Source organism: Pseudopodoces humilis, chromosome 14, assembly GCF_049639895.1.
Source record: "Pseudopodoces humilis isolate 2021_Gansu_Grassland_sample_001 chromosome 14, ASM4963989v1, whole genome shotgun sequence".
Classification (NCBI taxonomy): Eukaryota; Metazoa; Chordata; class Aves; order Passeriformes; family Paridae; genus Pseudopodoces; species Pseudopodoces humilis.
The window spans coordinates 8,617,996-8,755,024 of record NC_142213.1 but is presented as its reverse complement, the minus strand read 5'-3'; the positions used below and the strand labels follow the sequence as shown (position 1 = coordinate 8,755,024).

The 137,029-nt window shown below is 45.7% G+C and overlaps 3 protein-coding genes across 6 annotated transcripts; 2 read left to right on the top strand and 1 right to left on the bottom strand.

Annotated features, from left to right (window-relative positions):
- The first annotated feature begins 30,882 nt into the window (after window positions 1-30,882).
- OSGIN1 (oxidative stress induced growth inhibitor 1) lies at window positions 30,883-41,623 on the top strand. Of its 2 annotated transcripts, none has more exons than XM_014255529.2 (6): window positions 30,883-31,042; window positions 35,063-35,165; window positions 37,559-37,695; window positions 38,018-38,209; window positions 38,532-38,623; window positions 39,286-41,623. In XM_014255529.2, the coding sequence occupies exons 2-6, from the start codon at window positions 35,081-35,083 to the stop codon at window positions 40,277-40,279; spliced, it is 1,500 nt and encodes a 499-aa protein (XP_014111004.1). In that variant the 5' UTR covers window positions 30,883-31,042; window positions 35,063-35,080; the 3' UTR covers window positions 40,280-41,623. The 2 variants fall into 2 exon arrangements, with proteins under 2 accessions (XP_014111004.1, XP_005526391.1); XM_005526334.3 differs by having other exon boundaries at window positions 30,884-31,042; window positions 35,060-35,165.
- A 3,726-nt stretch (window positions 41,624-45,349) lies between these two features.
- On the top strand, window positions 45,350-131,190 carry NECAB2 (N-terminal EF-hand calcium binding protein 2). 3 transcript variants are annotated; one of them, XM_005526333.3, is made up of 13 exons: window positions 60,299-60,508; window positions 69,147-69,171; window positions 96,825-96,933; window positions 114,266-114,291; window positions 116,963-117,060; window positions 125,884-126,020; window positions 128,475-128,593; window positions 128,711-128,790; window positions 129,094-129,150; window positions 129,267-129,379; window positions 129,672-129,749; window positions 130,106-130,197; window positions 130,386-131,190. In XM_005526333.3, exons 1-13 carry the CDS (start codon window positions 60,314-60,316, stop codon window positions 130,412-130,414), a joined length of 1,158 nt encoding a protein of 385 aa, XP_005526390.2. In that variant the 5' UTR covers window positions 60,299-60,313; the 3' UTR covers window positions 130,415-131,190. The 3 variants fall into 3 exon arrangements, with proteins under 3 accessions (XP_087918397.1, XP_005526390.2, XP_087918398.1); XM_088062271.1 differs by lacking the exons at window positions 60,299-60,508; window positions 114,266-114,291 and adding an exon at window positions 45,350-45,441; XM_088062272.1 differs by lacking the exon at window positions 114,266-114,291 and having other exon boundaries at window positions 60,400-60,508.
- Window positions 131,191-131,228: 38 nt separating this feature from the next.
- Window positions 131,229-135,751, bottom strand: SLC38A8 (solute carrier family 38 member 8). The gene is made up of 9 exons (XM_088062347.1): window positions 135,557-135,751; window positions 134,858-135,056; window positions 134,492-134,645; window positions 134,245-134,349; window positions 133,888-133,945; window positions 133,227-133,621; window positions 132,942-133,141; window positions 132,704-132,755; window positions 131,229-131,373 (listed from the first exon to the last, which is right to left on the bottom strand). The coding sequence occupies exons 1-9, from the start codon at window positions 135,749-135,751 to the stop codon at window positions 131,277-131,279; spliced, it is 1,455 nt and encodes a 484-aa protein (XP_087918473.1). The 3' UTR covers window positions 131,229-131,276.
- Between the last annotated feature and the right edge of the window lie 1,278 nt (window positions 135,752-137,029).

Here is a 137,029-nt window from a genome sequence, read left to right as displayed (position 1 = left end):
TGGGATACTTGAAGATACAAAAAACTATTATGTCCCTTTTCCATTTCATGGATGTGCCGTTGAACTAAGCCTCCCTTTTCTATTTTTGTTTGTTTGTTTTGTTTTTACCATACCATGATATTTTGGGAAATACTTACAAAATTCATTTTGCCATTAATGAGAAGACTAAACAAAGGTTATCAAAGCTTCTAGCCTTTGGCAATTTCCATAAAGTGAGTAGTGCCAAGCACCTCTGCTAATTAAATTCTATCAAAGAAATTTATTGATTCTTTACCTAATTATTTGTACAGTGAAATCTTAAACAGGTATGACCAAAAATTCATGAAAATTGGAAGAAGAACTCCCAGACTGCAGAGAGTTTAGGGAATCATACTTGCTACAAATGCCCTAGTCCTCATCCCAAACTGTGATATGTTTTGGAACATGACATCCTAAACTGTATTAAGACAGGGTGGAGAAATGTGAACCTCCAGGTATGTCAATTACGTACCTGCAGATAAGTAGTTCTAGTAAGCTGATGGTGAAATGTCAGAGGCTGCATTGTGTGACCTTGCTGTGAATGTGCGTCAGAGGTGAGGCTTTATAAGCAGCTTTCAAAGCCTTCACACACACCAAGCAAATCCCAAACTCTTTTAGGCATAGTGAGTACTCCCTGCCTGCTCCCCTAAGGATACCTGTCCCAGGGTGAGGAATAGTGCAGCAGTATTCACCAATCCCCAAAAGAAGTCTTTCCTCTAGGACAGCATAACGCGAATATATTTTCCAGTGCCATGCCTGTCTCCTGGATTTTTCCACCAGAAAGTGGGCAATATTTTAATTGGCTTGATTCTAAGTGCTGCCTTTTCTGTACCTGGCAATTCTGGAGTGTGAAAGTATGCATCTGGGCACAAATCGTCAACAATAATTTTTTTAAAATCTGATCTTGACCAAATGCTGTTTTTCAGTTGCAGGGTTGATTTGGGTTCATTTGGAGATTTTTTTGTTTGGTTGGGTTTTTTTTAAAGTTGCAACAACCTGTAGATTAAAAGCATCTGAAGCATACAGAGTGGTACTGATTTCCTGTAAGTGTTGGTATAATCAAGCCTGCTTGGAGGCCACTCGAATATAGTGCCATGGAAGAAAAACTTCTGAATTGCTGCAGTAAACATCTGTGGGCTTTCAGTCATTTAGGAAAACACTCTGCTTATGGTGAAATATATTCTTTGAATTTGGTTATTAGCATACTGAACTGCAATTAACTGCCAGAGATGAGAACTTCCTTCTCTTCTGTGGAAAGCAGCCAAACAACACAGAGGACGTAAAGAGTGGAGAATTTACTTTGGTTTCCCAACAGTTTTCCCACCACCAGTCACATAACCCTTTGCAGACCAAAAGAGCCTTTGTCAACCTTGAAAATTTTAGCTGGACTAGAATCCAGCATAAGTGATGTGAAGAGACAGCACTTAAAAAAGTGAAAGGAGGTATATTTATGGAAAAATAAAAATTCTGATTATGGGACTTCAGTAAAAAAATTATTAATAAAGTACTTTTAACAGATCTTGCAGTAATCAAGGGGTTAAGTTTCAGCTTTCATTTGGAGATTGCCAAATTGAAATCATCTGAAACTATTCATTACAGACCCAAAACTGGAAGACAATGAAAAAACACAAGACATTGTTTATTACACATAGTTTCATCAAATGCATATTAGTTTGAATGGCTTAGTTTTTGACTGTTTGAGTTGGTAATATTGTAAACAAGCTCCTCAGAGGAGAGTGAGCATTGCAGTTTTCTGACTTCTGCTTGACACTTACTTCCAGTAAATTTTTTCATGGCTTAGTCTGTGGAGATCATGATAATTTCTCCTGTGAAAGTGAAGAGAGAACAGGGACACACAGCAAGAGAGACACACAGACAATGTTCAAGCAGGCTAGAGAGCCCAAGTGCTGCCTGCCCTGTGGTGCCTGTGTGCTAGCTTTCTTTGGAATTCAGCATTTCATCTGTAACAAAGACACTGGAGATAAAATATAGTAATAGTCCTATAGTTTAAGAAAATGTTGTGGTAATGCAGCATAATCTTTTGGGATTGATGTTTTGACTCTTTTAACTTGTCAGTGATCAATCCATTTTAATACAGGCAAACGAATTTCACTGAAAAGTAAACAGTTCTAATAATATCACTGGATGAACTTTTTGGACTTTTGCATTTTAAAGCTGAAAATAGCAGTGGGACATGAGTGAGAATAGCCTCTACTGGGTGGACTTTGTTCTATTGTGTTCTTTCCAGGAAGTGACAAGAAGAGAAATGACCTGTTGCAAATTCCCTGATTGTATTGCGAGAGACAAAAGAAACCCCACGAGGCTTATCCATGTCCTCAAGTGACATGCATTCACTTTTCCTCTCAGCTTCAGTGCTACAGGAAAGCAGGTATCAAAACAGACAGCTCTGTGGCAGACACTGAAAAGGAAACATTTAGAATTCGTGCAAAAGCTGATAACCCCTAACACTGGCAAGCCTGGGGAAAAGCCATGGTTTTCCCAGCTTACACAAATTCCAGCTGGAGGCTCAGGTCCACGATTGTGAGAAGCAGCTGGCATTAAGCATATCTGCACATCCCTTGGACATGGTTTCCTCTTAAAGCAAAATGCAGCAGCAGACATTTGCCAGTGTGTACACCAAACTCAGAGACTCTGTGGATTAACAGCCAGTGGCTGAGCTGTGCCTCAGAAGCAGCTCAAGAGGATGATGGAAGGCACAAACAGGAGTCACTTGGAAGTCAGAGGGGAATGTCCAGTGCCACAGCCCAGAGGGTGTGCGAATAACCCCAGGCACCAGTACATGCTGGCGGCAGCCAGGTGGAAGGCAGCTCTGCAGGAGAGAATTTTGGGGTCCTTAGTAGGTCAGCAGCTGAGTGTGAGCAGCAAGGAGATGTGTGGCAGATGATGACAAGAATCCTGGGCTGTGTTCAGAGAAACACTGCCAACAAATGAAGAGAGATCTTGCTCAGCACTGGTGAGACCACATCTGGAGATGTATCCCCTGCTCTGGGCCTCCCTGTGCATGGTGGACATGGAATAAGTCTAGCAAAGGGTCAGGAAATCAATCAGATAATTGGATTATCTAACATGGGAGGAGAGGCTGAGAGAATAAAGATTGCTTAGCTTCATGATAAAGCTCAGAGGGATCTTTCTGATGTATGTAAACACCTGATGGGAGGAAGCAAAGATGGAGCAAGACTCGATGTTGCCCAGTGAATGCACAAAAAACAGTAAGAAGAAATTGAAGTACAGGAAACCATTCAAACATAGGAAAACACCATAAAAGTGATTGTACAGTTGAACAGGTTGTCCAGAGAGGTGGAAGTCTCCATCTTCAGTGGTATTTAAATCCCAGCTGGACATGGTCCTATAAGCCAGATTGATTGAATTCTTCTGGGTTTTTAAAAAACAACTTCCTGCAAAATAACTGTGAAGTGTTGCTCTAAGAAACAATGTAACATCAAAGACTTTCAATTGTTAAACATTGTTTTTAGCATTGAACAATTAGTAAAAACCTCCACTGGACCTGCTAACCCCATTTGACTTGAGTTCTTACACATGGCTCCATGAGATAATCAAAATAAGCTTATCTAACAGCTTTATATATTCAGTATCTATTTTTAACAGCTTTTTAAAAATATTTTTTCCTGCCCCATGACATTATGAGGAAATTTGGGTCAGAGGCTCATGGGTTTCATCACTACTTTTTCTTTGTTTGCTTGCAGAAAAAAATTGCTTAATTTTCCTGTCCTATATCTCTAATAGGGTCAAAAATTATTTGACTTGTGCTATACCCAGTCTTACTTAACAATGGAACTGGTGACTTTGCTATGCTACTGTAACTGTAAAAACTCAGTTCCTGACACTTTCAAAGTGTGCAGTAGATTCTCTCTGCAGTGAAATAAAAGGGAATAAATCTATCAGAAGTGGTGCCAATAAGAATAGACAGAAATATTAAGTCCTTACACACCAACAAAGCAGCTTAGAGAAGAAACACAGCTGAGAGTATGAGCTTAAATGCAATTCCTGAGAAGTGGGCAGAGCACATGGGTGAAGGTCCCAGATGAGGCTGATGAGGGCAGTGGGGCTTCTTGGTGCTCTCAGGGCCCTGACAGAAGATAAATCCCAGTAGTCACAGTTTATCTTCCCTTAAAGGTAGGCTCTTTGAAAGTACTGTGTTTGTATTAAAAGGTTTAATGTAGATTTACTAGGCTGGAATGAATTTTTAATCTGTAATTGTTCACTAGGCTTTCATAGGATCTATTTCTGAATGTCTAACACTAATCCTGAAAAGAATAATTTTAATAGCATTGTAAACCATAATGCTGCTTTCTTGCAGTTCTCATTAGATGTTGGCCAAAGCTACAGAATCAAATACTGTTATCTCTTCTGAAAATGTCTCTAATTTTAGTGCTCTGTCCTCTCCCTTCTCTTTTTTGTGATAAGCCTAAAAATGCATCTTTTGACACACTGGTGAATAGGTTTTGTTCCTTAGCACAGGGAGTGTTTCACAGACATTGGAAGTTTCGTGTCCGTAATTTCCTTCTAGAAACAATAGTTATGATTTATTCAGAGGAACTTCGTCAACTGGTGGAAAACCATGAGGAAAGTATCAGAGAAAACAAGTTTCTCTAAATAGTTTCTACTAGGTTTTGTATGAGCTAGCTTTTTCCCAAAGCGGGAGTTAAGTCTCCTGGAGACCAGGAGATGAAGTTTTTGTTCTTGTATGTGATGGTAGATGTGGTGACTGTGTAAAATCACAAAAGCCACGCCTAGGATGGGGTTTGACATGAGAATGGTGTCTAGAAAACTCTTTATGTGATTTACTGTATTGTGTAGCTGCTGTTTGCTCTTGCTTTCCATAAATTTGCTTTCTCTTCCCTGGTTTTACCTCATTGCTTGGGAAGATGTAAACTGTATTTGAAGCAAGTGCTTAGCACAGAAAGGTTCTGATCAGAGATCAGAGTCACTGTAGCTGTGCTGAACAAGTAGATTAAAAATGAAATGACAGAGATACACAAAGTGGAAGGCACTACCAATGATGGTAACAACACTGAGATTTGTAGGGGAATGGGACTGACATGGTAAACAAGAATATGGTATTTTCTAGCATTATCTAAGGAGATATTTAAGCAGGGAGGCACACGTGAACTGGATTTTGAGCTCACAGCAGAGTTGATCAGTGAGAAAGGGTGCAGAAATCATCCCGTCTGAAGTAAGAAGAGATCATTTTTGAAGGCTGTAGGAGGCAGAAGGGTTAGAGGGCTCCAGCAGGCATCTGGGAGGGTGCTGGCTGTGGGGAAAGGGCTGCACAACAGCAGGAGCCTTAAGGAACTGCAAACTGCAAGATCAGCAGAGGCATGAAGGATTATGAAGAGAACATGTCCCTCCCTTGTTGGAATGCTAGAACAGGCTTCCAGTGCTCTCTTCAGGTTTCTGTCAGACACAGCCTCTGCCTGTGAGAATGTGCATCATTTCAATGAGTGAAATGCACTTCCCAGTGTAAGGGTGGAAATTATCCCCCTGTGCCCTCAACAACAGGTGCTGGTTGTCCTGAAGACTGCTGTGCCTCAAACTGAAAGGACTGCAGTCAAGCTGTTGAAAATACTCTCCATGTGCTGGAGGGTTGGATAGGACTGCTGGAGCAGGCATCTTCAACCTCAGTGGCTGTGATGGACACTGGGGATGAAAATTGTGCATTACTTGGTGTGATCCAGAGTGTAAAACTAAAAAGAAGTTAGGAGGAAAGGAGTGAGCCTGTCTCATTTTAGTCATGGCAATGGCTTATTCTTAGGTGGTGGTGGTGGCAGTAAACTTATTTGTAATTCAGAAATCAGTACTAAAATCTCCGTACAAATCAATTATTGTGTATTGATGGCAAAAGGAGGAATCTGATTGCCTGTATAAGCTGAGAATGAAAAAACACATTAATCTTGTAGTAACCAGAGAGACTAATAAACAATGTCAGCTGTAAGTAATATTTTTTATTTGGCTATGAATCCTTTGCAACCAAAATTCTCAAAAAAAAGCTGCTGAAGAGATCTTGAATCTCCAGATGCTTAATTTTGCCAAATCATAGAGTACTGGTGATAATGCGTTTGCTGTCTAAAGAAGAATTAGTATATTTTTTTTGTTGTTTCAAAAAGTCAAGCAGCTATTTACTGAGTTCCTAGATGAAAGATATAAGCTGAAAAGCCACCAATTTACCTATTACTCCTGGAAGAGGGATGGTATCACAATTGCTGCTATGAACACCACACTGACACCAGGCATGAGGGAGACCATGGATCTAGCAAGCTTAGCAGGCACATTTGAAATTCATTTAGAGGACAGCATTCAGGAATGCTAAGTGAATATACTTACTGGTACAGGGTATATGCTCAGTATTCTTGAAATAATTTATTTATCCCAGATTTCTGGGTTATTTTTACACTTAGCCCCAAGGAATGTTACAAACGCAGTGCCAGTATGGCAGAAGTACAAAGCATTCTAAATGTATAAATACAGATTATTATTTGTCTCGACCATGAAATATGTTGCAAGCATTAAATGTTCTGTTAAACTTCCAGAATTTTATGAAACCAGAAGAGTGTTGGTGCCAAGATTTACAAAAGGTGAATCCTGACTGCCAGGATACAAGGAGAAAATGTGACTATAAAGGAGTTTGGTTGATATGAGTTTTGAAAAAAATCATAGGCAAGTGAGGAAAGGATTCAGCTGAGAAGGAAACACATTGTGAAATAGAGACACCATTTTAACAGTGATTGATTATAGGAACCTGCTTCGTTTTGTTGCTTGTGGCTGGAGGGTTTAAGTGAAAGTTGTCTGCTTGCTGCAGCCTGGTTTCACCACACAGAGTCAGTGTGAGATCACACAGCTTTGCTCTGTACCAGCTCTGAGTTTTTGAGCAGAGGGCAGTAATGCTGGGCTAGTGTGGGGGCCAGACCCGAATTTCTCATCATGAAATACATGGTCCCTTGGAGGACCATGGAAAGAGAAGATTTAGTCATGGGAGGGAAGGAGAAGGAATATTTTCCATGTTTCCTCTGCTGACTTAGCAGAACTTGTTGCTCTGGACTTCATGAAGATGCTTTAGGGAATTTGTCCTATAAACGTATCCTGTTTTTCAAGTTTGTATTGCTTTTCCTTGCCACATAGATGGTGTGGAGCATAATGTACAGGCATTCTGCTTTATACAGTTGGTTGATATTCTTCTGATCTGGCACAAGCAAGGGAAAGTGTTCTCCTGTGGTTAAAGAATGGGGCTTGAAATCATTATGCCCCCTGAAATTGATGCCTCTGCAATAGACTTTGGGTGTGACTTGGTGGCACAGCACCCAGTGGTTTGTGCCTCAGGTTCCTTCCCAGTAAAATTAACAGAAATGTTTTTATGAGGGTAGCTCAGGGTTTATTTAATGCTAATACTATCCGTGATAACCAGTGAAAACATTTGAAGTAAGCTGTGCTATCTTCATGCCAGTAACGTCAAGAATAATCTTCTGGGGTTTGAAGCCCTTCTCTTTATTAGGAAAAGAGGAATGTTCTTAACTTGAGGCAAGTATGCTTGTTTTTGAAAAAATATAGTTTTAACTTGCCTGAATGAGTACTAGCAGTGGATTTAATTTAGCTATGAAATAGCATCGGTTGCGCAGCAGAGGTCACTGCTGCATTACTTGAATAAATTCTACCAAGTGCCTGATAGACCCGACCAAAAGGATTTCTAGTTCACAATAACTACTTGGATTTAAATGAAATTAATATTTCCCTGGAATTTTTATTTCTTTGAAACAGAGAATAAGCACCAAGTGAGCTGTATGTACAGAACTTGTACTCCCAGGATTCTGCAGCTATTTGAAAAACCCTGGACAGTTCACAGATGTAAGGAATTCTCACAGACAGATAAAACACAGGCAGATATTTTCACATCATGTCTTTTGCTGTTAACATAAAGAGAATTGATATGAATCAGCTTTAGAAAAGTTAGACCAGGTTTGTGTCTATGTCTGTTCTGGAGACAATAAGTTGGAGCACATTTTGGAGTCTACCACAGAAACAAGCAGCTGGGAAGGAAAAGAAAGGAAAGAGACAGATGTGTGGTATTCTTTTCAGCAATTAAACAAAAACCCAAACAACCAGAAAACTATCCTCACAATATTTTTCCTTACAAGTTAAAAAATTCTGAATGTGGAAAATATTATAAATATTATTATAAATAATGTGAAAGGACTCCATCCCTGGAGGTGTTCAAGGCTGGGTTGGAAGGGGCTCTGAGCAACCTGGTTTAGTGCAAGGGGGATTGGAACTACATGGTCTTTAACCCAAAACCTTCCAACCCAAAACATTCTGTGATCTTTTCCTTAATGTACACACTGTCAAATAGCATGTTAAGAAAAAACAGCTCATGTGCCATAAATTTGCAGTTCATTTACTCCTTTAGCATTGTACCTTAATAATAGTTATTTACGTATACTTATTCACTGATCGTCTTATATATACCTGCAACACTTTAGCACCATTCTGAATTGAGGTAGAAGAGTCTTAAGCTGTGGTGTCAGATCTGATGTTAAGTCAATAGCATCAGGCATTTGAACATTTTTTTCAGGATTCTTGTTTTGATGAGAATTAATTCCACACAGTATTTTACCCTGCATAGACTAAAGAACCTGGAAGAAGGATAAAGAATGTTGTATTATGCCAGTACTTTCATTTTCCTCATTTAAGCAAAAAGAATTATTTGTAACTTTAAATTCAAGTATGTAAAGAAACATTTTTAGGCAATCTTAAAAACAGTGAGCCTGATGCACTTTAATAAATCAGGGCTTATTTATCAATTTAATCATGGATTTAGAGGGTGTTTGGAAATGTGATGAATTCCTCAATAGAGAAATTGAATGAATGGCTTTTTCCATTAAAAGGAACAATAATTAAGCACAGCACCAGATCTCTATGTTCCCAAGCATAATCCTGTAAGAACATAGTGCAGGTAGGAGGAAAAAGAATTTTGTTAACCTCCTTTGTTCCCAGAGAGCAATGCAAAAAAGATTTACCTCCAGAATCTGGGTTGTGGCAAACCTAAGTGACAAAGCCTCACTGAAATGAAAGGGGTTCTGTAGATTGAAGGGTTTCACCTCTGACCAAGAGCTGGCAGCACCAGTGCTCAAACCATTTCTGAACAGTAATTGCCCAGAGGTTATTTCCAATCACTGTTGAGCCAGGTTAGTATTAAAGTAAATTTCTGGGCTTCATTACAGGTCTGTACATTATGGCTCCAATCTGGGAGGTTATTTAAGTGTGTCCCTAATCTCCCTGAGGAAGGTTGTAGAAATCAGGAGATGTGTTGTGAGATCAAGAGCGGAGCTCTCGAGAGAGGCACAACCAAGTCTGCTGCCTTTCTGCATCCCATGCTCAGTTCTCCAAACAAGACTTTCTTCTTGTGGCTGATTCTACTTAACTACTGGTTAATGGAATCATATCTTTGGGCCATATTTTCCAACAGGAAGTTCTGGATTATTGGATCCTTAACCCTTCAATACAAGTCACAAGTTTTCTCTTCTCTTGAACAGTTTACAGCTCTGCTTGGTACTGTGACTCCTCAGGCTCTCTGAAAAGCCAATCCGAGTTATTTATCAAATGAGCCACCAGCACAAACAGAGAAAAGCATAAACATAAAACTCTAACAAATGTGGATCTTCCCATACCACTGGTAGTTCTGCAATGGATACAGAGGATAGACCTCCAGTCATTATGTATCTTGCTGGATTCAGTTCTAGCTGAACATTGTTACAGCAGGATTGAGTATGGGTTCCATCTTCAGTTTATACATGGAGCTTGTATAACTTTCCTGGAACTTCACCAGATTTTAGAAAGTAGATTTTTGCATACTAGGATCACACATAAGTGTTGGCATGAGATAAAAATTCCTACAGTTAATAGATAAAACCAAAATGTCCCAGGAAATCATAACATAAGCACTATTCCAGAGTAATTTTGGCACTTGTCCCTGGCCTTAAAAGTCCTTTATACTGTTCCATTATAGTCTGTTTTGTTCCTAATAATTTAAGAAATGAAGCACCTTGGATAAATTCCCACCTGATGCTGTCAAGCAAGGGCTGTGGAGACCTTTATGTAACTGTCCTTCAGCTGTGAAACACAGCAAACCATTAGCAGCAGGGGCTGGAGGGCAGAGTAAGAGTTTTAATCAAGAATGGGAATAAGTGCAAAAATATGCTGGTGATTAAAGCAAGTTGCACTAGAGATGTGCTGCAGTCATGCTTCCAGTTAGCCAAGAATGTCTGGAGCAGATGAAGTGTTCAGCTGTCAGCAACACTGCAGAGCAACAGAGATGAGCTTTTCTAGAAGTATCCAAGGGACTCGCGTGCTTTCTGCAACCTTACCCAGAAACTTCTGTGTGTAGGAAACACTTGAGCTATAAAAGATGATTAGTGATATGAAAACAAACTGACAAACCAAAACATTGCTTTAATATTTCAGTTAGCTCTTAAGTAAAGCAAAAAATGGGAGCTATTTCCTGAGTCAATAGTTGTTCTTGCCAAAGGCTACAATCAGCACTCAGTCAAGAGTGGTACTTCATCCTCATGATCCGTGACCATGCTGAAATAGTTTTAAAACCTCCTGCTCCCTTGCCCATGGTGTTTTCCTTCTTGTTCACCTTCCTCCTGATCATTCCCCTCGGTGTGTCTTTAGCAGTTCTTCCAAACTCTTTCTCCAGTTTTCTGTATGTGGGAGGCCCAAATGGTTTTCTGCTCTATTTTTTGCTATGATTCATATACAAAATTATCCACCATCACCTGTTCAGGACTAAGAAAGCTACCTTTTAATTTCTGTCTTCTATCCAGAAGAGTGCCTAAGCTAAAAGTTAACTTGTGAATAATTTAACCATGTGTGAAATTCAGCATGGCTGAACAGGGCCTGCTGGAGACCATCTAGTCCAATCCCCTGCTAAAAGCAGGGTCAGCTAGAGCAGGTTACACAGGGCCATGAGCAGTTAGGCTCCAAATATATGCAAGAATAGTCTACAAAACCTATTCCAGTGTTTAGCCACCTTTACTGTAAATGCAGGGCTCAACTTTCTCCCACCTCGTGCAAGTAATTTTATTCAGGTCCCTGTGGAGGTCTTGTCCTGCATGTCAAAGAGTTCACTTTGGGTTTAGACTTGGTCTCTAGGTTCTCACTCATTCTTGCTGCAGGACAAATTGAATAGCTAAGTCTTCACCAAGACTCCTTCTCCAAATGAATTCTTACATATTTTCATCCTTTTCCCTGATAAAAGTAGGCTGGGAAATCCAGAAGGGTTTATGAAGTGTGCTTCTTTTAAAGTCTTCCCAGCCTGCTACGTTGGCTTAGTCTTGCTCTTTTCTGTCAGTTCCTAACCTGTGTCTGCTCCAGTAAAAGTGCAAAGTGCAGAATAAAGAGCCAAACCAAGAAGCTGTGATTTTACAGCATTGTCCTATCTGGTCTCCACAGAGCTCTGCAACAGCCTTTAATGTTCTAAAACTCATTGTCATGCCTCAGCCCCTTCCTCTCTGGAATGAGCAATCCTATTTTTTTCAGGCATTGCCAGTGCCACACTACTCTCAGTTTCCCTTCTCCATGGACTATAGTTTATTTTCTGTATATGTATGATGTAGAAACAGCATGTGGCTTGGTTCTTGAAATTGGGAACAAATCACTGATTTGTCTCATGTTTTCTGGGTAGACTGGACAGGGTCTGAAGGCAACTTTAAGAAACCATAAGAAATTATAGAATGGAAGCTCTTAGGGTAAAGTTTGGGAGACCATATGACTATTCTTTGTTCTGCACTAAGCACACCAACTATTCTAGATTATCACTGATGACATCTAGAGCACAACTGACCTTTTCATTCCTGCTGGAAGTTTGTGGTGTTTTAGTTTGAAACCAGCATATACTTAAGCCTTTGTGGTATCCTGTGCATATCATACTGGATGGAAAAAGCTTGTGCTGGCCTGTGAGTGAGATCATTTGTGTATTTAAATGCCAAATTCATATCATGAGCTATAAGCACTAATAACAAAGTACATCTATGGACAGATTTAAAGTTTATCTGAACAGGTTTAATGTTGGATTGTGTGTTGTCTACGAAGTGCTACATACTGGAAGTGACTAAAAGGATATTTTAAACCCAAGCAGTGAATATGTGGCATCTAGAATACACATCCCTAATCTCTTTCTGGACAAAAGCCCCAAGCAGAAAAGTGGAGAGAGCAGGGCAGGAGCAGTGAGGAGTAGGCTGTGCACAGCTCAGGCAAGGGCTGACAGCAAGGTCTGGATCCTAAATGCAGTTCCTGGGCCAGTGGACAGATAGCACCTGGATGGACTCCTGGATGATGTTGATGAGGGAAATTAGGACCTGTTGGTGCTCTCAGGATCATGACTCACTCCAGCAGGTAGAAAAAAACTTGCACAAGAGAAAGATTTTGCTTCTGTAAATGGAAGTCATGTGTTTAGAAATTGTCTAAAGGAATGTGGGTGCAGCATTAGCTGAGAGAGCAGAACCAAATCTGCCAGAAAAGTTTTGTACAAGGGGGATTTGTAATTTTGACTGTTCCAAGGACACATGGTTTTGAAATGCTTTGCAACAAGAAAAAGAAGTTATTTTTCTCTGTGGTGGTTTTGTGTTTTGCAGGGTTTCTTTCCTTCCCTCCAGTTGCCTAACGCTATCTTGGGTAAATGAACTTAAATTACCTTTTTCACTATCTAAATTTCTACAGGAAGGTTTTTTTTCACCTGCATTTCCCTTTTTGCTACATATCTACATTATTATAAATATGTCTTCAGCAGAGATAATTTCAAAACTACTCTGTGAAGAAAAGCCACTTAAACTTACTCAAACACAGAGTAACACAGCCATTCTTAAGCTAATTTGGTTCTTATTTCTATTAAAACATATGCCTAGCTGCAGTACTGTTCTATGAATCATGGTTAAAAAATCCCATGGAAAGAAGTTATCTACTTGCAGCCACTTCTGCCTGTAATACTGGCATTGAGATATAAATGATAGAGTGAAATTTCTTTTCCCTTTTGATTAAGATAAAGTGAGTGTGTAAATTTTGACTAACAGATCTTTTTATTACTAGTCTTTGGACTTTCTAGGAATATGGATTTTCTTATTGTCTTCCCTTTCCTTTGTGAAGCTAAGCAGAGATCTAAGCTCTCTGTGATGTTCTGGTGGGCATGCAGGAGTGTTCTCCTTGTGGGTACATTGTGCAGCTGAGAGCAGGGAATTGCAAATCCGTTACACTGTGTGTCTTCACAAACAGGACAGATGTGGAATTGCAAACCCCTGTTAAACTGTGTGTCTTCACAAAGAGTCCAAATTTTTACTCTGGCAGCTGATAGGCACAGGGTACAAACCCACTAATGAAGATGAAGCTACGTAAGGTTGGGTAAGTTTCTATATGCTGAATGGTCTTTCAGTCAGAAAGGTTTTGCTTTTTTTCTTCCATGTCAGTAAAATTAAATGCAAATAATACAGTACAAAGTTTCATATACCTTGCTGCTATGAATGGAAGCAAATTATGAGGTTGGAAGGAGACACCTTCACAGCAAATCAAAGTAGGAAGTGCTTCTTAACAATGGAAATACTGCCTATTTAAGGCTTCACAAGGGCAAAAGTTGGTTTAAATGGGCAGAAGATTCTCAGAAAGAACAGAAATTCATCTGGAGCACATTGAAACATTTGAGTTTGACAGCCAATGCGTGTGAAACTTGCCTGGAACTCCAGCTGATGTCCACAGAGAGCTTCCCTTGGCACCTGGGCACTGCTGCTGCTGCTACCCCTAATTTTTGCCCTCTGTGTGTAGCAGCTGGAAGAAAGGAAATTATTGGAAGTGCCAGTGAAGGAGTCTTAGGAATTCATAGTGCCAGAAGAGATTTAGAGGGTCAGACAAGGTGATAGGGAACAGCTCATCCTCACATGAGGCTTGAGGCATTTTCTGTCTCTTGAGAATAATTGAGATCTTAGTGTTTGGTAGCTTTGTCATGTGCTCTCTGCTTTGCCCAGAGGACATGTCAGTGGAAAAGCGTGGGAATTAAATTCTGTATGTTTTATCACAGGAAGCTATACAGCCAAATTCAGTCTCCTCTTGCCCAGAGAATGAAAGCATGCTCTGCTGTGCCAAACAGGCCAGTTTTCTGCTTTTCTGCTGTCTGTTTTAGGAGAGTGATGTGATGAGATAGTGAATGCTAACCTGCTCCTGCAATTCAAGGACCTGAACTGCAATGTCTTGAATTGAAATGAATTGGAATTGAAATTTCTTACCTGTCCCAGAATCCAGACTGCAGAGCTTCAGTGTCAAGTTTATGTTTAAAGTTTTTAAACCCAAAATTACAGTCATTACATTGTTCAGAGCACTGGCAGGACAGCAGAAAGGACTGACAGAGATCTTATTTCACACAGAAGAAAGTAGACTTTATGTTTGACTTACATGGGATAAACTGATCTTTATGCATTTTGTTGTAACCAATGTTTTCTGTTAGATCTAGAACTGTTCTGGAAACAGTTAAATCTATTTGAGTAGAAAGGAATATCCCAAGTTGCTCCTGAATCCACCTCCAGCATGCTCTAGACTCTGCCACAATTATTACTTCAATGACTTCTGTTGCTCCTGAAAACCATGTTATCTGTGCAAAGGGACAGCAATCAATACTCAATTCCACACTGCTAAACCCCAATTTTTTTATTTATCTCAAGCTACAAAACTTTTAGGGACTGTTACTCAAGAAAGTCTTATACAACCTATAAGTTCTTTCTTTCATTCTTCCTTTTAGCTTCATTTAGAGTTATGAGGCATGACTCAGACCGAGGGGAATAAACAAATTTTTTGCTGATTTTATTGGCCTTTCAGTTAGGGCCTGAGAGCCCAGGTTAGATGCCAGTCTTTCCAAATGCACAAATGTATAGATGTGTGTGCATTTATAAAGCCAAAAGCTTAGGCAGTACATTAATGACCATGGAATGGAAATCATCTGTTCATCCATACAGCACACAGAAAATGAGGAAAAATTAGCCACATTCTCCTGAATGTGCTTATTTTTGGTATGGAAAAATGAGTTTTAGAGTATTAGGGTGGTCTTACCAAAGTGATTTATTTCTTTGCCTTCCTGAACAGACTGATAGGAGTCTCAACAGGGCTTACTTTTATAACTATGAGAACCTGAGTATAGCCTCACCTGGAATCTCCATGGGCCCAGGAATCCATTTAAGCTCAGTCGTGGCCTCTGGTCCCTGCCTGAGCTGTGGATGTGTTTGTTTCTCTGCCTGTCACTGCTGCTTGCTGCTCCTGACCTGGGGACGGATTTTTTTACCCTGACATTGTCACTGCGGTCCTTTTCATCAGCCACTGGCCTGCACCTGACCTTGGGTATCCTCACTAGAGCTGAGCTACATATTGAATTCTGGGCTTGACCTTTGACTGGCCTTGTTACCATGAGCCTTTCTCATGATCTGGGCTCTCAGATGGCCCTGGCTGTCCTCCCTTCACCTGCTCAGAGATGCCTTCAGGCAAAGTTTTTGACAACTTTTCAAGTTTCAATTTTTACAACTAACTAGTGATTTTCATGAACACCCTTGATATTTTACTGTTCTCACTCAGGTTGGAGTCAATGAAGTATTACTCATGAGATATAAAGCAAAGTAAAACCCCAGCTTGTGCTATGATGACTAATATTGTCATTGGAGCCACAAAACAAAGTTAATTGCTGTTCACTGCCTTAGAGAAGATGCAAGCACGGTTTTCTTTTTAAAAAGGTGTTTGCTCCTGATTCTAATTGGCTGTCACAGGAACCAGTGTGTTGATACAACTGAAGGCAGAGAGTGGGCAGGATGTAAAACCACTGACAGGAAAAGATGAACAAATAGAATGTCTTAGTTTTTTCTATTGCTAATGGTTTGCATTATTAAATCATATTCTGAGAATCCTTTCCTTAATTTCAGCATGGTTTTGGGGTTATAGTGGAACACAGTTTATAGAAATTATTTCTGGGTTTAGATTTTAAAGTTGTTCACAGTGGGTATGGGCATGTACAATGAGATTAAATTCACTGCAGGAGCACAAGGAGGTTGTTGCTTCCTCTCAGTGCCAAAGCTTCGTTTTAACTGCTATGCTGACTTGATTTTTTAAAATATAAACATTAATTAAAAGCAAATTACTTTAATAGGTTTTTTTATAGAATTATAGTACAAGATCAAATATAGGTCAAATAAATATAGGTCAAACAGCTCTTGAAACTCATCTGGAATTGTATAGTAGTGACATAATCTGTGATAGCGTAATTGGATCTGAATCTTCTGCTGAGTGATCTTCTCTATAAATAAGTTTTTGTTCCAGGTCACAGGAGCTGAAATCAAGCCTTAGATAGCAGTGTTTGAGTTGCAGTAACATCTAGCTGTCAGTTGCACTAAGTGTAATAATATTAACATAGGCAAGACAAACCTTTCTTTTCTATGTGAGCACTCCAGTTAATCTTTGAAGCAATGTTAAGCAGCTGTTGTAACAAAGTTTTGTTTTTCCAATTGTATCATTCTGTCAAAAAACCTGGAAGTGTGAAGTGTTAGCAACTTGAAACTCTTGCCTGTGTTTTTGACTGAGAATGCCTTATGACAGCACTTGAGTTTGCTTTTGGGCTATTTTTAAAAGCAATTTATTCAGTGATTCTCAAAGTACTGATTATACTGGAATCCATAACATCTGCCAATGTGTAATCTCCAAAACTAGCTGAGGATTTTCCCAATTAGGTGACTTGAAATCACTTAGTAATGACAAAAAGTAAAGGATTTCTGGTAGCTGAGAAGTGAAATGTGAGATAATAAGAAGATGCTGTAGAGTAAAACATGCTGATTTTTCTAGTATTGCCTTAGTGTCTGAGGTAAACTAGTTAGTTATTTTTGGAGTGGTGTGTGTATATTTATATTTGGAAATCATAACAGTTACTACTGTGCATGAACAAAAGTGGTATCACCTAGAAATGAACACTCCTGATATTGACTGGAATGTTACAGAGTTTTTTTCCTGTTGTACAGAAAAGCAGACGTGGTAAAAAAATAAATTCTGGAACATTACTGTTGTCTCTGTATATTTTTTAAATTGTAAATTTAATTGCTTTTCTTGCTTACACTTATGCTGTATGGACTGGAGTTAGCTGTTAACATGCTGTAGTTATGGAGTCAGGTCCTGCACTGGTGCTTTCTTTGGAACTTTGTGGTGTAGTGTGGGCACAGGATTTGTTCTGTCTGCTGTAGCTGATGCCATATTATTTATATTATTTCAAATGCAAATTCTTCTACACAGTACTTGTCATCCAGAAAGTACCACATAGCAGTCTAGAAATCTCTTGTCACACCAACCATTGTTTTTTTTGGGGGGGGTGGGGGGGTGGGGTTAGCTCTTTTTTCTGCAGTGGAATGGTTTCTGATTAAGCTAAATAAACTATCTTCACAATATTTATGTATCTATAACGCAAACAACACTGGAGTGAGAGCCAGCATCTTGTTGAATGTTGCTGTATTTTGCTAATTCCTCAGGCTGTGATGATAAAATCTGAATTGACCGTGATACTATATCAGAGTTTCTCTTGTAACTGGACTTAAAATGCCTTCACTGGTTCTTTTGGTTGCCAATGTCTCTTTGTAGCTCAAGGCTCAAGACCTTCCACGAGATGACCTTCCACTTCAAGTATCCTCATGGAATCTCTTCACTACTTAAAACCAGATGCATTATACAGCTGAATTTGTAATGTGTCTTAAAGTCTGGAATCAGGACAGAGACCTGCATCCCCAGGTACTGACCCTCTGAATGCAGTCACATTGTGTGATCTCCTCCTGCTCAGCTTTTATGTTTGTGACACTGTTTTTCTTGGAAATTGCATCTAGATGAGGCTTGGTCAGTCCTGTAGTGAAGCTGTATGAGATGAAAGCTGCAGGAGCTATGGCTGCAGGCCACCCAACACACACTCAGTCTTCTGAGTGTGTCAGCTGGAGTTCATGAGGACCATGCTGGGTTTAGAGGAATGACAATGAAATACCACTGGAAGAGAGGCAGGATTTTTATGGAGGGTAATGTATCTCATTGATGCAATACTAATGTAACTGTATATAACTTTAAAAGCCCTCAAGAAACCATGAATATATAATTCTGGTATATGCTTGGTTTCTTGTGGTGTTTATATACCAAGTGCTGAGATTTTCAGATTACTCATCCAGAGGCATGAGTAATTTTTGAAAAAGGCCTCTAATTATGTAGTAAAAAAATATATCAGATGTTCTTCATTATATATCTGTAGAAATGATCTGTTTAAACTGTTTGTGTTAGCTCTTGAAGCTGTAAAAGGGGTTGTGATCTCGTTTTTCTCAGTGCTGTACAAACACGCTTTGAAAAATATTCCTCGCCTGTGGAATAGAACTGCAATCAGAGGACAGGAAATTCAGAGAATTCAAGTGACTTATAAAATGTCATTCAAGTCTGGAAACAACCATCTAGATTGTTTTTATCTATCAGGTAATGCTTTTGTTAACTAACAATGTAAACTCTTCCTTTCACATAGATTCAATAATCTTCTGTTACTTCTCAGCATCTTTCCACTAGTTGTAGAAAGAGATCGGGAAGTAACTCTTTATGCTAGGGTGATTTTGTCAAGACATAGGACTTCTAAATCATTCTGCCCATTGCTTTTAAAATCACATTCACAGTCTAAATTAACACTTTTGATATCTAGGTATAGCTGAAAAGTGCTCTGGAGGACAGGACAGAAGCAAAGCTCCTTCTACTGTAGGGTGGCTGTGGTTTGTGTGCTGGACAGTGAGTAGAAAATACTCAGGGAGTTACAATGAGCTGTGTGACTGAGCTAACCTCTGACAAGGACAAAAGCCTTTTTCTTCCTCTCATTACTTAGTTTATTGAGTTCAGCACTACTTGCAGCTGAGCTTCTTATCTGACTTGCCTCACACGAGTTTTTTCTGGGCTTTTTGCACACCTTTTTTTTTTTTTTTTTTTTTTTTTTAGCTAATAGAACACCCTGAATGGGGCAGTTAGAAAAAGGGTAAAAGTAAATGGAGCTTGCTGGCAGGCATTTAATGAGCCAGCAAGGAGGAAGCCAGATAGAACACAACTGATCAGTATGGTCTTATCAGCATGGGTGAGGGCAGCATCCCAGTTTTGTCAGCATGAATAGAACCCTGGAGCTGAAAGGTTAAAAATGTACCTGCCAGTCTCAAACTGGCATGTCAGAAGTTGCCTGCCCTTCTTTTGTAAGGGGCTAAAAATGTGCAGATGCTGGAGTGAAGAAATTAGAGTCCATCTGTGCTGCTCTCAGCAGCAGTTAGGGAATTTAAAGAGCAGCTGAAGATGTTTTGAAAGCAAGAAAGGGATCTCTGAATGTCTGTTTGCACATAAATGGACACAGCATGTGGTGGACTGAAGCAGACTGTTCAGATCAACTCTGAGTTATTTGTGCAGGCTGCTGCTGTGAGCCACAGGAAGAAAAGACTTGCAGCTATAACTTAAAGAAGCTGCTACCATAAATACAGCTGCAAGCATGTTGAGATTTCTATAATCTGTTTGTTTTTATTTATTAACTCAATGTTTTGCACAAGCATTTAATACTCTTGCATCATGTAGGGCTGTGTGTTTACTGTGTGAGCAGTTGTGCACCTTGTTTTAGTTCTCTTGGCTTCTGAGAAGAGTCTGAAAAGGTTATTTCAGGACAGGCTAGGAGTACATCCATAAGAAATGGAGAGGGACTGGCAGTCCACAGAGGTGTAGGTTGTGCTTTTTTAACTGGTTAGTTTTACTCTGTTTTACCTCTGTACATTATAAAATTGCTGGGCATTCCTTTGATAGATGTAGGATGGAGAGAAGCTAGTCTTGCTTAAAGCTCTAGAAAAAACTTATGCCCATTTTTAATATTAATTTGGTATTTTCCATGCTTAGAAACTCAAGTATATTATTTAAGAAAATGTGAAGTCCTACTATATAAGCAGCAATCTGATGCTAGTTTGATTAATCTTCGCTTTACCAGGTTTCTTCCTAAAACTGTGAGATTACTGCCTTGGTGCATGGAAAAACATTGTACCTTTTCCTATATTCCAGAAGCATCATGATATACCAATTATACAGGAAGGCTAATCCAAATGCCCTTGAAGCTAGTTGGAATGTTTACCTTTGCTTCGACAGGCCTTTCTGTTTAGTGTGGCATGATTTGGCTCAGACCTCTTCTAAAAGCAAAAGCCACAAGATGTTCCAAAAGCAAGGTTTTGGTAATGTTGACAGACACTTTACCCACAAAGACCTCCCTCTTGTTAGTGTTTCAGATGAGGAGATTGAAGCACGTAATTAACATGTATGAGCTGTGTTTACCAGCTGAAAAACTTTATTGCTTTATCCCTTAAAGACTGACTGCATTACTCAACAGTGAATGAAACCTGTTAGAAAATTATTCTAGTTTCTGTGACAAATGTAAGGAACTAACTGGGTAAGGTTGTATGCAATTCTGGCAGCTATCTTAAGGTATCTGTGCTAACAAATCACTGATAGTCAGCCAGAATTAACTCCTTTGTGATACCTGATACTAGATTGTTATAATGAAACTCTATAAAGTTGAAATTCAGACTTGTTTTCATGTATTGCTCAGACACCTCTTGTATGTTTTGGATTTCTTTCAAAAACAGCCTTGTGTTTGTAAGGTTACATAAACCAGCAAGGTTTTGTACAAGTTAGAGGGAGGTGGGACATGCTGGTCTCCCAGCAGGTGATTTCCTCAGCAGACAGGAAGGCATTTCTGGAGATGTGGGGTGGTATCATTCAAATGCAAGACACCATGATCTGTATTTGTCAGTTTTAGAGCGACTCTGTGGTGAGCAGTGTCCTGTGGAACAGGATGTGCTGTGTGGCCCCTCTGTCTGCTGGTGGAAGCTGGTTGCTGCTGAAACCAGCAAGTTTCCTCCAAGGAGTTATTGCACCTAATCAGCTGGAGAGATGGGTTTGTTTCCCCTTGGGCTCTTTTCCTCCCTCTGCCAGCTGTACCTAGTGAAACTGCCTTCCTGTGCAGGCACATTCTTGTGATGCACCAAACACTCCTTCAGCAAGTTGCTGAAATATCTGTTCTGCACCAGTGGATATGCCAGTATTATTCCCAAAGAGGTATTGGGCAACTGATTTCCAAAGACTTTGGCAGAATCTATAGAAAACTGGAGTTGATATCAGGCAGGAAAGGTTTGACATGGAGTTTTGCCTGACTCAGTTGTTTCATTTCCTAGCAGAGACCCAAATGCAAGCTCTCTGCTTTGTGCCGTGTTACTTTTGACGAGCTTATACCTGTACCATGGCATGAAGCCATCTTGTGCAAGCTTTAGAAAAGAATGTTGCCTCTTGGATGAAGAAATAAGGAACAAGAAAAAAAAAAAATTGGCAAGTTTCAGTGAGGAATTTTTGTAGGGAAAAACCCTTGGAGGCAGCATTGTTGCCATATATGAGTCGTCTGAAACGCATAACATGAATTGGGTAGTAAAGCAGTCATCCCCATCTCAGAAAATTAAGTTAATTATTATTTCTCGATGATTAGAAAGAATAGGGGAGAGTGGATAGATGTTTAACAAGTTGACCTTCCAAAGTTCATGGAAGTAATTTTTCAGTACAGGCTGAAGATAAGATCAGAAGCAGTGAGACAAGCATGCCTCCAGAATAAATGCAGCATACAAAGAGTTTTAACACAAAGTCCAACAAGTATGCTGAAACAGACTTTGTTTTAGCTATTCACATATATGCTAGGAAATAAATGCTTGTATATTGGAAAATATGTAAATTTTCCCTAGAAACTGCAATTCTGCAGGAAATTGCAGCATCTTGAAGAGATGTGAAACTGAGAAACAATGTAGATACAAAAATGCAGGAATATGTGTATCACAGGCCGTGCCTATAGAGGCACATGGGTTGTTGGGGGTTTTGGCAAGGGCTGAGTGCTCTGAGGTGCACTCTAGCCTAGTGATGCTGGAGGGTTTAGCCACTGCAGCAGAAGAGATGCCTGTTTGCAGAACATGCCTGAGCAGAGCTTGGGTGTGTTCCAGGGTGCCACATGGCTGAGGGGACTGACAGATGTCTTGGCCCAAAACAAACCCACTGAGAGCTTGCAAATGTGAATTAATTCCTGGGGGAACTTGTGCTATAACTAAAAATGAAGCTGTGTTGTAAATAACTACTATAAATCACTTATTTTTATTGAATTAGAAATATTAGCACTTTTTAATGAGAGGCTCAGCACTTGTGATCAGGCACAGAAAGGTGTGACACAGGTTGGTTGCCTTTTGCACAGCAAGAAATTGGAATAATTTTTTATCCTTGAGCAGCCCTGTGGCTGAAGTGCAGGCCAGGAGATATGGGTTCATTTCTTGCCTCTGTTATGGCAATTAATAAACAGACATTTAATCTCTGAATTGTTTCTGTATCTTTAAATTATTACAGGTATTTGTTTGATAACCAGTCACACCTAGATGTGAGTCAGATGGGACAGACTGACACCCTGTTAAGATCAGAGCTGTTATTTATATTACTTAACTCTCTTATTGTTTTGTAAGAGGATTTCTGCTATTACATGTTCATTTGTGTGCCACTTGGTTATTTGATTGGATGTTTTTCTTTTTTGCTACACTTTTGTGTATTTGAGGTGTAAGCTGAGAGCACTCTCAGGATGCAGCTCAGTAATGACACTCCACCTTTTATTGTGTTCCAAGACTAACAGCAGTGTGGTGACAGCTGGGCAAGTTTGTTTATGCTTTCCCAAATGTCAGAACAAGGTGAAAGCCATCAAGGCTTTATACTGAATGCACATCATTTGCAAAATATGAGAGCACTGCAAAGCTGAGTGGGACTCAAAGTCCTCTAGCAAGGCTTTATGGGAAACTAAAAAAAAATACAGGCATTTTATAAAATTGTGTTTCATTGTAATAGTTTATATTAATAACACATTCAAAGGTGTAAAATTTCAGAAAAAATGGAGGTATGTATGGCAAGCTTGCCTAAATCTATAAATAAGTGCAATTAAAATTATTTTCTAAAGTTACTTTTTTCTCATTCTGTCTCAAGACCAATGACTAGAATAATAATTGACCTCACAGTTGATATCTTTATTCACAGCCTGAACTGATGAGTTGAATGAAATGTCAGATGTACTCAGGTAAAGTAGAGCATCAAGAGGGGTTAGCATTGCAGTGTGGGTAGCAGACAGAGAAGCTTTGCTCTCCCAGGCCCAAAAGTCTTGTCTGTGTTTCCCAGGCACAATAAGCACAGCAAATCTTTTAGAAGTCCTGGACATTACCTTGTGCTGCTTTATATCCATTGTGTCCATTCCAGGTGAGGGAAGGGTTCATCACACTCACTGGTGGTGCCTGTACTTTGTCTCTTTCTGATGTGTGTGAATAACAGCCACTCCCGAGGCAAACCTAGAAGAGACCTTGCATAAGCACCTCATGAAAACTTTATTCAGGTGAGAGGATAAGAACAGACCAAGATCAGGCCAGGGGATGTAGTGCAATAAGAGCTCTTTGAGCTTCTCTACTGTGTTTACCTAGGGCCACCTCCCTCCTGAGCTACCAGGTGAGAACCTGCTTTTTCCCACATGCGAGCCCTTCAGTTATTTTGTTGAGGTTTCTTTGTGAACAAGGAGTACACAGAAAGTCTCCAAGGCTTGCCACTTTGCTTTTTATCAGGCATGTGGATGACTGCATTGGTTTGAAGAAAAGTCTGTGCAATGCTTCTGTACTGTCCTATTACTTCACCCTTTTGCACAATTCCTATGTGTTTTCTCATGCTCTGGCACAGGTCCAGGCAAGGAAACTCAGTAAGAGTAGGGACAAGCCTGAACTTGAATCTAAGGTCAAGATAAATAGTCCTGTGGAGCTATCAGCTCAGTGCTAACTGGTGGTGAAGCAAATTAAGTGCTAGGAAAGGATGGAGACCAAACTGGACAGTTGTTGCATAAACCTATGGCTCATCTGTGCTTAGATTGCTGGATTACATGCTGTTTTTCTCTTCTCATCTTATGAGATGAGCATCTAGAGAAGGTAAAACAAGTTGATATAGGGTGTGGAACAATTTCTGTATTAGGAATAAGTCAGAAGCCTGAGAGAAATATAATAGAAATTTATAAATATGATGCTATGGAGAAGGATCAGTTGCGTAATCTCTCTTTAGTACAAGTACTAGAGGCCACATGTGAAATTACTGGGAGCTAGATGAAAATAGATGGAAGGAACTAGCAAGAGAACAAACCTCATCAGACTTCAGCCAGTGGGCTCAGCTGCAAATATCTGGAGACAGGGAAAGATAAAAGACAAGCATCACATACTCATCCTGTTCTTTCCTGTGGGTGACTGCTAATGGCCACTGCTGAGGGTGGGATATGAGGCTGGATGGACATTTTGGGTCCTTTGGATGGACCTGGCCATGTCCCAAGAGGCCATGCAGGTTCAGTGAGCTCTGGTTACCCAGTGTGGCAGCTCAGGCACACTTTCAGGCACAGAGAACTGCAGCAGCAGAGACAAGGTCATAAGTTTCCTGTGACATGGCAGAATAGCTCTGATCTGCAGTTATTGCTGGCAGCCCTGAATATTCCCCTCAGGGTGGCAGGAGTGAAAAAAGGGTTTTAGATAATGCCCTGGTCAGAGCTCCCAGGGACAGATACCAAAGATAGCCCAGGCTTTGGTCACCTTGGTGCCACATCATTCTGCCCTGCCGAGCACATTTCAGCCTGGGCTGATAAGCAGAGCCAGTCAGGTACTTCTCTGTCACAGCACTGCCTCAGCCTTGAGGTAAAGGGTCACTAAATATTCCAATCCCCAGGCTTTTTGGCAGCGGCTTTGCTTGATGATTCAAACTTAGCATTTTCACAATCAAGATAAATATTGACCAGGCAACATCCTCCTTTTCATCTGTGTTTGGGAAGACTCCACTGTGGAAAAAATAAAAACTGCAGCTGGCCTGACAGCAGCCAAAAATGTGAGTGGATTAAAAATAAGTTATTTTTCTTGATAAAATAATTATTGACAAGGGTGTAAAACTAATCTAGAGTCTCTCATCTCTACTGTAGAAATACCTGCTTGATAGATAAAAAGTAAAGCACACTAAAAAAACCAACAAAAAAATCCACCACAAAAAAACCCAAACCAACCAACCAACCAAAAACCCAGCAGGACAGTAACAACAGAACATGAACTAAAGTAATTCAAGCAAAAATACACCTGAAACAGAAATCATAAGTTTTTTTGTAGAGTAGCTGGGGATGAGAAACAAGGAAGATATCTCTAGTGAAATTTCTCCAAAAACAGAAGTACAACTTGAACAAGATCTTGGGGAAATTGGATTTTAATCTGAGTATAACAAGCTGAGTATGTATACTGACAGATAATTCAGCACTGCACACTTGTTTCACTGACCTATGTTCAGCTTTAAGTTTTGACATGTGCAAAAATGAGTGTCTGTCAGTTAAAAGTGGAATTACAGAAATTGTGATGTATTTCTAAACTTTGCGGAATTACTGAATGGCTTTATTTTTCTGCAGAAATCCTGCCTCTTTCTTACCTGTAAATTCACTATATTCATAGTGAATATTTTTTATGTTCCTAAGACATAGAAATGACCTCAGAATATATGCATATGTTTCAAAGTAGGACATTCTGTTTTATAGGAAGTAACAGCTCACTTTGTGTTCCAGCCACCTTAAGCTACTCTAGAAACGTCTGTCAATTACAGGTGAGAAACCTTGACCTCTGAAATAATTTTGTTACACTTCAATGCACTACTGTTATATTGTGACTAAGAGATAAGATTGCCTTTGTAAAAGATACTGGTTCACCCAGTTTTATGCAGAACAGTCCCAGAGGACTTTAAATTTCACTCCTGGAAGTCATGTTGGAGCTACTGCGAAGGAAAATCGGGGTCTATGAAAATATCACTTCAAATGACCTTTTAGTGTGCATGAAAGGACTCTTAAGAAGAAAGAGGATCTGTGTACAAAAAGCACTTAGAACTTAAACTCTTAAAGTTATGGCAGAAAGGAAATGTTGCAAGTCAGGAATATCAGATAAGCTAACCTGGATCCAAGCGGCTGTTATCTCTGATAGAATCAGGTGCTTACGAGGAAGACGAAAATAAACCCTGGGGGTAGGAAGCTGCAGGATAATTCTAGTCCAGTCCTTTTCTAAACCTTCTCAGCTAAAAACTGTTGTACTCTGCTGAAGAAAATCATCTTTTTCTTTGACAAAATTGAACGTGTGGCTGGGTAGCTCTGGGTGCCCTTAGCTGTACATGTGTCAGAGCCTTTCAGGAATGCTACAAAATCCTTTATCCTGATTAAGTGATTCTTAGTAAAGTAGAGAAAAGTCAAGTTGGGTTAAAGAGCTGCAAAATGGCATAAGCTGTGGCAAAGAAATGAATACAAGAAACTCCAAAGGCTTGCTGCAACCCTGTTTATGAAAGTTAGTGTTACTGAGTTTAACAAGCTCATAGTACCACATGCTCCTTTTCCATCTTTGAATTACTCATTTGTATTTGGAAACTACAGCTTTGCCCTAAGGGAAAGTATGTACAGAGAAGATGCTCAGTGCTCACAGTTCAGCTGTACCTACTACTTCCAGTTTTCTTCTCTGTTAGTTATTCTACTCAAGAAACAATGAACATTAACTTCTGCAGGATATTTTGTGCTTTGGGACATATGCACACACCACTGTATTCTACAGCAGTTTATTAAATTAACCAGTTGCTTAATGGCCATGTAGACTAAATGAACATAACTAAACAATGACTCTAAGACTGCAGAAGCTAAAGGCTGGATCTTCAAATGATGCAGCTCTCCAGAACTCATGTAAATATTTTGAATATATTGACATTTAGATAAGAGGAAAATTCCCAACCGGTTTCAAGTGTAGTTTAATCTTTGACTAGGTCATGGCTGCTGTTTTTTTGACGTGTGTGTGTTTACTTTTTCCTCAAAACATAGATGTTGAGCTCATGATGGAGGTTTGAGAGCAGAGCTCATGAGCTGAGCTTTCCTCTGCATGTGGCATTTGGGGAACAAAAAATCTGCAAAGATCCAGTCCTGGGAAACATGCATGGCTGTAGTCCCTGGAACCTAAGGACTGCACCTCTTTGCATCCTAGTTTTTGAAAGGAAGCTTGTGTGCTGGGAAGAAAAGATACCCTAGAATTGGCTATCATCCAACTGTCTGAGGAGAGAAATGGTGATCCTGGCCCTTTTTCTAAGGAAATGCCTGCACAACAACTTGGCACTCTACTACTTCTCTACATGGATACTTCACATGTAAACTATTCTTGCAAAATATCCACTGTTGCCTCCCAGTATTGTGCTGGGAATGTCTCCTTCAGGGTGTGCTTAGAGGGACTCTCTTGGCCACTGCCAGCACTCTCCATTATTGCTCCCTAAGCCTGGACAGACAGGAGGTGTGGAATGTCCCAGTAAGGCACTGGCTCTGGGCACTGGAGTGCACACTGTGTGCTGTGCACAGGTCCTTGCTGCAGAGAGCAGAGATTCATAGCCCTCCCGGGTAGTGTGACCGATTGTCACCTCCCCAGGTTTATTTCTTAAGAGTTGTTTTTAAGACAAAGTGGTGGAAGTGGCTGATGGCCTTGGCCAGTGAAGGGTGGTGAAAATCTTTGGTTTCATTTCACTGCTTTAGGAAGACAACCCTCTTCAAACAGATGAGGAATTATTTCAATCATTCATAATGAACTGAAAGCAGGGAAAAGCAAAAATCACCATCTTAAAATAGTTCCAGCAAAATGCAAGGTTTTGCTTTTTACTTTCCCCAGTTTTTCAAGTTACTAAGACAAAACCATTTCAATCATTTATGTGACTGGGAGGTCAATGTTCCTGTGAACAACAAAAGGGTGCAGTGAACCTTTACTTCTCTTCCCTTGGACCCAGCTGCCTAAACAGTGCAAAGAGGTATGAACACAGAATAGATATGGCCTTGGCAAGGACATGGGAAAGTTGGGACATGTGGTCTGGGCCAAATCTTTCTTTAGAGGAAGCCATGTGAAAGCACAAACACATGTAGGAAGTCACAAGTTTAACTGAGAGCAGAACTGGGTCTCATACTTGCAGAATTGCCTAAGCTGCTTTTTCTGTCAGACCTAGCAATTGTCTGGGACTTCCCAGGCTTTATTGCCTTTGTCATTTAGCAGAGCAAGTCACATATCTCAGACATCCAACTGCTCTCAGAGGTGGTATGGCCACAGCTCGCTGCCTCTGACTGGGGGGTGCCACAACATTTACAAGGAACATCTTGCTGATGTGGTCTGGGTCGGGGTGTTGGTGACAAACATAGGTTTTTGTAGTTGAAGCAGTCACAGTATTGATGTCAAACCATTTATGGCTCCTAGTTTTGGTACATAAGCTAACATATAGCTCTAGGTGTAAGCTTTTCTGGGTGATAAAGGTGGAGATGTTTTAGGCAGCAACAAAGTGAAGCTGAGTTTTAGGTTCTGCAAAGAGACCATATGGAACAAAAATACTTGATCAGATTTTCCAACACTTGATTTTGTATTCTGTCTTAGATTAAATGATGTGAATTCTGTGTGTGAGTGAGTGAGTGAGTGAGTGAGTGAGTGAGTGAGTGAGTGAATGGGACACTGAATATTCTCTTAGGGAGAAATCATGCAGAATTTTAGATTTCTGTCTTACCATAATTTAGAGAAACACCAAAGCATCAAAGCACTACTGTGGCCCATGGAGGATCCCACTGGGAGTGTTCCTTTCATTATGAAAAACCAACAGAACATAAAGCTCTAATGAGTGAAACAATGTAGTTTGTCAGGATAATTTAGCACAGAGTCTGGAACACCTTAAGGCTGGCTAGAGGGAAGGGTGGATGCTGGAGAGATGCTGTAGGAGAGGTTCTGCCATGAGCTGTCAGCAACAATGAATTCTGACACCAGAGCTTAAGCTCCCCCAAATCAGAAGACAGCAGAATCAGGGCTATCTGACAGGTTTCATGAGTAGGAGATGGACAGGTGGAACTTAGATAACCTGAGGTGAAAAGTCAATAAGTAAAAAGGAAATTTCTTTCTAAGGAAATAGTGGTTGGTTCAGGTGCAAAGTATTCCCTAGAACAGTGTTATGGCTTTGTCCTTAAGTCTGTGCACCAACAAAATGGCTTTGTCAGTTCATGAAAAAAATAGAATTGAATTGCTTGAGTTTGTAGGTCAAGGGCTGGCTGCAAGGCCAGCTACAGATTGCTCAATTACTTCTTCTTCTGGAAAGTTTATCCAAAGTGTTGGGCTGAATCATTTGTTTGCAGTCAAGGTACACAAGGAGAAACAGTTACTTTGATATATAGCTATTCTGTGTGATGTGTCTCTTGGGATAGCAACAAAAAAGAAGTCCCCAAATTGCTAAGTTCAGTGGTCTTATTGTACAAGCAAATAAAGGACAGTGGGTTATTGTACATGAACGTTTTCCTGTGAAGAATTGTACTATGCACAAAGCTATGATAGAGCTTAGGGTTTTGCAAAGACATCCTGGCTTTATTTGCAAAGGTAATAGAGATTCTAGTTTTATAAATTCTAGTAGGAAATAGTATCTCCTATTTCTTACAGGGAGGGCAACTTTATTTCTGAAGATTTGTACACATAGGAAGTATTCCTTATTTTCTGTATTACAAAGCCAGACAAAGCATCATGTATGGTTTTGTCTTGTATCTATGGTATCAGCAAGTATGGACTTGAACATCTTTGTTCTACAATGTTTGACACGCAACGTTGCAATATATTGAAGACAGATTTGAAAAACCTAGTAACAAGGCAATCTTAAATCACCTAAGCAAACAAATCCCTTATTTTCTCTGAAAGCTTAATTTTTCCATGACTGACATGGACACACTGGTTACAAGCCAATAAATATCTGAATAATGCATATAAAATTCTTTGCTGTAAAAAAAATAAGTCTGTGTTATTTAAGAGCTCTGTGCAAATGCTACGTTGGATAAAGACCCAAGAAACTTAAAACAGTCCTTACTCCTCTCTCCCCCCTCTTCAGTCTGACAGCATTTACTGAGTCAGATTTTTCAAAGGATTGACTGGAAACTAAACTTTGAGTGAAACAATGGCTTCACATTTATTGAAACAACTTATTCTGGTGGAATTAAAATAGAGTATTACATTGAGTATTCTGCTCTGATGGGGGTCGTGAGAGTAGAGAAATCCTTCTCATGAGCTGCTTTTATCTTTTAGATCACATGAATGAAAGTATGCATCTTAACTGCATATCAGCATGCCTGATTTCCTGGAAATTGTGGCTTCCAAACAGATGGCCTCAGAGATAAACATGTGCTGCATTTACTACTTGAACTGAACACTCTGGCGTAAAGGTATTTCATTTGGGCAGGGAACTTTAAATTTAGCAAGCCAGATCGATTATTCCCTGAATTGAGTAAGATACCTTGGATGAAACCCCTGGTTTCTAAGATGAAATCCTGGTGGGTTCTAAGTTTTATGGAAGCAGTTTGACTCATTTTACTGCTACTGTGCAAAAGGCTTATAACACTTCATCTCACTAAAGAAAAAAAAAATAAAATACAAACTGAAATCAGTATTTTTCAGACCTACAATATATCTGTGATGTCCTGAGGGTTAAAAATGGAATTATTTATTCAGTGCAGGACTTCTAACAGGCATGGGTCCTGTAAACTGCTTTTGCTGTAGTCACATAGTCAGCTGAACATTACTAAGGAAGTTTCTCTAGATCATTCATTCAGGAGCTGGGAAGGGAAATATTCCTGCTGACTCATGCTTATTAGTATTTTCCTTGCTCCACCTCCAGTCATTTTGGCTCCTCCTCTCCTCTCTTGCTGCTGGTTGCCTACTGTATTTAAACAGCTGTCTTAGAGCAGAGAGAGGATTCCAGGCTTGTAGTGTGTTTGGCTCTCCTGACTGTACAACCATTTTCATAAAGATCCCACCTCTCATCAGACCTGCTGCTAAAGGTAAGAAGGCTCCAAATAAGTACAGAGAGCTCTGTCTGGTGTACCCTAACATCAGTTTCTGAGTATCACAGGCGTGTTTTGAGAAAGGTGTTATCACATATCACACAGCTGAATTTTTTCCACATAGTTTAATTGTGTTTGGGGAGTAACTGGCCTGACATGTAAGAGTGATGATGCAAGGAGAGAACAACTTCTGAAACTTATAGGGAAGTATAACATGTAAAAGCTGGCAAGACCTCTGCTTTTTTTTTTTTTTTAAGTACTAATTAATTAAATATTAAACTGGTGAAACAAGTGAGTTGGTGAGGAAATTAAGATGAAGAAAACTATTGTTGCATCTGTGTTAGTATTGTTCTTTAAAACTGAGTGTTGTAGTACCTGTTTTAATCTCCCCCAGTATTTCTACCCCAACTGCATTGCTCTCTTGAACTCTTCCTATGTGCTGTTCAGGCCACACTTGGTGATTCTTACTTTAGCAAAATCTCATGGCTGTTACAGGGAGAGCTATCTGCATATGGCTGATGTAACCTGGCTTTTTATTTCTCCAAGGATCACAGAGTGTCCTTGTCTTGCTAAATGTATCTTTGCTTTTTCATTTGCTCACTTAAATCCTGTTTCAGCCTTGCAGCCTGGAGCTAGTAAGAGCCACACTGACCGAGTTTGTGAGTTATAGTCCCTCTAGACATGAGGCTGTGTCAGGAAGGTATGCAGAGCTTGGCCCAGAATGAGCTGGGTGCTTTGCAGCCAGAAACAATTATGTAACATCACACAGACACTGGAATGCTTTGGAAGCAGCAAGAAGCCAAGTTTTGAAACTTGCTGCGTTCTCCCAGATGAAGAGAAGGAAAGGGACATCCATTTAAAGTAGGAAGCTCAAAGCAGAAGCCAAACTCAGTGTCACTAAGCTGACTAAGTGTGAGTGCCCAGCAGCCTACACTACATAAAAGGAGGGTGAGAAGAGCAGTCTTAAGTTTCTTACTGTCTCAGGCTTTTTTCTGGTGCTAACTAGTTCAGTATAGATTTGCCATGAACTTCAATGTCCTGTTCCTTTCCTCTACTACACTGTTATTAGCTGCCCAGGTTTTGAGGTGTAGGAGTCTAAGACTGCAAAAAAATTAAAAAAAAATTAAAATAATCCACCTCAATATCTAGTTGCAGGAAAGGTGAATGTTTGGCCTGAAACTAAAATGTCTGAGATGCTCTGAGCTCAGTTTTATCCCCAGTAGTCAAACTTTTAACCTACAGGATGGGAATAGCTATTAAAAGGTTCAGCACCTGATTCACTTTCTAGTTAAAAATAAAAATTAATAACTATGAATAATAGAGATGGCAGCTATAGGATGTGAAAGGGACTTCTTCCAGGTGTAGAGAGATGCCAGGATGGTGAATCTTGTGTTGATGGAATTGTCAGTGTCAAAATCTTCAACAAACGAAGTGTGTAGCACTAAAATGTCATAGGGGGTTTTGTGAACCCAGGTACCAATTAATTTCATGGTTAAAAATGGTCACATATGTGCACAGATCTAGTAATTTTATCAGACTAACAATTGTGCTCCTCTAGCCATTAAAGTTTGGTTTAATTCCAGAAAATGCTCCTCTTTCATGTGTCAAAAGGTACAGAATGGAGGGGGAGGGCAAAAGGAGGAGGGAGTTATCAGTGAGCTCACGGCTTCTCTGTGCTTTATCAGGGTGGAGAAGGGTGGCACAGTGCAATGGCCAGGAGCCAAGGCAACCTTTCTCTAAAGTAAACAGGACTGCCAGGCTGTCTTCTCTTGGCTTGTGCCTTTTCTGTCCTCTTCAGGCTCCCCCAGAAAAATGCTGGCATAGAGCGGTGTGACTTTGCACTCACGCCTTACAAAGGGGCTTGCAGGCTCCTGAGGTATGTGCTGGCTCTGCTGCTGCCCTGCAACTGCTGCCATGTGCTCTCTTGGGTTGGTTCAGCAGCCCTTGCTTCCAGTGAAAATCCCATGGATGCTGCTGGGTTACCACTGTCTACAGAGAGTATGCAGTTTTTCCATGCATGCTGCTGCAGGGAGCTGTGGAGCACAAACCTGGAAGACTGCTTCCAAAGGTCTTGTTTCCCTCTTCCAGGCTCCCAGTAGTTTCACAGAAATAAGATGTGTATTCTGTGTTAGGAAAAATTAATAAGAACTTCTCTTCTTGTGTAATATAGTCTTGGAGAGGGGGTTATCATGGAGAAGAAACTTCTGCCAGCCAGCAGCCAGATACTGCAGTTTACTGGTTTGAGGGGAATTCCTGACTGGTCACACCAGTGTCCTGCTCCTTTGGTGTCCCTGGCAGTCCCAGGTGCTAGTGATGAATTCTACCAATTGCAACTCTGGAGAGAAGGAATTATTTGAATTCTTGTGGGAAGGAATTATTTGAGGGTAAACTTACACCATAGTCTGCTGAAAGTGGTGCAGGTTTTAGTTAATGAGGCAGAACCTACCCAAAAAGGCCAAGGAAGATCCTTGGGCTTGCTCCCACAGCTTCCAGAGCTGTGGGGATGCCTTAAGGGGTTAATCTTCTGTAGTAAATGCAACTACCTATGAGTTTCAATTAAATTGGGAACATAAGTTTCATTGAAATCCAGCTATCTTCAAAGCTAGATGCTTCGAATTACTTAAATTAGTAAATAATATCTTTTAAGTGGTTCATGTCCTGTCAAGTAAAATGCATGAGAGTCTTAGACTAATGCTTAGTTAAGTGGTAACAGGCTACCAGTAAATGTTACTAACCTGTGATCCAAAAATTTGGACGAGGTTGCTAGTTTGGAATTAATCTTGTAAGCCCTATGGGATGAACACAGTCCTCTTGGAACAGAGCAGTTGAGCCCAGCCTGGCTGTACATTGGTGTGTAGGAGAACTGTCACGTCCTTGCAGGAGCACTCACGGCACTCCTGCTCAAACCTGGAATCTGTGAACTGTAAACTCACTGCTGGTTTCCTGGCTGCCCATTCAGTCAGCAGAGTCCCACGCTTTGCTGGAGTTGCTGTGACGTAAATGTCAGGCTTAAAGAGGGGCATTACACTTGTAGGAAGACATCTGCTGCAATACCTGTGTCAAAGGCAGTGATGTGCCAGGCCTTATGGGAGTGTGTAGTGCACTTACCAGAGACATTTCTGCACTTGGAAAGGGTGTGGAGAGCATGCCCTACTGGACAAAGTCATGCCATTCAGTAGATTTTTGCTTAGCTTTCCAAAATGAGAATCAGGTTTTTATCAGAGAGTATTTTCTGCAGAATAATTTAAAAGCTTATGCTGAATTTCAGAGATCTCATGTTTACTTTGGTAAAAATAACTTCTCTAGGTTAGTAACAGTAGAGATGAATTCCATGGAAATCTAAAGAGGTTGTTGTTTGATGTGGTAGGATTCCTGCAGAAATGGCAAAAACATTCACGGTTCATTGGATGTCTGCATAATGATTAGATTAGTTTTGTAGATTCCACTCTAATGACACCTTAGTCTACAAGATAATTATGATGCATATTTTGTTCAAAGACTTGTTATTTACTTGTTCAGACCTAGAACTCTCCATTTTCTGGAAAATTAATGAAGAAGGTTCCAGAACTAAACCAGCACTTCTCAGAAAACCCTATAGTGATAGAATGGTACCTATTTGAAAATGCAGCCAGAAGTCTTGAGTTAGGTTTACTTTACTTCTCAGTAAATGCCCAGGTTACCTTAAAAAGTGTTTGTGATAATGATACAATTTTCTACAGAGTATGGTCAGAAGTGAAATTTCATACTAACAAGCTGCAACACTTCATTTAATGTAGTCAGAGGGTTACTAAAATTGCCAACTGTCCTGGAGTAACTGGAATTCATGTCTGAAAAAAAGATAAGGAGGTCTGTCCTGAGTGTAGAAATGCAATGTGACAATCTGCAATGCAAGGGTAATACTTTAGATTAACCTGAGTTTGTGGGCTGGAGAAAATCTTGTGGGGGTTTTCTTGTTTGTTTGATTGTGGTTTTTTGTCAAAAAAATGCACATAGTTCAAAACATATTTGTTTCAGCAGGTAGATTCCAGAGCATAAATGCTTCCAGATGGGAAAATGTATCCATTGGTGACCAGACCCTCAAATAAGAGTGGGCTCAAGACACTGCCTGTTGTGATCATAGGTAAGCCTTCTGCCAGCACTGCTGTGTTTTCTCATGCTCTTCTTGCTTTGGACTTGCTATCTTTAACTTCTGTTCCAGTTCCACATGTTCTCACTCAAACCAGAATGCCTGACTACTGTTTCTGCATCCTTTCCCAGACAGCCAAACTTCCTATAATACTAAGAGAGAGACCTCTAAGAGTGGTGAGAAGTAAGGAACATGATATTTTATAAATTGAAACACATACCTGTTTTTAATGGCAAAATTTTTGAGCATCAGTTCATCTGAGCCTGCTTTTTCTCTGCTGGATATTTAGAAAGATTTGAAACCCTTTCAGTGCAGATAGTTAATCAGCTTGCTGTGATTATCTGTAGTGCTTGAATTGAAGGTAGGTTTGTGTGAGTTTTTTCACCATTATGTCTGTTTAGAACCTGAGTGAGCTACACTGATTTTGTACAGATTTAATAGACTTATAAAATGTAGTTTTCTACCAGTTAAAAAAAAACAAAACAGGTTATGTAGTCCCTGTCTTGCCTCCCTTGTAAGAGGGAGCTTTGCAGTGTGAGGTGATTCTTGGAGCAAAGTTATGATGTCAGTCCCTTCCCCTCTGACCAACCATGAACTGTGCAGATGCTGGACCTTGTTCATCTGAGCATGTGTTTCATGCCTTACAGAGCTGGCTTCCCTCCTTATCTGGCATCAAATTCAAAGCACCCAAGGGAGCTGCTCCAAAGTGAGAGCACTGCATAAATCACCCCTAACCCTTGCTGACAGCAAGTTTGACAGATACCACTACCAGCAAGCTCTTCCCTGAGAATGACTTTGTGCTGCTCAGTTGTACAAGCCTCTAGGTGGGAAGGAGGATATTTTGGTACCTCCCTAGTGCACCTGTACAGGGACCCAGGGTGGAGATGCCACTAAAGCCGCAGAAGAAGAAATGTGAAGACCTGTACACTGAGGAGGCTGTTGGACTGAGGCAGCCCAGATGTTTCACTGCAGCTGGACAACACTGCATGAAGGTTCCAGCTACTTCCCCAGGCCCTGCTCCAGGAAGGCTGTGTGCTCCCTCAGCTGTGCTGGCAGCCTCATGGAAGCAATTGCATTGTAAAATAGCTTGAGCCCCAGATGTTCTTGTGACCATCCATATCAAACTTAGATGTGGTTCAGAATAAATCCTTGGTGTGTAGTCGCTGAGTGTTGTGCACTCAGATGGTGAAGTTTGGCTTACGTACCTCCTCATACTTCCTAAAGCAAAGTAGTAACCTGAAATTTGTTATATTTTACTATAGCTACAGTTTAGTTTGTTTATAGTGTTTATTGCTGTTGGTTTTGGCTAACTTTCCTGCAAGTGGAATATTCCAAACACTGACCTGCAGCTGCTGGTCCATGCTCAGCACAGCAGCCTTTGTTCCCAGCTGTGACATGTACTGCCCTTCACATAGCTCACTGTTGGCTTTACAGCCCCAATCTCCCTATCTCTGGGATCCTCAAGGATCAGCCTTTGCTCCAGTCACCCTTGCAGCATTGGCATTGTGTCAACAGGCTGCTGTCACTTGGGTTCTCCTCCCCTTTTTGTCACTGCACTGTCACGGTTGTTGGTCACACAGCAGCAAAGCCTGGGCAGCCAGACAGGCTGACAATTATACAGACACTGTAAAATATTAAACATGCTGGAGAGCAGCCATATGCAAACTTTCAACAGGCTACTCTCACTGGGCTTTAGAATCATGTGTATCTAGTTTTTCCACTGGCTGTTGGGTGGTCAGCAAAGGAGTTCAGCCATCCAGCAACCTGTTCAAAATGTCGTATTCTGAGGGCTTGTCTTGGCAAGGCAGAGAGACATTTTTAACACACTGCAGTACCACAGCAGGGCTGGTTCCCATTTGAAAGTGTCCTCAAGACCCATTAGTCAAAACTGCTATTGCCAAATATCCCTTAAAAGATGGAATTTCTCACTGAGAAGAACTGGTTCCCTTCACTTCAATAGTCACTCTCTTTTCTGGATCCTGGATCCTGTGCACAGTTAGCTACTCTGCACTGGTGTGAAATGTGCTGCCAGGAGAGCTGAGGCCCATGGTCAGTATGTGATCAGCTTCTAAACCTCTAATTTTAGAGAAATAACTCCATTAATCACCATGCTAGAGACTTCAAGCTTCTGTTGAGGGCAATCTCTGACTTGTTTAACACTGTGTCTTTTCAGCAAGTTCTAAGGACCTTACAATGCAAATAGGAGCAAGTGAGGTGAAGGGTAAAGCAACTTCCCCAACTCCATCCAATAGGTCCATGCTGGAACAGGAAATCACCTGTATCCATAGCAGTGTCATATCTTTTGAATTGTTCTGCATATTAGAAACACTTCTCAAAGAACTGCTCAATCTCCAGAAGTATAAATTCTTCTCCATTGTTTTTTTCAGGGAATGGACCTTCAGGAATCTGTCTCTCATATTTGCTGTCTGGTTACACCCCTTACTTCAAAAGACACTCTCTTCATCCTCATCCTATTCTTCAGAGGAAACTGGAAGAGGCACCAGAAGTATCTGTTTTGGACCAGGTTCGTGTAAAGATAAGCAGTATAACACCCCAATAAAGCATCCTAGGGGTGTATCATAAGTGTTTACCTTGTTTGGATTTTCAAAGTGCACAGACAGAATGAGCCTTAAGCAAATTGTGCTTTGTAACCCAGATCTCCCTTGTATGAAATGCCAGCATTGCTGCTAAGATCCTTGAGGCAGCCCTTGGGCAAGAGCAGGTCTGTGTGCCAGTAAATGAACTTCCCAAGCACACCAAACCCACTGATCAGAGGTGCTGGAGTAACAAGCAGTGTGCAGCCTGGCAGTACATGCACTTTGAGCATCTGGTCTTTCTCTTTCTAGGATTTGGAGTATCTGTCTGAAGGCTTGGAGGGACGATCCCACAGCCCTGTGGCTCTACTGTTTGATACTCTGCAGCGTCCAGACACAGACTTTGGTGGGACAGCAGAATCAGTGCTGGCTTGGTGGCATGAGCCTGCCAGAGCCATCCCCCACCTGGTCCTTGGCAGAAACCCTCCAGGAGGTGCCTGGCACGTAAGTGAATTGGAGCCAGCGGGGGTCTGTGTGTTGTGTAATTGCCAAGTGTGTTGACTGGAGAGAAAAATGCTCCTCTAAACTTTGTTACATTTTGTATATATATAGAGACAAGTGAAAGTTTAAAAGGAAAACAAGCATGAGAGGCCTTTATATTCCCCATCTCTTGTTCTTTTTGGAGAACATGGATGGTTTAATCCATGACAGCAGATCAGAGGAAATTACTGATTTCATCATCTGTGCCATACTAAAATATGGAAAAGTTGCCTTTCACTTTTTGCATTAAAAAATTGAAGTCATTTTACTCTGCTTCTTGTTCCAGTCTATAGAGGGCTCGATGGTTACCCTGAGCAGAGGGGAATGGATGGGACTCCCAGATCTCCCTTTCAAAGAATGGTTAAAGCAAAAGAGAAGGTGAGATATCCATGTGTGATTATTTGCAAACATTTAGAGATATTTAGAGAACCTGGAATGGACTTCTTGAATGTAGCTACCCATCTGTTATGGACAATTTTAGTGAGAGAAAGGACACCCTCCTACACCCCAAAACCAGTGCATTCTACATTGAGTGATTCAGATAAAGTTGCAATGATGCTTGGAATGTGTCCTTCTCCACCCCCACTGGGGGGATGAATCCACGACCACGAGTTCTGAGTAAAGCTTGAAAGCATTACTCACCTGGCTTCTACTGCTGCTGCCCCTGATGACAAGTATAATCAGCTCAGCTCCTGTGCATTCTCTGAAGTGCTGCTTCTCTTGACATGTGTCACAATTAATCTTAAGAAGTCCAGGAGTTAAAAATGGAATGGAAACAAGATATTAGAGGAAGGCTTAAATAACCAGCCATGTTCTTGGGGTTGGGATTAATGCTAGAGAAAGCTGCCCCTGTCCAACAGCTTCTGGACATGACTGTTAGCTCTATATATGTCAGGAATAACTTTGCTGAAGTTGGGGAAACTAGATCAGTCTACTCTGGTGCCAAGATAGATGGCTCTAGGATATATTCAGTGCAAGAGGGGACAAATTCCAGTCTCTTACTTAACTGCTGCTTGACTTTTGCTTGTACTTTATTGCAGAGGCCTCAGAAACAATAGAGCCACAGCAGAGGACATTGCTCAATATTACCAACACTATGTGATGAAGAAAGGACTGCAGAAGAATTTCAGATGTGGCACTGTTGTGACCTCTGTGAGGAAAGTGAGTGCAGAGAGCATCTCCAACCACACCCAGAAAGATCTGCAGGAGGATAGTGACTCACTGTGGAGCTCCAATGAAAAAAGTACAGAGGTCTTTCAGGTGGATGGATTTTTTAAAACTGTGGAAGGTGATAAAGAGCCCTTCTCCATCTATGCAGAGAATGTGGTTTTGGCTACAGGAACATATGACAATCCTACCTGGCTTGGGGTCAAGGGAGAAAACCTTTCCTATGTCCACCACCAGCTGTCTGCCCTAGAAGAAGCAGTGAAGAACAACAGTGTTGGCATCATGTCAGATCCAGTCTTGATTGTAGGTGCTGGTCTGACAGCTGCTGATGCGATTCTCTTTGCTCACCATTGCAATATTCCAGTAATCCATGTTTTTCGGAGACGAGTCACTGATCCGGGCCTTATTTTTAACCAGCTCCCCAAAATGATGTACCCTGAATACCACAAAGTCCATCAGATGATGAAAGAACAGACAGCTGCCTGTGCTGGGCCCTATGAGTGCTACATCAGCCTCCCTGAACATCACGTGCTCTCCTTTGGCAAGGACAAGAAATGCATCTTTCAAGACAAGAATGGCTGTCAGAAATCTTATAAAATTTCCATGGCTCTCGTTCTAACTGGCTCAAACCCCAACCTCTCCTTTCTGCCAAATGATGGCATTGACTTGGCAGTGGACAGTGACCAGCCAGTCAATCCAAAGAGGAATCCCATAGATGTGGATCCATTCACCTATGAATGCACTCAGGAGAAAGGGCTCTATGCTCTGGGACCTCTGGCAGGAGATAACTTTGTACGCTTTGTGCAGGGAGGGGCTCTGGCTGTTGCCAGCTCTCTGTTAAAGAAAGCAAATAAAAATCCTCCCTAACAAAAAAAACCATCCCTATACTACCTGTACCTGGATGGGTTAGTGCTCCTTCCATGGAGCAGCAAATCATCTGATTTGTATATCCTCAAATCTAAAGGCCATTCCTGGTATTCTCCAAGGTTACATGGAGAGTTAGTAAATTCTTGCTGAGTTATTTGGGAAGATTAAGTGACCAAATACAAGGTGGGTTCCACACACAGCAGTATCTTCAGTTCCTGAGAATTCAGCTCCTTTTCTGCATAGCAGTGCACGGTTACTGGTTCTGAAGCCAAGGGACAAGACAGGAATTGCTCTTCAATCTAAAATGCTCCAGGTGACCGAAAATTGGATTGAGGAAACAGTGTCAATTATTTTCAGATAGCAGGCCCACAACACTGTGTCTGTTGGTGTCTTACAGTGTTTTGTCTTGAAACAAAGTAAACTGACCTGGTTTTATTTACTCCTGTGGTTTGGCTGTATGTTCTTGTTAGGCCAGAAATCACTGCCAGGTGCTGCAGGTACCTCTTTGGCATGTGGAGGGGTACTCTGCAAGTAAAAACTGGCACACAAACATTCACAATGGTGTTGTCTCACTGACACCAGCAGTAAGTAATTTATGATTTTTTTTAAAAAATCAAGAGATTCCTGTGATGGGTTCTTCTCCTTCCTGAGAAGAAATGGTACTGATTTACAAATACTTGGTTTGCCATCCTGCAGCTTCCTGCTTTCTAAATCCTAAACCTGTGATAGTCAAACTCTTGGCAGCTGCTGTAGAGACAAGCAGAACTAAAGGGGAGCTATAGGTCTGTCTTGGAACTGCCCACGTACTGTATGGTGCTTCTGCTGCCTAGGGTATTCTGGAAAGGTGCAATATGATAAATTACTAATGTATTGTGTGTTTTTTAAAATAATATTATTTGTAGAAGAGGGGAAAATGGCACAGTCACTTTTTGGTAGCATTATGCTATATCTCTCAACTTTTTATACTGTTTTTCTAAAAGATTTTTATTGGCAGAATATTTTGTTACAGTCTTTCAGTCTGTTCTGGATGAGCTGGGGTGCATGGTAATGATGCCTTATGTTGTAAGCAGCATTCTCAACAGACTTACAGGGGCTTTCATACCTCTCACAGGAAAAATTGCTGTCATAGTTAATTTAATTTGATGTAAAGACAGACTCTGCTCCCTGTGCTGCACTGAAACTCACTGACATCACAAGTCTCTGAAAGTGGGATGAGATATCTGTAAATGAATTAGCCTGAGATGTGGGAGGGGCTTGTTTGTGGTGTTACTGTATCACACTTGAATAATTTTTCTGACTGACTATTCTTGTATGAAACTTTCCAATAAAGTGGTTTCAGACTTACTTTGTGTTTGTTTTAACTCTGACCCAGGGAAGTCCTTAATGAACTGTTCATCACCATCATTTTCCTGGTGGGTACCATAGCATGGCTTGTGCCTGCTAAATCCTTTATCCCTCTATTTCCTAGGAGGACCCTACTGTGAATTTTCTATGTATCTTTGTCTCTCCAGTAGGATGAAGAACCCTTGTAAAGTGCCATGCCTGTCTCTTGTGAGGCTAAGACAATTCCAAACCAGTCTATTTGCCAAGCTTGTTCTTGCCTGGGGGATCTTACATCTCTTGTTCACCTGCTCTCTCCTCCTGTCTGCAAAATAAGCCCAGATTACAGCCTAGACCAGTAAGTCAGTTAAGACACTTTGGATCAGAAGGGACATTTGAAGGTCTCTGGTCCAACCCCACTAAAGTTAGAAGTTGCTCAGTTAGACCTGGTTGCTCAGTGCCTTGATGGGGAAAGCTTTGAATATTTCCAGGACAGAAATTGAACTATCAACATTTGATTGCCTCATTCAACATTTTACCACCTTTGCTGTTGAAAATTGCAGGGTATTTTCTTAACTAGTTGAATTGTCCCTGTTGCAGTTTGTCTACTGCCTCTAGGTTTGGTGGGTTTGGCTTTTTTCACTGCCCAGCTCTGGGAGGAATCTGGTTCAATGTGTTAAAATACCAATACTCATTCTTCTCTGCAGGCTGAGACTGAAGTTCCCTCAGTATTTTGTGAACACAGAAGAGTGGAGGGAATGAGTTTCCTGATCTGTGTCTTTGCTCACTGGCCAGAGGGGTGACAATGCCCCCAGGCCTCTCTTTGGCAGCATTACTCTACATGAGCTGGTACTTTCCCCTGATTCTGTTATCCTGGCAATGTGGACATTCCAAAGAAGGGATAATGTGGCTCTGTGATCTTCTGCAGCTAACCTTTGCTAGAAAAACTTCAGTGATCAATGCTCACTTCTTTGAAAATGTTGGTTTTGGCTACATCTTACTGTCTCAAAAGCAAATGAGGAGGAGAACAAAAACCAAAGGGCATTTAGAAAAGCGAAGGGGCTTTGGAGTGTGCTGGGAATAAGGTCACAGGATTGGTGTCAAGTGAAATGCTGCCCTTCCCAGCACCGAGATCAAAGTCGCAGTGTTCATGCTGATCATTCCCGCATTCCATATTGCATTCTGCTGAACCAATTTACCCTGCATGGGAGAGCTCCTAACTAGGTCAGCAGCCTGAGCCTCTGTCAGGGGAGCTCATGTGTCTGTTTTAGATAACCTCCTTTCCTGCCCAAGAGGGACGAGCTAATTGCCTGCTGTGTGCAGGACCGGAAAGGGAAGTGCTTTTCCACAATCGATGCTCAGAAAATATCCTACGTTCTGCCCCCAAGGAATGTCTAAATAGAGGATCTCAATAGCAGAATTGGTGGTTTAGTCATCAACTGCAGGTCCTCAGGGCAAGTCTATGCACTTCTAATCCAAGTTATCGTTCAGCTCTCTGTATCCAGGGAGGCAACTATGAATTATTGTTCCAAAACAATCAGCTGTGAGAGTCAACAGATACCGGCTTTGTTATGAGTGGAATTCACCCGAGCATTATAACCTTGACCTGCAGCATGTGACAGGACCAGGAATAAAACCAGTCTCCTCCTGGGCCCTGTGCACAGCCATGCTCTGCCCTGATGGTGACACAGCTCTGCCAGGTGACACCGTAAATGCTTCACCCCCACTTCCACTGCTGCTGGCCAGGCCAGCCCAGAGCTTGCCCTGGTGAGCCAGCTGGGTATTTAACATCAGAGACCACTCTGCCTGTCTCCTGTCCCCTGCAAGCCATTCCATGTCCTCTCCCTGCTGCCCGCTGGGAAAATTCCACAGCCACAGAGCAGGTCCATCAGGGCACCCTCCAGCAACTCCCTGCTCAATTTGGATGGAGTAGATTGGGTTTTTCATACAGAGCTCTGGCTGCAGCTAAGAGGTGATGCTCATCCTGCCACAAGGGCTCCATATCAGGGACTCATTTTCCTTTCTTCAGGGCCTCAGCCTCTTTTGTTCCCCTGTTCTATCCTTGCAGAACAAGCTCCTGTGAGCTGCTGGTACTTGCCAGGAACAATGGGAAATTATGCCTTCAGAACCCAAATGAAAATTTGAAGTTTACCAACAAGACAAAGAACAAAATTGTGGTTTTCTGATTTTATTGTTTGTGAGTCCTTGCAGTCAGGACTGATGTATTTTAAACTCACCTGTGGGTGTGGCAGAAATGAGTGTACAGGTCTGAACTCAGGTACATTAATTATGCAATTAAAATACAAACTTACTGCTTCTGCTTTTTGCTTTGGTGAAGGTCTTGTGAGATGTCAGAGCATGCTCATTGAGAGCTTTTGCTTCTTAAATGAAGGGAGGGGTGGCCTCTTATTAGAAGGAGCCATCTTTTATGTATCACCTGAATTGAAATAATTTCAGTAAAATAGTCTTGGGAGCTCCTTTGATTGTTCAGCCTTCACTTTTTTGGCAGCACTTCTCTCTGAGCACAGGACTAAATCCAGCCACATCTTGGCCAGACCACTCTTTTTAAAAGGTCTACAGAGCATTAGGATACATTGCAAGTCCAATGATTGCCTAAGACTTAGCTTTATAAGGGCCCTTAGGGAGCTGTCAGGCTGTTGCAGATGTAGTGGTTTAAATTAACCTGCTTTATTTGTGAAATACAGATATTTGTGGGCAGGCCAGCAGCCAGCACATGACTGCTGACTGACAGCTCCCGGGGTCAGGCTAAGCTCTGTGTAACTGGGGGCACTTGGGGAGTGGATGGTGTGGGAAAGTCTTCCAGCAGAAGAGGTTTCAAGGTGGAGCCAACCTTGGAGGCTCCAGGGAAAAGTATCTGACTTCCAGGGCTCTTATACAAGCCATGAAGGTGGAAGAAAGCTCCTGACTAGAGAGCAGCTGAGTGGTGAGGAAGAAAAAAAGAGCACAAATCTTGTTGCTATTGTGGGCTGGCTCATCTGCCAGACCCTGGAAAGCTGCATGGATCCTCTGTCCAGGAAGAGTTTCCTTTGAGATTCCTAGGGACAAGCCCTTAGGGCCAGGACAAAACCTGGGTTGTTTGATGTGCAGCTCTGAGAGATTCTGAGAGAATCTGCTCTGCATGAGAAGGAAAACACCTCACAGGTGCTCTGCCTTGTATGAATGTGCCCTTCTGCTCCATATGGACACCACATTACACAGCTTGGCTTAGGAAGAAGGACCTATGAGTATATCGATTTACAAGAGCAGAGCAGGCAACCCTCATGAACTTTTTGCAAAGGAAGCAGAATGGGTTTTGTTTTCCAGGCCAATTTTTTCTGGTTGCATTCATTTCTTGGAAGCACTGTCAACAGTTCTGCTTTGTTTTACGTCTACGCCGCAGCAAGCTGGAAGGAAGGGAAAGGAGGGGATTCCTGAGCCAGGCAGTAACCATGGCCCTGCTCCACTACCAGCATCACTGCCAGCTGGGAAAACTGCTCAGGAAGGTGAGGGTTGTTTACTGAAGATATTTACCCCACAGGTGAACTTCCCTATCTCGGTCTCACTGGAAGTGAAGGGGCTGGGAAATGAGGGCAGGAGGCAGTTTTAGGGGCTGGGTATGGCCGCAGGGGCTGCGGTCCCTGGCCAGGCCGGGAGCTGGAGCTCTGCCCAGCTCTCTCGGGGGTAGAGCCGGGCTGGGCACAGCGCTGGAGCAGGGCCAGCTCACAGGAGCTCTGCTGGGCCAGAGAGCTGCTAATGCAAACTGCGAATGAAGCTCTCCAGGGGCTGTGGGCGTGGAAAGTTACTGCTGATGACGAAGTGCAGATTTGGGGATTTTGTATTGGGTAAGTTTCCAAATTTGAGTTGTGCTCTTGTAACCCACTGAACCTTTTGCCAGAGAGGCAAACTTTAACCAGAGGACAAGCAAAGGGCAGGGTGGAATCATTCCGATAATGGCAAATAAATAGAAGATCAGCAGAGCTGAGGGTTTTTTTGAGACCACAGGCAGTTTTAGGCCTAAAACATTCATTTTTTTTGAGAGCCAGCCCAGTGGAGCAAACCTCATTTGCAACTTGGCATTAATACCCGAGTTATCCAGTGTTACCGTAACTCAGAGTCAGCAGAGGTCTCGAAGGCAAAGAGAGCTTTCAAAGCTAATAAACCAACCAACAGATCTTTCTGCTGAAAAAGCCAGGGAATTTGTATGCCAGAAAAAAAAAAAAACAACAAACTTTAGTATTTTCCTGGAGTAATAAATGGACTTTTCATTTTAAACATTAAGGTCCAGCAAAACCAAGCAAATGACAAAGTGGTGGGATGCTGAGTGCAGATGCCCCAGTGGCTGCAGTGCCCTGAGAACACCCTGGTCTATGCCAGGTTCATCCCATCCCTCACCCAGGCATCCTGCCTGGGGACCAGCTGGGGGGAACAGGGGAATGTGTGATGGACATTGTGACACAGAGAGGGATGAGATCTTTGTCTTCCCCAGCTGCAATGGTGGCTGCAAAAAAGATGGAAGAATCAAGTTGCACAGGGTTAACGTAGCAGTGTTGTTTCTAAGCAAACCTGAATTGGTGGAAGGTTTATGCCATGTGAATCCCTCATGCTGTGCAGCTGAGTTTTCTTTTGCTTTTTTTCTTCTTTTTTTTTTCCCTAATCTGGTTGCTGGGATGCCAGGGGTGGATTTGCTGTTTTATCAAACCGCAGCCTGGGAAAAGCAGCGGCGCTGGCAGATGCTGACATGTCGTGGCTCGGGGCTGGAGGGATTTCACAGCTGATGCTGCTGAGCAGCTCTGAGGGTGGGACATGCTGTGGGCTCACTGCCACGAGGGGTGAGTGACAGCCCTGCCCGGAGCCCTCACCAGGGCACGGGTGGGTGCCTGCCTGGGACTGGGGGCACTGCAGATGGCAGAGCTTTGGCAGGGTCTGACTCTGCAAGTAGAAAATCCAAGGAGAGGGAAACTGGATATGCAGGGTATCGACTGCTCAGCAGTTTTCCTGCAGCTCTCGGGAAGGACGGTGTCAGCACGGCCAGGAAGGCAGAGCCAGTCCCGGGTGCTGTGACGGGAGCAGGATTCCAAGCTCAGATGTTGCAATTGAAGTTTTCCCTGAGCCCTTTCCAGCACCTGTTTGCCAAACTCCCTTTGAAGTTGCTGAAGCAGCTTTCCTGTAAATGCTGCTCTTGTCACAGAATCTCTGCTCAGGAAATTAGGATGATAATAAACAGTAAGACACATGAGCAGAGAGAGGGAAGGGTGGCATTTCACGTGAATGGATTACAGGTGATGGACACTGCCTGAAGTACCCTACCTGCAGAAACATTCTTCATGCCCCATATTGCACCTCCATGAAGCTTGAGCAAGAGATTTCTCAGCAGGGTGAATAACTGGCATTGTTTTTGCTGGCTGGAGTATAACTAGGATGGCTTGGGGCAGCATGTTAAAGCATGCAGGGTGCAACATCTGCAATATATTGACCTGATCAAATGTGTAATTGTAAGGTTTTCTCCTCTGAAAAGAAAATCTTTAAACACTTTCTGTTTTACATGGAGGAGAAAGTAAGACCTTTGGAAAAGTTTCACTAAAAACAGGGGCAGAAAACAGCATTCGATCAGGGGCTTACAGCAGAGGCTCAGACTTTGCAGTGAACACTGTAACCTTTGGCATTTTATGGTGGATTTCTGGACCCCGTTTGGGCTAGTGCTCCCTCCCAAGGCTGGGAAAAAATTCAGAATTGTGTTAACCCAGAACTGATTTCTTCCTCTGCATAGTTCTAAGTTTGGTGAAGTGATGTTTATAGGAAACAAAAGAGGTTCCCAGGCTGTGTTGTGGGGCTCTGCAGCAACCACTTGTACTGATTTAAAGTGAGGATGACTGTCATCCTGAGGTTGATGAATGAGGTTCTCACTCATTAAAACATTCATGAAAACATAAATATTTATATGAATATTTTTCAGGGAGTTGGAGAAGCAAGAGTCTGAGAAAAAGATTGAGTTATATAAACAAATATAATCTGTCTGATGTAACACTCCAAATACCTCATCCACTGAGTAATCTGGATGTGACATAACAGGGGAGCTGGATGAGAGCAGGCTAAGTGAATTGTTCTCATCCTGAAACAAAGGAAAAGAAATCAAAGGGAGGTAGAATTTCCCATTCCCAGGCTTCCCCGTGACCTTCCTTGTGCTCTGTTAAGCCCATTTCCACCAAAAATTTCCTCTTCCTTTAAACAATGTAGTGGATACCCCTCTGTCCCACTGGGAGAAGGCTCATTGCAGAGGAATTGATGCAGCTCTGCTGGAGCAGATCCCTATTTGCAAGTGGAGCATGTGACACTTTCCCAGTGTTAGGTCAGGAAAACTGCAGGAATTTAAAAGCAATCCCACAGCTAAAACAATAAAGTCTGGCTCTGGTCAAACACCATCACAGATGAGCCACTTTTGCCCCTTCCCTCATGTGTGTGGCTCCAGTAGCCTTTGCATGCTGCATGAGAAGGGAAGCAGAAATGCATGGGATAAAAGTGTTTATTCTGTCAGGGGCTGAATGACTGACCCCCACACTCTCAGCGAGGCTGGAAGGTCCCAATGGCCCCTGATTGGTGAAAGAACTAATACTAAGCATTTTTAATACAGAAACATAATTTTCATATTCCTCTGATTCCCTAACACTCAGATTTGTCAGGATGATCTTTTACTAATTATCTCCTAGTTTGAAGCTTATATTACATAGGGAAGGATCAGTCCATTTGTATCATGACTTGAAACTCATTTGGATGTGTTGGGGCTTTTTTTTTCTTTTCTGACAGCTCTTACAATAACAAATAACAATATTCTCCATTAACAGTCCATCCTAAGAAACCTGACTCACAGCCAAGATTGATTTAGGAATCCTTGCAGGGCCCATAGGCAGGTGCCCCAACCAGGATTCAGTGTGTCCTGGGATGGGCAGTGCCTGGGTCAGCAAACAGGGTTGTCCAGAACAGGGAGCTGAAGGAAAATCTTTAACAGGGCAATAAAGATATAAGAGGCCAAAAGATGAGAAGCCTGAAGAAAATGAACTATTTGAGGAGACTTCTTTGGGTTTCGGCTGGAGCATCTGAGCAGCCCTGCAGGTGCTGAAGGCTCTTTGGAGGCTTTGGAGGCTCTTTGGAGGCTTTGGAGGCTGCTTCCATGTCCAGCTCTGCTGCTGCTGAGGCAGAAACCAGCTGGACTGGACTGCATTTTTCTTGCTCTCCTTTGGATGAGAAATGCAGCACATTGTGGGGCAGAGGAGTGATATTATTACAGGGAGCTGGGAGATTATGTTGCTTTTAATTAAAGGTGGACATTTTCTAGGGATATTTACCTGCCCTTCACCAATGCCAAACGGCCCTTGGATGGAGCTGATCCCTGCCGTGTTGTTATCTGGGAAGGGCAGATATTTTGGGAAATACCTGCTGGAAGGGCAGTGCTTCACTGATGTGTAAAGGTGGTGGGTTCAAAGAGGCCTTTGTGGAAGGCACAAGTGCCTTTATCTTCTCTCTGTTTCCAGCTACTGTAAACCTGAGTCACAGCAAGCAGCCCTCAGTGCAGGGCAAGGGGAGCATCCTTGTGCTGGGTTAGGAAGCACAGGATGGTGTTTATGGCAGCCTGCTTGCCCAGGGTGGGACTGCTGAGCCCCAGCCCTTGGCCAGCTCACCTCCTCACCTGACAGCAAATGTAAAGATGCCCTGGTGCGAGCTGGTGCTTGTATTTCAGTGAGAATTAAAGGCAATCACTGTTTATTTGTGTAGGGAACAGCCCCAAATCCAGCCTCCTGCAGTACCTAATCCACTGTCAGAGCTGGGCTCTGCCCATTCTCCTGAGCATTCTGTGGCTGATGCTGGGCAAGGCTGTCACTCAAGCATGGGATATTGTGAGGGCTGTTTATGATGTGGCCATGTGAACCAGCACAAGGCTGGGCATGGACAGCTCACAGTTCAGGAGGAGGATGGACACATGATGGCATCACATTGTCAAAAACCCATCCCCAAAAGTCTTTGAGAAAACCTCCCCTGGCAGGCACACTCAGAAACATATGGGACTATTCTGTTAGCCAAAGCTTTGGTATTTTGCCTTAAAAATGGAGCATCCAGTGCCTTTTTGCAGCTTGCCAGGGGAGATGAGCATTGGTGTCTGCTTTGTGGGGTGTAGGAGGCAGCTCTGCTGCCAGGATGTCGTGATTGCCAGCACAGATCTTGCCAGCAGAACAGCATATGTCCTAAAATAGGACTGAGGAAGGGGATGGGTCAATAACCCCTATATATAAACATATAGCCATTTTACAAAACTACAGAATCACCCCAAAATCCTTGAATGGCTTGGATTGAAAGGGATCTTAAAGATCATCTAGTACCAAAGCCCAGCCTTGGGCAGGAGCACCTTCCATTGGACTGGTTTACTCAAAGTCCCATCTGACCTGGCCTTAAACACTTCCACAGATGAGATATCCCCAGCTACTCTGGACAGCCTGTGCCAGGGCCTCACCACCCTCACAGGGGAGAGTTTCTTTCTAGTGTCCAATCTAACACTTCCCTCTGTCAGTTTGAAGCCATTCCTCCTTATCCTGTCACTCCAGGCCCTTGTCCAAAGTCCTTCTCCAACTCTCTTATCTTAGACCCTCTTTAGGAACTGGAAGGGGCTCTAAGGTCTCCCTGGAGCCTTCCCTTCTCCAGGCTGTACAACCCCAGCTCTCTCAGTCTGTCTCCATGGCAGAGGTGCTCCAGCCTCTGATCAATGTTTTCCCCTCTGGGCTGGCTCCAGCAGCTCCACATCCTTCCTAAGGACTGGGGGCCCCAGCTGGAGGGATTTTGCAACCAAATGTCTCCAGCAGTTATTGATAATTTATCTCCCCAACCCCTGAACTTCCTAGCAACGAGATTAGTCCCAGCAGTACACAGGGAATGCATTGTTGGCCAGCCCAGCTGGCCTCTCTAGGGGCCACACAGGTGCCTGGGTGCTTTTCACCAGTCTTTGTGGCCTCTCCCAGTCCCACTCTACCTCTCCACAGGTCACCAGTCCTCCAACCTGCAGGTTCTTTGGGAATATGCCTGCTCCTCTCAGGAGTGGTCGTTGGGAGGCTTTTCTCTGCTGCAGTCAAATTCTTTATGTCCTTGATGTTTACAATGGGCCATTAAGGTGTGCCCTGGAATGCTGTAAAACAAACAGCTCTGGGGTTTTTTCCCCACATGTTTGGTACTAACAGCTGGGAACGCTCCACAGCCATAAAGGATGTCTAGCAGGACAGGAGCACTGAACTGGTAGTCTGTCTGCTGGAGTGGTTTTCAAATATAGAATGGGCTCCTGCAATCATTTGCCATAATCCTGGAGGCAAAAGTGAAGCAGTAAATCTTCTGTGACTCCAGAGTGTGCACCTGGCAGAGAAACCTTCAGAAACATTACTGGAAGGTGACATATTTATGCTGGATACAACAGGTCAGGTGCCTGGTGGGAATACCTCTAAAATTGCTCAGAAAAAAAAGGAGAACCCAAATGAGGAGCCAAAACAACCCACGGACGCAACCTGTAAGCATTGTTCCCTCTGCCACAAAGAAAACCAGAGCGAGATTCAGATAGTTCATCTCATTGCAGCTGAAGTTTCTCTGTTTCTGAAGCCCTGGAAGCAAGCTGCTACTTAACAGAGCCACTCTTCATAGATCTGAAGAGACCCCTGGAGAAACCTGCTGGCAGATTCTCAGCAGGAATTCTGGTGTCCTGGTGCCAGGCGTCCTGCCCAGCACTCACTGCCTGGGGTCTGTCAGGAGAAATGGGCTTCCACCACCTGAGAGCTGCTGCTGAGGAATCTCATGAAGAAATCCCTCCTTTGAAAATGAGCTTTCTGCAATGAACTCAGATAATCTGGGTGACCTAGGAGTCCTTTGCATTTATAAATTTAGCATGGTTTCATTTAATAGCTCTATTTCTGACATTTTCACGGGGAAAAGATATAAATAATTGGTTTCATATTTCTGCTAAATGTCTCCTACAGCATGTTCTACAAAAATATATGGTATATCAGACACACATTATTTGGTAAAAGACCTGATAGCTCTTGATCACTTAAATTTGAGATTTGCTTTGGGTCTTTTCTTTTCCTGTGGTCTTCCAGAAGTTGCAAAGTTGAAGCTACCTGGAGTTTAATTGCCAGACTACCTGGAGTTTAATTGTGTCTTGCCATCTGAAATCACTAAGTAGCAGACAGAGGGAGGGTAAAACCCTCCAGGTATCTCTCACTTGTGCTGTAAGAGGGTTTTCTCTGCAAATCTGTGCCTGGGAGCCCTGAGAATCCGCTGTTCTCTGCTGGGCTGAGGCTTGGCACATTGGCCTGGCAGCAGGGGCAGCCAGCCCAGGCTTTGCCAGCGATGCTCAGGGCATTTGCACAGAAATGATGTGCAGATCCATCAGGATAACTTGGACTTGGTGTTATGTAATTATCTGGCCAAGGACTGCACTGATATGTTTTCAGGGAAGGGATTTAGCTGTCGTGTGAATCTCAGAACACTGATCTGGGCTTGCACAGGGTAGTAAAGCTGCCAGGACAGGTTTTGATGGGAAAATGTCAGGCTTCTGAAGGTGTGTTTAAACCCCAGCTAAAAGGATAAAACCTGTGTGTGTGATTCAAGATAAAGCTGGGAGTGGGAAGGTCAGAGCTGGGATCTTACATTTTGGTAAAAAGATGGCAGGTGGGGTGGGGAGGACCAGTGGGTTCTCAGAGATGTTGGGATGTCACACAGAGGCTTTGTGCAAGCAGGGCAGCACTGAGATGGGGTAGCAAGCTAGTTGAAAGTATGATTTTCAGTGGGGCTGAAGTTATTAATAAACTTACACCAATTTTGTGAATAGCTATGGATTTGTAAACTTCCAAAGAGACAAGGGAAGATAACTAAAAAAAAAAAAAAAAAAGGGTGATGTATTAAGATCTCTGTAAAGCAATGTTTAAAGAACATTATGCTGCAAGGACTGGTTGGAAACAGGGTCACAACCCTCCCTGAGGTGACCCTGTGTCTGTCCCACAGCAGCACAGCTCCCTCTCCTGACTGCAGAGCTCAGCATCCCCAAGATGAGGGGTTATTGTGCTTGCTGGGAGACAGGTTCGTTTCTGCAGTGTAAATGTCCTTTAAAGCATGAAAGGATCCATCCCTGCCTGTGGGGATGGACTAGATTCAGACATCTTAAATCTGTAATTATTGCAGGTTCTCTGTTGAAGTGCAAGGCCCAGTGGGACCTTCCCTATCTCCAGCTGTCTTCTCCAATTCTATTTAAAGAAAATGTCTGTTTTCCAGAGTGAGGGCTGCTACCTAAGGAGGGGACAGTGGGTAGGAGCATCTGCTGGCAGCAGCTCGGTGTGATGAGTTCCTGACCCTGGCCACAGCAGGTGGCTGGGTTCGGCTGGGTGCCTGCCCTCCCTGCTGCCATCCCGTGTCCTGCAGGGACATCAGCACTGCAGGTACCACACCAACACACGCCCATGTGTCAGTCTGCAATGCTCTGAGCTTTGGCCTCCCTGAGATTGTTTTGACATCTTGATTGTCCACCTTCCTCAGCTGCCAACAGCTCAGATTATCCTCAGATATTTGGTATTTCTGCTTGTACAAGGGCTTGACAAGCCCCGTCTGTGTTGCCCAAGCAGCTTTAATTCCCCAGCTTGTCTCTGGATAGCTTTGGACAGGAGTATGTCCTTTGAAAACAAGATTGGTTTCTCACACTGCCAACTGTGTGGTCAGCTCCATCCCCAAGGGCAGCAGTCAGGTCAGGCACTGGATCTGTGCCAGGCTTGGAGAAGCTCACAGAACTGGCAGAGAACAGGAAGGTGGGCACTGTTAGCAGCTGGAGACACAGCTGTCCCATCTCCTCAGCCGTGCTGCGTTCCCTGCACTGCCATGGGAGCCTGCTGAGGCACGGCTGGGAAAGCACCCGGAGCTGCCCAGGGTTAGAGCAGCTGTCCCAGGCATGGGCCATGAGCTGCTGGGCTGCTCCAGCTCGGAGACAAAGCCCCAGATGATGCAGACAGCTGAGACACAGGTCAGAGTCCCACAGTGACCCTCCTGCCAGGATGCCATTCTCCAGAGCACTGCTGGTACTGGCCCCATGGGGACATTTTATTGCTGTGAGGGGATAAGCCAGTGGAAAACCGCACTCTGCTGCAGCCCAGAGCCTCCCTGCAGCCTCAGCATCAGGCACTAGATGTCCCTGCATGCCATGCTGTGGATGTGCAGCCTCCGGTGCTGCACCAGGGTGACTGCCACTGGATGAAGGTGCCCCTTTTCCAGCTCTGTCTTTATGGACAGAAGGGAAGAAAGGAGAAAAGGCACTTGCTTCAACTGCTCCCCTGGGAATGTGGATCAGGGGCTGCCTTGCTTTTGGGCATCATTTTCCATGACATCCCAGCAAGCTCACATCCATAGGCATCCCAGCACCAGCAGCTCAAAGTCACTTCTTGGTGATCCCATTAAATTATTTCAAGAGCAGCCCTTTGTTGTGGGAAATCAATATCTGCCTTGAGGGCCTGTTGATGTCTCAGTGAAACCCATTAAATTACATGAGTTTGATCCCAAAGTGGCAAACACAGCAGCATTTTAAAATAGCTCCACAGCCAGGAAACCCAATAACATGCTCATGAAGTGATTTTGTGTGTGTGTCTGTGTCCAGCAGCGACTCTCCCAAACTCTTGGTGAATAATTATGGGAGCAGTGTAAGATATAAATAATTTCCCCAGGTCTGTCACTTTGAGGACAGCAAATAAGGACAAATAAAATGCTGGAGGAAAAATGGAAGTTCCTGTTGTTTGAGCAGTAAGGAGCAGCAGTGGGTGTGCTGTTGGACTGATGGTCTGCCCTGAAGGAGCAGCAGTGCCCTGCCAGAGCTGCAGTGAGTGTCCTTTGGAGAGCACCTGACATCTCTCCCCAGGAGTCTGGCCACCAGCAAGCCCCAGAGCCACGTGAAACTTCTAGTCCTGGGTGTCCCCGAGGCCACCACAGCCACCCAGCTCCTGCTGCAGCATTCCCAAGAGCGTTTTCAATTCCAGGCCTTCCCACAGGCAGGTCAGGGGCCCTGCTCTCGGCTCCAGAGGGTGCTGGGTTGTGTAGAGCAAGCCTGGCTTTTGGGTTTTGTGCCAAAATCGCTCCTGTCCTGCGGTTTCAGCATCACTTTGAGGACAGAGAGCAATGCCAAAGGAAGAGGAATCCTTCAGCAAGCTCTGTGCCCTTCTGAACAGCCTCCAGCTGTTCACAGCTTTAGCCACAGGCTAGACATGTTAAGAATAAGAAATGTTTGTATTTTACCTTTCTAAACTGTCCATCCCCTGAGGCAGCTCTTGGCCAGTGTCCTGCCCATGCCCTGGCTGCCCCCTGTGCCTGTCCCTGTGCCTGTGCTGGGAACCCCAGAGGGAGTCCTGCTCTCATTGAAAGCTGTCAGATCCTACTTACTGAGCACTAATTAACTGTATTTATTGTCAGAAATAAACTGGGAAGATCTTCTTTCCTCCCACAAATGCAGTCAGAGATGATATCTGCCAAGCAAAGGATGAAATTAGTTTAGAAATTAATTACAAAGGGACCTATTACGCAATGGGAAAAGTGCCAGTCCCTCCCTCCCCACTCTTGTTATGAAGCTTGATAGCTCTGATCTCAACACATTCTCAGACACATTTTGACTATTAAGACGGTGCAAATTATCAGTTTTATGTTGTAATTGGGGAGGTCAGTTATGAAGAGGCAATATTTTATTTAGGTGCAATAACTTAAATTTTTTTTAATTGGCAGTCATGCTCACACACAGGGTTAGAGATCTGAAAGTCTGCAATTCTCCATTTCCATGTTTTTCACACTGTTATATATGGTTTGAAATGAGGTGTACTGGGCACAAGAAACAAAAGGTAATTTCAAAAGGTCATCAGAAGTGGATTAGCTTTTTCCAGGGTCCTTAATAGTTCTGACCTCAGCTGCATATTGAAGGGAAAAATATTTTGGTCTGCTTTACCTGAACATCATTATGAGTAATAAACATGCAAGAAAAATCTTACTGTAGCTCTTCCCTACAAATCCGCAATCACAAGGTCTATTGAGTCAGTGGCCTTTAACTTTAATCAAGGATGTGTTAGTTTGGGTGTTAAATGTTCATTTCCTCAATTACCAAATCAACAGAGCTAGGTAATGTCCCTTAATAGCCAACACCAAAACAAAACCAACCAAGACCCTCTGAACTTATTTAGCAGCCATCAGCAGAAGGATTTGACCCCCTGTTTGCCTGCAGTCCTGCACCTCAGAATAACTAAAAGGCAATATTCAGCCCAGGCAGGAGCTGTGCTGCTCCTGAGAGGTTTGGAGAAGCCACACAGCTCCCAGACCCTCTCCAGGATGAGTCTGTGTATGTCTTGGAAGGTGAGTCTCTTATGAATGAGAGCTTTGTTTTTTATTTTACTTTTAAAAATTCATTTCAAATGGTGACAAATCCTCATATTTCTCTGGAGAACCATCTCAGAGCTCTGGGGAAGTCAGGGCCTCTGAGAGCTATGATATCCTAATGCTGTATAAGTTTTATTTAATGGTGAGGTTAGTCCCTATAACCCCTTTACCAGGTTTCCTGGTGAGGTTGGTCCCTATAATTCCCCTTTGCCAGGTTTCCTGGATACCTGTGCCTTTAGGATAATGACCATCAATAGCCAGAACTCTCAAGCTGTTCCTGGTCTCTGTTTGCAGCAATTGGGTGCATTGGGTGAGCTGAGTAATTCCCCAAGAAGGCTCAGGCTCTCTCACCTTGTGCTGGACCTGCCTGCTCCCCCCTTGGCTGCAGTGCTGGTCCTGGAGCAGGAGGGATGTTTGGATGCAAGAGTACTTGAACAGAGAGGTTTCTGTCTCCTTAGGGTAGCTGTGGTTGGAAGACACTCTGTAGGTGTTCATAGTGCAGGTCTACATCTTGTCTTAAACAAGAATTCAGCTCTTTGAGATCAACCTGACATAAAGTGGTGCATTTGAAGCTTTTCCTATCCCTGATTGCAGGGTCTGGGTCAGAAACCTGTGATCCCAGGGACTGAGGTGGGCTCAGCACTTCATTAGTGGTGGGCAAGTTGTGCCACCAAACCATGAGCTCTGCTCCCTTCAGCTCGCAGAGGGGAGGGGGTTTGCTGTGTTTTTAGGAGTTAACACAGCACATGGACACAGTCTCCCTGGATCCCCTTCAGTTCAGGCTGGTGAGTTACCATGGTGCTGTTGGCAGTGTGGCATTTTCAAGATGGAATATACATTTTTTGATAGAGTCACCTGGTGATTACGTGCTGCATTATAATAAACAGAAGTTAAGAGAGGGACTAAAGTGTAATTTCTGCTTCCAAGCTGAGCAAGCAAGGTTGATTTGCCAAATTCCCATCTCTGTGACAGCAGAGCTGTTTCCTCATCCTGCCATTGAACTGTTGCATTAACCTCAATCCCTCAGTCACTAGAAAATATTAGTAAGTCATATGTGACATTTTGCACCAAGCAAGGCTGCAGGTCCTGCCTGCTGGAAGTTTTTAATTAAATAAAGCTGCCTGCTGTGTGCAGATGGATGGGTGGAGAAGGCAGAACTCAAAGGGGAGATGAAAGCCACTGCCTCTGCCACGCCGGGGTGTGGACAGGACTTCTCCTCTTGGACCTTTCCTTCAGAGAAGCCCTTGCTTTTTTCAGATGGCCTCTCATCTGAAATTACAGCACATGGCTTGTGCTCCTGCTCTAAGACTTTCTGGAAAATACTGGATGTAGCACCTGAATAAGCCCCATATGAAAGCTGGTAGAGCAAACACTGTCAGTGGTAGAAATAATCCTGTGCTTTGTGCTGAGTTCCAAATGCACCAGTAAAAAACATTGTCTGATCAAGATCAGACTTGAAACTGGACTGGTAATACTCTATTTTTTGAGATCTCAGAGTTCCTGAACTTGGAGCTGGGAGTGAGAGAGAATAGGTCTGGTCTCTAACAGCCTTCAACAACCTTGCTGTCCAACTGATCCATCACTTACGATACCGTAGAGGTCTGGAGCAACGCGTGTGCCCAGCCAGCGCAGCAGTGGGGAGGCTCAGTGTTAAATGTCAGGGTGGAGAAGGTGGAGCAGCAGCTGCTGCCTTTCCCTGCAGCTCTCCCTTCCTCTGCTGGGCAGGGCTGGAGCTCTCTGCCTGCAGCACAGCGTGGGAAGCAAAACGCCAGCGGGTCCGTGGCCATGCTGCACGCTGGGCTCTGCTGCCCCTGGGCACTTTGTGGCCTGACCATGCTGAGCCCACCAGAACCTGTCATTAAGGCTTGCTGCTTTCCCAGGAATGCACTTTGTCTGCATTTAACTGTGCTTTTTAGTTGCATTCTCTCTCTTCTCTCCTATTTATTCCTATGCCACTCAGCATTGGCATTATGGACAAAGCTTTCAGTGGCTGCTGGTGGTCCTGCTCTCTCCACCTTTAATGAAATGCAGCTCCAGCTTTAATGGAGCTGCAGCTGAAGAGGCAAGGAAACACTGCTGTCTCCACTTGTCCATCACTAGTTTGGCTTTTGGTTTCTCCTTCTGGCCTGGTGGGTGGCTGCTGGCCAGGGTCAGTGCATGACCAGCAGTGCAGGGTGGTGGGAGAGGCTGGCAGAGCCCTGATGCCCTGGCTGCAGTTGTGTTTATTTGCACGGGACAGGCAGTGTCCCATCTCCCTTGGCAGGAAGGAGAGAATGAATTTGGCACACAGAGCTCAGTGTGAGGTCTGTGCCTCTGCCCCCACCCTTGGCTGTGGTGTGACATGGGCTGACACCAGCATATGCCTTGAGAGTTCCTTGGTTTCCTCACCTGGCTCAGATAAGTAGTAACAGTCTTCCCATTTTTTGCTTAAAGAGAGACTTCAGCCTCAGAAGAACTAGGAAATAGCCCTGAGTAACACAGCCCAGTAGAAATGGTCTCTAGAATTTTTTTTTATATTCAGGTCTGTTCAGTGGGAAAAATGAGTATTTAAATGCTGGTTTTGACATTAGCAAGAGTTGTTTTTGATAAAAGTACAGCAATAACCCCAGACTTCAAATCCAAGTAATGAATCTTCATGGCAAATAGAAAGGAAAATTCAAAGAACTTTATTTCTAAATTTATTCAGTCAATAGTTTTAATTAGCAAGCATGTATAGTAATCCTAACCTGGGTGTGATCAATGCAGTCTGAACCAGCCATTTAGTGGAGGGAATATCTAAAGGAGAAAGAAGCATGTGAATAATCTGAGCATTGTACAAGTACAAAAGAGCAGAGTAGCTCTGACTGTGAGGGGTACAGGAGATTGGCACCAGCTCATGGCAAGGGGAAGCAAGATGTGGTTTGGTTTGGCTTTGTGAGATGTGATTGGGAATGGGGAGTGATGGTTGGGTTGTACACCAGCCTGCCCTGAGCATCCCTGTGAAAGAGCACAGAGCCATTGAAGTGCTCCACACAGCTCCCACAAACCATCATAAACCCCTGAAGTTCCTCTGTTTTCCCCCATGAGTTTTGTATTGCTGGAGAAGGAAACCCTGAAGGGCAAGAGTTTGGTGAAAGAGGGGCTCAGCCCTTGGGTGTACTGACCTACTGCTAAGCTTCTCTGTGCCTCATTTGTTTAAAAGACTTTTAAGAGCTTCCAGCTATTTTCCAGTAGAAGGAACTGGGCTCCCACTCACTTTTCTTTGAGCAGCAGCTGAGAGGAAAATGCACACTCCCTACCTTTCACCTCAAACACAGAAAATTCACCCCATTTTAGCTGAATAAAGATGGGTGATTAGAAGAAGGAGCTAAATAATTCCTCTGGGTAGGCTTTTGTGAGGGTCTGGGATCTGGTGAACTGCAATGTGTAAGTTCTGTTGAAATAAATAAATTACTGCTGTTTGTTTCACTTAAAGCAGTGGTTGGCTAGGCACAGGACTCAGTGTGGGAAGTGTGCAGTGCTTGCAAGGGGTGACAGAGGTGTTCAGATCAGGGGATGTGGCCCTGGGAGGGTCATGAAGTCCTCTAGAGCTGCCTCTGAGCGGGTCTGGCTGCTGCATGTGGGAAAGGACATTTGGAGCCTGTGGCTACTCCAGAACTCTGGGGAAACCTCCAAGTTTCTGGGTCTGAGCTCTCCTGCTTTTCCAGGTTTGAGCTCAAACTGGGAGCACCTCCTCAGCTGTGGAGTGGGAAATTAAATTATTTAGTGCCATTTTGTCCAGAAGACTTATTGCCTCTACTGCAAATCTAACTCTTGACCTATGAAACCGAGCACAGGAGCATTTCAAATAAATGTTCTCACAACACAGAATTACAGGTCAGGAATATTTTCCAGCTGAGCACTGTGGTTAGTGCTGTAGCCACAGATGTTGCAATACCCCACCTGGAATCGCTGACTATCCACTGAATAGGGACTTTTTGGAAGAGTGATAGGGATTCAGGGGCAAGTTTTATTTACTAGCAACAAATTTGTTCTCTTCTGCCCTCACAAAGAGCTGCTAAAATCTGTCTTTGAGTGTAGAGAGGCTGTGGAGGGGAGAGAACACGGATATAGTCTTTTTAGACATAAATTCCCTAAGAGGGTGGTTCTCGTTGGAGCCCGGGGGGCTGACCTACCCCCGCCCCAAAACTCCCCCCTTGCTCTTGGGGCAGCATCCCGCGGGCCCGCCCGCTGGCCCCGAGCGGCTGTGGGAGGAGGAGGAGAAGGAGGAGGAGGAGAAGGAGGGGGAGTCCCGGCGGCGGGATGAGGCCGGGCTGAGCGATGTGCGAGCAGGCAGCGCGCTACTGCCGGGCCGGGGTGCAGAAGCTGCTGCGGAAGCCGGCGCCGGCGCTGCGCGGGCTGGACGGGCTGCTGCGCTGGGCGGCGGGCAGGATGGGCGACAAGGGCCTCGCCGACAGGGAGCTGCTCGCCCCGGGCGCCGCCGCCCAGAGGAAGGGCACCTCCGTCATCCTCGATGTGAGTGCTCCCTGCATCCCGCACCCCGGCTCCTGCCTCCCGCGCCGCCCCGGGAGCGGGGATGCTCCTCCCGAACCGCGCTGCCCGGACCGGCCGGGAGCGGGCTGGAGCCGGGTCTTGCAATCCCCGGCTGGGTGGGCGTGGGTGTCCCGCATGCTCTTGCCCGTGTCCCGCACCCGCTAGAGCCCCTCGGGACCGCCGTTCTTTCCCGGGTCCGGCATCTCCTGGAGCAGCTGGGCAGGAGGCTGCAGCCCGGCTTCTCAGCTCACCTGGATCCTGAGCGCCCCGCACCCCGTGTCCCGCACCCCGGATCCTGCACCCCGGGTCCTGCACCCCACTGCCTCTCGGCATCAGGGCTGTTCCTCGGGTCCTGCGTCCGGCTGGGGATGGGATGCAGCCCAGGTCCTGCATCTGCCGGGCTGGTTCGGTGTAGGGGTGCCCAGATTTAACAACCCCTTTCCAGATCCTGTGCCCCTGGACTGCCTGGGGCAGGGGGCTGCAGCCCGGGTCAGCCCCCGCTTGTCCCGGTGCTGCACCTCCATAGATTGTCGGGGTGGCCTGGGTCCCCTGTCCCCTTGCCCTGCACTCTCTGGGACAGCTGGGACAAAGGTGCACCTCGGCTCTGCATCTTCTGGACTGGGCATGGGATGCAAGTCCGGGTACTGCACCTCCTCTCCTGAGCCCTGCACCTTGGTTTTTACCGGATGGGCATGGAGATGTAGCTCGTATCCTTCTCCTTGCCAGGACCTGAACTCTGGGCTGGCTGGGCACTGCGGTTCCCTGTTTCCTGCACCCTCTGGATGGGCTGAGCATGGGTGTGCACACCAGGTTCTGCAGCCTTTTCCCCAGGTCCTGCATCCCCTCCACCAGCTGGGATGGGGATGCACTGTAGGTCCTTAATCCTGGTTTTGGAGGGGCTGGTAGGGATGTGCTCAGTGCTTCGATTGCTATATTTATAGACTTTCTGATTAGGGAGCTAATGAGGCTGATTGCACTTAAATGAATTGGGAGAATGGGGTGGAATCAGACGGAGTGCAAATGCTGTAATTACAGTCTTTCTTCAGCATCCAGTAATTAAACACATAGATCCTCTGTCTTGCTATCTCTTAGCTTTTTTTTTTTAAAAAAAAAAAAAAAAGAAAAAAAAAAGAAAAAAATTAGTAGTGAATGCAAAAATAAACTACTGAGGCATTTGCTGTAGTAAAGGATAACTCATGCTCTCCTTGGAGATAGGATAGGCAGTAGTAGCTCTTCAAGGCAAGCCATTACATTTTGCAAATAATTTGCTGAACCTGTAGGCATTGGCGTGGGCTGGAGAGTCCAAAACTCATTCCATCTCTGAGCACCCTGAGCTGAAAAGCATTTTGGTTCCCTGAGGAACCATTGTCTCTAGTGGGTTGTCAAAAGCAGCTCAGAGAGCAGAGCACTTGATGGATGATCCTGCCTGGTGGAAGGGCCAGCAGGTGGGCAGCTGCAATTAGGAAGCAATATTAAATTTTTGTAAGAGGTTTCTTGAGTTAGAAGTGTTTTGCCACCAAAACGGTATCTTCTCCATTCAATTTTACTGTCTTTAAGTGATTTTTCCTTTTTCTACTTTAAGATTTGAGCTTAGGGAAAGAGCCATGAACTTTCAGAATGGGAAACAGTAGAGCACTGTATTATTTCAGCGGGAAGTACAATGGAGCTGGGTGTGCAGCTCCTGATCATTTTTTCCTTTTACAATGGTACTGGGAGCCCTCTCTCACCTGCTGAAAGTAGAAATGGATTCTGGAAATGTAAGATTTGAGGGCTTAGGGGTTTTTTTCTCCCTCCTTCCTTAGAAGTTGATTTTCTCCTTTTTCTTCAGGCACAATAGCAAAGCTATTGAAGCTGTGGCTTCGCTGTGATGGGCTCTTCAAGTGCACTGCCAGACCCCCCTTTCATACAAAGGGTTTAAACACGGGGAACACGTGTTTAGCTTAATTTTCACACATTAGCATGAAAGTAACAAGCATCCCACTGAATGCTCAGGGATGATAACCTGTTTTCCATTTAACTCCTTCACATTTTTGCTGGTGGATGTGCTGGGGAAGCAGTGAGTCCCAGCCGTGCAGCACTGCATGGCTTCTCCGTGGGGGAGGATGAAGTAAAAGACCTGTAAGATTTTATGTTTAGCTAACACGTTTTCATGAGCTGGTGTGCTATGTAGGCAGCTTCTTGGGGGCTGGGGGAGGAGAGGAAAGCTTGGGCTTGGTTATGAATTAGATAAAATGGTTCTGACACTAATAGTACCTTAGTCACTCCTTCTTCCTCTTCTGGCCTTCTTTGAATTCATCCATCCCCAGTGTTCTTGTTCTGACTCCTCCATGAGGGTGTCTGGTGTGTCAGAACAAACTTCCCTGTGCCCTTTCCACCAAAGAAACACAACCATGCTGTTACGGGACAAAAGTGAGGGCTGAAGAGGAACAAAACACAACAAGGGGGTAGGATGTCTTCTGCCATCGACCTGGCTACTGCCACTTGGAGGCTTAACTTTGGGCTAGGTTCAGTGTTTATCTTTTATTTTGCCTCTGGCCTTTTAGGTAAAGGATTTTAAAAAGTTGAATAATGTTTACTAGGAATGAATGAATGAATGAATGAATGAATGAATGAATGAATGAATGGTCAGCTCTTACAACATTGGTCAAATCATCATAAGGGGTTGAGATTGAGCCAGGGGTCTGTACCCATCCTGTGCCTGCCCTCAGGTGCCTTCTCTGGGTCTGCTGCAGCTGCAAGCCCGAGGCTCAGGGCTGGAGGCATGTGCAATCTGCAGCAGGTATTCCCACTCACACCACAAGCTGTGGATGGACACAGGATATCTAGTGCTTTCTGCACCCACATGGACAGACTGTGACAGTGCTGCTGCAATCTGTAAGAGGAGATGGTGGCATTTCCAGTCAAGAACAAATCCTCAATGCCACAATGCTTATGAAAAGGAGGATATATTATGTCTCTGTGGCTAAGCCAGTGTGAGATTGCATTTGCTGAGAGTGAATGAGTGCACACGCTATGCAGAGCTGAGGCGGATGGCTCTAGGCACAGGAAATGTCTAGGCAGGATTTGGTCTGTCTGGGAGTACTTCAGAGCTGGCTGATCTACTGTCCTTGCTCATCTCTTCCTGCCTTCCTGTCACTGCCAAAAGCCTGTGCTGACAGCAGAAGTGTGAACTCCAGAGCACGTGAGGCCTGGTCAGTCACAGCAGCTGCAGGTGAAGATGCTCCTTCTGGTTCATGGCTCACCTCCTGCTTGGCATCTAAAATAAGGATCAGCCTTGCTTATGAATGAGCATCCCCATGGCAGGACAGTGAGCTCCAGGCAGCACTGGCCTCCCTGCTTCCTTTCTTGCCAATGGGGACAAAATGCATTGATTTTTGGCCTTATTTTAAACACTCCTGAAGAACACAGCTGCTATTCATTTCAGGTCAGATGAAGCTTTCTGTTTTATCTACCCTGTTTTTTTCTGGAAACTAATTTTGACCCTTATCTGATTTTTTATTCAAAGATGATTTCAAATCCATCTCTCATTCTTATGGCTCCTCTTGCAATCTCGCTTATGTGGCCAAATCTGCCACAAGTTGAGCCCCATGGGATTGAGTGAGGTTCCTGGATAGAAGATACAGAGAATTTGGTTTGTGCCAATGGTGCATTTCCAAGTGTAGATCCAGAACTGCCAGTTTTCCAACCATTCTGTCAATGACATGATTTCCAGTGCAGCCCTTAATTGCAAGGCTCTTGCAGCCACAAGAATCCCAGGAATCCTTTCTCACTCCTCTTCTGTTTTGACCTCTTTGCTTCTGTTTTCATTTTGTTTGTTGGGGTTTTTTTTCAAGGTTGGTTCATTCCCCTTCTTTTGTCCTTGTTTACCTTCTCACTATGAGTGAACTGGGAGGGTTTTTTTCTTCCTCCTTAATCCTCCCTTTGTGAAATCCGTGGTTTGATATCGCTCCCTTGAGCTGTACCTGCAGGCACAGCTGGAGAGGAGGCCAGGGCAGGCCAGGCTCTCTTCCTTCAGGAACTGCTCACTGCAAGGTACATAATCACACAGGAGAGTCCATCTGTTCTCCTCTGATCTTCAGGGCTTTGGAAGTGGGTGCTTGAAATGAAGCTGAACAGAAAAGTAACTTCTAGTGCTGGACGTCATCAGGTCAGAACATCAGATGCAACTCTTACCTTTCTCTTGCAACTTTAATTTAGGACAGCTAGGTAAAGTCTAAAGAGAAGGTAAGAGCAAAAGCAGAATTGGGACATGGTGTCAGCTGCTCTTCTCTTGGGGAGGAAGGGAAAAAGAAAAAGGATCTGCTTTGAAGTGGGAAAATTCCCAGAGACCTGGAGCTCTGCAGCAGGCTTGTTTTGTGGGGAACCACTGCAGATGGGACAGTATTTCTACACCAATACCATATTCCATACTGAAACACCTAAATAAAACCTTTCTCCTTGCATGGGGAATGCTCATTAGCCTGAGGATGTCTAAAGACATAGTCCAAAGTGACAAAGCTTCAGGTCATTATTTTCTCACATTTTCACCAGAAAGCGCAACAGAGAAAGGCTGTAGGAGAGGAAATTCCTACTGGGGCCTCAGGTTTGAGAACTAAAGACCATGCCTGATATAAAACCTTGTCTGAACTCCAAAGGAAGTGTCAAAACTTGTAGGGAGAGGAACAGAAAGCCAGAAGAGGAATGCAGGAACATTGTATGAGGATCAATAATATTTTTAGGTCCATAGATCTCTGGATGCCTTCTCATCTGTAGACTTTCCTCGTGCATGAGACAGGATTGTGTTTGTCCTCGATTCTGCACCTAGATTAGGATGGAAAACAAAATTTCAGCTTAGCTACATTCTATTTTAAATCAACATAATATTAACCTGATGAAGGGATTATAAACTCCACAAACCTGTAATAATTCTTGGGCTTCTCAGGGGAGTGCTATTGTGAATTTAATAAAACTCGTGAGAAAGCCTTCATTAAGCAGCCTAAGTGTGGCTTGCTCTCATCCAGAAGCTTTGAGAAGGCAGAACTAAATGTTTAAATTTGAAGCCATCATTTTTTTCAAGTTTATTATTACCACCACCAGGGTTTTGAATTGCTTACTTCTGGCAGTCAAATATCTGTAGTAGCCATTTGAGAGTATAGCAAAAACATATATTTAGGGAAAACCTATTGGAAATCTTGACAAAAGTTCTTTGCTCTAGAGAAAATAGTGTTTATATTATTCATCTAAACCACTGGTAAGTGGGTTAAGTATGGCACAGACAGCAAACTGCATGCACTGCCTGTGTAAATCCTATAAAATAGGTTAATGCCCATATTGTGGGCATCCTGTGGGCTCCCTGTGTGACTTAGCCTGTTCTTTGGGAATTTTGCTTAATAGCATCAAAGCATGGCTGCTGAGGGAGATGGTTGCTGTGGTACTTGAAGTGGATAATTCCTCATTTACCATCTGAAATCTGTGCAGTGCCCTGATGGTTGGAGAACAGGGGGTGATGGAGCGGAAAGAGCATCCCTGGTCAGGCTGTGCGAGCCCCTTGCCCGTGGGATGGTCCTCGGCCGGCTGCAGGCACAGGAAGCGATTGCTGCTGAGGGCCTGGCAGGACAGGGCACATCTCCATCCATATTTCATCACCTCCTCTCTCACCAACCTCCAGGCTGCTGCCTTGACTAAGTGCAAGTGACTTTGCTGCTGAGTGAGGATGTGCTGGAGCTGCCGGGAGCCCGCAGAGCTGTGGGGCGCATGGGCTTGCAGCCTCTGCCTTGGAGATGACACAGCATCCTCACTTGTGCTCCCTTCTTGTGGAGCTGGTGGGAGCTGTCATTGCCCCCAGCTCCCTGGGAGCCTGGCACCCTTATGGGTTTGCTCTCTGGTCCAGAGGGAAGCTGTGAGGGGCTGTGGTTTCCCTGCCATCCCCAGATCTCACACCTTTCCCCTATGGAAAGCCCATCCCCTCCTTCCCACAGTGGAACAACTAATCCAAGAGCTGAGCAGAGGGTGTCTCTGGGCTGTGTGGGGGAGGGCATTCTGCTGAGCTAGAACATAAATCCTGGGTCTTCACAGCAGCAGCATTTTTGGCAGCACTGCCAAGCTATCACAGATTATATTACATCTTTATCAGGCTCCCGATGCTCATTCCAATGTTCACACCTTGATGCAGTGCCTGCCTGTGCTGACAGATGACTTTGTCTTAAATTGTTTTTTCCCTCCAGGTGTCCCAGTTAAATATTTTTTATGTGTGCAAATTTTAGGTGGTTCAATTAAGTTGAAAGGATAAATCTTACTCATTAACAATAAAAAAAAAAAAGCCAAGCAGCTTGGTCCTGTAGGATAAACTTTGATAAGTAACACAGCCACTCTGATCTTTCATCCACACATTCATTTACAAATAGTCATACTTTAGGGAGTGTCTGGGAGAGTTAAACCCCTAAAACATTCACTTAGTGAAGCTGGATATAAATTCTTCAATTTCTAAACATTTCTTCCATTTTTTTTTTTCCTGTTGCTCCAAGTATTCCTTGCAAGGTAAACAGCTCCATGGAGCAGAGTTGAGCCTTTCTCCCATTTTAATCTACATTTTACCTATTGATTTTTTAGTGGGATGGTGATCTCCCATGGGACCTTAAGACAGGCATTGCTCCTTTGGTGTTAGACTGGCTGTAATACCTTGGTTTCAAAGCAATGGGAAGGGCAACAGAAGGATGCATTGATGAAAAAAAGCCCAGAAATAATCAGCATCCAGGAAGAGAAGTGCCTCATCTGGAGGTGCTCATGGGGAGAGGATTTGGGGTGTCCAAGCCATGAAAAGAGGAATATTTCCTACAGTGGGCAGGACACACTGAGCACAGGTGAGGGATGGGTGCTAAAGCCCTGCAGCTTGCTGGGGTCCTGCTGGGATCAATTCCTTCTTCCCACAGACAAGCCATTACTGGCTGGCCTTTCAAAACCCATATGTAACTTCAATGAAATCTGTGAGTGTGGAGAGAGGTAGGATTTTCCCTCCCAAAACTACTAATGGCTTTTAGAAAATGGAGGTCAGCACAAGAGGAATTTTGCCGTGGTCACAAGCTGTAATCCTTGCAGGCAGTTTCTGTGACTCCCAACACTGGTTTGGCTCAGGCAGAGGGGTTTTGCCTCTGCTGAAGTACTCCAGAAAGTCCTGCTCTGACTCTGCCCCAGGCTGCAAAGCCTCACAAGGACTTCGGACAAAAGAATGATTAATGTTCCTTAATTAAGCCATATTCAGTGAAATAGCATATTCTGCAATTCAATTTGTCTCTTGGGGTTCTTGTTTTGTGCAGCAGTTTCTCTTCTGATATTTTTTTTTTTTTTTAATGGTTTTGTGACCCAGAAAATATGAGATTCTATTTTACGGCTGACTCTGATCTGTCTTGCTGGTGCTTTTATTCCCTCCTCTGGGAAATTTCTTTGTACAACTAAAATCTCTGCTCTTGCTCAAATTAATAGGGTCAGGCCTGAAGAGATGATGAGAATATTTTACCTTTTTATGCCATGTTAATTTTTTTGTAATTTATGGCCAACCTCTGCTAGCAGCTGTTTTTGGCAGATACCTGTAAGTTTCCAGCCTTTGCACAAGCCTTTTGCTATTAATTGCATTTTGTTGGCAAGGACAGTAGAGCAAAACAGCACAGCCCTGGAGAGGTGGATGAAGGATGTAACTTAGGGATGCAGAAGTCATGCAAAACACACACAGGATGCCAGCTCAGCATTTGTCACACTGCAGGAGTGACAAAGTAGAAGTTATGGAAAACAAAGATATTTGGCTTACTCAAAAGTGAGTGTTGAGGAACAGTCACCTAAAAAGGACACCAGATGTTGGAGATGGACCCCAAAGATCCATTAGAGGATTTCTGATAAGGGGTGTGACTAAGTAAAATAAAATAATCCATATGCATCATGTAAGTGGAGTTAGCTAATGAATGTATAATTAGTGTCTATGGTTAAAAACTCAATTAGAGCAAGGCCCCTCCAGGTGACCAGCTGATTTTGGTATCAGTATTAGGGGACTATTCCTCAGATGAGACTGGTGAGAAAAATAGCTGTTGTTTCTGCTCTCTTTCTCCCTGGCAAGTTCTACAGTACTACACTTTATTGCAATTTTTTCCCTTCTGAAACGGCTATTTGATTCCTCTCTGTGGACTGTTCCTCCACGCTGTAGTTTTAAGTCTAAATATAATCTCCTTCCCACGCAGGAGACTTGCTTTAAAATAAAAATGTTGTAAATAATTTTTTTTTTCAGAAGTGCAGAGCTGTGAAAATTGGTTTAAGAGATTTTATTGACTCCAGAGAAATTGTCTGGACTGGCTGCCTGGCTGTTGTAAATTTTTTTTGTGTGTGTATTTTTCTGGTGTTGGATTCATGGTTTCAGCTTTCTTAAGTGAGGGAGGTGCTGGAAGAGCTGCAAGCATTTCTAGCAGTTGTTCCAGTTATGTTGCTCTGGGGGAGATGAGCTGAGCCTTGGGGAGAGTGAGCTCAGTAAAGCTCCTGAATTGGGTCTTGAGGGGTTGGAGCACTTGAACCTGCCCTGAACGTGGTCCTGTGCAAAGGGCTTCACCCCCATGCTGGACAACACAGTAAACACGTTTTTCTCTCTCTCTTTCAATTCTAGATTTTCAGAAGAGCTGACAAAAATGGTAAGTCTGTGCATTTATACTCCATATTTCTCGGTTGGACTATTGTCAGTATTACCATTTTTCCTGATAGCAACATCCAAGTGTTTAAATGTTGTTCAGTTTACTGGGGTTGATGCTGATACACTCAAAACATCAGAAAAGGTTTTGTTATTTTTTTTGGAAAAAGTATTCTTGGAGCAGAAGTGATACTGGTATGCAAGTTGGCATGGCAGAATCCACCAGATTAAGAGCAATTTCACAAAAACAATATAAAAATAAATTGCAGGTAAGTGATAAATGAGGATCCACGCCTTGGTAATCTTAAAGTAGCTCAGCAAAACAGAGCTAACTTGTGGATATTATTAGTTTGGTTCCTGAGGGACTGGACCCACACGTCAAAGAGCAGCACACATTGATGTGTGTTTTCAGTCTGTGTCTGTGGAAAGCCAAACACCTGCACTGAGCCCAGCCAAGTCCTCACATTTGGAATAACATGGATGAGTCTTCATTAAATGACTTGGAAAGAGAGAAGTGGTAAGATAACAAGCTGAAGGAAAGAAGGGACAGTGGGTCTAATCCCAGGATCTTTCCACACCCTGAAAAGCAGTTTTATTTTAGCTCCTAGATAAAATCCCAAGAGCTAGTATCTAGTCTTTCCCTGTTGTTCAAGAAGAAAATGAAATATGCACCAAAATGCTGTGTGTTTGCAGGGGGAGATGTGGGAGGGTTGTGCAGAGGAACACAGGGGAGAGTTTGGTTGTTCTCTTCCAGCTTTAAAAGGGAGATACCTGATTTCTGCTGGTGTTCACAGATGTGTCTCCTCACTGCCCCTGGTAAGGAGGGTGCTGCAGCTGGCTCACAAATAACCAGTAAATGCCATGTAGCTGTGGGCACTTGGTTATGGCAACTGGCAGAGTAATGAGGTACTGAAGTTTGTTACTTAGAAAAGCTGAGCAGTTGTGTGATGCAAGGAGAGTGGAGAGGAAAAAATGAGTTTATGCTCTTGGCACCAGACTGATTGCTTTCAGAGATGGTGCTGGGCAGGTATTGGAGCTGCCAAGGGTGAGAGCAGGGGCTGCACTTGCAGGGGGTGAGGAGACAAATGCCACTGAGCACAGGCAGAGAAGGTAAATTTGTCCTGCCCCTCCTAACCCCCAATGCAGGGAGAATAGCTGGATCTCTTAAGGAAGGCCAGATGCTCTTTGATGAAGGAGCTGTCTCCATCTCTGCTTCCACTCTTGTTGCTTGCAGTGCAAGGGACCTACAGCTACAGCATTTGGGCAGCACAACAGGTGCTCACCAGGGGCTCATGCTGCCCTTCCCTCTGTATGGAGCCCTGAGGACAGGCTGGCACAAGGCAGAGGGAGTGGCACCTCTCCCCAGGCTGGCTCCTGCAAGGTGACACACTGGAGCACGTGTCAGGCTGGGCATCCCTGCTCTCCAGCCCCAAGGAGCAGGGCTGGCTGTCATCCTGGGGCTGTGATCCTCTGAAGGACCCTACATCCTCCAGTGCTTCTCCTTACATTTATTTAGGTGCTACTTTTTTCTTCACACAGCACTTGCTAGCCATGGTGACCAGTTTCACTAGCCATTCATATTTGATGAACTCTGGAAAACAGAGTTTGCCACTCATTATAATTAGCTCAGTGTGTTCCTCTGCAGCCTTTTGGGATCACAGCTCCCCACAGCCCCTCTCCAGCCTCCTGCAGCTCACAGCAACTGCTGCAGGAGATGTGCAAGAATATTTCCATTGTTACAGCTTCTCTGAGAACTAGGGCTCAGAGGTTTCCAGAGCCAAAGGTAATATCTTTGTATTTCATATCCCTGGGGATCTCTTTTTTCCAGTTTTCTCTTTGACATTCTGGACTTTAATTTACTGATTTTTTGAAATTCAGCCTATTCATGGCTTTACCTGTTACAGCTCCAAGGAACAGTGGAAGCATCAGCCTGCTGCTTTTATGTCTCACAGCAGGTGCTGCATACAGCCCTCTGAGGAAAAATGAAAATCTCACACTTTTCATTTTTGTCAGAATCCCAGGATGGGGCCCTGAGCCCTGGGCAGACTGTTAAAAACACAAGTCCAGAGATTACCAAAATATTTTACTCTGTTAACATGCTTCTGTGGTCTCCACACCTGCAGAGATTCCTGTCTGGCAGGGACTTTACTCTTCTAATTAACCAGGTGAGATGGGTCATTATCCAGCGCTGGTGGCATACCGGGGAGAGCGCTCCCAGGGCAGGGAGTGCTGGCAGCTTTACCCAGAGCTGGTAACCCTGGCTTTCCTCAGCTGTGCTAAAGCCACTCTCACAGACCTTTGTAGGAACCCTACAGAAAGAGGGCAGGGGAAAATCTGAACAAAACTTTGGCTCTTGACATCTAGTTTAACTACAACGTCTCATTTAGCTTTTTCCATGCAGAGATCAGATGGTTAGAGGGTAACCTAAAGCACAAAGGAAGGGATTATAAGGTTAAGGAGTATTCTCATTTAAAGTGCAGTCAAGAAGTCAAAAATGAGGAAATATTTTCAGCATCTTGATTTTTTTCCCCAGCCTGGTAAAAACGGCACATATTGTGTTAAAGCTGTGGCTGGTTCAGACACGGTTACTATGGAGCCTGATAGCATGAATTTAAGAGCATCTCTCTCCTTCCCCTTTCTTCCAAACTTTCTCACATAAATTGTTAATTCATGTAAAATTGTATGTTCTTGCTGCAAGATGCTAAACCACTTATTGCCCCTGCCATGTTCAGGTACTTGTATTTAGGTGATTTGATTCAGTGCCTCCATGTGCTAAAAGGCTGCTAATGAAGCAGCTCCTGCTTTTAAAAGGCATCTTGGTCTCCTGCTCCAGAGAAGTGAGATTCTGTCTATAATGTGAGCTAAGTTCCCAACCTTTTCCTCAGGGATAATATCAAGCAGTTTTATAACTATCTACATGATAAACTCAGAAAATGGTCTGCATAAGACACCTGGAAATGATGAGCACGTTGGAGATAACTGGGTAAACTGACAAATGGTCTGAAAAAGGGAGAAGGGCTGGAGTGTAACCTGGGAGCAAATAACTCGGTTAGCTCTAGTCATGCTTTGCAGGGGCATGGCTGTTAGTCATTCAAAATAATCTTTTTCTTTTGTGTAGGAGTGTTTTTCCTTTCTCTGCTAATAAATCCACCTACTGTCTTGTAATCCTCCCAGTCCCAGTAAACAATACTTAATCATTTAATTGGCGTGTGCTGGGAAAACGGAGGCATCTTGTTTTAGTTGGTGCAGTAGAGCTGTCAATCATCTGAGTTATCTACTGTGTACTTAATCCTCTCATTAAAAAGCTGCTAATCAATTAAATAGCCCAGGATTCTCTTTGAAAGATTAAAAGAGTTTTATTTTGACAGAATAGCCTAACTGCTAGCAATTCATTATAGATATGCATCTTCCCAAAAACTGATGTTTTATCTGGAAATCTCTGAGTCACTGCAACTTCCCAACCTCCGTGCCTCGAGTGTAACTAAATGCAAAGCACATCCAGCTTTAATCTATGGTTTAGTTTGGTGGGTTTTGCTGTAATTATTAGATCCTGCTGATGGAAATGGCTGTCAGTCTGACCCATCCACAGGTCTGACAATGGGCTTTAGGTGGTTTGCCCTGGACCTCTGCCCTGGAAAGGGAGAGATGCAAAAGGAAATATTCCAGAAACGTGGTATATGGTTGTAAAACACCTGCAGAAAATGGCAGGAGGAGCTGGGAGTGGTGCAGTGTTTCACCTGATAGTGACCAGTGATGAGTTGTGGTTCAGTCAACCTGGCATCTTCCTTGTCCTTGTGATTTCTGTACCAAGAACGACCCCAAACTGTTCTGGTTCTCCCTTCAAATTATATCTAGAGAAGGTGTGGATGGGAATGAAGCCATTCAGCACATGCTGTCCTGAATAGCTTCTGTTATCAAAAATGAAACACAATGAAGTGTGAAGAAATCCACAAATTTAGTACAAATGCTGAGAGGAGGTTTCAGGTTTTAGTTGATCTGAATGATCAGCTGAAGGCCTGCAGAGGACGTAGCAGAGCTAATAAAGGGGGGAATAAAAAAAAGAAGCAAGAATGAAGCAGGAATTGGTGTTTGGAAAGGGCTTTTTGGTTAAGAGCCATGAGGGCAATGGCATCGTGCCCACTCCTATCCCAGTAGGGCTTGTCCTTTAAATAGCTGCTCACAGATATGTTAGTCACTTAAGAGCTCATTAAATGAGATTTATGCTGCTATTCTGTGTAAGGAAAGGTCTGCACATCCCAGTGCTACAAGTCTCACAGCAAACTACACTACACACCATGGGGGCACACAGAGAGCTCCTGACAAGAAGGGAACATGAATAGCTTTGCACATCAGCATCACAACAAGCTGGCCAAGGAGCCTGGTCAGCTGTGAGTGGGGTTGTGCCCTTGTGAGGAGAGGGAGCTCTGCTGCTTACACATAAAGTGGCAGTGCTGCTCTGCCTGGTGGCTTTGTGGCTGTGATGCCACTGCTGACCCCCTGCTATGGGGACCCCACAGGCTCCAAAAGCAGGAAAAAGGCAGAAAAACAAAACCAAGCAAGTGAAAAGCTTCAGGCACATCTCTCAGCCCCAGCTTGAGACGTTCAAGAACTCAAGTTCTTCATAATGTTCAAGAAGGCATGTCCTAAGTGTCACCTGAGTAGAAATCAGTCTTGTTAAACACCAGTACCCAAAGGAAAAGAGTGAGGTTTGTCCCATGCATTGTGTTTCTTGATGAAGGGATGGTGGTGGAAGAGCAGGGAGAGACCTGGGCCTTCAGCAAAGGGAGAAGGCTGAATGAATCCTGGTGTAGTGGGTCTCCAAAGGAACACAGGTGAAGCTACCAGCAATTTCCAGCCCTTCACAAATGCTGTGTGCCTGTCCTGTGTTGTGTTTGTAGGCAGAGACAGTTCCTCTGAGAACTTTGATCTGGGGAATTTGCAGGATATTTAGTGGTAATATCTCTCAAAGTCTCACCCACCTTTTCCAGACCCTGCCCAGAGTAATTATTTTGAGTCCCTCTAGTGAGTCTAAAGTAGGAAGAAATGTGTGTTTGTCTGTGGATGTGCTTAGAGCTCAAATGCACGAATACAACCAGACACAGCATTTACTGTGTAAATGCTTCCTTTTCTTCCTTTCACTCTGAGAGTGCCCCTTGCTGATCCTGAGTTATTAGTACAGAAATTGGGGGAAAATGGAGTGAAAATGCCTCTTCAGTTCTGGTAGTGCGGGAGCAGAGAAATTTAGAGAAATGCACAGAGAGAGGGATGGAGAAAATTATCAGTGGTGAGCAGATGATCCAAAGACCCCATTTTTAGCCTGGTAATTGTCCACAAGTTGTTTTTAAGACTTGAAATACTTATCTTCTCCCGTTTCCCTGTGAATTTGAAGCCCTTTTAAAAAATACCTTTGCACAGGACTTGAATGGTGATAAGCAACTTGGACTTCAAACACAAGGCTTTCAAGGCATCAAGGAAGAAAAATTAAGGCATTGTAACTTTGGGTGCTTTTATTGGTTCTTAAAAAGATGCCAAGTTAGGGCACTGATAACTCCAGATATATATAAATAATATCAGAATAAAAAGATCCTGAACACTTAATAAGCTTCTTATTGCACACAAGTCTTCCACAGCCACAAGTCTTCCCCTATGGTGAATTGTGCTTTAACTGTGACCTCTTGGGTGTTTTGCAGTCCCTGCTTTAATGGGCTATCACTCTTGAAAACCACTCATTTCTAGACCCAGGTAATTACCTTCTGCATGGCTACTGCTCCTCATGTGCTGGGAAAACCTTGAGCTATTTGTATCCTGCTGGTGCATCTAAATTAAGTCATTAGTTCTCGGTGAGAATATTTATAATTCTTGCATAACAAAACCAGTATTAGCAGCCACCCACATATAAGTAGAAAAATTCAGTGATGAATCAGGCTTTGTAACTATGGATAAATCTGATAGGTTCTTCCATGATCAGATGACCAGTCTAAATGTATTTGTCTTTTAAGTAAATAAGAAAAGATTTGCATTTAGATAGTCTAGATTTCATGTGACAATCAAAAAGCACCTTGTAAGATTGTGCAATGACCTTTGTTTACAAGGAGAAAGTTTGAATCTGATTTCAGTTATTTGGACTCCTGTATCATTCCCAAGCTCTCTCAGTTACCATTCCAAGCCCTTACAAAGTTCACAGCACGTGGTTTGGAAGGGACAACATCTGTTTAAACTGGGACATGCTGTTCCCAAAATAATAAACAAACCTGTCCCCCAGAAGATGAATTTTGAGATAATGTAGGAATTGTGAAAGGTGTCTGCTGGCCATCCTCTACAGGCTGTCATTAGATGTGTCCAGTACTTCTATCCACCCTTTATCACTATGAACCCAGGAAAAGATTCAGTGATTTGATTTTCATCTTTGATTGGCTTGAAAGGGCACTTCCCAGCTGCTCATGCCTTTTCAAGGCTGCCTTTTATTTTTTCCTGGATTACTTTAATTCTGCAGAGCAGACCTTGGATTGGGTGCACTGGGTGAGAATATTATTAACAATTGCACCCGCATGTGCTACAGGCTGAGTTATGGAGCAGCCTGGCTTTAATCAGGCCCACATGTGGTTTTCTTGGTGCCAGGCTTAAGCCAGAGAAGGTTTGAGCTGGGAAAGGCTTGGACTCAGCCCAGAAACTCCCCCAAGAACTCAATTCAATGATGTGACAGTACATAAACTTTTATTTCCACAACAGAAATGCCCATATTCCACCTATTTCTGCACAGCATCAATTTATGGCCCATTACTGTCCAAAACTGTTATTTCTGTTGTCCTGTTCCTAAAGCCTTTTCCTGCTGAGAGAACAGGGAGCCAAAATAGAAAGTACTGCGAGATCCTTCATGGCCAGTGGGCAGTGGAGGCACTATTGGTCTCAGCATGACCACCATGAGCAGGGAATGGAATTGCTTGGTTCTAACAAGCTGGGAATATTCCTCTGTTTAAACAGAGTGCAACTGCTTTGCTGACACTTAGCTGATCTGTGATATCCCAGGTGCCTGATTCATATTGTGCAGTGTGCCCTTTCCTCATTTTTCAATGTAGTTTGCAGTGCAGGTGGCCATCTCCTGTGTCCTTGCCCTTTTGCTGTAAAACCTGCAGTCAAACCTGACTTAATGAAAAACTTAGAAAACCAGCTTTCCCTAATATTTAGCCTCCTTCAGGCATGCTTGCTGCCTGTGGTGCTTGCTGCCTTGTGCCTGTAAAATATATTCAACCACATGTTGCTCCACTTCAGGGCTGTGCTGGCAGCTCCTGGCTGCCCTTTGTGCCCAGCACCATCCCTTCTAGTGGCTGCTGAGCCTTTCTTTCTGCTTTCTCAAAAAATTCAGCTGCTGAGCGAAACCCATGGTAAAAGCTATTAACTGCTGTAACCTTCAAGGCTTCCTGACACTTCTGCATCGGCAAGAAATGGATTTGACCCTCAGAGTCAGTCAGACACCCAAACACTTTTACACTTTCACATCAGGCTATACCTCAGCCCATTAAAAACTCAGATGATGCTGCTGACTGTGAGCACTGTCTGGGCAGAAGTGTCAGCCCTTGGGCCACTGCTGACCTGTGCTCTCTGCTGGGCCACACTCACAGTGCTCAGATGTGGAGGAGCAGACTAGATCAGAGCTTTTGCATTGGAAACCCACCAGTCTGCCCCACACATGGATTTGCAGTCTGATCCATCAGCTGAGCCTTCTTGCTGTGTTTGTCCCTCCTAGAGGTTCAAACCTGCCTGCCCACGAGCCTGTTCCTGTGGTTCATCAAACCTCTTGCCCTCAGGAGCTGTTGCTCCCTGTGCTCAGTAAGTGCTGATCTGGCAGGGCACAGAGATGCCCGTGTTTGGGCTCTGCTCCATGGCCCGGGCAGTGGGGCAGGGTGGCTGTGTCCAGCCTCAGGGGCAGGCTCTGTGTGCGTGACACTGCCTGTGCATTTTCACAGGCGATGCTCTTTCTCTGCTCTAGCCATCCCCTCTCTCAGCTCCTCCTTTCAATTCCTTTAGTAGGGAGGGTTGGAGACAAACAGCAGCTGTGATGTCCCTGGGAGATGCAGGGAGGGGATGGGAGCAGGGGTTACTGCTTTAGCCTGGCAGCGGGGGCTGAGCATTTGATCTGAGGGCAGCGCTTCCAAAGGCTCCTCTCGGTTTGAAGTGTGCCCATGAAGGTCTGACACACAGTGCAACCCAAAGAAAATGGAGTTTATTTTTGTCTTCTCTTTGTGGATTGGGAGATGTGGGTTTTCTTCTGCAGGCTTCTAATGAGGCTTCAGCTGGACAGGAGTAAACGGGATAGATTATTGTAAAAGATTTAATGACCATGTTGCAAGTTGTGGAGAGGGGAATAAGGGATTGTGGTTTACCGAGGAGACCTTGAAAAGCTGCTCAATTAGCTGAGAGGATTTTTAAAGATGTTTCTTTCCAGAGCCAAAGTTGAGAGATTTAATTGGGGGCTGCAGAGCAAATGTGTGTACATGGCACAATGACAGCCAGCAAAGGGCATGATAAAACACTTATAGAGCTATTGCCCCCTTGTAAACCTGACCCAAAAAATGTAAGCTTTATTGAGAGTGCTTTAAAAATGGTGATTCTTGCCTTGTTTTTTCTGGAGCATGAGGATTGTTGACCTGGAGAGACACAGCTGTAGTTATCCTGAGTAATTTCAGTTGAAACATTATATTAATGTATTTTTCTTGTCAGTTGCAATCTGCCCTGACATCTCTTCTGAGTTCATGACACAAGCCCTGAAGTAATTCTAGCTCCTTGTCTGGGAATGTCCCTCATGGTCTGGATCAGGTTAGTTAACAAACAGGTGAGCAGACACCAAAGGGGAGATAAAGGCAAAGTAGCTGAGCACACTGGAGATGTGACAGCCACGAGCACTCCGTGGGTCTGCTGAGGTTTGGCTGCACCAGCAGCACCTGATACCTGTGGGCAGGGACCAAAGCAGTGCAGGTTTGCTGGGGAATGGGGCACTTCTCCTGCCACAGGGGAGCCTGTGGAGATGAGCTGTAGGTGTGAGTGCTGGCCCAGCCTCACCCCAGTGTGTGCTCCTGCTCCAGGAGAGGAGGGGATCTGCAGGAAGCTCTGCTCTGCATGGCCGTGGCTGCACAAGGGAAAGCTCTGGCTATAGTGGCAAGTCAGGGAAATGATGGACATTGAGGATTTAATGATTTTTGATGTATCTTATTAATATATCATCTTGCTTTTCAAAGGGAAACTTTTCAAAGCAGATATAGCAAATTGATATTTTGCTAATGTTATTGTTGTTTTGGTTTGGTGGGGTTTTTTTGTTTTTTTTTACAGATATGCAATTTTAAAATCCTTGGAAAGGACTTTTGCATCTTGACTGGATGTAGTATCCTGTCAGATTAAACATGTGCCATAACTGAGATTAAAAAAGGTCTGTTTTTGTCCTGCTCCCTTGGTGGGAGTGTCAGTGCCACAGGTGTTTCCCAAACAGCATTCTGGGGCATGGGGGGCCTGTGAGATGATTTTAATCAAAGTTTCAATTAATGACCAATGAATCCCCCTTAGGAGGGCTGGTGCAAGGTGCTGCCTTTGCTGGAGAGATGCTCCAGCCTGGATGTTTTACCCTGCTCTGACCTGGAACAGTGGTGTGGTTTGTGTGCTCCCACAGTGTTACTCAGGAGTGATGGGGTGCAGAATGACAAAACACACCCAGGAGGAGCTGATGAGTGTGGGCACTCCTCAAAATGCCTTTGCCACCACCACAGGCTTCTTGTGTGACCCTCAGCCCATGTTATTTCTCTTGCTACACCACCTAATCTCCCTAGGAGCTTCTATTGCTGCTCCTTTTTCTCAGAAGCAGGGCTATCCTATGTTTGCCTTTAAGTTTAATCCCTGAGAAGTTTCCTCAGGGAAGTAGAGCAGATCCTCAGTGGAGGAAAAGCACTTCTTTTGCCTCTTTGCTTGTGTGCTCTCCTCTGCTCTTGTTGCTGTGGGAACAAGGGACAGCACTGGGCTCTGGCATCCTTTTTAATTAGGTATCTTCTGCAGATCAGCTGTATTTATTGAAGATTTTTTATTATAGCTATTAAGATTAAATAAGGCAAAAATTGAATCCAGAACAAATACACTGCTGCAAGTTATCCTCATAATGTGCTAGCAATTTTTGCCAGACAATTGTGAGAAAATATGTTCTGGCAGCTTGTGTTCAGGCAATTGGCCAGGAGCAGCTATAAATCATTTGTATCTTTTTCTTCCTCTTATCTTTCTTACTCTTTTAAAGTACCACATAGCGTACATGTGAGAGAAGGGTGTGTGTTACTGATTTGCAGTGGGGAAAGGCATATCTGAAGCTGAAACAAAGATACATCCACATCTCTAACTCCCAGCAAGGATAATCTGAGGGGCAGGAACAGCTAATCTTTTTTCATGTGGAGGATGTGTTAGCCAAAAGTGAAAATGGATCTTTATGGGCTGAGAAGCAGGAGCTTGAGTGCCTTTGGTTTCATGGCTGGTGGTGTGCTGCTCTGGAAAAAGTCTGCAACTCTTTCAGACAGTTTTAGAGGTGGAAATAATCTTGAATTATTTTTTGAGTAGAACTTCCTCTTCTGTGTCCCTGCTGCAGCCTCAGTGCAGAGGTGAAGCGTGTTGGCCAAGCAGAGCTGTGCCAGCTGCAGAGGGAGATGCTCTGGCCGCGCTCCTGCTGCCCCTCAGCAGAACTTCAAAGGGCTGGTGCAGCTGGGCTGGGGTTCAAGGAGCAACTCAGATGGACCTGGGGGTTGGATCCAAGATCTGTTCCTGCTGCCAAGTCTCTGCCTTAGGTGGATGCTGGTTCTGAGGCTCCCAGCCCACGGTGCAGATCTAAGTGCCTTCAGCCCTTGTTGCTCACGGCCTTCTAACCCATTTTAAGGCTCTGCTGAGTGTGACTTTGGGGTGCTTCTGGTGCCTTGCACATACACGTGGGGGTTCTTTTCCTTAAGCCTCAGTACTGGCTCCAGGAGCCCACAGAACCTCTGCTTTAGGCACACGGTGATTTTGTGTATTGCTCTGCTGTGTATTGCTCTGCTGTGCCAGCACCAAAGAACAGGCTTGTGCCTGATCTGCAAACAAAAATAAGTGCACTGAGCCTTATTTTCCTTTCCAAAGGATTTTCTGTTCATTGTGGAGATGTTACTTTTCCAGCTGGCTGGTTTGCTGGCTTTTGTACATGCTACACTTTGTTAAGCAAGGCTGCTTTTCCTTCCTCGCCTTTGTACTACCATCAATTGCTTTCTTTTTTTCTTTATACATCCTTCCCCACCTTCTAAAAAAGGTTGAATTAATGTTCAAGATTTATCAAAATCTTTACCAGCGTATTCATGTTAATAGGCTGTGCAGTGAATAATAATAATAATAATAATAATAATAATAATAATAATAAATGGGGCAATCTGCACCCTGACAGGCAGAAGCAGCTGCAGAGCTGCCATGGCACCACGCTGCCACCTTCCTTGGCATCAGCACCATCTGCAGAGAGCAAAAGTGCAGCACTCATTGACCCCTGTGACATCCCCATGGGGTGGGATAAGAGGAAAGGATGGAGGGGCAGGAAGGGACCATGAATTAATTCGAAATACTTCAGCCTGGAAAGCTGAGTGACAGGAGGACACAACTTGCCTGTCTGGGTTTCAAAGTGGAGACAGAGATAGGGAATGGGGAATGCATGACTGTCCCTGGGCTTCATGAAGCTCAGACTTTGACTAAATGCAAACACAGCCATGTGCAGAATTGTCTTGTTATCCTTTTGTAGCTGGAGTGATAGTGGTATCAATTAATATGCTTGGTATGTGTCAAACAGTGGGGAAAGAACTGTGTGCTATAAATGGAAGTACTTGCATAAGACTGTAAAAACGAGATAAAATATTTATATTTTTCAAAGAAAGGAACTAAATTTTTTTCCTCTCTCCTGCATCCTGTAATCTAGTTGTAGGAAAAGAGCAGAGTTTAGGTCTTGCAGAAGGTTTCCCTAAACTGGAAATCAAAGGGGAAAATGGTTTTCTAGCATTTAACTGGAGGAAGAATTAACTGAAAGGAAATGATAAGAGTGGGGCTGCCTATAGTCAGGAATATTAAATCCTCCTATAACAAGAGCATCGTGAGAGAACGAGGTGCTAAATGCTGAAATCCTGGGGAGATGAAGGGGAAAGGAAAAAACCAAGCAGTGGGAGACGTTCTTGCAGTGCACCGTCTGCAAAATTGGCTGGAGCAGGACACAGAGCCTTAAAACTTTTCAAACCCAATTGTTGCTTTCTAAATGAGGTGCCTGACATTTTAAAGGTCAGCAGGCAGGGGAGGTGACCGCTGCTCAGCAAATGCTGTGCTCGCTCCTTGCCGTGTCCCTCACACCAGGCCTGGGGCCGCCTCATTGCCTGGGAAGACAATTTCTGCAGATGTTCCCTAAAAAGACGGATTTGCAATACCCCAGCGAGGAGGGACACCTGATGCTGTCCCCATTTTCCATTTCTCCTCCCTCTGGGGGGTGAATAAGGGGGCAAAGAAAGGCGGATGGGAGGTTGGGGGACACCTGCCCTGCTGGCAGCTGGGCCGTGGGGTGGCACCTGTGACATGTCCCTGCTCCCTCCTGGCAGCCTGAGCCCTCTCCAGACACAGCATCCCCTGCCCGAGAGCTCAGGCTGCTCACAGCAAAACCCGGCTGGGGGCTGCCTGCAGATGAAGGAAAGATTTAGCAGGGCAAACAGATCCATGTTTTTTTCACTATCAAGAGCCTTAAACTCTGGATCACTGGGCCACTGGCTCCCTCCCCTTGTGCTCTTTCTGAGAGCCCCACACCGACCTGAGCAAATGTATTCATACAGCAAGTGGCTGGATAGCCAAGGCACTGTAAAAGAAAACAGTTTTCTTATATTCATAAATCAGTACAGAACAGGACTGGGCCATTGCAGTACAGCATGAGTAGGGTTTTTTTATTTTTACTGTCTGTCTTCCAGAGTTTTAGTATTCACATTTTAAGCCTGCAGTTCGCATTTCCTGTGCTAAACCTTTGAATTGTCAGCATGCTGAGCATTTTGATCCTTTCATAAAACAAGAATGAGGATTAAAGTTTCTCACTGCACAGCTATTGCAGCAGCACTCGGTGCAGATTCAGAGGCTGATCTTGCATCGGGAGCCTCGCTGCTCTGTGGCACAGACATCCCATGGGATCTGGGCAGGTAGGAAACCACCGAGCTGACTGTGAGCTTCCTTCTCTCTGCAGAAGCACATCAGTGTGCCCGTGAGAGAGACAGGCAACGTTTGGAATTAGCTTCTCTTTAATTAAGGTGGCCATAGAAGGAAACAGCGAATGTTGTGACATCTCCCACACCAATGTCATCAATCCTCTGAGCAGGCACCACAGCATGGCCTGAGCAGCAGCCTGGCCCTCGCCAGCTCCACTGGTTTTGTGAGGACTCTTTTCTTTATCTCTTAGCTTATTAGGTCCTTTTTTATTTTTTATGTAAATGAAACGCAAATGTGTGCTCTCCTGTGTACAAAGAGGCAAACAGGTCCCTTTGTGGGAGGGGTGCTAAATCCTGCTGAATTCACTCATGGCTTTGTGCATTGAACCAGTGTAGAAATCCAGCCTGTGCTAATAGTTTGGGAAGGCAGGAAATATTAGTAGGTTTCCTGCAAAGGAGAACCTGCAGAGAGCTGTGTTCCTCCAAGGCTGTGATGATGCTTAACTGCTTTCTGGAAAGCTATTTCATGGCAAGTTTGGCACTGACATGTGAGCTGGTAGTGCTGGGAGACAGAAAGTCTCTCTGTAAACTGCTGCTTTGATGAAGCTCTCAGATGAGCCTTCTCCTGCACCAGGATGCTTCTTTCTTCAAATGGGTCCAATCTCTGCTAATAAATCACCTCCTCCACACAAGGAGGGTTTGATCAAACATCACAGAAGATATCATCAAGGGCTAAACCTACCATTTTCTATTTCATTACCTAAAGCTCATAATGCTCAGTGTATCAAAGAAGTGCAGAGTTCCCTCAAGCATTTCTATTGCCAAGCCAGGCAGCCTGCAGTGAGTTGTCCATGAGCAGAGTGGCTCCTGAGTTTTCTCTCTTGATTGCTGGGTTATCTTTACTCCAGCTGTAGTACCTCTGTACTCCTAAGCAGAATAGAGTAGGGTTGTGCTCCTAATTTAGGGCTCCTCAGCTTTGGGGGCAAAAAAAGAAAAAAAAAAGTAGAAGCAATTTGGATTTCCTATCCTATTTCCTTTCTTGTATAGCATTTCCTGGCATGGCACTCCTGTGAAATCCAGATGCTGTTGGATTCTAGTGGGAGGTTTTTTGATGTTGTTTCTTTTTAAAAAAACTACAAAAGGATTCCAGTGATTTTCTTACCAGAGCCTGGGGAAGCAGAGGAGAGCTCATATGAGCGTGGTTTATCTTGGAAACTGTTAAGCATCACCCCAAGGTCTGGAGGCCCTCAGTGCCACTGCCCTCTCGTGTAAATTCGGTTCTGCCAAAAGCAGAAGGGTCATGCCTCATCCTTATGCCAGACAGCTTGTGTGTATTGACTTTCATGGGCCACATTGCCCTTTTTCTCCTCCTTCTGCACAGTGCATTGGTTTCCCAGCTGCTTTTTCACATCCAGCGCTTCCCCCCTCTGCTCTCCAGACCTCACCCCCGGGCTTTGTAAGACCTTAAAGAGAAAAGAGGAGATGAGAGCACAGTTCCTTGTGCAGAGGCTGCAGACAGTGCTGTTTACTGGGTTTCAGCATGCCAGTGTGAGCAGTGCTGCTCTGTGCTCCCGTGAGAGCACCACTTGAATCCAGCTTAAAGCTGGATGCTGGCTTGTTGCATCACAAGGTTCTGCAGAAGGGTCTGGAAGCATCTCCCTGCACTGCCCATGGGCCTCTCCTTGGGATCTGTCTGCTGCCAGGTCCTCAGTTATGCTGGGAAAGGCTGTGTGCTGCTCCAGGTCGCATGGCTGCAGCAGATGCTGCTGAGATGGCGTGGAAAAATTGTGAATTCAGCAAACGCTAAGTAGCACACGGCATTAAAAATTCACAAAGACTTCTCTGAAACACAGCCTCCCAAAGAAGCATTTTGATGAGCTGCAGCAGGGTGAGTGAGTGGGGAGACCCTTCCCCAGAACTGTGATAGGAAGCAGTCCCATGCACAGGTGGCCCCAGTGGTTTGTGCATTTGTGGTTCTCAGTTTTCAATGAAAAACTGCAATGAAGGGTTTTTTCTCCTCTTTTCCTATTTAGGAACTCAGTGACAACTGGTTCAGGTTTGCTGTGGAAAAGTAAACTAAAAGAGAGGCTGTTGTCAGAGTTCAGGGGAAGATATAAGGATTAAACTGAAACAAAACTTGAAATACTTTAGGTCTGGGATTTTCAAATGTTCCTTTGAAAGCTTTCTTTAAGAAGAGAAGCCATATGACCCCATTTTTCCCTGGAGGAAAAAACATACAAACAAACAAACTTGTAGGCATCTTTCCAGTGACCTTGTCCTTCAGATACCCCTTTTTTCCTCATCTTAGCTTTAGCCAAATTAAGGCTGGCTGGGTTGAATCACAGAGCCCCGGAGTGGCAGGGATGCTGAGGACGGAAGGAACTGGTGGGAGATGCTGAGATGGGCGGGGACCAGGGGGTGCTTCACAGCAGGAATTTTGAGTTGTCACACAAGTTTCCCTCTGCCTTTTGCGCTGGTACCAGTGGGGATTGCCTGCTTTTGCAGTCTGGTCTGGGGTGGAGCTGGTGGAGAGGCGCTGGGGGATGCTCTGAGTGTGACCTACTTGTGAAACTGCTGCCGTGGGGTGTGGGTCAAGGGAGGTGTCTGCTCCCACTGCCCACTGCAGTGATTCTTGTTCTTATTGTTTCCATCATTTGTTTAAATTTGTGGTTTTTCATTTGTACTTTAGTCTCTACTGCATGGGTCATTGCAGAAAAGGCAGTAAAACACCTTATCTTTCTCCTCCCATAAACGATAAGGTGAATAAGAGTTCTGGGGGTTTTATAACCTACTTTTGAAATTAACAAACTACAAAAAATAAACAGAGAAGATATTAATGCTGCAGCTTTGTTAAAAGTAGAAATCGGTGATTAAAGAGGTGCTAGTTTAATTTGCTGGAGCAGAAAAACGTATTTAGGTTTTGCTTTTTCTTTGCAATCTTGTCAAAGCAGATGTGCCTTCCCTGCAGGACTGCTCTGTTCTGTGCTGCTCAGACGCTTTGCTGGAGCAAAAGGATGAAAGAGGGTAGGAAAGATCTGCATTGTTTGCCTTAGAGATGTTAAATATCTCTGACAGGGCTGAGACACCCACCCTGCCCTGGACAAATAGCTGGAGACATTGAGCATAGGGCTTATGTTTTCACTGTGAAAATAAATGGGAATTGCAGAAGCTTATTAAGGGGGAGCATAAAAATAGGAGCAGCTGTGGTGGATTGAGTGAGGTTTGGCTTGGCTGCTCTCCTTGTGCAGCCGTGGGGAGCCAGGGCAGACCATGCTGGAGACCTGCAAGGGCATCCTGTGCGGAGGGACCACTTTGGCTTTCATTTATGCTGAAGCAAAGACTACCCCCAAAAAAATTAGCTTTTGGCAAAGGGGTTTCTCAGAGAGGGACCATCAAACATGAGCAGTCGTTTTGTTTAGAGCCTGAAGCTTATTTTAAACAGGGATTTTGGCACCACTGAGTTTCAAGAAATGAAACATTAGTGTTGCAGGAGATCAGTGTGGTAGGCTTGCACCTGGACTTCACGGTTCAGGAGTTAACATGAGAAGCAAGCAATTAATTATGCAAGATCTGCATTTGATATTCAAGCACCTATTGAGCCCTGGCACGGGGAGCTGGATGTCCTGTACGCTGCGGATGATAAAGCTGGAGGGAAACTTCTTCTGCCTTCAGAGAATGCAAATGAGGAATCTGCTTTTCGTGTTAGTTTAATTTGCTGTCTTCATCTCTGCGCAGCTTGTTAGCTGAATGGAAAACTGTTGATGCTGCCAATGCAATCTGGATATTGTTTCATGGGACTGCAGAAAGCAATGAGTTTGTAGCTCTCTAATCTGCAGTAATTTGCTACTAATTTGTCAACAGTCAACAACTCCAGTGGCTACCACATGGAAACAGCCCTGCTGCCTTCCTCTGCTCAGTGTTAGTGACAGGTCACTCAGAGCACTGCTTCTCATCCTCTGCAAGGGTTTTACTAAGTACAGAATAATGTTTATTTTACAAGGGAGAAATAAAGTCACAGGGGAACTGTTGCAGTGACAGAAGCCAGGTGAGTTTTCAGATTTGCTCACGGCTCATTCTTAATGCACCACCATCACACAGGGACCCAGCATGGTCATTGCACCCTGGGCACTGCTTTTGGCTGTTGTACTGAATTCTTCAGTTAGGTTGAAATGCAACTTCTGCTGTCAGAGATCGGGAAATCGAACCAAGTGTTACAGTTTTACCTTCAGCAATTCCCTTAGATGAGCACTGTGCTTCCCTGGGTGGCTGAAATCCATGAGCAGATCCCATGGAGCTGGCAGCAGTGCCCCCACAAACAGATCCCATGGAGCTGGCAGCAGTGATCCCCATGAGCAGATCCCATGGAGCTGGCAGCAGTGACCCCAGCTGAGCTGCTCACAGGGCAGCCTCTGGCAGCATCACCAGGCTTTGCCCAGATCCAGTGTGGTGCTGCAAGCCCAGCCAAGAACAGCCTCAGCCCCAGGGAGGGTCTCTCCCTGCCATGCCCTGGCCACACCAGGACCACACTTCTGAGAGGTAACACCATGCATTTTCATAAGTTTTTCCTCTTTTGCTCAAACACTTGCCTCTTCATTTTGAAGCTGAGTGCTGGGTATAATGAACTGAAAATAGTGCAAACCCTGCCTTGGCCCTCTGAAATATTAATCTATCTGCACATTAAAAAAAAACAAGTGAGAAGGCTGGTTAATGAGGAACAGAGGGGAATTAGGGCTGTTTGGTGCCTGTTTCTGAGCTTTCCAAGAAATCTGGATTTAACAGGCTGTTGCAGAGCTGGGGTGTGCTGGAGTTGGGAGTGTTGGCTTCTGCTTCGGTTTGATTGAAGTTTCCTGATCAATCATTCCAGGTTTACTTTTTCTTTTGATGTTTCTGCCAAATTTTAATGATAAAGTTTGAAAACTTTGGAGCTGGCAGTCTGCCTGGAGCTGATAGTTCACAAATGTTTCAGCTAGCACATTCCCACTCGGGCACAGCACAGAACTACATACATTGCCTTTCTAAAGCTTGGTTCTGAGGTGTCCTCAGTCAGAAGTGGGGACATTAATTTGGCAGGGGACAGTGTGGGGGCCCTGTATAGGCTCCAGTGTGTTCTAAGAATGTGTGAGGTTACTGTCAGTAAGTAATGGTGTTTCCCCACGTCTTAAGGTGAAGCACCTGCTATCTGAAATGTTCTTTCTCTCTCTCCTGTCTGCCATGGCCATGCATCCACTGCTGCTTTTCAAGGAGTCTGAGAGCTGTGTGAGCCCCATGGTCTGGGTTTGCTGCTGTCAAGGCACTGAGCTGATCCTTAAACTCAGTGGGACACACAGAACATCCGACCTCTGCTCCAGCTGCAGAGCAGCTGTGCCCTTGCTGTGGCTGTTCCAGCAATTTCCTGAGAATATCAGTTGTCCTCTCCTGCTCTGTCTGGGTGCAGGAGGAAGCTGTAGCTTCAGGGGCTCATTTCCAGAGAAATGAAGCTTTTGGCTGCCCACCTGGAGATGGAAAGAAAGTAAATGATAGAATCAGGGATGGATGGGTTGGCAGGTACCTTAAAGCTCACCTAGTTCCAATCCCCTGGCATGGGCAATGACACCTTCCACTGGACCAGGCTACTCACAGCCCCATCCAGCCTTGCACTGAACACTTCCAGGGATGGGAAGTGACCTGATAAGAAGAATAACCTGATAAGAAGTGATGTTTTGACTCGTCCCTATAGAGAAGCCCAGGTTTCCCTCCTTGCTGCTGCAGGCCAGGCACTGGTGTGTGTGTGTGTGTGTGTGTGTGTGTGTGTGTGTGTGTGTGTGACCTGTCCTCAGCCAGCCTGGGCAGAGGCAACATCTGTTACTCATCGAAGCTCCTCAGAGGCTTTTTCTTCAGATATGTGAAGGTCACTTGGAGTTGAGAAAGTCATGATCTCCCCCAGATCCCACACTATTCTTGTAGGAGACCTGAAGGAGAGCACACCAAGTGCTGCAGTGGTTTTACATCTCTGCCCATCACCCCAAGACTTCTGCCTCTCAGCAGAAATTTCATCCAGTGGGATGCACCTGGAGGATCACCATGGCCTGGCAGGAGTAAGAGCCTTGCAACAGCATGAAACCATGTGTAGCTTCTGATGTGTGAGTGGGGAATTGCAAAAAAGTCTCCCAAATAAACCCATTGCTCTGCTTTGATGTGGCAGGGCACAGGAGCAGATTTAAATATCTCTCTGTGATTCCCAGGCCACCTCTATTCTGCACACAAAGAAATACTTAACCTTGCAGAGAATTGTGTATCACACTGCAGTTTGCTGATGCATAAAAATTAACTATTTTTGCATAGGAAAATAGCAGCTATGCTATTTAATAATTCAGTGTAAGTATCCAAATATCAGTTTTTCCTCCTACTATTTATTTTATTGTATTTTTCATTGTCTGTAGTAATTCCTGTCCAGAATAGTTGTTTTCAGGGCACTGCAGGAGACAGGTTCTGCTCTCTTTTAGCAAGGTCTCCTTGTAAGAATTTTGCCTTAAATGCAAGGAGGATGTTTTGAATTCAGGATTTACTGCTTCGGGATGGTTGGAGCACAGAGTAATCTTGTATTAACAGCAAGCTGTGCTGTCTTTGTGTTTCATTTTCACTTTAGATCAAATATTTAGAGAGGCTGCTAGTAACTCATGGCTTTGACAGGGGATTGGTAGAGGAGGTTTGCTGATGTTTTTTAAATCACAGAATGATTAAGGTTGGAAAAGGCCTCTAAGATCATAGAGTACCCTTGGAGTCTATCAGTTAGTCCCCAAGTGCCACACCTACAAGTCTTTTAAATACCTTCACAGATGGTGATCCCACCACTTTCCTGGACAGTCTGTTCCAACACTTGGCCTCCCTTTCAGTAAAGAAATTTCTCCTAAAATCCAATCTGCACAACTGTTTCAGGAAGGTGACAGAAGAAGGGTCTGCAACAAGGCTGCCTGGACAGTAAACAGAAATTTTGGGGATCAAGTGGTAGAGATCAAAGGTTGATCCACTTCTCTCTGTACAATCTCCCCTAAAACAGAAATTCTAATTTTGTATAGCTGTATCTACAATGCCACATGTTACACCTAAGAGTTCAAATAAAAAGAGAAGGTGGGCAGTGTGGGGAGGGGAGATACTGAAGGCACTTTAATGAAGAAGGAAGTGAATGTTCAGGATAACAGAGAGGAGGTGAGACTGAGCAGCAATGGAGAGAGCAGGGCAGGTGTTTGGATGTGTGGAGAACCAAAGCCTTTGGGAGAGGGAATGAGGCTGTTTGGGTCAGGAGGCTGCAAGCTCTGCACAGGAGCCTTCTGCTTTGCTGTGCTGGCCTGTGCTCGTGGAGCTCACAGGGCAGAGACTTTAAATGGGTAAATAAATCAAAGGTGCTAAAAAGCTATGGTTGTTCAAAGTCAGTGATCCATTTAATAGCACCCAATATAAAAAGGCAGTCTCAGGTCAACTAAGATGAAAAATAACTGAGAGGCAGTGGCAGTTGTATGTCTGGAGCTAAGTTGGGTCTGCTGATGGCTGCAACAGCTTGGAAACAGAGATTTGCTGATGGGGAGAGTGAAGGAACAGAGGTGAAGGTATGTCCCCAGTCCCTTCAGCAACCTCTAGAACAGCAGTGTGTTATCAGCATTATTCTCATACTAAATCCAAAGCACAGCACTGTTCCAGCCTTCAGGAAGAAAATTAACTCTATCCTAACCAAAACCAGGGCACTATTTATTTATTTATTTGATACTGTATGTTGATGGCATATAGCCCAGAGGTCTGGGCTGTGACACTGAGCAGTAAATTCCCTTGGTGCACAGCCATCCAGGGCACCTCCCTCCAGCCCCTCTTGTCTGGAGCCCAAGGAACCCATTGAGAATTCACATATTGACTCTCAAAATGAATTCTGTGCCAGGTGGTTGCTTACTGCAAGCTCTGGTTTCCTTTCCTGAGTGTTTTCCCAGTGCTCTGTCCTGAGCCAGAGCAGTGTGCTCATGCACACAGGGTCCCAGGGCTCACATCACCTGCACTTCCCATTAATTACTAAGGAGCTGCAGCACGTGGAGGGGCTGACTCAGTGCTTTCCTTGTGCTGCCACAGATGTGAAGCAAATGCATTGAAATCAGCTATTGACATTCATTTTCTTTTTAAACTGAGGGCAAATAACTTGGATAGTGAGAGGAAAACTGAACCAGGTTACCTCCTGTTTTCTGGAGGAAAATGGTGGCTTGAGAAAGCTTTGTGGACTACAGGCATTTCTGTCCAAATCTTTCTGTTTGGGTGATTTTTGCTATAACTTCTATTAAGCAGCAATTGCATTGAGCCTAGCCAGGCTATTTACACCCTGGAGAAATCTAATTCCAGCACTTAATTTATAAATAACTAGGAATTTCTTTGGAAGGCGTTCCTAGATACCTGTGATAAAAATTCCAAGTTCAGTACAGTGGGTGAGCACAGAAACCACCACCCACTCACACACACACATATTTAAATCAGGTCATTACAGCAGGGTGAGAATTACGTGGGAAAAAAGTAGTCTTCACAAAAGATAGTGAGGGGAAAATGTGTTATATCTGTCCTGCCTGTCTCCCTACCTACCAGCTTACATTTGATAACTGCCTCTAGCTGCCATTAAAAATAATTTCAAAATTACTTCTAACTCTAGGATGACAAAAGGCTTGATTTCATGATAAAAGCTGAACAGCTTGGGGAAAATTCTGGCATGCTAATGGACACTGCTTAATGCCCAGGCTATTTCTGATGGGAATGAGGTGCAGTTTTCTGACTACAATGGAAATCCCATTTTTCTCCAGTCCAAGTCCTACAAGGAACATTCCCAGCCATTGTCTGTTTGCTGCATGAAGCATTACCCATTACCCTAAACAAGAATCAGGCTTTAAGTTATTCTTCAATATCTTATACTGACTGATGTGGTAATTTTGAAATGAAAGTCACTTTTCCCCTATTTTGATGGAAATGAACAGGATAATCCAGTCACAAAAAGGATCCTCAGCCCTTCTATCAGGTGCCATTCACAGATTTTGGGTACGTCCCAGTTTCAGTTGTACCACAGAACTTCATCCTATGCTGCAGAAAAGAAAGGAGAAGTGTAAAATTGGCTAAATATTGTTTGATGAAGTCTGTGCTTTGATGAAGACAAAAGTTAACCAAATTCCCAAAGAAGAGATCTTTATTCTTGGGGTGAATGACTAGAGAGGGGAACTGGTTGACTTCTCAAGGGATATTCTTTCATTTGCTTTGTGCCTCCGACGTTCCTCCAAGGCCTCGTCCAGGCACAGGAAGGAAAGAAGTCCTGGGAAGATTAAAATCCCAAAGGTTTTCATTAACACATGGCACAAATTAGATGGTGAAGCTGGAAGAGAGCTGCAGGTGGCATTTGCCAGTGAGCTTTGGTGCGTGTGCCCAGCCTGCCCCGGAGCGAGGAGCGCTGGGGGCTCTGCCCACTGGAGCTGTTGTGGGGTCACTGGCAGGAAGTGGGAGACACCACCTCAAAACTGTGCTCATGGCAAGGAGGCAAAGGAGGGGATCGTGCCCAGCACACATTCCTCAAGTGTTTTGCGATGAGTTGAGTGAGCAAAACCCCAAATCCTGAGGTTCAATCCCTCGCTTTGTATGTGAAACGTCCTTCTGTGCCAGCCTTTGCATTGCTGTGCCAGCATCACCCAGGAGGTCCCACTAGCATTCCCAGCTGGCACTAGAAATGCACAGGAGTGCTTCAAACGGGGATTATTCACTATATGGAAACATCAGTCTCTCTCTCAGGTTGTCTGTGCAGATTGCTTGGTGTGGTACTGACCCTTGTGAAAACAGCTGTGCTGGGCATTAGTTAAGTTTCAAATTTTTTGAGTCATTCTGTAAATTTCTTTCGCTAGAAAATTACTGTAATTGTAGTAATTTCCTTGTAATGGTGTGTGTTACATCTCATTAACAAAGGCACTTGCAGGAGCTGTGTTCCAGTGGCAACAGCACTGTCCTTGTGCAGAGACACCCAAACGTGAGCTGTGCTGCTCCTGCCGAGCTCCTGTGGCCCCTTCAGCCAGGTCTGGAGGTGAATCACCAGCCCTGCTTCCAGCTAAATGCAATTGCCCCCAACAGAACACTGTGAGGCTGGAATTGGAGTGGGTGGATAATTTTTTTTCTGGCTGCTATGTACCTGAGTCACTGGTGAGGGGCTGCAGAGCATTTTTCAGAGCAGGCTGGGTGATGCAGAGGACACAGCCCTTCTTTGCCCAGTGGAAAGGGTCATCACAGATCAGATCTGTGGGCCTGGAGGTAATTTTCCCTAACATCCCAGGATGGAAAGCTCAAGCCCATATTCCCCTTTGTTCAAATGAATAAAGTCGCTCCTCCTGGCTTCCGAGGGGGCTGGATGAAGGGTTCAGGGTGGAATCCATCCCTGTTCATGCTGGCTCATTTATCCACATATGCATACCCCCAAGAAAGAAGAAAAAAATAGAGTTATCATTTTTATTCACAGGCCCCAATAAAATCCAATTTACTTACCCATAGCTGTTGGGCACTTGCAAGTAAGCGGAGCTGAGAGCATTTTAGAACTCACAGAGTAATAAAAGTAAGTAATGAAGTACAGTAATAATAATAGCTAGGAAATATATTCATAATATATCTGGAAAATATATGAGCAGTCTCAACCTCATGTAATTGGAAACAGATTTAGCAAACTCAGGCTCAGAACAGTGACCTTATTTTGTAGCTTCTTTAAGCCATTTGTATCACTGAGTGAATTTCCAGAAACTCGGCCGTCGGATTTCCTATACTTTGGACAATTTATGATCTCAGTTTGATTTTTCCCTGGGCTGTGTTAGCAGTGAGAACAGCTTGATTTTGTGAGTTAGAAGGTATAAAAGCCACTTCTGGACTCCTCACCTTTTCATGATGGCAAATGGAGATACAATAACATCCCAGCTGGGGCTTTCTGATGCTCTCTCTGATGTCCTTCTCTCTTCAGTTAGTTTTAACTTTGATAACTCTGTTGGGCTGGTAATCTGCTTTGGTCTTTGCCTGTGATTGAATTATTTTGAAAAGCTAGGGTAAAATGAAGATTGCTCTCTCAGGAAGAAATGATGGCAGGATAGCTGTGGCCTGATTATCTCTTTTCTCAGCCGATCAGTGCAAGGGAGGCAATTTCTAGTTAGTGGCACGTCCTTGCTGGCAGCTAGGTGTTAACTGCAAGTGCTGGGCTTAAAGGGGAGGGAGAGAGTCAGTGAAAATAGGTTGCCTGCCTTTAGTACAGTTACCCAGACAAAAAGTCACGAATATTTGTGTACATCTAGATCTCTAGATCTTAAGATCTTTAGATTTCTTTGAGATCTCTAGATCTTAAAAATTATGGAAACTTTATTTGGTTTGGTAAGATTAAATGAAGGATCTCAATTTTTCCATTATGCTTCCTGTCAAAAGCAGCTCCCAAGGGCTGAAAGATCCCAGAGCAGCTCTACAGAGCAGGGCCTGTGTGAGGCTGAACCAACTGAGGCTCTGCCTGTCCCTCTGGAGAATTTGTACCTCTTGAACCCAGCAGCTTTCTGCAAAAAAGCTGCTTTCTGGAAGTCTTTTCCATTCTCTACTGAGTGTAGACACTTCTGCTGTCAGAAAAAGCTGGGAGTGTCCTGATAAGGCTCCTCCTGGACCACAGTGTCCCATCAGCTCTTGCTTATCACAGCAGCTGCCAGCCTGGGGACCTGGTGTCGGTGCCACTGTGGTCAATCCTCCCCACCCTGGGTTTTCTAACAGTTTAATTTGAATTGGCAAATCCCAGCCCAGTCTGCTTCCTCTTATCACCCTGAAGTTCCCTGAAGGCATCTTTGCCTGCTGGGCTCCAGAAACCCAGGCTCTCAGGCTGTTCCACAATTATAGATATGCAGCTCAAGGATTATCTCGTTACTCAGAAAGGCTTTTGCTTTGTGTGTTTGCAGACAAATATTCCAGTTTATATTAAATAACCATCAGCTTTAAGCTGACTGGTGCTGGTAGCTGGGGGAGAGACAGAAGTCCTGAGCACTGCTCGCAAATTAAATTGGAACTTGCATTCAAATTCTGTGGGGTCAGAGTACTTTCTGTTCTCTGGTGTCTCCAGACAATAAAAAAAAAATAAAATTCACTGTCACCTCCTTCTTCCTGTAGATCCTTAAATCATCCTGTTTTTTCATTACTTCAGGCTGTTAAATGCCAACAAAAATTCAGTGCATATTGGTTTCCAGTGATCTGACCTGTCATGGTAGTTGGTATCTGTCTACCTGTTCTCTCTGGAGACTCTGAGATAGGAATCAGGGAGTGCTTTGGCACAGATTTTAAACACAGATATTTCAGAGGCTGCAGCAAAAATGCATCCTGAAGCACGTTACTAAAAAGAAAAAACTCAAAAACCCAGAGCAAAACAAATCAAAGAAGAGTAAAATTAAAGAAGTTATAAGATGTAAACTAGATAAAGAGTGTGGATTTTTTGCTTCAAACCTTTGTGTTTTTCAGAGTTAAGCAAACTGTAAATTCAGATCAAAGTACTCTCCTGAAAAAAAAAAATCCACTTCACTTTAGAGTTTCTCTTTCCCAGTAAGTTGATTTATGTGACTTCCCTGGGAATTTATTTCTGCTGCCCTCTGTGTGGAAGGACAGTTTGAAGGTGAACAAGCACTGATTTATGGTTTGCAGGTAAAGTGTTCCATATATAAAGAATTGTTTAGCCCTTGTGGGATTGAAATGCTGTCATCCTTTTGATCTCGGTGCTTGAAGATGTGCATTCATTGCCAGTCAGGATCAGAGGAAACCAAACCTTGATCTTGGCTAGGATACTGCATAAACAGGAGCAGAGGGGGAAAAGCTTCTTATCCAGTTGTGCAATATGGAGAGGTGGAGATGGATGGGGCTCCTGCTCTGGACAGCCTTTTTAACTCCTTCAGTGACAGGATGTCACCACTGGCTGAACCTTCAGGTGACACTGCTGAGGTGCTTCAAGCAATAGGTTCTTGCTGAAGTACAGCTGCTTCAGTGGTCTGTTATCAGAAATAGCAGATTTGGGACCCATCCCCTGAGCTGTGCATTGGTGTTCTGCACCCTGCCTCCTGCAAAAAGGGCACATTTTGGGGAAGGAATGCAGGAAAACAATAAAGGCAGCTGGACCCTCTCTGTCCTCAATGAGCCATTGTGGTGCTCTGGAAATGGTGCCCTCTTCACCCAGTGTTGCTGTAGACTGCTGTGCTCCTTTCATAATTGCCAATTAAATGGGAATCTTAGACTCAGTTTATCACTGTTCTAAATTTGTCTATGCCAGGCAAGGGAAACTGGGTTAGCATTTGGCAATGCAGGTACGTTTTAGGAGCAGCAGGCTTACTTTGGGGAAGAAATATTGACGAGTGTGTGGAGAGCTGGCTAATTTTGTCCTCTAGCATCATTTCCTGAGAAAGAAACAACGGGGTTTATTATTGATTTGGTTAAATAATAAATGATACATTTTCTTACCACAAACTAGATAGCATTTCCAGTCTGTGATTCTTCTGTAGATATGAGTGGAAATATTTTAAGTAATATGTGACCTGGGGAAGTTTTCCCCTCAAGCACTGCTGCACACCAGAGTGTGGTGTCAGCATCTTGGACAAGAAATGGTAAATTAAAGTTTCTTTAGAGTTTATTTTGTTTCTCTCCTGTTGCTTTATTGCTGAACTTCACAGGAGATTTCTCACAGCCAGCTCTGTTCCTGTCCACAGAGCACAGAGCAAGGCTCCAGATTTATCAGTTAAATGTAAGCCTCTGTCACCTAATCAGTCAAACTTGTGAGGGTGCTTCTTTTAGCCCCTTGTATATGAATTTGATAATTTATTTTTCTTCCTGGTCATTTAAAGAGTCTGTAGTAGCCCCAGTATTAAATTAACACTGGGACCAGTATATGAAATAACATAGAAAGTCTATGGCCAGATTTCCACATCAGTGAAATAGCTTCCATGTAACATTTCTGTCCAGAGCAGGGAGTTGAACTGTGGTGGAGAGGATGCAGCTGGGTGGAGATGTCAAAAGATACTGCTGGGTCTGTTATAATTCCAGCCCAGGGTCTTTTCCTATCTAGTAAATGTCCCTTAATGAGTGTCCTGCATCATTTGAACATAGGGTAGACAAAACACTCCATAATTTCCTCAGTGTAATTCAGTTTTAGGATGAGGCTCACCAGTTTCTCCTCTGGGTTTGAGCCATGCTTTGGGTTTACAGCCCAATTTGTTGCCAATGGCCAGTGCATCCATACCCAGGAGCATCTTCCTCAGCCAGAGCTGCAGGGTCCCACCCTGAGGCCTGTGAGCTCTGCAGTGGCTGAGGGCCAGTTTTGCAGAAACAGTTGGAGCTAATTTTGGTAGGGATCTTTAAATTTGTAAATAACTCTTGATTTTCAGCCTTGCCCCCTCACTTTGCTGTTCCCTAATGGCAGCTGTGTTGCTGTTTGCAGATGATGGGAAGCTGTCCCTGGAGGAGTTCCAGGCCTTCTTTTCTGATGGGACACTCAATGAAGAAGAACTTGAGAAGCTCTTTCATACCATTGACTCAGACAACACCAAGTAAGTTCCATGTGCTGACCCCCTTCCATCTCACAGGGCATTTGGATCGTGGCAGGGGTGTGCAGCAGCAGTGCTTCACCTCTGCACAGGCTGCAGGAGTGCAACTCGCTTTGCAAAACTTAGCAAAATCTCCATTTCTGCTTGGTTTGTGTCTCATCCTGACAGCCATTATGACTTCTTCTGTCCTGGTGTTTTTTTCAGGCCATTTCCAGTAGTGCAACCTGGCCTTTACAGCATCTGAAGCAGTGCTTAGTTTAATGTGGGCATTTAAATACCTCTTTAACTTTTCACTTTATCTAAAAGCTTTGCTGTGCTATAAAAGGCAGCAGAGTGAATCTCTCTAAGGTAAGACCTATCCTGTCTCTTTGTGATGTCTCTGCTTCCCCCACACCTGGACCATGCCTCCTCCACTTCCAATCCAAAAAATCCCCTGGAAAGCGGTGACTGTTCTAGCACTTACAGAAACGAGCCGCTTTATCCTCAAGGTGATGCTCTTCCCAAGGCCTGTAGCCCCTCTTGTGGATGCTTTGCCTCTGCTCTGGTCCATGGTGGCTGTTCTGGCCACACAAAGCCTGGCCAAGGAAGCGAGGGCTGGACCCAGGAGCAGCCCTGCACTGTCAGCATCGTGGCTACAGCAGCAGCAGGGGAAAATGATGGCAGAGGAGGGCTCTAAGTGTGCCTTTAGTCTGGCATAACATCGAGGTTGAAGCTGAACACGGCACCTGAGCGCTCTCCCTGAGCATCAAGTGTCTGCAGGCTGTGCCAGGCTCTCAGATTAAGCTGACAGACTCATTAGCAGCTGATGCATCCTTCCCCCCTCTGTCTTTGCTGCCTCTCCCCTGGTGCTCCCTCTGCCTGCCTTTGCCTTTGGTGGGGTCTGAGGTGTTTGTGAGCCCCCTGACAGTGTCTGGTGCCAGCAGCATTTGGGATCAGCCCAAAGCCATGGTTTTCCAGCAGGTAACAGCAGCACTGGGCACCAGCACAAAGGACACAACCCACTGGTGGGGTTTCCCTTTCCAAGAGGAATCTGTCTCCAAAAGCCTGAGTGGTTTTGTCTGTTTGAAAATACAAATGAAAACCAGCTCTGAGTCATATTCCAGTGTGACTCCTATTCCTCTGGGGAGAAAAAATCTGTCCAAAAAGCTGAAGAAAAGAGAATCCAATTTCAAAAGAGAAGTCTTGAAGCAATAGATTTAAAAATAATAATCTGGTTAATTATAAAGCCTTCTGGCAGCAGGGAGATGGAGTTTTGCCCATATGAGTGGTGCATTTTTTACCACCCATCCAAAAGATCCCCTGGAAATCAGTGATTGTGCTGCTGGAGGGCACTGGCACCAAAGCAGCAGCTGTAAAACTCATCCACACAGTACAGGGACTGCTGAAGAATTTCCAAGAGCAAAGTTAATCAGAGGTTTCTCAAAATAATGTATTTCCAATGTGTGTACTCCCCAAAGTTTATTCCAAGGTCAAAAATACTGAAGACCAGCTTGATATTTACCTTTCCCTGAACCAAAGAAAGTTTAGTGACCTTATTACTAAAACTATCTGGGAATGATCCATCCTTTCTAAAGGCTCTTCTTCCACAGGCGCTGAATTTGTGCCTCATGCTCTGTGGGTGTACTTATCGAGCTCCAGGTGATGCTCCCAGATGGGTTCTCATCAGATTCTGGGACCTGGGTTGTCACCTGCCCCTGCTCTGAAATAATTTATGGCATTGCCTGAGTTTATCAGTGCCCACCTGGCCTTTGGAAGGATGCAGATGGTTCATGTGCAGTCCAGGGCACGTGGGGGTGAGCGTGGCCGTGTTTCTTCTGTCTCCTTGAAACGGGAAATTGGATTGCAATCTGGTTTTGCTTGGGGATTGTAGGGAATTTGCAGCTTGCTCCCAGCCTTAGTAAGGGACATCTTCTAAACTGGACAGAGAGAAAATGTGCCATTTATAAATGCCATGCAACAGTGCTGCTGGCAAGGAGCCTTGCTGAGCAGCTCCCAAGCGTGACAGGAGCTCCCACAATTCAGGAGGATTTGTCTTTAGCCAAGCTGGCTTGATACAGTCATCAATACCTGTTAGGGACTGATGCTTGCAGAGAGCAGTGGAGCATCTGCTGTTCTTGGCTGGAAGGAAAAGCAACGAGCTGGTCACGCTTCCAAGTTAAATCCTTGCATGAATTGGCACTTGTTTATTGATTTAGAAAGCATAGACATCTACAGCAAATTTATCAAGTTGGGGAAGGAAAATATTCCTTGTTTTTAATCTGCAAGAGCTGTCTCAGTCTTCAGAAAACCTATTCTGAGCCAGGCTTCCTTCTGCAAAAGTGTTTTTCACTATGAACTGAGAAGTTTGCTTGACTGCAGTCTTGTGTCCAGTACAGTCCTTCACGTCCAAGTCATGTGTACTCTTCCCCTTGCTGTGCCTTTTGTTGCCCTCACAGGGAATTGGGAGCTCTGTGGGAGCCTGGGCAGGGGGATGCTGCCTCCAGGCACTGGGGCTGCTATCTTGAGTGCTGCTGCCACTGAGTAAGAGACGTGGAGCTTTCATTTTTCCATTTTACAGGGGAACGTAGGAACAATATTAATTTTATCTTTCCCAAAGGCTGTTTGAATTACAGTTTTTGCTATTTGATAGAAGTTTATTTATTTTTAATTTTTTTGAAACTCTGCTTTATCTCCTCATTTTTCTCATATTGGCCATTGTGTTTGTTTAATGTGCAAAACAAGGTTTGCTATTGAGATTACATTACAGCAAGAGTAAAAAATGAAGAAAATTATGTTCCTGCTGATTATTAGTAATTGCTGCTACCAGACAATTACAAAATGTTGATTCAATTTCCTGGAGTATTTTTAGAATCAGAGAGCTGCCTTACTGGAGTAGATAAAATGAATGTCTGTACCTGTTTCTTGACTGGAATTAGCTGGGGAGACAGTGGAAAAGAGAAAAACTGGGCAGAGGAGTGGGAGGGTGATGTGGGCTGTGGGTGAAGGAGTAGCTGTGCTGCTCTGGAGAGTCAGTCCTGAGCAGCAGCGGCTGGAGGAGTCTGTGCTTCTATCCCAGAGCCCAGAGAGACCCCACTGACAGCAGGGTTCACTTAGGAGGATGTTGAACTGGAAAGGGAGATTCCAAAATAACCCAGAGGCGTTAATGAGCTTTTTTCATTCTTCCTGAGTGCCTGGGAGTGTCTCTAGGGCACTAATGGTGTGGGGTGCTGGGCTTCAAACACTCACCCCAGGTTTTATTGCCAGGTATCTCCATGCAAGAACTCTGCTGTAGATGCCTTCATCACCAAATAATTCATCTGGCAGCAGAAACATGCAAAATGTGCCATGTGCTTCTCTCAGCGGTTTTGGGCAAAACTGTATTCATAAAGCTGCTGTTACTTAAAAACAACAAAAAAGTAGCATTTTTCTCTCTGTTGCTCACACTGCCTGCCCTCCTTTCCCCCCAGCTACAGCTGGGGAGCAAGAACAAGACATTGCTGGGTAGTTCTACACTGCTGGTTTTAGCTGTCATTTCAGGAGGTTTCAGCAGTGCTCTTTGGGGAGCTGCCTGGAGATTACTGGAGAGATAATGGTATGTTACTGTTCATATCAAAGCTACTGGAAGAGCAAAAATAATGTGCAATATATGTGCATGTATGTATGGACACACATAACAAAATGTGTATTTTTTGTTTAATGGTAGAAATGGGCTTTAGAAAACATTGGATTAATGGTTACCTGGAAATCCAGTTATATTTGCAGGGCTGTCTACTCTCTTACTTTTTCTAACAAGATGTATCAATTTTAAGAGGAAAAAGTCATTGCAGATGTAAAGTCAAAGAAGTTTTGGGTTCACAAATGAACGGATGAAACCCTTTAAAGGTATTCCTGTGACAGTGGACAAAGCTTGCTTTGTCTGACTCACAGCTCCCATCTTCTGCCAGCTCCCTGGGCTGGCACTAACCCTCACTCTGCACCCCCTTGGAAGGCAGAAGCACCTCTCAGCCCTTGGGAAAGCACAGGGATGTCAGACGTGGCTGTTGACCGAACAAGTGTAGTCCTTGCAGGGGATTTTAGAAATTCCTTCTCTATCTCGTACATTTTTCATAGCTGCAGAGGACAATCCTTTGGGGAGAGATCTGCTCACTGGAGCAAGACTGCTCAGATGAGCTGTACAGGTCCATTCACAAGGAGACAAGGACATGGCATTAGCATTCTGCTGCTCTGTCAGTTGTTATCTCTTCTCTAGGCTTACAGCTATTCCTTTAATGGCTTTATTCTCCCCCTCTCCCCGGTCTAAATGAGCTCTTCTCTCCAGTGGCAAACACTAGAAAAGGCTGGAGTGTGCACGTAGGATAATTAACAGAAGCTTCTCAGAAGCCTTTGCAGCTTCCCCAGGCTGTCACTTTTGCCAGAGGATTGTGACAAAAGGAGAACTGAAGCCTCTCTTGCTCTCCACCCTTGGAGGCCCTGCCCTGGGGCACAGTGTGGTCCAGAGGGGTAATTGGAGGGGAAAACTGGTCACCTGCCTTTGAGATGCTGAACAACATCCTTCTCAAGAATGGGAATCCACCTTCCTCCTCTGACCCCTCAGCTGCTCAGGTACCACAGGGAGCTGTGCTGGACACCACAGTGATTTGGGGTCACTTCAGGGTGCAGAGGTGCAGGGTGTAGTCAGGGTAGCTCCCAACCTGTTCGGTTCCAGAGTTGGGGGGACAGGTGCAGGGCCCCTCAGGGGCAGGAAATGATCCTGATGAGCTTCTCTGCCTGCACTAATTAATCCCAGAGCGGAGCAGAGCGTGTCAGGCCGACACAGCTGTGCTGCTTCCAGCAGCTCCAGCACTTTGAGGGACCCACAGTGACAGTGAGGACAGGGAGGGAGCTTTGCACTGTCCCTGCTTTTACTGACATCATCAGGGCATTTGTGGGGCCAGAAGTCCTCAAAATGGCTCTTATACTTTCAACAGATTATTTTGATTCTCTGTTACTTTGAATGCATCAATACCCAAAGGTGCAGAAGAGTTTCTCAGCACTCTCCTTGCAGCACACAGTCCTGCTCCAGACCTGGACACCCTCAGTACCTTCTGCACAGCAGCCTGCTCTCCTTCTGCTCCAGTCCTTTTTTTCCTCTGGTGGAAAAGGTCTGTAGTTACTGCTTTGTTTGGATGCCACAGTCCCTCCAGGTACTACTGTGAGGTGCTTTGCCTTCCCACTACCCACCCCAGGTGTGGTGTCCTTTGCTGTGAGGCATCTCCCTCTGAGAGAATCCCCTGTGTGCAGAGACACTCCAGGAGCAGTGCTCTGCTGTCTGTGCTTTTCTCTGAGCTTCTGCAGTCCAATCCTCTCCAATTTGAACAAAAAGTGCTTCTAATTCTTGAGCAAGAACAATGATGATTATGATTGAGTACATTTTTCCTGGGTTTTTTTTTTTTCCTCCCCCTCCCTAATCTTGTCTATTTGCATTGCAAACCTGGTTCAGTGGAGTGCTGGGTTTGTCTGAAGCCTGCACTACAGAGATGGCTGTGCCCATTGAAACCAGCTTCATTTCTGAATATGGAATGTTCTCAATTAACTCCCAGGGAAATAAACTACGGATGGTTTAATCAGCCAAGATTTTGATTAACTGATTCAAGAGACAGTTCTTGTCTCTTCAGAAAGGGACAAAATGATTGCACAAAAATTACATGTCTTGCTCTAATTTCTGGCTCTCAAGAGCACGGGCATTTGGTGGATTTTGTTTATGTAGAAGATGTTTTTGAGTCCTAGCTTATTCTTCTCTAAACATGTCATTTAAACTACACTGTGCTCTATTTTTCATTTAAGTGAAGAAGATACTTGGTGCCAAGGCCGGTGCTCAGCATCTGTGTGCTGATAGAGACACAGAACGTCTCAGGCTCACCAAAGGGGCTTTAAAAACAAATCACCCAGTGGGAAGGTCACTGTAAGAAGCACAAAGCTGAAAAACTGCACAGAATCTTGTTTGAACTAACATCTGAGGACATTTTTCTATTTCTAATCCTATTTCCCAGGTGTTTTCCCAGGCAGGCTCTCTGCTGGGTCCCTGGGGAGAGCCTGTCTTGTGCTGAGGCAGATTGGCTCTGGGAGCAGCAGGCTGGTGTTTACTGCAGAGTGTGAGGATTGGGGAGGGTTTATCTGTGCAAATGGAGTGAAGAACAATCACATCAGAGACTTTTCTAGCTGGGAAAGGGGCTCACCACCTTATTTTTTGGATTGTGCGTGGCCATTCTGCATCACTGGTTTTCTGTTCTAGGGAATGGAAAGATACCAAGATCTTGAGTTAAAACCCATGAAAATGACTGAGACATTTAATTCTAACCAGCCACTTGTATTTGAGTCATGTCTGAGGCATTCAAGGAAATGGTAGACTTTGCTTGCAGCTCCAATCTTGCAAGTTTATCAGGTTTTTTTATTCTGGGTACATGTGCTTAGGGCACCAGCATCAAGCAGCAGACATGTCCAGCAGCTTTTTGGTGGGCAGAGCAAGCTGTCTGCCTTGGGACTGCGTTTGGGAGGAGGTTTTTTAGATAATTTTTCAATGGCAACAGGGTCCAGGGGTTTCTTGCTTTACTATTCCTTTACTAATTCCCTGGCAGTTGTGTGTTACATATCCAAACCTGCACATTTGTAGCTCTAATTCCTTCCTCTCCTACGCACAACTTTGGTAATAAACAAGATACCTGCAATATCTAAAAACAGTAGAAGGCTGATTTAATTTTACCCCATGCTCTCAATATCTTGTTATTTCCTTCTGGCAATTAGCGACCCATTCAGCTGAACACTGAACAATCCCTCTCTCTTTTGCAGTTCAATATCACAGAGATTACAAATAGAAATTGGATTAGCCCAGGCTCCCATATCAAGTGGAAATAGGGAAAATGTTAAATATCCACTCATCAAAAAAAGGCCATTTCTGTCTGTTTCATACTGTTGACAGTTTGTGCATGAAAACACAAGAGATCCTCTCCTCCCTCCAAAATGAGTTTGTTTTAGTGGTTTGCTTTCAAAACTGAGCTAAAAGAAATAATGAAAGCTTAAAAACGTGGATAGATGACTTCTTTTGATGCAAAGGAGAGGGCCAACAAGTGGAGGGAAGTGTAGCTGTGCTGCAAGCCAGAGGGATTTGTGCTGTTTCCGTGCCCCCATGAAGGTGAAAAATCGCAGCATCCCTTGGCTCTCCTGGCCAGGAGGGACAGGACCCTGGCACAGAGGGGTGAGGAAGGGCAGTCAGATGGGTGGAAATGGCTCTGTTCTGGGGAACTCTGCCCTGCAGGCTCCAGCTTGGAACCTCTCTGAAACCAAGACAGTGATTTCCAGTCCACGTTAGGACAACTGGACAACTTTCTGTTTCTTTGGTTTTTAAAGCACTTTGCCAGCACTCCACAGCAGGAGGGCTGAGTCTGGATTTTGTGAATGAGCACCATAGGCTGAAACCCTTCTTTTCCTTCCCTTTACTTATTTTATATTTTTCTGCAAGTAGGGAATCCATATAGCACAAAACCAAAATAGTTACTGCAGCTATCCCTGTAAAAGAGTTTCCATTCACAGCAGCCCAAGAGCACCACGCACAGCTGGCATTTAAAAGTCTGTCTCGAGGCTGATCACTTTGAACAAGCCTGACAGCAGAACTGATGCTCTGTTAACTGCTGTATTTACTGCTCCTGAAATGCATATGGGAGATGAAGAGCTGGGTTTACAAGCAGGCTGTGCTGCAGGATGCGGGCTGAAGACACTGCATGGGACCAGGATGTCAAAATTAAATAATCAGCTAGCTCAATGCAACGTGATGATAATATCACAGAAAATCAGGCTGTGTTTCCAAAGTGGAGCTGGTGGGGACCCTGAGAGCAGAGAAGTTGCATGTGCTGCCTCTGTGCTGCCCATGGCATGTCCAGCCCATCCTTCCAAGGACTACAGTCCCAGTTTTGCCTGGCACTGCCAGGCAATGAATATAATCAATACAGCAATCATCAATTTAATAAATCTGGAAGTGCCATCCCTCCTAGCAGCTAAGTTACTCATAGGCTGTAATTAAAATTAAACCTGCCTTCTCTTTTCTTTGATGCACTTGTGGGCAGAGTGATATTTTTCAAGAAAATGCCATCCATAAAAAAATAAAAAATAAAAATGGGTTTCAATGTAATTTATTAGGAATTTGGCACATGCAGAGACTTGAAAATGTTTCATACTGTACCAAACATCTGTTTTACTTAAGGGGGTGACTGTACTTAAAAACTGTTGGATTAAGCTTAGTAAATTAGTGTGCTGTGTTGATATATTTTTCAGGATATTAACTGTGCTGTTAGCAGGAGTTTTTTGTGTTATCATCTTGTTCAGAGTTTTTGTGAGCTTTTCAAGAGATTCTTCTTTTGTGAGCGAGTGGTTAGAGGTTTTGGCCAACTGCGCCAATAAACCACGAAATGGTTTTACAAGGTACAAGGAATGATCCAAGAGGACATTGTCTTAATCACCTAAAATTCTCTTCCTTGGGCAGAAACAGCTTCACCAATCTTTGCTCTTAACAGATCCTGGGCAGCCCCAAGTGGACATGGAAGGGGGAAAACCCCTGCCCTTGCCCACGGTGGAGTTGCAGAAGGCTGTGGTGCCCCAGCCATGGGCAGCGAGGTGCGGCGCTTTGTCAAGGGCAGCAGTGGGGCTGCTCTGCCTTGGGCTTCTCCTGCACCCCCAGAGTCTGGGGATTTGGGTTCATGATCAGCCCTCTGAGGAGGATTTCCCCTTTGTGCTGTGTTTTGGATGTTATTGTGCAGAAGCCACGGGGCAGGAAGGGCAGAGCCTCACGGATGCTGAGCCCGGCTCATTGCAGCTCCCGATCTCCGGGTCTGGAGCTGTGTGGCACCGAGTGGCAGCCTGCAGTGCCACATTGCAACATTGCAGCTGCTGACAAATGTCTGGGGCTTCACAGGTGCCAGTTTATTGCTCCTGCCTTTTTTTAAAGTGACAATTATTTCTCTTTTAACTAGTGAGAGCTTTGAGCATGTTTTTCAACAGCATCCAGACCATTGTTTCATTTTTACCCAAATTCAGTCACTTTGCTGCCCCTGATAATTAGAGCTGGGTGTTTTGTTCTGTCAAACACTTCACTACATAGAAAACGTTGTTTTGGTTGTCTTGAAACTACTGATGAAAGAAAGCATCTGGTCTGTGTCGGGGGTGGTTTGAAGCTTGGGACTTTCTGGGGATGGTCTAGAGGCACCTGGGGTCTTCACAGTTCTGTTTCTGACACCTTCCTGTGGCTGTGTGGAGGCAGCTGAGTTACATGGAGGCTTGGCTCAGCTATGACCAGTGTTTCACAAGTGTCTGTGGCTGCAGAACACATCAGTATGCCAAGAGAGCGAGGAGCTGAAGCGGCTTTGAAATACAGCAGCAGTCTTTGAAAATGAGAAACTGGCAAATAATGTGTTACGTTGTGATGGTCTTCATCTTTATGGTAGCTATTGAGTCCCTGGAAGGAAATGAAATGAATTGTGCTGCAAGAAGCAGTGTTCAATACTCCCTGCTGCCCCTGACAAAGTGCCTGTGCTGGTTGCATCACTGCAGAAGCCAAAGCAGGAGTGCTCCTGTCAGCAAACCCAGCCCAGTGTGTGCACAGAGCTCACAGGTGCTCACTGCTCCTCACACCCCTGCACAGCCCTGCCTCCCACGGGAGGGGAGCAGGGACATGGTCCACGTTCCATGGGACCAGCAGGGACTCCTGGGAGCCTCTGAGAGCATGAGCCATCATTGCAGGAGAGTTTCCTCATTTTTCAAAGCCAGGAAAACCCAGACCATAACCCTTCCTTGGGGACTGTGATGAGTGTAAAACTGGGGGAGGTAAGGGGCTCTGCCAGGAGAGGCAGGGATGAATCCAAAAGACAACCAGCACCTGAGATTTCACAGGATATTCTGCATTGGAAGGGATCCACAAGGATTACTGAGTCCAGCTCCTGTGTGAATGGTCCCTCTGGGCATCAAATTCACAAGCTTGGTGTTACCAGCACCATGCTCAGGCCAGCTGAGCCAGTGAGCTCACAGTGGGCCCTTCAGCTGCTGCATCCATGTGTGCACTTGGATGGTTTGGGACCTCAGGGATTGTATTTAGCAAGTTCAATACCCTGCTCATGCCATTTTTGTAATGTTTATTACTGCTACAAGATGAATGCCTCTGTATTGCAGGTCACTGGCTAGAGAAGAGACATCTTCCCATCACATCCCTAATTACTGTTCCTGTGGAGTGCTATGGCAGCTGCCTTTTTCCAGGGCATCTGCAGTCCAGTATCACAGGCTTTGTGGAGCAAGTCCAGGCATTTTTGGACATCAGCCACCCATCTGGGGGTGTTCAGCCTCATGATGTATCAATTAGGAGTCAGTGTTCAGTGGTAGCCACCCATTTTTTCCCCCCTCTCTCCTTTCCTTTTGCAATCAGATCTGGAATAGGATTTGTAACACAGGCACATTCCTGTGGGTGTTTGAAAGCTGCTCTGAGCCAAGCTCAGGCTCTGGCACGGTGGGAAGGAGAGCAGAGTGGGCAGCTCTGCCTGTAAACCCTGCAGGCTGGGCTGGGCAGTGGCTGTAGGGTGCAGAGGCACTTTCCTGAGGGTGTGACTGTCCCCAGGAGAGCCACCAGACACACCCAGGGATCTGCCATGGGGCTTCCACGTCAAGGAGGAGGAGAAGGCAGTAAGGGTCTTCTGCTGGTCTTCCCCATCGTAACAGAAGGTCACCTAAAAGGGCATCTTTGGTGATGCTGAAACCACAGAGGTGGCTATCTGAGATGCTTTTTGCCTGGCTTGGGCAGGGGGAGCCCAGCCTGCAGGGAACTGAGACCTCCTGGTTCCTCTCTGTGCTTCTATAGGCAGAGCAAGTCCTCTGTGGACCCCCTGTGTGACTCTGCAGCAGCTTCACAGGGTCTGGTTGTGCAGGGAGGGAACAGCCTTGAAGAAGGATGAATAAAGAAGTGTGTTTTATCCCGAGCCTACCAGATTTACTGTGCTTGTTTGTAAAGAAGGTCAGTTCAGTTTGCCTTGAAAAATCAGTTTTTTCCACATTACTGGTTTTTAATGAGGACTCTGCTGCCCTGGTGCTCCAGAGGAAAGCACAAAGTGCAGAGTTCACAGCTTTGGGCACCACATTTCCTGTGAATGTGGGTGTGTGGTTTGGAAACTGGATCTGGCCAGCATCTGAGCTAATGAGAACTCAGATGGCTTAAAAAGGCAAGGAGCTGCAGAGAAAACCATGTGAAAATATTACTATTAAAGTATATTAAATACTGAAAGATGACTCTCCAGTGGGCCTGAATGCAGGTGTGCTGTGCAGCCCCAGATAACTAAGGTTTGTAAAGCATCCACCTTCCCTCTTGCTGAGCAGGGAGCCACCCTGTCACAGGGTCTGGAAAGAAGCCAAATTTCCTCTGTCTTGGTCATCATCTGCCTAAATCCCAAGGGAAGGTGTGCAAGGAACAGGAAGAAGCCAAACCCCAGGTTTAGGTGAGCAGAACATCCTTGGGGGGCACCAGACTTCAGCCTTCCAACCGGTGAGTGAAAATCCTGTTGACAGCAAGGGCAAGTAGGAGGAACGAGACCATCTTCAAAGTACATAGGATGTATTATAAACCCCAATCCTGCACCACAGGTGCTGAGACTATAATACAAAATTAATATGTGAACACTTCATACAAAATCCTCCTTTTGCTTCTCTGTTTCTGGGAAATTCTTTGTCCCTAGTTTTTTTTTTTTTTTCCTCTACGTTACCAGGGCTTTGGAGAAAAACATGTTTTGTTGCTGGGCTTTCAGAGGCCCTTGCTGTGCTCACCAGGTGCTCAGTGATGGAGCACATGCCAAGGGAAGGATGAAGTTACTAGTTTTGCTTTGGAGAAGGCAGCATTTTTCTCCCCTTCAGGAGCCCCCATGGGAGCTGTTCTCCATAGGTGTTTTTATCTAAATCATTGTGCTTCAGTGCTGGACATGTCCCAGTTAGGCAGTGATCCATACGCACTCTGCAAAACTTTTCCTCTTTCAGATAATACAGATTTTGGGAGAAATCTGTGTCTGGGGGGAAATGATGAACCCTGTGTCAGCTCATGCCTCATGGCTCTCCATGTGTGGTACTTTCTGCCCCACTTGAAAAAGCAAATACCTGCTGGGCTATGTCAAGCTCACTGCCCACTCTCTTTATTGTTGTAAATACAATAGTATTTACAGTATTGAGTAGGGAGCAGGGCAATTGTGCCTGCACCAGTGTGTGCACCTTAGAATTATTCCTGTGAAGCACAACACAAATTCATGTCATGCAAGAAACAGGGACATTTGGCAGCAGAGAAAAAACATCCCTTAAGGTAAAGCCTGGTGGGCACCAGAGCCCTAATTGCCAGCTTGCCACAGCTAAAGGAATTGAGGCCAAAACTGATATATTTCCTGAATCCTCCTCTGCCTGTGTCATTTGAAGCTGCAGGTGGCTGGATGCCCTTCTGGCTGTGGACATCCTTGGCATATGGTTTCTGCTGTTTCTTTGCATGTGGAACACCAGATTTTGGAAGTCCTTCTTTAATTAATATCTTAAGAATGGTTTGGGTTTTTTTCTTAAGCAAGCAGGTGGGTAAAGGGGAGATGCTTGGATAGGTCTTGGAAAGGATTTACCAAGATTCACCAGAAGATACATTGATGGGATAGGGAAGTTGTTTAATTCTTTAGAATTATTCAGCTCCTGACTGGAATACAGCATTTGGTATTTATCTTGCTCTGCCTGGAGTAATTTCTCTCACTCTGGGGTTTGTGTAAAAAATTTTTAATTGAGTTCAGAAACTAATGATTAGAAGTGACCATCTGTGACCCCTTAGTAGGCATCTGGATGCATATTTGCCACATCTGAGGTGTCGAGATAGCACAGCACTGTTGCTGATGGGACTAGAAGCCTTATCATCAGATATAATAATACTTTCCAGCTGCACTTGTTGTTTTTTAGTCTCTCCTAAATGAAAATGAGTTCTGCAGGTGGCTAATGCTAGAGGATAATTTGTTTCCGTGCTCGTTTGAAGTCTTGTAGCAAACCCAAAGCTGTGAATAAAAGATGGAAATAAAAGTAGAACGTGATTTCAGGGAAAAAACTCTCCATTTTCTGTGCTGGTGAAGTGACTAAGCCATGTGGCTGCTGATGCAAACCTTTCATCTGCCCAAGGAAAAGGGTTATTATCTTCAGCTGAAGCTGATCGGGCACTGAGCAGCGTTTGAGCAGCACATCCAGGCAGATATTTGCATGAGAAACATGAAGATGAGACTTTGATGTATTTGGAACTTCTGAATTCCCATTATGTTTTTGATTGTACTGCCCCTTGGGAGTGCCTGGGACACCTTTCCTTTGGCTAAGCTGAAACCCAGGAAGGGAATTTCATGCTCTGTTCCTCCACATTATCTTTTTCATTCTGAGATAACTTTTCCTCTCCTCTCTTTAGTTGAAGTCTGGAAAAATACGTTAATGACAGCAAGGCAGAGGCCATCAGCCTTGCCTTAGGGAGGCAGGGAGATGCTGGAGAGGAGAGGGAGAGAGGCTGGATTGCAGACTCCTGGCTGTGTTTGCTGGAAGGAACCTCTGCAGGTCAGCAGCAGCACTGGACCAGGACGTTTGCCTTGCTGAGACTTCCTGGGATGTTCTCTGGGTAACCCCCTCCTGTGCTGGGCTCCACTGGGCTGGCTAATTAAGAGCTAATGCAGATAATCATCATGGGCAATTTCCTGGATTTTTGGGTTATTTTTTTCCTGGTGGAAAACACTGATTTGCTTTAATGAAGTGTTAGGCTGATCTGGATCAATGAGCTGGAGGTTCTGACCCAAGGCCTGGAGCTTCATGGTGCCATCACCCACCCAGAGGTCTGGCTGCTGGGATGCTCAGCTTGAGGCCATAATCCCTGGGCTGTTGGACACCTGTTGGACACAGGAATTCTGTCTGAAGGTGCCTGCTTCCCAGGATAAAGTCTCAAAATGGCATCTTGTTTTCAAGAAAGGCAGGCACAGAAACAAAAAAGCTGATAAATGGATGGCAAAGCAGCAGAGTCAGTAGTACAGGACAGCTCTGACAAAAGCCTGTCTGTGGACAATCTGCAATCAGGGACACAGCAAGAGAAAGATGTGACTTCCCAGTGTGGGAAATTAAATGACTCAAACTGCTGTTTGCAAATAGATGACAACGAAAAAGTGGTGAGAGACATAAATAATAAAGGGAATAAGAGGGTTAGCTCATATACTGGTCCAGCTGTGAAAAGGATGGGAATGGGACATGTTTTCGTGGTTACCTGGTGGACTATGGGTTAAACAAATGCTTTTTTTCCTCTAATCTTTTTACCATGTATGATCCTTTGCTTAGTGCAACTTATTTAACGTGTGATCAAGGGGGTGCAGGTAGTGCCTACTGATCCAGAAATGGCTACAAAAGGACAGAAAATAAAGTCACTGCAAATAATTGCAAAACCAAAAAGGACCCAGGAACAGAAAGTGAAGTCAATGATAACTAAGTTTTATAAAGCCAATTATTGGGGAAAAAAAATGAAAGAGGAAGGATTAAAAGGAATGAGGGAGTTTTGTCTTTACAAGCAAACTCCAAGGGTACAGCCTCCCAGCAAAACTGAGCATGCAGGGTTGTGCTGCTCCATGCTACAGCCTCATTGGCTGGAAAACAGAGAAAAAGCCTGGATTTTCAAAAAGACTTGGATTTTCTTGATTTTATTTTTTTTTCTCCTTTGAAAGAAAGACTTTTGCTTTGGAACAAGGTCAGGTAGATGTGGTCTCTACTGTGCAGAAAAAATTGTATGACACAGAAATCTTTAATTATTCCTTCATTTCTACTTAAACTTCATTATATTCTGCTTAGTTAGTTTGGTTATGGCTTCAATAAGCTCTTGAATTAGTCATATTATTAATGAAAAAAAAAAATCAAAAGCTAATTCATAGCCAAGTGTTCTGGTACTTGAAAGACTTTTAAATTTTTTTTTCTTGAAAACATGAGAACAGCTTGTCACGATTTTTCTTTTTAGCTTATTGTTGTGTACAGGAGTGTTAAATGTTTGGCATCTGAAAAAAAATTGGTAACTAATGCTCACCTAAATGTTTTTCTGCTGAAGGGATCTGTGATATGTGATTGTTCCAAGAATATCCTCTGAAGGGAAGCTCTGGGATGAAGGGTTAGGGATGACAAGGGAGCTCGTCAGGAGCTGCCACCTCCCGTTTCACAAGATCCTGAATATCTGCCTAATAAAAATCCCTACTGGCATAACCCATGGTGGAGCTTACTTACTAAAGCATTAAACCACCAGATCAGCTTGTAGATTGTTTTGTAGCTGAGTACTGCACGTGGTTTTTGCTGTGCAGCTCCCAAGCTGGGCCAAAAACCCCCTGTAGGAGTGGTGGGGACGTGGCTCTGTGCCAGCAACGTTCCCAGCAGGCAGACTCCTGGGGGATGGAAACAGCCTGCTCAAGTACCCATTGATTTCTCCTTCTCCTTACAGCTTTTCATCTGAACATTATCACATTTTTTTATTAAGTCAGCTTGTGACTTCAGTAATTTCTTTCATTAGGCTTATTCTGAAGACAAGATGGCTTAAAATTAAAAGCAACTTCTCAGCCGAGTTAACAGTCAAGCACAATTAAGTTAAATCATACAACAGCAAGATGTAGGGAAATAAAAGACCAGTTTTGGCAGCAGCAGATCAATTATTACAATGCAGAATCACATGGAATACAACAACAGAATTTTTTTTTTCCTCAGTAACATGCCCTAGCTGCAAACCCAAACCCACATCAGTAGGTGTTTATAAACAATAACTGTCTTCTGAAAAATATTATTGAAATGCTTCTTGAGTGATGCTGATGTCAAAATTACTCTTATGCATGTGCCTGAAAGCAACATTTGACTTCCCAGGCTGTGTGCTGGAGAGAGCTTTGGTGAGCAACCAGCCACGGGGCTGGGGCTGGCACAGGGCTGTGCCAGTGCTGGAAATGCATCTGTGGGGGTCTCAGCTGAATTCCTGCTGCTGCACTGCTGAAGCTCCCTGCTGTAATCACCCTCTGCCAAAGTGCTGTGCATTGCCAGAGCTCTTGGGCTCAGGAGTGGCTCTGCTGCACAGAGATTCGTGTCTGTGTGCTCAGTGGATTTGGCCAGGAGAACAGCTAGTCAGGGAAGCTGAGCCCACAGCATCCCCAGGGGGTTTTGTAGGATTCAGGGAAGTAATTCCAGTTTGAGGAAGATAAGTCTCCAGGAGAATGAAGATAAAGTAGAGCAAAAGCTCATTTTGCAGAGAGAGCTGAGTGCTGCCCGCCCTGCTGGGACGAGCTTTGTGCCACAGCAGCCACCCTGCAGGTGTGTCCTGCACCACGAGGGTCCCCAGACAAGAGGTGACTTCTTTACACCATGGCAGGCACCACTTACCCAAAAGGGGCTGTGATTCAGTACCAGAGCTGTTTCAGACAGGGCTGGTGGCTCACTTCCGTCAGACAGCACCTCATGAGCTCGAGACTTTTGTGTTTGCCTTGATCTGGGCATCAAGGCAGGGCTGTCAGTGAAAGTCCTAATCCACTTATGCTGGCAAGTTAGAGCAGGGATGAGTTTAGTTAAAGAAATAACTTTCCAGGATATAAATGGATGGATAAAATATAATTCTATTAAGGGATCCTTCCAGTCCTTGAATGGCACTAGTGATTGTGTGGGAATAAGAGGCACAAAGAGATTAGCAGCAATCTTTATTTCCCAAGCAGGTTGTCTGCTGAGATGCTGTTACATAAACTAAATGTTCATGTGTTAAGAAGTAATTGTGCAATTTTGTCTGGAGGGAGTCCTGGGCAAGAGCTGTTTCATAAGGGCAGAATTAGGAGAATTGGTCCATTGAGAAAAGTATATTTTGCAAATTTTAATTCTGGGTAAATGGGAACAAACACATTCCTGTGCCATACCGAGTGTCTCACCAGGGTGTTGCCAGGCTGGATGTTTGTAAGGAAGTCAGAGGAGCTGATGTGCCAGATGTGCTGGGTCCCCCTTGGGCAAAGTCCCCCCTCTGGGGGGATGTACAAGTACCCATTTCCCTCTTAGGGAACATCCAAAATAACTTGTGAACCTGTTCCAGCTGCACAGATGCTGAAGATGCCCTGAGTGACACCAACCCCTCTCTTCTCCACAGGCTGTCCCCACTGGTGGCTGGGGATGCTGAGGGGGTGGGTGATGTTGCAGGAGGGCACCTGGAGTTAAGCCTGTGGGAATTCTGACTGTAGCCTTCATCTGTCCTTTACATTAAAGTTGTCTTTCTTTCTCTTTCTTTCTTTTTTCCTGCTTCCTCCCCTGCCTCGTTCTGCCCCTCTTCCAGCAATGTGGACACCAAGGAGCTGTGTGGTGAGTGCAGTCCCTCCTTTTGTGCAATCATTGTGTGCATGAGGGCCTTGGAAGGTTGCACGAAACCCAGGACAGACTGCAGTGCTGTGGAGCTGGGGGATCTCAGCCCTGCTGCTGCTCTGCTCTGCTCCTTTCCACAGCAAAGTTGGCAGAATTCTTTCATTTTCTTGCAACACAAATGGGGTCAGAGCTAAGCGAAGCATAAGGATCCCGTTCAATAACAAGCTGGAGTTTAATTTCTGGAGATGTTGTGGCTTCCAGCTTCACTCTGAAGTTCAAAAACGTGTATCCCTCTGCAATACCTGTAACATGCTTCTGCCTGGGCCAGCCTTCGTGTTTCCCAGCAGGATGCCTCAGGGGTGCACCACCTCTGCTGTACCTCCCACAGCTTGCCAAAATTAAAGGCTGAACAGAAAATCTGTGATAATATTTTGTCCCACACCTTTACCAGAATGGGAATGTTTCCTGCTGGGATTTCTGAAGGGCTTTGCTTCTATAGGAGGTGCTCACTCAGATGTATTTTTCTGTGGATACTTGATATTGGGAAACATTTCCTGCACCCCAGCTTTTTTGGGAGGAGATGGAAAGAGAGGTGTGTGGCCTTGCAGAGAGCTCATCCATCTCTCCTCCCCTCCTGGATGCAGAAGAACATATGAAGCCATCCCAGCAGGTCTTCACCATTTACCTTCATCACTTTGCCACTAATTACAGCCTTTGCAAGTCAGGCTGGGAGTGGGTTGTGCAGACAGAGATGGGGTTACTGGGTGCCTGTGCCAGCACCAGATAGTTACTGCTTGTTCCTGACTCCTTAAAGACTTCTCTGTCCATGGGTGTGCCTGCACCAGGACATTGACCAGGGTTTCTCTTCTCCTGCTGTACTCAACCCCTGCCCACACCATTTTGATCACCCAAGCTGGCAGCAAAAGCAGCAACATTTCCCCTTTCCACTGGTTATTCCTGCTTGTCCTTGCTTTGGTATGCAAGAAATGAGGACTTCCAAAATCCTTTTGGTTTTCTGAAGATGTGATGGGCTTGTTCCCATCTCTCGATTCTTACTGCATTAGGTCTCTCTGCCAGCTGACCCAAGAAGTCAAATCCCCACAGCTTGTACCATCAGCTTTGCCAGGAAACCCAGGGGTAACAAGGGCACTGTTTGACCCTTGACAGCTTTCTCCACCTCTCTGATCAAATCAGGATATTACATGGCTGTCACCCAGTGTGATCCCATCTCGCTGCCTCTCCCAGGGGTGAAGCTGCCAGGAGAGGAGGGAGATAAACCCATCACCTCCTGGGGAATGCTAGGGGAAGGAAAAGATCGATCAGCACAAGTTCCTGCCTAGATCTGTTATCTGCTGAACAGCTGCCCTTGCCTGTGATTTATTTGCTTGCTCCTCTTCTAAGTATTAAACATAAACCCTCAGTTTGTCTAAATGGGAGCTGTGGGGTCTCTCTTGAAATGGGTTGTGTGCTATAAAATGTTGAGAGCATCTTAAAAGTTATTTCTTGAGCCCTGCAGCTTCACATGGAAAAATAATGCTGAACCAGTGGAGCTGAACACTTCGTTACAGCCAACTCTGCTCTCCTCCCGTGTGCTCCTTGGTCAGCCTTAAGGGCTTGCTGTGCCCACAGCAGCTCATTCCTCCTGAAATGGATGGGTCCAGCTTTTTATTTCAGGACTTTTTCTAAGTCCTTACCTATCAGATCTGCTCAATTTTTCTTTCCCAAGTAGGAAGGAAAAACCAAACAAATGCCCTGCAATGAGAGTAAGCTGTTTACTTCTCACGGAACAGCTGCTGTCAGTCATGCTGTGACATTCCGGTTTCTGCCAAAATCTTCTTCCCTTTGGATATGTTCTCAGACTGTAAATAGCTATAGGCACTTCTAATTAAGCCAAGAAAACCTAATTAGTGGGATTGTTTCCTGAAGTGTATGTCTTGCTGCACTCCACAGAGATGTCACCTCAGTGTGAAACTCCGTGTCCTCGTGCTGAGGAAGAGCACCAGTGGCTTTTAAGGAATAGCTTTTTGCTGTGCTCTATGTCAATCACCAGAAACAGGGAAAGGACAAAGGTGGCACAGAGAAATTGTGGCTCCCTCTCCATGGAGAACACGTGATTTCGGGCCCAGCTTGCAGCCTTGTTCTTTTCCTTTCAAGGCAAATTTTACTCTCAAAAGCTTGTTCAACCTGTGATTGTGGGCTGCGGTGTAAATGTGATAGGAATGTAGGGAAAGATGTAAGGCCAGTCTCAGCTCATATAAATTGGGGTGAAGTGGAAGGTATTTGGATACTTTGAGTGGCAAAGAATGTCAAGGGAATGGAAAAGGGATTTATTTTGAGACCTCTTTCTCCATGCCAGCAGTAGGAGGGAGAGAGACCATGTACAATCAAATGCAGAGGTAGGCATAGAAATAAAGAACCTGATGAGTTATTTTCAATGGGAGCTGCTGGATCTTACATCTCCTTTTCTGCAATGGTCACAAACTTCATGGGAATCACACCACTTCCCATCCCTGCAGGACAAGTTGTGACTTTGGCCAAGGATACAGAGTATAAAAATATCCCTGGAACCATCCTCTCAGGTTTATGTTGCCACCAATAATAGATCTTGCTGTGCCAAGTAGCCTCAAGTTACATAAACATGTTCCCATCATATTTCTCTTGGTTTTCCCAGACTATTTTGTTGACCATATGGGAGACTATGAAGATGTTTTGGCCTCCCTGGAGATGCTGAACCTCTCCATCCTGAAGGCCATGGACTACACCAAACGGGTGAGTGCTCCTTCCTGCACCTCACGTTTCACAGGCTCAGAGTGAGGGTATAAAAGTTGCATTAACAGAGCACATCTGTAAGGTCCTCATCCTCTTCAGCAGTGCTGTGTCCTCCTGCTCTGCAGGCCTCTGGGTCTCTCAGGTGGGATTTTGAATGCATGAGTTGCTGTTAGCATCACTGACAGGGCTTTTGGAAACTTCATGTTGTAGAGCTGCCTTTAAATCCAGCTTCCACCTTGGAAGGCATCCTGCTTTCCAAACACAGTTGCTCCTGTGTGAAGCTGCTCTATTAGAAACAAGAGGGCTGTGTGTTTGAAGGACTGCAGAGGAATCATGCAAGCACCAAAACCGAGGCATAATGACCTGGTTTACATGTGCAATGTAGCCCTAAATCCTTAAAGATCCATCATGTATGTTAATGATACTGGATTATTATAGACAGTGACACTGATCAAGAAGCATATTGAAGTTCATTTATGAATACCTATAAAATCTGAGCTGATGTACCTTATAAACATCCCTGCTGAGAGGTGCACCACTCGTCTGTTGTCTTACCAGGCTGAGAGAAGTGTTTATAGAGCTTTATTTCCTTTGAAATTATTTTCCTGTCCTTCAATACCACATAATAGTGCAACTGGGCTGTGTCAGTGATATTTATTGCCCCAGGTTAATCAATCCCTTCTCCTGCTTCCACCTTCAACCACATTTGCATTGTTCTTTTGTGCCACAATGAATAAAAAGTAGTTTTCTTCTTCACTGGTGAGCAGTAAGGTGGTACACTGAGGGCCAAACCAGGGAGGAAGGTTTTGTCTTTTCCAAGCAGTTCTAAGCACTTCCCAATCCAACTGCAGCCCTCCTGCAAGCAATCCAAATTGTAATCTCCCTTCCATCTATTTTTGAAGCTAAAAGAGAAACTCAAATTACTCCACATCAAAGAAGTGACAATGATTTCAAAGAAGTTTCAGGAGTCAGAACAGGAAATGGCAAATTTCTCTCCCTTCTTGCTGCTAAGTAAAGAGCTTGATTTCCTTGCTTGATCAAAATCCATCCATTTTGATGTTTATGAGGAAGGCAGCACGGAAAGTGAAGGCACATGTTTAACAAATTGATATCTTGCCATAATAAATTAAAGGCAAAAGTCTTTGGCCAAGCCCTGATCTGTTTGAAGTGTTAGTGATTTTTTTATCCACATCAGAAAAGGATTAAAAAAATCAGGACAACACTAATAGTTTGTTTTTTATGATTAAATTTCTGTGTCTGTTCATGTCTCATTTATATTCATTATTAGCAATTTTCATGACCATCAGGTTTGCCAGCTATGTAATTTAAATAAATATTAACATGCTAATAGAGATCTTAGTAATTCATTCCAACTTGCTGTTCGTGATGCCTTTCACCACTGTTTTTTCAATGTGATGTGAATATATATGACTAATTCTTCCTAATATTTTGCAAGAGGAAGGTGGTCTATTCCCTGCTTATAAATTAGGCATCTAAGCAGTTGGGTATTACCTTGTGCACGAGACATCTGCAGCAGAAGCAGGATGGTTATTCATAATCCAAACCCACTCATAAGAAGAATGCCTTTCTCCCTCCTTAATTCAGCAAACTGTGGCAGGATTCACCTGCTTTAATTGCAGCAGGTCAAGGTTATTTACCTAAACCTGAGCTGGTCACCTCCATCGTGAATTTGTGGAGAGAAACAGGGAGATCTGGAGCACTGGAGGCCTTCCTCCTGTGACACTGAAGGATCACAACACTTCATCTCAAATGCAGCCATTTCCCAGACCAGGTGAGGGAGTGCTGCCCAGCATCCTCCCATCCCCTCATTTTATCAGCCCATGGGGTGTGCTGCTCTTCACTGCCTGGCAGATTTTTGGCAAGGGAGCAAGCAGAGCAAGACTCCATCACAGAGAGGAGCTGGCAAGGAAGTGTTTAATGAAAAACACTGTTCCCCACTGTGATTTTGTGAACAAAATGGTACAAACCTCATCAATGAATTATTCAAAGGCAGGCACTTTGTTCAGGTAAAGAGGCAGGGGAAAAGAAAACCCAACAGAAAATAAGTTATTGTGGGTGTAGAGAAACCTGTCTCCAGTGTTCACACAGGATGTATCTGGCTTGGAAGGAATTTAAACCTTGTCAAGTTCCACCACTTTGCCATGGGCAGGGACACCTTCCCCTAGACCAGGGGCGTGTAAAGCCCCACCCAGCCTGGCCCTGGGCACTTTCAGGGATGGGGTAGTTTCCTTCTGCTCCATCTGCTCCCCATGGGAAGCTGTAACCAAGAGTCCCATGCTGATGGGGTAGCAGGATGTTTGAAAGATTCATACATTTAATATATAGTTTTAGAAACACTGGAAGAGATGAAAGGTGGCCAAAGCAGCAGGTTTTGGTAGAGTTAAGTGTGGTTTTGTGTCCCCTGATGCTTGAGCCTGTTGCTGTCCCTACACCTTTTATTGTGGCCAGATCCTGCAAAGGGCTGGGTGATGGTGCTGAGCACTGTGAGTTGTGAGCAAACTGCTTTTCTTGTGAGCTGCTCCAGCTTCTCCATAATAAAATACACATTTCCTAAGCTGGAGCTATCTATCATTTAGGAGTGTTCCTATTCCCTCCTTTTCAAACAATGTATTTGGGGCAAACAGTAAATGAAGTTGAACCTTTTTCTGTGTTGTCTCTTTGAGGGGTGCCAGCTGAAGAGAGGGCATGGGGAACCATGGCATTTAATTGCTGTTTATATTTCTCACCTTAAAAGACAACTGATTATTTCTTGCTCATAAAAAGAGAAAGCAGCAATTATCTCGTGCTGGAGGACCTCGTAAAGCATCAGCAGTAATTAGATTCAGAAGTGGAAGGTCTCACACAGCAAAACAAAATCTGTCATTGTAATTATTTTCCAATACAGTGATGTCCGTGCTGCATTAAAATGACTGCTGGTGACAATTGGAAATGCAAAGTTAAATTGGAGAGAAAGGAAATGAACTTTTGGGTCCTAAATAAAGCTGACAGCAGGAAATGTTCCTATACAATTCTATTTTACTGTTGTATAGTGCAGTCAGCAAATAGCAAAACCAGCATGACTGGGAAGGTTTGTGTCCAGTGTCAGAGGGCGTGTGGAGCACGGTGGGAGCTGGGAGAGCAGAGCCAGGTTGGTGCTGTCCCTCCCCCTCAGTCACTGAGTCCCCTGCCTTAGGGGAAAGTGCCCACCCTATGCTTCCACCATCCTTGTCAGCTTTGGGGGTGGCAGGGGAAGTGCCCAGGCTGGCAGAGGTGGTGTCTACCACTGCACGCCCTCACCCAAACAGCCCAGGAAATGTGACTCTACTTGGTAAAAAGCCTGTGTGGGTTTCTGAGAGGCTCAATTAGCCTTGTTTCTGTCAGGTCCAGTTTCCACTGCCAGCTGCACTAGGATTGCTCCTGCTTCCAGCTTCTGCCAATTAAGCATTTTTGCAGGACTGACCATGGAAGCATCCATGACCTTAAGTGGTGAGGCAAACTTTAAAAGCAAGCTGCAAAGAAATCCAGAAAATGCTGAGTGATGAACATTTTCAAGGATGAAGCAGTTCAGATTTAGTCAAATCATTCCTTCCTGGGGATGCTCCTGTTGGGCAGCAGACAGGTCCAAGAAGCCCTGGTGACTGACCTTGGTGCACGCCCTGTCCCAGATGGAAGGAGGGTGGAACAGCAGCACAGTGGTGGCAGCTCTGGGTTGTGCCCAGCCCAGAAAATGTGAGCTGCTCAAGGCTTCTCATAGATTTCATGTTCTGGCCTTGCCTCACGGTGGTTAAATGAACAACAGCTGAAGACTTCTGGTCTGGGTTTGAAGTCTGTGGGGTGCCACTGCAGTGCAGCACAGGCAGGTCTGAAACTCTCCTATGATGCAGTTAAAGATGTAATCACAGTGAATGGCTGTGGCTGAAAAAAGAAAAGCACGGTGATGGGTCAGTGAATTGGTAAAGGATGAGTCAACTCTCCATGTGTTTTAAATGACACATTTCTGAGCAATTTCTGTATCAATTTCTATAGCAAAAAACAGATGCTGATCTCTGGAAAAGTTTTGGACTTTTGTAGTTGAACAATCTGAAAGGGAAGGAGGTGCTCTTGTTTAGCTTCTCCGAAAGTATTTCTGCAACTCTTCTCTGAAACTAATTTAAGAAAATATTGCACCACAAATTAAAACAAAATGTGCTGCTTCGGTTCTGCAATAACTGAATTTTCCCCAACTTTTCAGACTCCAGAGCAGAAAGCTGCTTCCCCATGTGATGCCATCCGGAGCGATTTTCTTGCCAGCTCTGCAGGGCTGTGCATGAGATCCAGCTGGGCTGCCAGACTGTGGGGAGCAGGAACTGGCAGGGGGATGAATCTTAAGGTCTCTCTTGGAACTTATTTTTAGATTAAGATCCTCATTCATTGCTCTTCTGTCTGTTGCTGCAAAGCTCATGTCCCTCCATTGTCTCTGAAAAGGAAAAGCATCTTCTCTGGAGGTCTTGCTTGGGCCGTCCTGGCTCCAGATCTCATGGACCTTCTGTAGGACATGGTTTTCCTCCTCTTCTCTCCCATTTTAGGTCTGTTGCTCCTGGGGTTTAGATGAATTGTATGGTGAAGGTGTCAGTGCTGTTGTCTTGCCAAATAGTCTGAGAGCAGCTTTGAAGGAGCCACCAAAAGGAAAGGCAGTGAGCAAGTCAAAACATAAGCATGTGGCACAGCCAGGCTGAGCCTTCAGCAGCTTGACCATCCCACACTGCTACATCTGCAGGGTCCTTTGAATAGGTCTTGTTTGGAAAACAAAATCTTCACTTTCCTTGGAAAACTGAAATAAAATATGGATCAGATTGCTGCCTTGTGGGTGCTAAGTACAGCTAATTAGGAACCTGTGTGAAGCAAAAGGCTGATTAAAGCCAGGGTGTTGAGAAGCAGGAGGCCACACTTCCAAGCCTGTTCTTTGCCTGCTGGGTGAGTGGACAGGGTGCAAAGGGTCAGAAGCCTCTGGGTCCACAGGTGACCTTGGGGATGTGCAGCAGAGCCCGTGTGTGGGCCAGCAGGTGCCTGCCCCTCACATCACTGTGGCTGCACCACAAATGGTAGGATTCCAGTGCAGCAGGGAAGTTCTCTAGTAGTGAGAACAGAGAAGTCCTGTGATAAATTGCTTGGGAATGGTCAATAGCAGGAAATCTTCAGGACCAGAAAGGTAAGCATGAGAAGAGTCCAACATTGAGTTTTGCAAAAAGAGGATTTTACAGCAAAAAACTTTTCAAATCCATATGATGCAGTTGTCATTTTTTTAATCTGAACAGGTGTCTCATTTGGTTTTTTAGAACTGTTTTGGGAAGGCTGAGGGTCTTTCATATGGTAATGCTTTCATTTATCAACTATTTAAATGCCTGTTCTCTTCAGGTTTCTCCTACTGATTATGTGCCAGGCAATCAGTTTTGGGTCTCTGCTTTGGAAGGGATTTAAAAGTCAGGGGGAGGGAAAGGAGAAAGAGGCAGGTCTGAGTGTTATTTTAATTATAAGAAAATATCTCTTGGAAGCAAACAGGCAATTATGAGCAACGAATTTAAATCAGCCACTCAGAGATTGCAGTGCAAAACATGCCTGGTTTTTAAAAGGCTGGGTGGGTGGAAGATAACCTCTCCATCATCCTGGGAAGAGGCTTGACGGGTGTTTTATGGCATGGCGATAGGTTTGTTGTCGGGTTTTGTTTTTTTAACTGGAGGAAAAGTGTGGGTGAAACAGAGTTGCCTTTGGTTTCCAACTGAAAAGCCTTCTCAGTTTGGCAGCATCACTCTGTGGGTGTGCTTGGACTGTGGTTATTAACAGTTGGACAAGTCAGCATTGTCCCCAGGCGTGGTAATTGTCAGCCAATTTGGCCAGTCTTGCTGAAAGCCAGCACTGGGAAGCCTTGTTGGTCAGGTTGTAACCCTGTGAGGCAAAGGGAAGATGTGGGGAGGTCACAGTGGGTCTCTGAGTTAGTGGGTGGTGCAAAATAATCTATATTTTACATCCTGTAGTCTTAATGAGCTGAATAGTGACCTTTAAAAATGCCAGCAAAGAAGCTTTGAGATGTTCAACAACATTAAAACTCTCATTCCCCAGTATTTGATACCCACAATGCCCATGAGAGCCCATTTTTAGGCATCCATTTGCAGTGTCTGGTGAGGGAAACTTGCACTGGTTGGCAAATCCAAACAGTCCACAGCATCAAAATCCCAGTTATGCTTTGCACAAGTAACACATCCCAGGGGTGTTTTCATTAATCTGTGCCAGAATTTGGGCAGTTTTGGGTGGGCACATGTGGCAATGAAAAGCTGGAGGAGCTGTGGTGGGGCTTGCTTTGAGGGAACTGTTAACCCTGTGTTGGCTGCCCCTGTGTGTGGGAGGGTGCATTACAGACACGTGAACAGCCTGTGATGTGAAGGAGGAGGGTGGATTTGGGGCTTGGACCTCAGCCAACTGACCAGAGACCCAGCCCTGGGCAATATTTCCCCAATAATGCAAGCTGTCCTTTTCCCAGTCTTCTCTCATTTCTTAATGTCTCTGTTTCACTTCCTGCTTGTCAAATCATGACACTTTCCAAGGCTCTCCTGAGAGCCATCAACACAGAAATCTCAAGGCCATCCTTTCAATGATGTTTTTACACTTGCTGCTCATTGCAAACACTCACAGTCACCTGTTTGCAGCAGCAGAGGTCAAGGCCAGGCAGCTCAGCAAAGAGCTTGCCTGGAAATGATGGATGGAGAAGAGCAGGCTTGGAGATGTGCAAAAGTTTCTGGCACAAAACAGCTTAATTGAGCAGCAATTATTATATGATCTCCATAAATATTTTAACTTCTCAAGCTAAGTAAGGAGGAAATAACTCTTCAGGGTGGAATTAATAAAACCAAACCTCATTAAATCTCAATAGGATAGTCTGACAAATGTTTTAATAAGACAATGGGAAGGATCCCTTTATAGCTGGTCTTTTTTATGGTTTGTTTTTGCAACCCTGAAGAAGACACGTGGTAGAGGAGAGCCTAAGGAATTGCTGAAAAAACCTCTAAGCACATGCATTTCTGATTCAGCTCCTGAGAGCAAATGTCACAGCTGGGCTGGCAAATAGCCAGTTGTTAAGTGGGGAAAAAAAAATCACTGTTGTTCGATTTCAGATCTATTTGACTTACTTTCCTGTCAAAAAGCATCAGATCTTCACAAACACCCCAGTTTTCTCTGCACTGGCTGGAATAGCTTTGTACCCAACACCCATCCGTCCATCCATTGAATCTGTATGCAGGGAGTTAAACTGATTTAAATGAATGTGGGAATCACCTGTTTGATTTTTCCTAAAGCTGAACCAAGCTTATAGGCTGTGGTTAGGTAATAAAAAATCCAACATTTAACTACACATACTCTCACAGCTTCAGCATCACCGTCACCTCGTTGTGCACCACCATCTGCCAAGGATCACCATGTCGTGCATATTTCCCCAGAAACACTGTGGCTGCAACAGGGAGAGGAGCACATTTTCTTGTGTTAGACAGAAGTCATTAACTGCTGCTGATTGGATGCTCAGAAAGCCATCAAGAAGCTAGTGCTTCCATACCAAACCAGGGCGAGAAATCAGCTCTGTGATCAGTTTCCCCAAAGGGTTTTTCCCCTCAGTTCATTCTTCCTTTATGATTTAATACTGGAGATAAAGGCAGAGATAAAGGCCCTCTGGGTTCCTGCAGTGCTGCTCCAGTTGCCATGGAAATAACCCTTGTTAACATCTTCACCATAGAACAGGAATAATTTGCTTTGGGGAGCTTGGGGTGCTCGTGCTGTGCTGCTGCATGCTCAGATAACCAGCAGTGCTGGGACCACTCCAGTCCCCCAAGTGTGGTCGTTGCTGATGGAATGCAGGGAGCCAGGAGCATCCATCCCTGTCTCATGACTCCAAAAATTAGTGAATTCCTCCCAGAGGAGTCCCTGCCAGGAGGTGTGAGCACAGAGGGACAGACTGCCCAGCAGGGTTTCGCGTGGGCAATGTGCTGTCCCAGCAGGCACGGATGAGTGGGAAAGAGTCTGGGAAAAAGTGGTGCTGATGAGCTTGGGTTTAGGAGAGCCTCTTTTTCACTGCAAATATTTTCAGCTCTGCTGAGTGGTTTGCTTCAGCCAGGGCTGATGAGGTCAGTGGCCACTAGGTCTGTTTGGGCTGCTGTTGAACTGGTTGGAGTGGTGTTGAACCAATGGTGGGTTGGTTGGGTCAGTGTTGGACAGTTTGTGCCAGTGTCCATCTGGTTGTGCCAGTGTCCCACCTCTGCTGGTGGCTGTCAGGAGGTGTAGGAGCAGGACTGTGCCACGGGCAGGGCTCAGCAAGGCTGTACTGGGAAAGGGGCCCTGGCTGCTTCGTGCAAATCAGTTGTTCTATTAAAATATTTTTAGGTGTTCTTTGTCTTGAAAAAGTTTGTATTACCCTGGGAGCTTCTGTCAGTCAAACAACACATTGAGCCCTGTAAATCATCCCAAGCCCCTTGAACTTCAGTGCTGGGTTGGCCGTGCTGCTGTGGGCTAGGGCTCTGTACAACGTGCTGAACTCTCTGAGCAGGGATCTCCAAAGCACAGGATGCACTTTTCACACCTGCACCCACTGCCTGCAAGGCAACGGTAAAGTGATTTAAAACCATGCCAAAGAGAGCAAAGGGCTTTGGATAGCACCTCTTTCCACCGTGGGGCGTGGAGGGGAGCAGCTTGTGCATGGGATGCTGTGTGGGTGCTGGGTGGCCAGAGGTCCTGGTGGTGCTGGGTGGCCAGAGGTCCTGGTGGTGCTGGGTGGCCGGTGCTGCTGCTCACCGTGTGCCTCTGCAGGTGTACGAGAGTGGCAGCAACGTGGACCAGTTCGTGACCCGCTTCCTGCTGAAGGAGACGGCGAACCAGACCCAGTCCCTGCTGAGCTCTGTGGAGAGTGCTGTGGATGCCATCGATGAGCAAACCAACCCCACAAGGTCAGCAGCATTCCTGCCCTCCTCCGGTGCAGGAGGGTGGAGGGGGAGGAGGAGGGCAGGAGGAAGAGGATGCTTTTGTGGGGTGAGGGAAACGCAGCAGACATTGTGCAGGAGCAAAGGGGAGCTGGGTGAGTGTCTGCCCTTCCCTTTGCCTCCCTTCCCAGCTTCCTGAACTCCGGGGGCTTTTCTCCCCCGCTCTCTCCTTTCTTGTCCCTTCCTCTCCTGCGGTGTCTGAGGTCCCCCTTAACAGGAGTGTTGTGTGTGGGGATGCAAACCTGGGCCAGCACCCTGGCACTGGGTTGGGCAGCGCTGGCTGCACGGGGCTGCCTCTCTGAGCAAACCCAGCGGTCCCACCCAGGACAAAACACAGGAGGAGACCACTTCAAGATTTCCCAGGTGCTGCCAGGGCTGAGCTATAAGGAGTTCCCAGCAGCAGAGGTAAAACCTCAGCACAGCGCCCTCGGTGTCAGTGCCACACAGCTCCCCGGAGTGCCACTGTCACGGCTCTAACCGGGACAGGCTGCCATGGAAACCCGTCTGTTTGTCTGATGTTCACGGAACGAACCCTTTCCTGCTGTTCCTTCAAAGCAGGAGGCCTCGGGATGCTTGCATGGGGATGTTTTGGCTTCCCCCAAGCCATGGGCGGGCAGAGGGACACATGGAGAATGAAAATCCCAGCTCCCTCCTAAAACAGATTCTGTGGAACACACCTGGGCACCATCCCATCAGCTTTTCTAGCAGGAATGCTGTGGGTTTCATCATCTCACATCTTTTTCTTCTCTTTGTTTTGTGGCAAACCTTGAATAAAAAGAGGTAGGAGGTCCAGCAAAACCATGAAGAGGAAACAAACCCAACATCAGGCAGAGCAATTAGAGCCCATGAAAGACTTTGCTGGCTTTAATTTGCTCGTGTGTGAGCCCAGATCATAATGGGGAGCATTGTAGTTGCTTTCTCATGAAGATAATAGCTAAAAAGAAAAATAAATCCTACAAAAAATTATCTCCTGCATCCGCATGAAGACAAAGGGGTGGCCTAAAAAGCACAAAAATAAAGGGCTGTAGAACAAAGTGCGAAGGCAGAAGTCCAAGATGGAGACACCTCATTAAATTGTGGTTTAAATAAATCTGTCTGGTTTTGCCTAATTTCCTGTCTATTGACAGGGGATTGTCCAGGACCAGCAGTGGTATAATTGCACAGCCTGTAGCAAAGGGATGCTCCTGCAATCTTTATTGTTGTTCTTGCTTGCTTATCTTGGAGATGTTCTTTGGGACCAGATCCTCATGTCGTGTTCCTGTCTATATGGTGGAGCCCACACTGGCTGATTTTTGGGGTAGCTGGGGAAAGAGAACACAGCAATTGTGCTTTGGAGGAGCCAGGTGCCAGGGGAGGGACAGGAGGACAGGGAGATGCTGGCTGCTGTGGTGCCCACTGGCTCCAGGGCACTCAGCATGTTGTCCCCAGCTGGGAGCTGCTTGACTAACAAGAGGTGCCAAGAGGAGCCAGGGCTCCCAGGCACCTCTGTCAAGAGTCAGCTGGCACAGAGCTGCTCTTGCTGGAAGGAAACAGTGGAAATCCTTTGAGCTGCTCAGCCTCTCCCTCTGTGGCGCAGGCTGCCTGTTGGTGGAGAAGAAAGGAGAGGGTTGTTCTTCCCCAGACCCATTCCCATCTCACACACAGGGATGGCAGCTGCAAGCCCTTGTGACAATGGCAGGTCTTGGCATTCTCTCTGGTTTGCAAATAAATGAGGTCCTGGGAGGACCACTGAGGATCTGGTGCTGAGTGGTGGTTATGGATGCTCCATCTGTGGAAGTGTTTCAGGACACTTTTTTGGATCTTTGAGCAACCTCCAGGCCAGATGGGCTTTGTAGACCCAGACAAAGAAAGCAGGTTGGAGGAAAAGCTACAGTGGATGTGTTTCCATTCTCCAGAAGAACTGCAGCTGCAGTCTGTTAAGGGGATACACAGCCTCTGCTCATGGGCAGCCATTTGGGCATGGGCAGCCTGGATGACAGCAGCTTCTCCTGTCTGAAAGTCACCATAACCACAGCTCTGCAAAACCAGCCCCAGTAAGGTGCAGCTGGCTGGGCACAGCTTCAGGGGCCTGAATGCTCCATGTTTCAGGTGTCTGTCTAGGATAGAAAAAGTCCCTGAAGGCTGCTGGTGGTGCCAGGAGGGCTGTGCTGTTCCACAAGCAGGAAAGAAACGTGATGGCTGTTGGGAGCAGCCCATTGACATTCCTCTGTTTCTGACCTGTTCCCCACACTGGCTGATGCCAAAGGATGGTGCAGGAGGGAAGCCTGCACTGCCTGGCCACGGTGTGGGCACTGCAGCTCCCCAAGGGGTCTGACATCATTGGCAGAGCCACCAGAAATGATGCTCCCCAGAGCTGGCTCATGCCACTCTGTGCCTGCCCAGCTCTGCTGTCCTGACCCCCTGTGTGCTCTCTGGTTGCAGGCACTACCCCAGCAAGGATGGTCACGGCCTGAGTGACACCTGGTATGACAACCCCGTGCCCAGCTACTCTCCCGCCACCTGGATGGTCCCCAGGGAGCAAGGAAAGAGCTTCCAAACTGGTAAGTGCTGGCTGCCTGGGGTGGCTTGGAGCACTCCAGTCCCAGCAGCAGCACAGGGCTCTCAGGGGGTGCCTGCAGGTGCCCCTCACTCCATCACTGTCTCCTGGCTCTGCACAGGTTCCCCCGACACCAAGGCAGAGGGGCTGGAGGGGCAGATCAACAGGCTGGCCAAGCTGATCGGCAAGCTGGAGGACAAGGTAAGGGCCAGCATTCCCTGTGTGGGGCTGTCCTGCCATCCCAAGGACAATTCAGGGACCTTGTCCCAGCTGTTTTGAGGCAGGGGTGAGGACATGGTGTTGGGGATGTTTGTTCTAATGGGAGCACAGGGAGTTTTGGTGAAGGGTCCTGACCGGATGTGCAAGCGGATCTTGGAGCCCATTCCCTGTAGAGAAGGGAGCAGAGTCATTGCAAATGCTGGGGACAGAAACCCACCAAGCAGGGGGGGACACACAGCCTCAGCCAATCCACCACCTCCTCTGCTGCTTATTCCCTTTTCCCAGACCCTCTGGTTTGACCTGCACCAGCGGCTGTCAGACAGCGAGAGCACGGCTTGCACGGTGAGTGTGCCCAACCAGCACCCCTGGGTGCTGGGGTGCCCCTGCAGCACAGAGCCTCACCTGGGGGGTCACTATGTTTCTGTGGGTCTCACCTGCTGTGTCTGGGGGCTCGGCAGTACCTGCTCCTGGTGCGGAATGAGATGACGGTGTCACACAAGCACCTGGGCGAGTTCTGCAGCTCCCTGAAGCAGTACCTGAAGAGTGTGGCCGGCGAGCGGGACTGCTTCCAGTGGGTACCATCAGCAGCTGCATGTCGGGGGCTGGAGAGATGGGGGGCTTGGCGTGGGCTGCAGTGAGGACCAAGTGAAGGACTGAGGCAAAACAGCCAGGATTTGGGATGCAGTCATGGTCAGCCACCAACACTGCTTTTGCATGGAGTGCTGGGATGGGCGGGCTAGCCCTACCTGGGCTGCTGGGGATGGGTCCCCCCTCAGTAGCCCACCCTAGGGCACACCTGTGGCTGCAGAGGGGGGAGGGATGCCTCACGATGGGGGCTCACCCACTCTCCCTGTTTCTGCCAGTGTCACCGCAGTGAAACTGCCTGATGGGGTCACCTTCATCGTCTACGAGTTCTGGGAAACTGAGGAGGACTGGAAGAGGTAGGAGAGGGGATGAAAAAGCCCATTTTGGGATGCTTGGGTGTGGAGGGTTGATAGAGCAAGCTCTGTCCCCTGTATGATAGCAGCACTGAGGAGCTGTCTGTCTGTCCTAGTGCTGCCCCTGTAACAGGACAGGGTGTTGGGGTGGGTCTCTCTACACCTCCCACCTGGGAGTGGCTTTGGATGTGGTGATGGGTGGGGTCAGTGTCCTGAACCAAGGCAGGGTGCTCTGCACGAGGGGAAGTGAGCAGGATTGCTGGCACCCAGCCCTGCCAGAGCCCGTGGTGCTGTGAGGGGCTGGGATGGTGCTTCTGGGGAGGGCTGGGTGTCACCCACTCTCTCCCACCCGGGTGCAGGCACCTGCAGAGTGCCACCTGCAAGGGCTTCCAGCACGTGAAGGTGGACACGCTCAGCCAGCCTGAGGCCATCTCCAGTGTGGCCGTGCCAGGTAGGAGGGTCGCCACCCCAGAGCATGGGGGACAGGGACCCCTGGGCAGCCAGCACCTCTCCAGTTGTTGGGGAGCAAGGGTGGGCAGGTGCATGGTGTGCAGGACAGCGTGAGCTGAGCTGGCTGGCTGGGGGTCAGGGTGATGTGGGGCTGGGCAGGGGTGACCCTCCAGTGATGTTCCCCTGCAGCTGCCTGGTGCACCCTGAGCCGAGAGTGACGGTCGGTGCTGGGGACCCGCCAGCACCTGTCCCCTGTGCGGGGTGGCCGTGACTGGGGGAGGTGTCAGCGTGACCTGGCTGCAGTGAAGGAAACTCCCGTGTGTGTGTCCCCCACCCCAGAGAGTCCTCCCTCAGCTACCCCATCACCTGGGTCATCTCTCCCGGGCGTGGGGTGGTCTCGGGGGAAAGAAGGACTGCCAGGGAGGGGCTGGCAGGGTTTGGGGAGGGGGACATCCCCCTGACATAGGTAGGTGGGGAGGGGGGCAGTGGGTGCAGACAGACAGGCACTAGGGAGCAGGAATGGGAGTGGGAGGCTGGAGCCACCCAAGAGCAGAGAGTGGGTTGGGGGTCTGTGCAAGTCCCCAGGGGCCACCCAGGGAGGAGACTGTGGGGGTTGAGGCTGTGCCTGGTGCAGTGTCTGTGCCTGCAGGGATGGAGACCCGTGTCCCAGGGGCGAGTCAGGGTGCTGGCAGAGTGGCAGTGGGGGTTTTCCTGCTCCCAAGGTGCCCCTTAGTCCTTTCCAGGTGTTGGGGGGGTCCCAAGGGTTTTCCTTTGCATGTGCACAGTTGCAGCTGGTGCCTGGCAAGTGTGAAGGTGGCTGCCTCCCCTCCTTCCTGGGGTCTATAGTTTGTCTGTGTGTCTGTCTGTCTGTGCCAATCCCACACTCACCCTGCCGTGCATGGGGGTCCCTCAGGGTGTGTGGCACAGGACCCTTGCCAATACCCTCTCCTGTCTTTATTAGCCACTGTACAATGGGACGGCGACTCCAAATAAAACCGCCATGGGATCCAGTGGTGTGGCTGTGTTGGGGGTGTGTGTCCGGGAGGATGGCGGGGGGGTCTCGGCGGGCTCTGTGGTCGCTCAGCGCAGCAGCCCCAGCACGGCCAGGGCAGCGCTCTGCCCGCACACGAAGGCACCGCCCAGAACGGAGAGAACGCCCCAGGCGATGAGAGCAGCCCTGCGGCGACACAGCAGAGGCTGCCGGGGTAGAGCTGGCCTCAGTAGCGGGCCACCTCTGTACCCCAGCTGCTCTGGAGCTCTCTGCAGGGTCCAGCTTCCTCTGCCTTGCTGCTCTGCATCACTCCCAGTCGATGGCTAAAGAGCTCAGCAGCCCCTCTGGGCCAACCCCAGTCTCCACTGCAATGACACACAAACCTTGGTCAGCAGATGCCACCACAAGGCCACCACGAGGTCGCTCCCAATTCTGCCTGCGCCCAGTGGTCCTGCTGAAGGAGCAGAGACCCGCATCCACCCACCCTGTGCTCGGCACGGCCACTCCCACACAGCCCCAGCTCCATCCCATCACCACATGCTTCCAGCCCTGTCCCCTACCCGGCTCCAGCCCCAATCCCCGGACCCCTGGGTCCAGTACCTCCGTGTTCCCTCCTCCCCGGGCACACAGCTGCCCTCGGCCCCATACTAAGCCTCTGGGATGCAGCACTCACCCCAAACCCAGCTGCTGCTCTGTCACAGGGTCCTCAGCACCGTGATCCTTCCCGAACTGTCCCAGGCAGGCTGGGACTCTGCCCTTGCAGTCTCCATCGCCCCAGCTCGCGTTGTCCCCTCTTCTCATGACAGGCTCATACTCTGGCAGGTGTCCCCAGGGGACCTCTCCAAGCCTTTGTCACCCACCTGGGTGCCCCTGCTAACCTTCTGCCTTGGCCCCTCCTGCACTCTGGCACCCTTTGGGGCACCCTCACTCCTCCCCACATGTCCATGGGCCCCCCCAGAGCACCCTTCTAACTAAGATCCCAATGTCCTGGGGTGCTCCTTCCACCCACCACACAACCTCCATCCTCACTCAGACTCTGCTGCTCCCCCAGGAGCACCACAAACATGCTTAAACACACACTTATCCCAAAACTTTCACCAGCACCATGTCAGGTCCCCCTGACATGGGCTGCAGGTGTGCCCTGGCCCCTCTAGACAGGAGTGGTGATAGGACACACCACCCTGGCAAAACAGGTGCCAAACTCCTGATGGCCTCCTGTCTTGGGGCACCCTGCCCCTCTGACCTCCACCCCAGCCCACACTGGGTGGTGTCCCAGTGCCACCAAACCCCACAGCTCTTCTGTCCCTAAAGTCACTCTGGTACCTGGGCACCTCCTTGATGCCTGGACACAGCCCTGGTACAGCCCCAGTAGAGCACTTCACACCCACATCCCCTTCCTCACAGGGTTCCCACCTTGACCAGGGTGACCCCCCGGGATCTGCCTGGGCCATGGCCCATGGGATCCCACACCCTGCCCCTTCCCTCGCCCCCACCGCTGCTGAACGCACACACTCACTTTTTGCGTGGCCCAAGGCTGTGGGTCCCAGTCATGCACACGAGGCACAGCCCTGCTGTCAGTGCAGAAGCTCAGCCCCAACACTGCACCCCTCACCCAGCCCCACTGCATTGTCCCCCACAAGCACAGCCCTGCACCCCCAAAATGGAGCCAGGACAGGCCACTTCCCACTGCAGTGACGTCCTTGGCACCAGTGAACCCCTCAGCACTTTCATCCCTCCCCGGTGCCCAATCTTGCCTGGGAAGATGAAGATGAAGAAGGCGCTGATGCCCCCGATGAGTTCGATGACTTTGCCAATGTCAGGGACGAACAGGGCGATGGCCAGCGTGGCAGCCATCCAGGTGACCGTCAGTGCCACCCGGCTGCGCCGCTCGCGTGCCTCACACTCCGCCACGGCCCCGCGCTTCGGGGCTGCCCACAAGTCCTTCACCACGGATCTTGGAGGAAGGATTGTGAGGGTGATGACACCCAGGGGAGCTGCGCCAGCTGGGGGGACACCTGGCTTGTCACCACTCCCCTCACCTGCCCAGCAGCACCACAATGGGGTAAATGGTGACAATGGAGATGCCAAAGAGCAGGCGAGCGACAATGACAACCGGGTCATTCCCTGGGTAGGACATCAGGACATCGGATGCCACAGCCTCACCAAAGGTCAGGTAGCCATAGAGCCCTGCTGACAAGGAGGTGGGGGTGGGTGGCCATGCAGTGAGCAGGACAGAGGAAGTCTGAGAAGGATGGATGAGCCAAGGGGTGAGGGGACCCCCGGGGCAAGGAGGAGTGAAGGGTTTGGTGCTGGGGTTACCAGTGAGGGAGTAGATGAGCAGGCAGATGAGCATGGAGAGCACAGAGACGGTGACCCAGTGGGAGAAGCTCTGGTTGCGCATGCTGCTGTAGATGGCCACACATGCCTCGTGGCACTGCAAGGCAAGGGGGGATGGTGCTGGGGCCCCATGCAGGGACAGCCCCCATCCCCAGCATCCTCTCCCCCACCTGTGGGTGCCCTGTCCTACTCTGCCCCATTCCCAGGCACTTGTGTCCTGGCACAGTCACCTCTGGTGACAGCCACAGGCCCCCCTTCCTTCAACCTGCCCTTCAAGGGACAGCATCCCCATAGTCTGAGATGCCATGGGGGGTTGCTAGCACTGCCCTGGCAGCTGCAGCCAGGGGGGCCAGGGTGACCTACCTGGAAGCCAAAGCAGATGGTGGGAATGACACTGAAGATGGAGATCCAGGAGGAGGACCTGTGGCATGTGGAGAAGAAGCACAGAACAAAGGGCATGAGGCTCTCATGGAGAAGAAACCTTCATGTCATAAACTGTGCAGCCTCGATGCCACTATGGGAATCTCTTGCCCAGTGATTCTGGGAGAAAGGGGTATTGCTGGGGTGAAAGCTGGGGCTGGGAGCTACCATCCACTGTGTGTTGTCCCCAGCTCAGCCCCACCACACACACACAGCCCAGTGCCACCCCAGCCCTGCCCCCATGTCACTGCTCATGCCATGGAGTTCAGGGCAGGAGGGACATGGGGCTGACCCTCCTACCTGGAGGGCTGGGGGGGCTCAGTCAAACGCAGGCTCTCTGCCTGCAGGTAGTACTTCAGGATGATGACCAGAGTGAGGTAGCAGGCAGCCAGTGTGCCCAGGATGCTGTCAGGGCATGGAAGAGTATCAGCACACAGCCAGGAGAAAAGGAGGGGTGTTGCCATGGCCCCACAAGTTCCTGGGAGGAGGTAACCTGGGGTACACGGTACCTAGGAGTGGGCTACCACAGGGATAGCCCAGATGGTACCTGGAGTACTTCTGGAAGCCGATCTCCCTGGGGACAGAGAGCGGGAAGATGACGAGGACGCAGAGAGCTGAGAGGGTGAAGCGCTGGTCCACATACCAGGGGGGCAGCTGGGGGACCCCATTCAGTGTCCCATTGGGGTACAGGGAGTCACACACTGTGGGGAGCAGCAGGGGGTCAGCTGCGCCCTGAAAGATGGCCCAAGGAGGTCGGGAGCATCACACCATGGCAGAACTGGGGAGCCCCATGTCCTCAGAATTTCCAGAAAAACCCTAGGGGTAACCCCAGCCCACGTGGGACCACCTTCCCTCACTCCTGAGAGCTGCCGGCCCCAAGCAAGCCCTAAACACAGTGAGGGGAACAACTCACGTTTCTCCAGCTGGTCACCCACCACCCTGAGGAGGGCCACAGAGATCATGAAGAGGTTGAGGAGGAAGCAGACCTCACAGAGCTTCCCCACGGCCGCCCCGCACACAGCCCGGACCACGGCCTGGTAGGTGGGCTGGGCGCTGAGGGCCGCGGCATAGCCCAGCACCGCCAGCCCGCTCACCAGGAACACCAGCGAGCCCTGCGGGGACAGAGGCAGCAAGAAGCACCATACCGAGCCTCCATCAGCCCCAGACCAGACCCGGCAGGGCCACAGCCAGGGACCAGGGTACCGGCCAGACCACCTTGTGGCCCTGGGTAACAAAGGTCAGCAAAAGGATGGGGACACAGCCTTATATGATACTTTGGGTTTAGATTTGGGGTTTTGGGGCATGTTCGGGAGCAGACACCCATTTACTTTGGGTTGAGCTACAAGCCAGCTACAAGTGTGGCTTCAGCTGCGAAGAGCATCCCCAAGGCAGCACCGCAACAACAACCTAAGTCTGTCGCACCGCTGCCCTCGCCGGGGTCGGGACGGGGGTGTCGTGAGAAGGGGGTCCCTGCCGGCTCCCCAGGTACCAGAGCAGATGCGTCCCCTTCCCTTCGCTCCCTCCCCGGGCCGGCGCCCCCGGGCTCCCCTCTGGGGCTGCCGCTGCCGCATCCCCGAGCGCCCGTGTCCCCCCGCCCCGAGTCCGCCCTTACCAGCTCCACCAGGAGGGCGGGGACGGCCCCGCCGGCCCTGCCGAAGGCCCAGGGAAAGCTCAGCAGCCCCGCGCCCAGCGCAGACTTGAGCAGGATGAAGACGGCGCCGGCGGAGGAGAGCCCGGGCGAGGAGAGCCCGGCGGAGCGCCCCGCCGCCGGCAGCAGGGGCCGGCCCTCGCCCGCCGCCCGCTGCATCGCGGCGCGTCCCGGCAGGGCTGAGGGCGGCCGAGCGCGGGCCCCGCGGGGCGGGCACGGGCAGCGCGGACCCCCCGCCCCCGCGGGCCGTGGGGAGGGGGCGCCGGGGGCCGGGCGGGAGGCGGCGTAGGAAGCACTGTCAGGAGCTCACCAGGGCCAGCCCCGCGCTGCACCCCCGGCTCGCAGAGCGCTCCTGCGGAACGCAGCAGCCCCTCCAGCTCCCAGCGCGGGGCCGGGCCAGGCGGGCTGGGGGCTCGTGCTCTCGCTACCCCCGGAATTATCACCACAGGACTGGACGGACTGAGGCCTCCCTCATCCTGCTCTGTTCAGCCAGGCGTGAAATTGCCTGCAAGGGGCATTACGGAGCGCCCCGGGAAGGGTGAAGGAAGGCAGCTGCAGCTCACACCTCTCAAAACTCGTTGGATGCAGGATGAGGCCAGCACCCCTGCGTGCCTCTGCAGCAGCTGAAAGCCCACTGGTGTTTTCCTGCACTGAGAGACTTTGGAGAGCAGCCATTCCATCCCAGCCCTTGCTCCACGCAGGCAAAGGGGATGCCAGGATAACAGGATGGCATGACTGATGTTGCAAAGGACCTGCACAGAGGCTGCAGCCCACAGGAATGTGGGGCCCATTCCCGACATGGGGGACACAGAGCAGCTCTGTGCCACTCCTGGCACATGCCACTGCCCCAGGGCTCACAGCACACAGGCCCTACCGTTGGCTGACAGCCCCTAATGCATTTTTGATTTCCCAAATATGTGCCCTTTTGATCTTGGTAAGATGGATAAAGAGACTTTAATCAGCTGCTAGGAGGAATTATGGATGGCTAATTGTGCCTGCCACCTCCATTACATCTATGCCACCTACAGGGCTTATAAACACTTAGAAGGGCTCTTCCAAGCCTTCATTAGCTGCACACCAAAGGCTTCAGAAATAATTGGCCTCTACGACCTAGAAATTGGCCACTGGGCTGTAAAATACCAGCCACTGGGAAAGGCTCTTAGTTCAGACTGTGCTTTGATACAGCTTGATTCTGGTTTCAAGCCTGCAGTGGAGCTCTAATCTCTCATTAGTGCTGCAATGAGGAGCAAGTCTCCTTATTAGCACTGACCTAAGAAGTGGTACCAAAGCTTTCCAGTCTCCCTCTGATGGAAGAACCTCAAACCAGAGGTGCAGCTCATTTCCCACACCAACAAAGCAGCTCCAGACAGCTTCTCTGCTCAGTGGCTCTGGGTTTTGTCCCTCATATTTTTCTCCCTTTTTCCCATTTATCTGGGT

What these genes read in the sequence shown, in the direction of transcription:
- SLC38A8 (XM_088062347.1), bottom strand. Translation starts at nt 135,751, where the DNA reads ATGCAGCGGGCGGCGGGCGAGGGCCGGCCCCTGCTGCCGGCGGCGGGG. An exon ending in GAGCCCCCCCAGCCCTCCAG is followed by an intron (nt 133,946 to 134,244) that starts GTAGGAGGGTCA and finishes CACATGCCACAG; the next exon opens with GTCCTCCTCCTGGATCTCCA. An exon ending in CCATCTGCTTTGGCTTCCAG is followed by an intron (nt 133,622 to 133,887) that starts GTAGGTCACCCT and finishes CTTGCCTTGCAG; the next exon opens with TGCCACGAGGCATGTGTGGC.
- OSGIN1 (XM_014255529.2), top strand. Translation starts at nt 35,081, where the DNA reads ATGCTTCCAGATGGGAAAATGTATCCATTGGTGACCAGACCCTCAAAT. An exon ending in AAGTATCTGTTTTGGACCAG is followed by an intron (nt 37,696 to 38,017) that starts GTTCGTGTAAAG and finishes TTCTCTTTCTAG; the next exon opens with GATTTGGAGTATCTGTCTGA. An exon ending in TGGTTAAAGCAAAAGAGAAG is followed by an intron (nt 38,624 to 39,285) that starts GTGAGATATCCA and finishes ACTTTATTGCAG; the next exon opens with AGGCCTCAGAAACAATAGAG.
- NECAB2 (XM_005526333.3), top strand. Translation starts at nt 60,314, where the DNA reads ATGTGCGAGCAGGCAGCGCGCTACTGCCGGGCCGGGGTGCAGAAGCTG. An exon ending in CCATGGACTACACCAAACGG is followed by an intron (nt 117,061 to 125,883) that starts GTGAGTGCTCCT and finishes GTGCCTCTGCAG; the next exon opens with GTGTACGAGAGTGGCAGCAA. An exon ending in ACTGAGGAGGACTGGAAGAG is followed by an intron (nt 129,750 to 130,105) that starts GTAGGAGAGGGG and finishes ACCCGGGTGCAG; the next exon opens with GCACCTGCAGAGTGCCACCT.